Source organism: Filicampus tigris, chromosome 16 (assembly GCF_054856515.1).
Source record: "Filicampus tigris isolate MCC_2025a chromosome 16, RoL_Ftig_1.0, whole genome shotgun sequence".
NCBI classification, from domain to species: Eukaryota; Metazoa; Chordata; class Actinopteri; order Syngnathiformes; family Syngnathidae; genus Filicampus; species Filicampus tigris.
The window spans coordinates 17720664-17864842 of NC_141232.1; the positions used below are offsets into that span (position 1 = coordinate 17720664).

The window sequence follows — 144179 nt, forward strand, 5'->3', positions numbered from 1 at the left end:
CCTCTGCCTTTTCTGGCCAATTCCGGTCTGCGTTTTTATTTCGCCAAACAACGAACAAAGCGACGTTGACAACAATGGATATCGTGCCTGCTAGAACAAAGGGACCTAGATGACTAGATGATGCATGAAAGGGGGAAAAAAACACCCTAAAAATAATTTAGTTTGGCCCTGAGGGGGACTTTATGAGGTTATAGGGAAAAGGTTCCCCAATACTGGTCTAAATGTTTAAGTCTGAAAGCACCCTTTTGTCCAGTGAGTGACATCTATCCATTTAAACTTATGCACGAGTGGCTTTTATTTAGCAAAAACACCAATACAAAAACTTTATTTTCACAATATCAAAATGGACAAAACTACAGAGATTCGATTTTTAGAAAAAAAAGGACCGAAGAGAAAAGAACAGTGAATACAGTGCCTCACTTTGGACAGGCTGCCAAACATCACATTTTAAATTGTGAAACCTATGAGATTTATTTCTGAAAAAAAAAAAAAAAAAGAAAAGAAAAATGCTCCGACATGCCATCTTAAAATTAAACTTACATAGTGGGGGGGGGGGGTGAATTTACAAAGAGAGAAAGAGAAGAAAAATGATCTGATGGTTTTGACATTGCCAGCACTCTGCGGGTTTTCAGTCAAACTGCACAGAGTTGTGAATTATGAATTGATGAAATCAATTCACAAGATTTCACAGGAAATAGTCTGCAACTGGCTTCTTTGATGGAATGCCCCTCGTTTCCTGTGGTGCTGCTTCAAATATGATGAACTCTCGTTGTAAATGTTCATCCAGCTCCAAAATGGCAGCCACATTACCACATCTGTGTAAGCAAAAAGAAAAATATTTTATGGATGGCATTTGACCATGAATTAATTAAAAAAAACAACACTTGTGGTTTTAATAGCTAAACAGCCAAAGTTCTATATAGATACGTAAACGCTTCAAGGAAACACAATAATTATGTATGGGTAATTCATCGATAATCAACTAAATACATTTTAAAACAGGACTAATTTGTAAAAAAAAACCTTGTTATTCTTAGCAGCTTGCATCTTTTAAGTACGTCCCAAAGGACGTGCACTGCTTACATTTCAATGGCCACAAACAGGGAGGCAAAGGATTATAAAAGAAACTTAGTATTGGTTTTACAGCAAGACATTGAGCAACAGTCTGCCACAAAATATGTTAAATTAATATATATGGTTTTGACATCAAAACCAATCAAAATGAATTTTTAAGAGAATTTAATATGACTTTTTCCGAAAAATCAAAATTAAATTTTTTTATTGTAAAATGTAGAAAGTTGATCATATTGACTTCAAAAGTCATCATTAATTAAAACAAACATACCCTTGAACAATCACTATCAAAAATTGTTGGTTGATAATTCAATACTTTTTATTTTTGTTAAAACATTTTTTTCTGTAGTGACTGCAACATTTCAGTAGTGACCATATTGTTGCTGATGTTGCAGTAATACTTTGTGTGAGGGTAGCATTGTAATCACTTAACTAGTTTTGCTATATTTTAACTTTTAACGTGCATCATAACTAATGAAACATTATTTTTTTCCATTTTCTACTGCTTTGTGCTGTACTCAGGGTCGCAGGCGGTTGGAGTTGATCGCAGCTGACTTAGGGCAAAAGCAGGGTACACGCTGGACCGGTCACCTGTCCATCACAGGGCTCTTCATCATTGAAAAACTGTGGTTTCACCTTCCAAATGAAAATTTAATTGGAATGACAAACATTTTTGTAACATACGTTTCCCTGTATGTATGTTCCCTCTCTCTGTTTTTTGAGAGACATCCGGTGGTCTTGTCTTTTCCTCCATGCTCTTCTGACTTTCCTTTGCTCTCTGCTGGATAATTCATTGGTAGACTTCAGCTTTCCTTCTTCCTTCCATCTCTTATTTCTTTCTCTTTTCCTTTATTAAATATTCTTTGAATTTCACTGGGTCATTGTAACCCTTCGCCTGTCTCTGCTAGGCTTTTTAGCATTTTGGTGTTTTTCCCTTCAAATTAAGATAAAATATAAAATAGAATATTGTTAAATTCAGAGAGCTCTATGTATGACATATGTATCTATGTATTATATTATTTAAAACATACTTTATTCAAAAATAAACATCATGTTGTCACTACCGAAACCATTATGTCACAACCGAAACCGTTCTGTATGTTTCGGTAGTGATTGTTTCGGTTTTATTTTTCCCTTCAAATTAAAATAAAATATGGAATCGAATATAGTTAAAATCAGAAAGATGTATGTATTACATATGTATCTATGTATTATATTATTTTACTTTATTCAAAAATAAACATCATATTGTCACTACGGAAACCATTATGTCACAACCGAAACCTTTCTGTATGTTTCGGTAGTGATTGTTTCGGTTTTATTTTTCCCTTCAAATTTTGATGAAATATGGAATATAATAGTGTTAAAATCAGAAAGATCTATGTGTGACATATGTATCTATGTATTATATTATTTAAAACTTACTTTATTCAAAAATAAACATTATATTGTCACTACCGAAACCATTATGTCACTACCGAAACGTTTCGGTAGTGACGTTTTATGATAGTTGTTGACAATACTCAACAATGCTAGGCACAACGTGGCTACCACAGACAGTTTTGAGCATGTGTACAGAGATAGAAAACAGTACATTTAGCATTAAAATCAAAAGTGCTCATTTTATTGCCGAAATGAGGTGTTCAATCCTTAAAACCACATGTTGATTTTCAGACTTTGGAGGGCACATAACTTAATAATGCTGCCAACTAATTGCTCGCCACGTGCCCAGTGATGAATATGAAGGTAATGTCTCTTACTGGTGAAATTTCTGGGGATGCGGCTAAAACCAAGCCCTGCCTACAGACAAATACGTTTCGGTAGTGACATGAAAAGGTGGGGTTTTTTTTACATAAAAAATTTGAAAGAAATCTATACAAATCAATGTAAATCTTTCACCATACATTTAAAAGCAACCAAAATGTTCTATTAAAGTATTTTTTTAAATTGGCAAAAATCTTCTAAATTTTTTTTCGTGAATTGAAATTTAGGAGTTAGAGATTGGGACAGCCACCTCCCAATAGGAAGTGACATAAAATATGACTTTTTATACATTCAGTTTAATAGTATCTCAATTAATGCCTTGTGGTAAAATAGATCATAACAAGATAATACTAAATATGCAAGGTCTGAACACTTCATTGTTTTTTAAAATTTGATTTTCATTGTGGGACAGCAATTTCAACCAATTCGGTAGAATGGCTCGTATACTAGTGGTGACGCAAACAGTTTCCAGCCTCACCTTGAAAACAAATACACACTGCTGCTATCTTCATACAGCAGATATACCAACTCTTTTTGTGACATGCTGAGCTCAGATTACACGAATACTGTATAGCCCAATTTTGACCCAACAGATGCATCGCAGACAAACGTTCATTGTCATGCCCGATTTTTAGGTGTCTTGAAGCATGACATACACAATTGGTCGTCTGGAGTTTGACACTCTTCAAGCTCATGACACAAAGTCTGGCATGTCAGAATTGTTTTTTCACAGTGTGATGTCCTTTGTTATGTGACAATAATGGTATGTTTGCACTCCCTGTGGTGACCATGGGGAGGTCTGATTTCTCCTGCCGACCTGGTGTCATTCTGGGCAAGAATCAGCACTTAGGTGGAGAAGATAGAGGGGTGATGGAGGATGTGTAAGAACACTTTTTCTTTTCAAAGACATGGCACAAGGAAGGCACACTGGTAACGGTGGAATCTTTTGTAGTCTTAACTTTTTTTCTCTTTCCTGCACAGCTGCCCAGTTCCATGCGTGATTAGCATGCTGGCAAATTTTCTCGTTTTAGTTTGTTTTAGTTTGGGCTGGTAACCGCTAGTAGGCTCATTCATTTGTTGTTTCTTTGTTAAAGATTTGTGCCTTCTCTAAGGTTAGGGGGACAACAATGGATACGACAACCTTTAACTTGGGTTGGTCCAGTGTTGGCCCCACTTATTTTCCTATTGTTTGGGGTCTTCAGTCCTTTTTGTTTGTTAAAACTAGTGCTGTCAAATTTACCGCATTAGTGGGTTGGGGTAATTAAACTTTGTAATAGATCGCATCAAAATATTTGACGCATTTAACCCATGCGCAGAATGACTGCCGATGCATAATCCCACTCAGAAGTGCACAGTGAGCAGCAGAGTGGACGCGTGTTGCCCGAGGGAGTATAAAGGAGCATTTCGAAAAAAGAGGGCAGCTTTAAATCTCAGAAATGTGAATAAATTGGTTTGCCTCAGCGACTGAGAATGAGTAGAGAAGAGGGCTGTCTTGTTTTGTGTTCAGTTTAAAGGAGGAACAGTACGACGTGCTGATACCACCTACAGCATAACATATGAGCCAATCAAATTCGTGTGCACTTCAGGGACCACTCGGAAAACATATTCTTAAGAATATTACAAGGGCCACATATAAATGTGGATATTACACACACGCACGCACACACCCACACACACGCACGCACACACCCACTCCCCCCCCCCACACACACACACACCCACACACACTTTGTTTGCACACATTTGAAATATTTCTGTCACTGTTCTGAGGCCCTTTTGCATTTTTGTTTTGTGGTGAATAAAAATACAGAAACAATGTTAATAATTTTAATTTAAAAATTGTAATTTTCATCTCATGAAGGATTTGTTGTAAAAAAAAAAATTACATTACATATGAACAGTATGTTGAATGTATATATCTGTCTTGTGTCTTATCTTTCCATTCCAACAACAATTTACAGAACAAAAGGGCATATTCTAGAGATAGTTTGAATTGTGATTAATTACGCTAAATTATTTTTTAAGATGTGGTTAACTTGATTAAATTTTTTAATCATTTGATAGCCCTAATTAAAACGTATTTTTAGTTGGCTTTTGATTCTTACACATTAGTTTGGATGCATTTGTCTTGATGCCGTTCTGCTAAATATCGTGTATTTCTTTTTTTTTGTGCCATTGTTGACAATTTTGTATTGTGCCACTTTTCAGGGTCTGCAGGTGTCACTATTTGGGCTGATTTTTTATGATCTTGTTTAACAGACGTTATATTTTGGTCCTCAAGTATTTCATTCTAGCACTTATTTGATCAGGCTCAGTAATCAGTGGTTAAGTGTTCTTGAAGAAGGAGTTTGATATTGAGGACATTGTGGCTTGTCCTAGCCTAGATGAACTCCATCGCTGTATGAAGAAGCATTTAATTTCTATTGTAGATCACTCTGATATTAATATTTCTAATGAAATAAAGAAGCAAGTAATAAAATCTTATTTGTGCAAACTGTTGCAGTAAGATCCTGTTTTATGGGGGGTTTGTTTTAAAGTAAACAAGTGAAACTGTACGGATTTGACAAAGAAATGTGGTAGGTTCTCTGCATGAAAGAGGTTGTTAATTAATTTATAGCTGACTTGGTGTCCAATTGGAATGATTACTATTGCTTCGTACCTGTAGCAGTAGTTTGGTGCTGACCACACAGTGAGCACTGTTTCGTTGAAGTGCCACTTATAGCCCTCCATGACCAGCTGATGTGCTCGGCAAATCATGTGAATATCATTGGCAGCATTGAACTGGGCCACAACATCACTACCGAAAAGGTAGCCAGCACCTCTGGGACTCACACCCCATCCGGTAGTGTCTGAGACCAGGGACACATAGTCAAAAACACTTCAAAACTTGCGATAGGATATTATTGTTATTGTTATTTTTGACTTTGGTATTGAAAAACACATGTTTGGATCTGGATTCAATTTAGGTTTGTAAAAGCATGCTTGTTAACTAAGGAGGTTACTTGTATACCTTCTGGGTCTGACCAAAGAAGGTCACACATGGGCCCATCATGAGGGACTTCCTGTTTTCTGTCAATGGTCCGGATCTGATCCAGTGTCTGGATGGATGGTGACAAGCCACCATGCACACAAAATATCTGAGGGAAACAAAAAGGACTGAATTACAACAACTGATGGAGAAGTTAATACTATGACAAATCTAAAAGTAATCATGTAAACACCCGACTATAACTCAAAACCTTTTTTTCCCCCGTAGTTTGGCTGGTCCTGAAACCTATGCTTAAACTTATACTAAAAACAGACATTTGCAGCTGGAATTGTCATTTACCACGTTAATAATGTATAGACTGTATTCCTGAGTAGTTTCTTCAAAGTTATCTTTGCTTTGCTTTAAAAAATAAGGACATTTCTTGGAGACCCCAAACTTTTGAATGGTAGTTACTCAAAATCCTTGTTCCCTAACCATTAGGGGTGTAACGGTACACTCGGGTGTATTAATACGTTTCGGTATGGCATGTTTGGTTCGGTCCACTTGCGTTCGGTGAGTGACTGGGTGAGTGAGCCAGAGTGGCGGCACAAAAGAGATAGCCAGAAAAGAGCCAGAGCTCGAAGGTCTCCGCGTACAGTGCGGTCTCCTGTTTGGGAACATTCTGGCTTTCCTGTTAAAATCGCCGATGGGGAAAGGACGTGGAGGAGTCCAAAGTTGTGTGCCAACATTGCTACATGAGATTGGCGGCTCTGTTGCAGAAACTGTAGCACGTCTAACATGCACGGCATCATCCGACTGTGAATGTTTCTTAGACGAACGAGGGAGCAAAAACATTCCATTTAAACAGCAATACTTATCATATTGTAGCGTCTTCCAGGAACGCCGTCAGACGTAGTTTAATAATCAAGATTGTATTAAATCCAAATACAACTGCTCGCGCTCTTCTTTCTGCGCTGCCCCACTCGCTTGCCGTACGGTGCATTCATGAACCTCGGAAACATCACAACTCAGCAACACACAAATCCAACCGCAACACAGATAACCCAATTCGTTACAATATGCTGTTGAACATTCAAAGATTTTAATGCCTAAAAAGTGTTGACAATTTCATAAAAACGTTTTTGAGTTACTGCATTTTTTCATTATAAAAAGAATTTTAATATAGTTAGCAATAATTGTAACTGTATATATATATATATATATATATATATATCTTTGCATATATATATAGGGATGTGCGGGAATAGTCGTTTAACCGTTTACGATTTATTATTAAACGTTTAGTATTTTACTAGTCGGTTAAAGGCTGCATTAGTAACACGCAAATTGTTCCTCACGCCTCTGCCTCTGTAAACAAGCTGAGCACCAAGAGAGAGGATTGCTCCCCTTCCCACCGTCCACATGCACACATAGTAGGGGGCGGGGACTCTAAGTTTGGGGAAGAAAAGTACAAAGTATTTTGATGCAGACAGATGACAACAACGTCGTCTGTAGGCTTTGTAAGCATAAACTCTCTTACAACCATTCTCCTGGAGCGATGAGAAACCACATCCAAAGTAAATCTCGATGTGAACCAGCAGGTCGATGGTGGCGGGGCCAAACAGATGAGCATGAGAGCGTTTGTTCCAGCCAGGCGCTGCAATGCTCACCGCACAGCAAAGATTACCCAACTAATTTGTAAAATGACGCGATATGCTGCCGCTTTCTTTTGTTGAGGGCAAACGAAAAATTCGAAAAAAAATTTTGCGAGAGTAGCCATAACCAAATGAAAGAGTAGATACGAAGGTTTGAGCGCGTCAGCTATGTAGCCAATGCTATAACTACAGACGGATGGACGTCCATAGCCACCGAATCTTACATGACTATGACGTGTATAACGTATGTGGACGAAGGACATCGCAGCTGTGTGATTTATGCGCCTTGGAGGAAAGACACACAGCTGAAAACATGGCTGCTCTCCTGCGGAGTGTGATGGGTACGTGGGCACTACAAAATAAAGTCGTTGCCTGTGTGCATGATAATGCTGCTAACATGGTGCTGACGAATGAGACCCTGCTGGACCATTGCTCATTTCATCATTCATAATAAATGCCATGCATTGCATTGGCAAATGTATGAAGTGTGTGTGCGCGTGTGTGTGTGTGTGTGGGGGTGTGTGTGTGTGTGTGTGTGTGTGTGTGTGTATTTATTAGGGATGTAAAAATTCACTCAAGCATCGATTCGATTCGATTTTCAGTTCCTGATTTTCGATTTGACTTTTTTTTAAATCGCTACCGTGCTCGTCTCTGTGAGCTAGTGTGGTGCTGCAGCCATGCGCAAACTCAATATGCGATGATGTTTGGTGCAAACGTGTCAAATAGGGCTGCCACTAACTACAGTAGGTGGGGGTTCACTGAATAATAGAGTGTTATATGATGAACCAAAAAAAAAAAACAAATACAAAAATAGGAGCTAATAAAATTGACATCTCACCTTGCCGTCAATGATAGCGGAGAGGGACAAGTAGTCAAAAATCTCAGTGCAGTATCTCCAGACTGTGACAGAGCCATATTTTCTGAGGCACTCATCATAAAAACCGTAGACCTGGGTAATTTGCCGGGACTCATGGTTTCCCCGAATCAAAGTTATCCTGTCTGGGTAACGCACCTGAAAATGAAAATCACACAAAGGGGTTAAAAAACATGCATGGAGCAGTGGTGGAAGGAGGGTGGGAGTGAGGGGGAGGGCACTGTTGGCGGCCGTGATGTCCAGAACCGGAAATACCCAGGCCGTTATGGAAAATTTACATATTTTCCCGAAATTCCCCATGGCCACCCCGCCCCTGGATGGAGGCCTAGTGATTTGATCAGGTAGTGTCCAGTGTCTAGACCAGGCCCGGCCAACCCAACCTTTGGCCAGTTTCATGCGGCTCATGAAGCCCTTTTCAAAAATGAGCTTAGCTGGCCGTAGCGTGCAGTCAACCCCATTAGTTGTGGACGGCTGACCTGTTTTCTGAATCTGAGCCGTGATTGGTCGTTGTGAGCAGTTGTGATGTTATTTTCAGTCGACAGAAGACAAAATGGCCGCCCCCAGAGATGGCTAAAAACGAGTGCATTTTGCGGCTTAATTCATATTCCACAAACGCAAAACGCAGAATGCCGTGTTTCAACTAGTGGGTCTGCATAGAACATATTCTTGGAAAAAGTATGTTTGGGTTGACTTCCGCTTTAACTAGAATGCCGTAGTGCATTTTATCCAAAGGTACAATCCTGCAATTTTAAATGCTTGTCGTCGTCGAGTTGCAAAGCGAAAGTAAAACGTCTTCTTCGTTGGCTCCTTCTACTTCTTTTAAAAACGAAGAAGCACGGTCGCTGGAGATAACCATGCCTTAACTTTCTCTTTGCACAATAACATCAACAAGGTCTTTTGGATAAAATGCAACACTGGATTGTAGTTAAGGTAAGCTGTTTTAAGACAAACCTAACAAACACTTTCACACTATTTGCCGATGCGCTCCGCTCACAATTTGTAAACACAGCTGTTGTACTGTACAATTCTCTTATCTGGTTTGACTCTGACTAAAAGAACGGCACATTTGAATAACGTTAGGAGTTTCCGGACATAATGTTGTTTGTTTCGTCGTCATTGTTGCGCTGAGCACGTTCGTGCTTGCTGGGTGGCCGAGCGCGCTCTGCTCACAACTTGAAAACACAGCTGCCGAACGGCACATTTGAATAACGCTATGAGTTTGCAAACAGAACGTTCAATAGTGCTGTTAGTTTGTTAGCGTGGACGAGACTAGCGAGAGGCTTCGATGATGCGCACCCAGTCAGCTCACATGCAGTACACAAGTGGATATAGTAAATTCACTTGTGCTCTCGTTGGTGGATCTCACGCTGGGAACCAATCACGCGCCTTTTATGAGTGCCTGCAGGTATGTACAAAGCCTCAAAGTCAAGACCGAGGTCGCATTTGTAATGTAATATGAACACTTACACCAAAAAAAAAAAAAAAGAAAAAAAAATCAGATTATTCAAAAAAAATCAGAAAAGACCTGCGGTGTGAACCTAGCCTTACCAAGGGTGCCCACACTTTTTCAGCCTGAGAGCTACTTATGACATGACCGAGTCAAAACGATCTACCACATACTAAAAATGCAAAACACATTATTTATAAATATATTGAGAATTATTTTTATATGTACCGTAATGCTGGTGTACCTTGCATGACTGCATCAACCTATATAGCACAATACAACGAAAAATGTTTTGTAATTATTACCTTACTCTGATGACTTGTACTGAATGGAATCAGCCAGGGACGCATAGTCCGGAGAGTAGCTGCTGATAGCCAGCCTCAAGCAGATTTGCAGCAACAACAATAGGCCCATTCGCTCCATTCGGCGCGTATAAAACAAGTCAACTTTTTTGCACACTATGCTAACAATATTGCTGTCTTGTAAAGTTCAAGAACTGCAAAATAAAAAAAAGCCGCCGAGTGAACAGGACCACTCCAAGCGCATCATTCGCGCCGCCCCGCACGCAACCGCGCGAACTACATTGACTCCAATTCAAACGTGCAGCCAGAAACGCTCCCAACGCAGTTGGTGTGAACGTAGCATGAACGTAGCAATACAGTAATGAGGACGGATGATATGCTGGCGATCTACCCAACGACGTAATGGGCACCCCTTCCTTAGACAGTATCTAAACACTGAAGCTGCTAAATTATTTTTTGATGAGATAATCATGCCGCATCTGCCATATTATGTGAGCAGCTGGTCACAGGGCTGCAAGACGACATTAAAACCAATCCATTCTGTCTATGAGCAGTCTCCCACATGAAACCTTTTTGGCATCACCATTGCAGCATACTGGACAAATACAATCTGCTAAATTGGGGAAATTTGTGTGAAAGTGCATGTGAAGCTTTGTAAAGCTCTATGGGCAGAACGATGTAAATCACTAATAACTGCAGTGCACAATCTGTCCGAGTATGACGTGAATGCGGGGGTCGCTAGACGGACAGGCGGAATGGAGACGTTTACCAACGGAAGCAATAACTGAAGCACCGTTAAAATAAAAGTTGGACAAACCAATAGACGATTACAATTTGGTCCGACTTAAAATAGACGGATGGCAGTAGGGTTGTGCACCGGGAATCGGGAACCGAGTGGAACCGGGACTAGCACTTTGGTTCTCCCGGAATCATTCAGATTTTAAAATGTTGGTGTCACATTTCGATTCCTAATCTGTCTCGCGGAGGAAGCCGGCCAAAACAATGCACCAATAGTGTGCGCGCGGCGCGGATCAACTGACAAACACGAGCGTAGTACAAACAATAGGAAATGTGTGTTCTCGCTGGCGAGCAGCAACTGCAGAGTCTGCCGACATCACACAGCAACGAGGACTACAGGATAATGCTCGCAGGGTGTGATAATTATGGATGTTCGACACAGGTCAAAAGTGTGGCTGCGCTTCTTAAAAAAAAAAAACCTGCTCATTGCTATGGGTGTTAAACAGCATGCTATAAGCTGCATTATTGTATTGTATTTTCTTGAATGAAGCTCTCGTGGATAATTCAAGCTCATAGTTATGATATTAATTCATGTCAAAAATCTCCATTGAGAAAATAAAAGGAAAATTCATAAACAGCAGAAAAGTTCATGAAACAAATTTTTTTCCACACGCAGGAAGTTTTAACCATGCGAGGTGAAAAGGATCAAGCATGTTAGAAAGCTGAAGGCTTAGCGCGGATGAAAGTGAGCATGGCAGGGTTAGCTCAGTGTTCGGTGAATCCCCCTCTCCCCTCCGTTGTCAATAAAGTAATGGCCATTTAAACCGCAGAATTCGTGATTACAAAATAGCATTTTCTCAAATTGCTAGTGTGAACTCTGATATATTAAAACAGGCATTTGTACCTTAAGAGCTAGAAGAAGGAGGAATGTTTCCACACTGTAGAAGCCTCTGTCTACAAAGTCACCCATGAAGAGGTAATTTGTCTCCGGGACATCCCCACCAACCTGTTGTAAACAAAATACAATGACATATATTAGGGATGTAAACCATTTCAATATCATAAGTTATTAGCCGCGAGTGTTTTTTCCCCCCGACAATTGGTGTCAAAATTTCCATATCACCAGCATTAAGTAGGATTTATTTCCAGTGGGGGCAACGGCTCCCATTAGTCATTTTCAGTTCATAACCTCTAGGCCAGGAATGGGGAACTGGCGATCCCACACCCACACTTGGAGTAGCCCTTCAACTTTTTTTAAAATTACTAAAATGCTTTATCTTATACATCAGTTCTGAATTGTAAGTTGTAATGACTCTGTTCACCACTCGATGGGAGACAACATGATGTAATGCTTCTGGGAGACTATTACCAGGAAGAACTCTTTAGAATACCATGGTGAAACAGTATGCAATGTTTACCTTAGCTTTAAGTCTAATTGCACAAGATGGGGGTTTTACTGCATTACACTCCAGTCACAGTCTCGTGTACAACATGCAACACAAATTTAACTCAATAGTGAAGACACGCATTCTATGGGTAACATGAACACACTTAAACAATCATGATTAACTAAACTACCATGGGAAAAAAAAAACGTAGTATTGGATGCCACAATGCATGGTGAGATGAGAAGAGTGGCCGTCCTCATTAAGGTATACAGACAACAGAGCTTAACGATTTTAGGGGAAAATACAATTCTCACAGATTCGATTCAATTTGCAATTTTCTTGAAATAAAGCTTCAGTGCTATATTCACAATGTACAGTAACATTTACAAACATGACAGAAAAAAACATTCAAATCTATTACTCTAATAATGCCACGACACGAGAGGGAGGCAGTCGTTTTTCAAGTTTTTAAAAATGGTTCAAAGGCAAGACCTACTGTACTACTTGACGTCAAGTATAAATATGCATTCACATGTAATTGTGTACATCGTCGCTGTCCTGTGAAAAACACTCATCTCCAATTTTAGAAACTTTTTTAATTTTTACTTAAATGCAATGTCTGTAACGCGGAAACATGATTCAGGTAAAAATAAGAAAATGAAAAAAAAAATGGAGATAGGTGTTTTTCACATGAGAGAGATTATATAAAAATATATTTTTGAACCCAAAAATGTTTTACATTTTGTACTAATGTACATGTTCTTTGTACATAAATGTAAGATTATATGTCAATATTTTGCAAGAGACTTAGCATCTTCAAACAGAGGCTGAGGGCTTAGCAATGTGGCCTGAAATTTATACCATGTATCAATTTAATCTACTGGTGCTTAAAGTAATGGTGAGTGTGAAAATCATAATAGATTGGGGGTATTTGTGATTGTTTGTTTTTTTAAATATGTTTTTTTTAAAAAACATTTTCTTTTAAAAAGGGTCAGAAAGTAGAATAAAATTTGCATGAAAATTGCATTTTCATTTAAACATGTCTGCTTTTTCTTTTATGCAATGAATATTGAACAAAATAAAATACATTCTTCCTTAGCAAAGCTAAATTAATTTCTCTAAACTCAGTACTCTGTGGTGGAAAGTAATGTAATTAACATTGATGATGATATAAATATTTAATATACGTTTAAAATCGAACTCTTCCTCATAGCTGATGTCAGACTTTTGCGTATTCTGGTCTTAGAGCGTGTGCTAAATTGCTAATGTAGCTGTCGTCTTATTTTATGTCTAGATACAGTGTATCTGTACAGTGTACAATACCTGGTTTCCAAGGGAATGTGCAAAATATAAATAGAATCATCAGAGACGGCACTATACCCTTTTTTGACAGTCCGTCCTCCGTCCGCAACCTGGGTACCCTTCAGTCCTCGTCCCTCCGTCGTTATTCCTAAAAATAATCATCCTCTGAGCCCATCCGTCCTCATCCTTTTAAAGCGCTTCTGTCCTTACATTCCGTCGCCCCCTCCCAGCAAGGTGTAGAAATTCCCTGGTGATTGGCTTGCTTTGAAGCAAGACGAGAGCAGAGCTTGTGAGGTGGTCTCAGCTGAATCTTGCGTCCAAGACATGGTCCACTTGAGGTATAGTCGCTACTCACTACACCGCTTCATTACTCACGAAAAGTTAGGGATATTTGGCTTTCACGTAAAATGTATGGAAAATGTAAAACGCTCACACTACAGTGATATCATATCATGAAAGTAGGACATTTAAGTAGACGGATGCACTGGTAATTTCCTCATCTCAAACAATTAATTGAAACAAAAGTTAACAACAATGGTGGGTGCACCACCACAAAAAAATTCAACATCTCAATAACTCAACATGTGCCTTTGAGCAACAACTACAGCTTGACAACGATGTCTCATGCTAACCCCTAACCCTAACCACAAGGCGACTTATTGTCTCCTGAGGCATGGCATCCCACCCTTCTTGGAGGGCAGCCCTCGGGTCAGGGGTGCAGAGTTTCAAGCCTTGACACGGCGACTCAGCTGGACCCACAGGTTTTCATTAGGTTTCAGGTCTGGAGAAAGTGCAGGCCGTTCATTTTGAGGTACACCAGTCTCCAACAGCCGTTCCCTGATGATGCGACCTCGATGAGCTGGAGCATTCTCGTCCATGAAGATGAAATTAGGCCTGTGTGGTTTATGCAGGGGCACAATCACTGGATTAATGATGTTACTCAGGCAGTATGGGCATGTCACGAAGTGTAGGGAAGTTCTTTACCGACTGGACACACCTGATCAGACTGTAACACGGCCACCACCAAAAGCTCGTTTGGTGACAACAGTGGCTGATGCATAGCCCTTTCTTGGAGGTCTCCAACATCGTTGGTGGCCATCATTTCTGCTCAATGTGAATCGACTTTCATCCGAGAACAGCACTCAGGCCCACTGGCCCCTCCATCCAGCGCCAATGCTCCCTGGCCTATGCAAGACGATGACCCCTGTGCCTGATGGTGTGGTCAGATACACTTGCAGGTCATCGAGGACACAGACCACGCCGATGTAAACTGTTTCGATTGGTCTGCTGTAATGCTTGTGTAATGGTAGAAATTCTGTTTTACCATCAGCATTTATTCATCAATGTGGATAGTCGAAGGTAGTTCTGACTCGTCCGTAGCAGCACATCTTATCCATGGCTTTGAATTTCATTCAATTACTCACATGGACTCAATGGACATGTTATCTTCTTGTATTGAAGGTTTTGTAATCCAACAACGTGTGCAATGTCATTCAGTGCAACAGGTGAAGTGCACACGGATGCGATTGGCTCATTGTGCGATTATGTCGTTGGTGTCAGTACGTCGTGTGTTCCTACTTTAAACTAACTTTACGAACACAAAACAAGACAGTCCTCTTCTCTACTCGTCCTCAGTCGCTGAGGAAAACCAATTCATTCACATTTCTGGGATTGAAAGCTAACCTCTTCTTTCAAAATGCTTCTCTATACTCCCGCGGGCGACACGCGTCCGCTGGGATTTTGACGCAATCAATTACAAATTTTTGACAGCACTAATATATATATATATAAATATATATATATATATATATATATATATATATATATATATATATATATATATAGAGAGAGAGAGAGAGAGAGAGAGAGAGAGAGAGAGAGAGAGAGAGAGAGAGCGATAGATAGCTAGATAGACATTTGTTGGATTTACCCGTCGCAATGACCTTGAATTTTGCCCTGAAGACACCCAAGGTATGATTTTTGTCTAGACGTAACTGTGATATAACGATTGAAATTTGTATTAAATTTAGTATAAAAGTATAAGTATAAAAGTTTTAACATCAAAACTATTAAATTCACACATCATTCACTGCCTCCTTCACAAGACTTGTTGTTTTGCTCAATATGGCAGATCAGAACTCCAAGTACTTCTTCAGAGTGAAGTTAAGAGACAGAAATGTCTTCAGTTGCAGCAATTAAATAATTGCTTAGCTGCAGCCATGATTTAAAGATAACACCTCAGCCAAATGCCAAATCAAAACACCATGCCCTATAACAACCAATCTGCAGTGCAAAACCAAATTTCAACCAAAAGCCTTCTGTATTGATTTGGTTTACAAATTTTGACCACAATGAGTTTGGAAAGTTTGGTTTTAGAAAATTCCATCCCTGGACAGAGTGGGATAGCGGAAACAAGGAGCATTTCAAATGTCTGCACTGGACTTCCGGCGGCACCATGTTTGTGTGAGACGCAAATGTTCGAGCTCTGATGACTAACCCAAACCATCAAATGACTTTTGATTAGTACTCGGCAAAAATATGCCGAGCAAAAACACGAAGACAGACACTAGGCGATAAACTTGCTATATACCAATTTAGGAGCAAAAACGGGGAGGAGAACTCGCCGGAAAAAGCTGATGCTAACAAGCCTGCTGAACCCACAGCGGATAGCGCTAGCAAAGGCGCTGTAACTGCGACGAAAAACATAGCGGAGATGTTACAAACTGTCGTCCAGTCAAACCTAGATATACGGGAGGACATTTAACAGATGAGGATGGATGTGAAGGAGTTTAAAGGCCAAATAAATGAATCATTTACGAGACTGGAAACTTCACTAGAAGGCGTGAGCGCACAACTGACAAAGCTGGAAAAGAAGGTTGTGGAAGCTGAGGAGTGTATAGTTACCACTGAAAAGACCTCCGATGCACACGGAAAAGCCATCAGCTTTCTGCTGCGCTGCAAAGCTGAACTTTTGGAAAGGTGCGAGGACCTTCAAAATCGTGCAAGAAGGCAAAACCTGATGTTGTACCAGGTTCCTGAGGGAAGCGAGGGGAGAGATATGCTGGCTTTTGTTAAAAAGCTACTACCGACGGTGTTGACTGCACTCTTGCTAACTGAGATGGACATTAAGATTGATCGGGCACACATGACCTCTATGTCAAAACCTAAGGAAAGTGATCCTCCTTGCTCTATCGTGATAAATTTTGCGGACTACAACGTGAAGGAACAGATCCTGCAGCAAGCATGGAAACAGCTTACAGTGAAGATGAACGAGAGGCAGATATACTTTGATAATGACTATTCCCCAGAGTTGCAGAGGAAACGCGACCAGGTCAGGTACGTCGTGAAACAGCTGAAGGAGAAAAATTTTAAGGCAAGGTGCTTGTACCCGGCGCGGCTGACGATGACCGTGGATTCTGAGGAGAAAACCTTCCAGACTGTGATGGATGCTGCACCGGTACTTAGGAGCTTGAATGTTCAGATCCGGATCGACGACCGGGATAAAGTGGAGAGGGAGCTGGCTAAACACAGATGGGAGAATCGGTAATCCAGGCGCGGCGGCCATAAAGTTAGATTTTTCACGGAGGAGGACTGTAGGTTTTTCTTCCCCTAAATTGACTGGACATATCATGGAAGAAGCAAGAGCTTTTACCCTTGTTTTGTGATCCCCTCGTCTTCTCAGTTAGCTCTGCTAAAGTTAAATGTTTTCATCATTGTCCTGCTGATGGGGGGGTTGTTGGACTACATATATATACAATATTATTTAGTTTTTGTTTTCATATTCATGCCGAGTATAGAATGTATCTACAGAATGTTATTGAGTCATTTTGGGTTGTAGTGTCAGCTACAATTGATTCAATACGAGTGGTTTACACTCAGCCAATGTAGAGCTGCAGTGGTCTACCTGACGGAGGCAGACTGCTTCATACTGTGACATTATCCTGGAGGGACTCCGCCACCCTCTGCCAGTTTTCACTCGGGGACTGGTCTTTGTTCAAGACAGACCTATTGAGGACTTGGAACCCAGTTTGATATGTTTGAGTTTTAATGTTCTTTATTGGAAACTGTTATTGTCTTCTGTTTTGTTTCGTGTTACTTCCTTGACAACCGATGGTGCGTTAGGTATTGATGACTGAAAAGGTGACTGAAAAGTATCTTGACATTAAGGATTGACGGATGGTTTGAATGTGGTTAATTACAATATCAAGGGTACAAGAAACCCATTTGAATGGAGCAGAACATTTGAAATTTAATTGATTGAATGATTGATTTATTGAACATATAAACAACATGAAAGACATGAGGAAAAAAACAAAACAAACAAAATCAAAGATCAATACTTATCTTAATTCAGTGAAGTTATATGTTCAAAGGGAGTAGGAAGAAGTAAAAAAAACTTGTCAAAAAAATGTAAAAAAAATTAAGGAGGGATTGAGTAGAACAAACATATGGTGCATCTCACGAAGGAGGGAGAAAATATGGAGTTGCTATTTTCGTCAGGAGGATTGTTTTTTTGTTTTTTTTTTAACTGTGAGAAGGTACTTAAAGACAGGGAAGGCGGGTACATTATGGTTATACAGTAGGTACAGTTGGGCAGAATAGGTTTGTTCACTTTGCTGAACATATACGCAACAAAAGAGGACTATCAATTTTTCTTTAACAATATGGCAGCAAAACTGGTGGATGAAGGGGAGGGAATAATAGTGGTTGTGGGTTATTATAATTGTGGATTGATTTCAAAGGTTAACCTGCTGGTAAGGGATGTCGAACTAGAAAATCTGTTGCAGTTTTTGGGAATGATGGATGGACTTGGCTTGATTGATGTGTGGCGATATCACCACCCCATCGACAGAGACTTCACATACAGTATAGGTCACAGGTATGTGGGAGTTATGCTTGACTTATGTTCATTATTTCAAAGGCTGATGTACATAAAATGATAGAGTGTGAAATAGAACCGATGACTCTGTCGGATCATAGCCGAGTCGTGTTGACAATAAAGCTCAAGAAAAACCAATTTCGATACTGGAGACTTAATGTCTCAACATTAAACAATCCTCAAATGCAAGGCTGAGTGAATATATGGATATAAATGATAATTGATGATAATGATAATGGAGGATCCACAATCTATTTTATGGGATGACACCAACGCTGTTATGAGGGGACACATCATTCAAATCACATCAGGATTATAAAAACAGAGGCAAAACGACTTGCATTGTTGTTATCCTTTCGGCTTTCCCCCTCAGGGGTCGCCACAGCAAATCAATTGCACTGGAGGCTGGAATTAAGAGGCTGGAAAAAGTACACAAAACGTTGGGATGCCGGGACACATTAGATTTGTTAAATCAAGAGAAGGAAAAGCTGGACAAATTACTTACATACAAGGCAGAGGGAATGCTCCGATTCGTGAAAAGAAATTATTATGAGAAGGGGAATAAAGCAAGTAAACTATTGGCTTTTCAGTTAAGGAAAACCCAATCGAATCGGGTGGTACCCAAAATTAACACACATAAATGCAAAGTAACCCGCCGCGACTAAAGACACAGCAATGAAGACGCTAATGTAGTGTGCCATCGCAAAGCTTTTCGACAAAACTAAACTCGAGGAACAGCCCACGTATGAGCAAGTCTACGACTGACTTATGTTCTTGCAAAGTGAATAGTGATGAATTGCAGGCTGATCAACAAAGTGGAAGACAAGGCATTAATTGAGGTGTTGCAAAGAGCGTCTAATGACCCATCATACAAACCACCGTGCAGGACTGCAGTGATGACTAAAATCAGCAAGATGTATGGTGGTGAAAAGAAAAGCAAATTTGATGTTTTGGTGAGGGATTCAAACAAATGTATTGCTATAACCGCAGATCACTGGACTTCAACTCACAACCACCATTATTTTGGGGTGACTGGATACTTTATTGATGGTGAATGGAACTTCAACTAATCTTGCATGTCATGTCTGAAACGTCTGTGGACTGCATCTAGAAGGGTGGCTTTCATAGTTTGAATACCATGACCATCTTCACTCTCTTTTGAGAGAAACCGTTTCAGGACATGGACAAAAAGGAATGACACCAGCTGCGGTAGCAGAGGCGGTACTCGCGTTAGTTGTTTACTCTTCAAATGGAGTCAGAACTTTTGAGGCCTTCTCCAACATCCCCCACTGATTTGCTGTTAGAGTGGCTGGCAGGGTGTTTGCTTTAGATAAATATGCATGCAGTGGTCATTTATTATGAGTGAGGCTGTCAATCATGTGCTTGGTACTACTCAATCGTGTCCGGACATCCTGCTGTAGACATTTTGGTGTGACGTTCAGTTCCATTTGCAGGTCCTCGAGGGTTAAATAAGCCTTTGGGGAATGTTTGATGTGGCACACTATTTTCTTCCATTGACAAGTGCCTCACTTAAAGCTCGCGGTGGCAGGAGTCCTTCATGTACTACAAGCTGAAGGCTGTGCGCAAAATATCCTAAACTTAGCACACCTAGCTGATCCATAACCTTTTTCATATTAGGAACATTGTCTCTTAGTACAGAAAGTATCTTCTTTTTTATCAATATTCCATTCATTCAGCATCTTCTCCATGGCGTTGCTGATTGCATTAGCGCTGTGTGAACCTCTGAACTCGTGTGCATGTAACACTGCTCTACTCAGCCTCTGAGCTCTTCTGAAAATCCTCATGCTGTTGTGACGTTTATTTCAAATGTGTGAGGAGGTTTGTCATATTAAACTTCCCGAGTCTGGAATGGACTGCTTGTATATAGTAAATGGTAATGGCTAAGGAACATTATTAATATCGGAGATTTTGGATACATTCCGATAAAATCCGATAGCCTACAGTTTTTTGGGGTGTTATCCGACCGATATCCGATAGAATTATCGGATCGGGACACCCCAACCGGGAAACATGACTTATTCTGTTGTGTGAATGGCAACAGAGGAATACACAGGTTGGTTGCAACTTTTGCCATCCAAGTGAAGAGAAGTTATTTGTTTTGCCTGCCATTATATGTCACTGACATAGATAGAAACCAATAATTTGAATAATAGTAATTCGAAATAATGTGAATATACACTTTCACATTTAACTAGCAACATTTTTTTAAATCAAGGCATACCGAACTGAAAACCGTGAGCAAGAAATAAATACAAATAAAGAGAAAAAAATAGAGCGAGAGAGAACAAAGCAGTGTTACCGTATTTTCACGAAAAATGTTGTCCAAAATAGACAAGGTGTGTGCACAGAGTTCCAAAATCTGTAAATGTTGTTGTGTGTCTTTGATGAGCACTCCGCTTGACTGACTGGGACCATCGTCTGCCGACACGCTGCTTATATAGAGGAAAGGCGGACGTGAGTGAGGACATTAAAGGGGGGAGGGTGGGCGTGAAAGAGGATACTAAAGGCACACCCCCAGTAGGTAAATAGTGTCGGTATGTGCATTGTGCAAAATATTGAAAATGGCACATACGAAAAGACGCGCTTACAAAGCACAGTTTTACTTGCAAGCTATCAGTTATGCAGTTGGAACATCGGAATCGAGCAGCCGCGAGAGAATTCAAGCTCAACAAATCCATGGTTCGCAAGTAGAGGAAGCAACTTGAGCAATGAATTCAGGATCAAAGAACAGCCGGGAGAAACTTCTCTACAGTCACAAGACTGAGGGTAATAATGCTTGCAGAAGAAATGAAAATTGAACATTTTCAAGGAGGTCAGTCTTGGTGCTTTCTTTTTTTCGTTTTTGCTCCCTCGTCTAGGAAACATTCACAGTCAAATGATGCCGTGCATGTTAGACGTGCTACAGTATCTGCAACAGAGCCGCCAATCTCATGTAGCAATGTCGGCACACAACTTTGGGACTCCTCCACGTACCTTTCCCCATTGGCGATTTTAACAGGAAAGCCAGAATGTTCCCAAACAGGAGAGCGCAGTGTACGCGGGGACCTTCGAGCTCTGGCTATCTGTTTTGTGCCGCTACTCTCGTCTCCCGCAAGCAAACAGTCAGCGTCCGTGGGGTAAGCTTGCGCTAACAAGTGGACCGAACCGAACGCAAGTGGACCGAACCGAACATGCCATACCGAAACGTATTAATACACCCGAGTGTACCGTTACACCCCTAGTGTCTGTGTGTGTAATTTATATGTGGACCTTGTAATATTCTTAGAGTTTATATTTGCACTGAAGTGCACACGAATTTGATTGGCTCAGATGACGGGTTATGCTGTGCTATGCTGTAGGTCAGGCGTGCCCACGCTTTTTCAGCCTGCGAGCTACTGATAAAATAAGTCCAAATGAGCTACCTACTTTATTTATTTATTTATTTTACAATACACTTGGAATTCGCCATACTGTATGTACAATATATACAGTACTGGAGTACTTAGCATAACTGCAGTGAGGTATGCAACAGGCCTACGACAGGCAGCTATATCAATAGCATAAAACTGGGAACGCTAGCAGTGCGTTAATGCCATGAGAGCTACCGACACTCCCTTCGTGAGCGACTGGTAGCTCACGATCTACTTAATGGGCACCCCTGCTGTAGGTGGTATCAGCACGTTGTGTGTTCCTCCTTTAAACTGGCTATCACAAAACAAGACAGCCCTCTTCTCTACTCATCCTCAGTCGCTGAGGCAAACCAATTTATTCACATTTCTGAGATTTAAAGCTGCCATCTTCTTTCCAAATGCTTCTTTATACTCCCGCGGGCGACACGCGTCCGCTCTGCTGCTCACTGCACTTCTGAGTGGGATTATGCATGGGCGGTCATTCTGCGCATGCGTTAAATGCGTCAAATTTTTTGACGTGATCAATTAAAAAATTGAATTAGTGCCAGATAATGCGGTAAATTTGACAGCACTAACAGAAACTGCCACCTATGGTGATTTTTAAGAGGAAGATGCTTAAAGAAAGGTTTCCAGCCGGAGTCAACATCAAGGCCAGCCAAAAGAGCTGGATGGATGAGGAGAAAATGAGCGAGTGGCTGACTGCGGTGTACGTTAGGAGACCGGATGGTTTTTTCCACGTGTCACTGTCCCTGTTGATCTGTGACTCCATGTGCGCCCATCTCACAGCTGCTGTGAAAAACCAAGTGCAGCAAATGAACTAGGAGATTGCCATCATTCCAGGAGGCTTGACGAAGGAACCCTAACCGCTGGACATGGATGTAAAAAGGGCATTCAAAGTGAAGTTGCGAGCGGCGTGGGAGCGATAGATAACAGATGGCAAATACATCTTTCCAAAGACTCGGAGGCAGCACCAGGCGAGTTAGGCCACAATTTGTGAATGGATTATGGATGCTTGGGCTAATGTGTCTGCTTACACTGTTGTGCGAGCTTTTGCAAAAGCCGACCGGCATCATTTCTTAGGAGCCGCACAGAAACGAGACTGACTCGGACAATGACGAGAAGGAACCTGCCGTGTTTGAAGAGAACTTGCCATGCTGTTAAATTTGGATACAGAAGATGAGGACTTTGATGGGTTAGTGGATAAGGATTGATCAAAAAATAACCTGAGTACATTGTTAAATACTTCAGTTAAGTACAACCGAACTCAGTTTTGCTCCCGCTGTTTCTAAAAACATACGTTAGCATGCATACTGGCGTATGTTTTAGCGTGCATGCAGGCTACCGTATGTTTTAAGCTAGTGCACTTTACCGTGCCTGCGACCAATAATATGGTGCGCCGTAAATGCGTTAAATACAGGAATAGCACCAGTAACGGAGCAACGCCTTTTAATACGGTGCGCCGTATGGTCACGAAAATACAGTCATTCTAGTATTAGTTTTGGTGTTTTTCGAAAGAAAAAAGAACATATCAGAATTCTGTTTAAGTACCGGATAGATTAGCAGTATCATCGATGCCAATACCTCGTCAACTGTGCAGTAGAATAAACGAAGCTTCAGCTATCGTGTGATCACGTTGTCCTGAATTGCGATTTCAATTAAAAAAGTATAAATCGTTCAGACCAACATGAAAAAACATGCATCACTTAACAAGATAATCCAATAGACATTTACAGGATATAAAATGAAAATCATTTTGAATGGAAAAAGGTCTCGAAATAACTTACTCTAAAAAGCTCCTTCAAGTCGTAGAACTGACCATGTATATCACCACAAACCTGTAAAAAGGATAATCATCATCACTAATCAAAATGTTATAACATATGGCCGACATGAGAAACACAAAAATTACACTTACTGTTACTGGAGAATCAACTCTCTGGACATTGCTTTCTTCAACCAGGATCTCTCTGACAATGCAAATAAAAGCAACATGGGTTCAATTGACAGTTGAAACTAGGTGATGGGTAGGCAGTTTCAACAGATAAGTACTAACTAGAGATAGGCTGATAAGTTTTTTTTCAGGGCCGATACCGGTGTCAATTATTAGTAGTCAAGGAAGCCAATAACCGATATTTGGAGCCGATATTCATTTTCAGTAAAAATGGAAAATATTGGCTTAAAAAAAATAAACATAAAAAATTAAGACTATGAGCTTTGTTTAATCATCTTTAAGCATATGTTTATTTAACATTTTTTCAGATTTGCATTGTGAGTGAATTTTATTATTCTTAATATTTATAATTATTTTTGTAATATTTATAATATAATAAAAAGGGAACTCCCAGGGTCATCGACATGACTTTAAAAGTTAAATGAAAACTTAAACAATAACTCCCCATAGTTTTCTGCACCAAATAAAGTCCTCCAAAATTTCAAAGACAGAAAGAAATGTTACATTTTCACTTATCTTTGTTTTGATTTCAAACAAAAACAAAAGATGCGGCTGTTCCTAGGGTCAGAACAATATCTTATGAAGTTAACTGAATATTACCGTATTTTCCGGACTATAAGCCGCTACTTTTTCCCTAGGTTTTGAGCCATGCGGCTTATAGTCCGATGCGGCTATTCTGTGGAATTTTCTTCCACCGCTCGGGGCGCTCCAAACGGAATTACAGTACAATTCAATACAATACATTTGCTGGATGTGACTGCAGGTGGAGGAGTTCAACAGGCGAGGGCGCTATGCACTAGGTTACTGCATTAGGTATTGTAATTCTTTGATTTTATGTTTTCCGAGAGGTCCATGAAGTGCACATGAATGCGATTGGCTCATGTTACTTCTGTTGTTTCGATGTGAAATGCTATTGTTGATTTAGTACAGTTGGCAGCACGTCGTGTGTTAGTTTGGCTGACTTTATTAAGATAAAACAAGATGTATGTAGGTAGGGATGTAACGGTACCCTAAATCACATTTTGTTTTGGTTCGGTTTCTTGGAAACTTCAGTTTGGTATATTTTCGGGCCCAAAAAAAAAAAAAAGTTTTTTTTTAATATGTTCATTTTGAAAAGATGACAAGTAAACGGTATATTCTTTAGAAAAAATAAAAGTGAACTATAGTCTAAGAAATTACACCAGAATAAAAATACACTAACAATAAAGATCACTTAATTTTGTAAATTATTAAGACACTGAAATCTTTAAACAATTAGCAGCAACAGCTGTGTTAAGTATTCAAGTTAAAAGTTGTCATTACAGTACATATACACTTTTTGTGATGAAAAAAATTCAATGAGTTACAATTATTGCTAACTATATTAAAACTCTTTATAGTGAAATACAGTAACTTTAAGTCTATAAAATTATCTACACTTTTTAGGCATTAAAATCTTTGAATGTGCAACAGCATATTGTAACGAACTGGTTTATCTGTGTTCTGGCCGGATTTGTGTTTTGCTGAGTTGTGATGTTTCCGAGGTTCATGAAATACGTCTAGTATGTCCGACACAATTTCATAATCCATCATCAATGATTATATTACGTCGACAAGGGTCCAGTAAAAGTATTCTAGTAATATAGTTAGTCCACAACAAGCCTGACATCCATAAAGCCACGTTATTAGCTGCTGCAACCGTTACAGGTTGCTATCAGATACATATACATATGTACATATTTTCCATTGTAGATTGAGTTTCGACGGATTTAGACAGACAAGCTTTCAAAACATAGGCTGGACCTTCGTTTGATTGATTGCTTACTTGATCCAATAAACTAATGTTTCCTTGTCAGAGTTCAACAACAGCCAATGAACATATTCCATGCGTGAATAGTACCACCGCTGCATATGGATGATTCGTCAGTTTGCAGTCACAACCAAACTTGCTAAGATGGCGATTGACGCATTCAACGGCCAATGAAATTCTTAAAAAAAAAACATGGAAACTGTTTTCAACCAAAACACCGGGCGAACACACACTTTCCAAGCCCAGCGACATCAGGGCTGTGCGTCAGAGCGCACGTCATATCGCGTCACCTTTGATTTTTCTGCGTTTTTTTTTTAAATCCGGATGTAGGATGTGATAGTGCCAAATCTTACTTTTCATTACAACTCATGATTGTTGAAGCATTCCACAATTGCAGCCTTTTCTCCTTCGTATGTGGTTGCAATGGGACCACCCAAATGGCACACTTTTGGTTCGCCTGGACATCCCCTTAGTAAAACTGTAAAATGCTCATTTTCTTTCGTATCATTGTCAAATTTGAAATGGAATTGGAGGAGCCTTTGAGCTGTAATCCCGTTGTGTTATTTTAGTCCACCACCTAATACAACATTTTTAGGCAGATTTTTGGAAAAGAAAAAACATAGGCGGACATAAAATCCGCCTTCTCTTATGTATTCAAACTTCCATAATTCAGTGCCAGTCGCACTTAAAAAGATTCTGACAGTTGAGGAGAAACATTCAAAGTATTATCTTCAAAAAGAGACCAAAACTATGCTGATACTCCAAGCGGTTAAAGTACAGCTTCAGTTTTACTTTTGGTGCACCTTTTTAGGAGTTCAGGTAAAAATACCAGGGGGGTGGCAAGGGTTTTTTAATACACCCACGTGTACCGTTACACCCCTAATAGATGGTGGAGTCTGGTGGACATTAGCTGACCAACTGGAGTGGCAGCGAAATGACGATTAGTACTGTTTATTTTCTCTTGGTTCTGTTCTGTTTTAATCAGCAACATTGCCGCAGTGTTAAAAGGCACTGTTTGGAAAGAATCTGCTCAGGTACATACATGTACATTTACAGTTCATAATTTTTCTGTAAATGCAGTAAATATAAAAGTTTTCAACATAGATAGGTGGGGCTCATATAAAGGTGCGGCTTATATACGTTTTTCCCCCCAAATTAAAAAAAAAAAATAGAGCGGGTGCGGCTTATATGACGGTACGGCTCATAGCCCGGAAAATACGGTAAATAAATACAGTGGGTACGGAAAGTATTCAGACCCCTTGACATTTTTCACTTTCTGTGTCATTGCAGCCATTTGCCAAAATCAAAAACGTTTTATTTCTCATTAATGTACACTCAGCACCCCATCTTGACAGAAAAAAACAGAAATTTATGAAAAATAAACTAAAATATCGGCCGACCATTCAGCTTCAAGTTGCTTAAATTTTTCACGGCATTTGAAACCAGTCACCTTGTCGTTGTTTGCATGTTTCGTCTGGTAGCGACTCTCGATATTGAATTTCTTCAAAACAGCCACATTATCTTAGCGAACTCGGCAGACACAGTTGTTTTTCAGTGAAAAAATACGGCAATTTCCATTTGTCCTGGAAGCAACGGCCCTCTTGGTCAGCTATCTTTTTCTTCACTACAGTCTCTATTTTAGAAAAGGGCTGCAAACGGCCACACAAAAGGTCATGCAGCAAGGTGTTCACTCTGACACATAACACGACTTTGAGAGTGGTGTTTTTGGAGAGGCAGTGCGCGCTCAGAGTGCATTTCCGAAAGCACGCGAGGCAAGCCACAGGCCTGATGACATCTGGTAGTGAAAAAAAATAATAAAAAATAAATATATATATATATATATATATATATAATATATATACATTATATACATATATTATATACATATATATATATATATATATATATTTTTTTTTTTTTTACATGTGCATTTTGTACTGTGGTCAACACTATTGACAGGCCACTCATTATTAATTTTATGCCAGAGGCTGGTAGAAATTTGAACACGGGTCGCATTTGGCCCCCGGGCTGGACTTTGGATATGACTGCAGTAAATAGTAGGGTTGTGCACCGGGAATCGGGAACCAAGTGGAACCGGGACTAATACTTTGGTTCTCCCAGAATCGTTCAGGTTTTAAAATGTTGGTGCTACATTTCCATTCCTAATCCATCTCAAGGAAGAAGCCGCCCAAAAAGACTAAGTAACAATAGTGTGCGCACTGCGCGGATCAATCAACAGACACGAGCGTAGTACAACCAATAGGAAATTTGTGTGCGCACCGCACCGGCGAGCAGCTAGCGCCGAGTCGGCCGACATCACACAGACAGCAAGGAGGACTACATGACACTACAGGTGTGATAATCGTGGATGTTCGACACAGGTCAGAAGTGTGGCTACGCGTCATGAAAAAAATAAATAAATATATGAATTTAAAAAAGACCAAGCTGCTCAGTGCTAGCAGTGAACAATTTTAGGAAAAAATTGTATTGCGATTTTTCTAGAATAAGAATGCCTTTATTGATCCTACAGTGGGGAAATTTTCATTGTTACAGCAGCTAAGATATAGGTTACACAGGGACAGCGGCATAATGTAGCCATTAATGTATAACATCGACGGCAAACATTCAGGATCAAACCTATGTAAATATACGCAGTAACATGTGTATATACACATGTATATACACACCAACATACATCTACATAAAAAGTATGAGGAACACTCATTTTGGCCTGTACATAGTACAGAGGAAAAATACTCTAAGTAAGTGACAGTGCTGCAGTACTGTAGTGAAATGTAAGGAACAGCATTGGATAAAAATAAAGCTAGACTAACAGTAGTGGGGAATGTTGAGTATTGCACGGTATTACAGTAGTGGGGAATATTGGGTATTGCACGGTATTACAATAGTGGGGAATATTGGGTATTGCACGATATGAGCTCAGGTGCAGGACTGCACAATTGCACTAATGTTCGCCAGTTTGTAGAGACTACAAAATGTTCTTGTTAAAGAGTCTGACAGCAGCAGGCAAGAACAAACGGCGGAATCTCTCCTTTGCACAGCGAGGGTGTAACAGTCTGTCACTGAAGGTGCTGTGGAGTGCTGTTAGGGTTCCCTGGAGGGGGTGGTCCGGGTTGTCCAGCATTGATGACAGCTTGGCCAACATCCTCCTGTCCCCCACCGAGTCCAGAGTCCAGGGAGCAGCCCAGGACAGAGCCCTCCTGACCAGTTTGTCCAGCCGCTTCTTGTCCCGGGCCGAGACGCCGCCTGCCCAGGTGACCACTCCCTGGAAGATGACCGATGCAACCACCGAGTCATAAAAGTTCCTGAGGAGTGTCCCCTGAATACCAAAAGACCTCAGTCTCCTGAGTAGGAAGAGTCTGCTCTGACTCTTCCTGCAGAGGGCGTCTGTGTTGTCGCACCAGTCCAGTTAATTGTTCAGATGAACACCCAGGAACTTGTAAGTTGAGACTCTCTCAACATCTGTTCCCCGGATATTCACTGGTGCAGGTGAAGAGTGCTGGCGCCTACCGAAATCCACCACCATTTCTTTGGATTTCCCCGCATTGATCAGGAGGCGGTTCTGCTGGCACCAGTCCACAAATCCCTGAGTAAGTTCTCTGTACTCCCGATCATCTCCGCCTGTGATGAGGCTGACAATCGCAGAGTCGTCAGAGAACTTCTGCAGGTGACAGGTAGGGGTGTTGTAGTTGAAGTCCAAGGTGTAGAGGGTGAACAGGAAGGGAGCCAAGACAGTTCCCTGTGGGGCCCCCGTGCTACAGAGGAGCACGTAAGACACACAGTCCTGTGTCCTCACATGCTGCGGCCGGTTTGTGAGGTAATCCTGGATCCATGTGGTGAGGTGGTGGGCCACCCCCGCCCGCTCCAGCTTGTCTCCCAGTAGGGTGGGCTGGATGGTGTTGAAAGCACTGGAGAAATCAAGGAACATGATCCTCACAGTGCTCCCCGCCTTCTCCAGGTGGGAGAGTGAACTGTGGAGGAGGTAGATGATGGCATCATCCACACTGATGCCAGGCTGATATGCGAACTGGAGTGGGTCCATTGAGGAGCTCACCAGGGGGCGCAGGTGGACAAGGACCAGTCTCTCCAGGGTCTTCATCAGGTGAGACGTCAGCGCCACGGGTCTGAAGCTGTTGAGCGCCTTCGGGTGGGGGGTCTTTGGCACCGGGACCAGGCAGGATGTTTTCCATAGCTGGGGGACCCCACCCAGCTTCAGGCTCAGGTTGAACATGTGCTGGACAATTCCACACAGCTGGTCTGCGCAGGATTTGAGGAGCTGGGGGCTGATGCCATCTGGACCCGCTGCCTTCCTCGCCTTCATCTTCTTCAGCTGGTTCCTCACCTGAGATGTTGTGAAGGCCAAGAATGGGCAGGAGGGAGTGGTGGCTATCTGGTGTAGCTGGGAGCTGGAGACTGTGGAGAAAGTAGGTGGAGGCTGCAGCAGGAGACACTGAGTGAGGGCAGGCATCTGATCGAACCTATTGAAAAAGAAGTTCAGCTCATTTGCCCACTGCAGGTCGCCCCCAGTCCGGGTCTTGGGTTGTCCGTGGCCTGAGATGGTCTTCAGGCCCCTCCGGACTCCCATGGCGTTATTCTGCAGCAGCTGCTCCTCCATCCTCTTCCTGTAGGACCTTTTCCCCTCTCTGATCCTCCTCCTCAGCTGGCGCTGCACAGTCTTCCGCTCCTCTATGTTGCCTGAAAAGCCCTCCTCTTCTCCTTCAGGAGAGCCTTTATGTCTGGTGTGATCCAGGGTTTGTTGTTGGAGAAACACCTTACTTTCCTGGTGGGTATGGTGTTCTCCATGCAGAAATTTATATAGTCTGTAGCAGTGTCCGTTAGACTACTAATGCCTTCCCCGTGAGCATCGCTGAATACTTCCCACACAGTTGTGCTGAAGCAGTCCTTTAAGGCCTCCTCGGCCTCTCCAGACCATCTCTGAACCGTGTGAATGAAGGCAGAGAGGAGGAAGGGGAGGCATGATTAAAGTCACCAGAGATGAGTATCAGGGCATTTGGGTGCTGTGTTTGTAGCCTGCTCACTGCTGCAGTCAAGACATCACAGGCTGTGTCGCTGCTGGCAGCTGGTGGGACGTAGACGGTCACCGCGATCACATGACTAAACTCTCGCGGGATGTAGAATGGCCTCATGCCAACAGCTAGCAGCTCAATATCCCTGCTGCAAAGCTGCTCCTTAATCGTGACGTGCCCAGGATTACACCATCTATCGTTCACAAACACAGCCAGCCCTCCTCCTTTCTTCTTTCCACTCTCCAGCGTCCTGTCCACGCGTATGATTTGGAAGCCGTCCAATTCTACGACCGCGTTCGGCGTTAGCGCTGTTAGCCACGACTCCGTGAATAGCATCAGGCTAGCCACCCGGAAGTCCCTCTCATGCCGGGTAAGCGCCGCTAGCTCGTCCATCTTGTTGGGGAGCGATCTAACATTCCCCATGATAACAGACGGGAGGACGGGATGGTATCGTCTCCTCCTTTCCCGGCGTTTAATCCCCGCACGAGATCCCTGTCTCTTCCTCCTCAGCTCACGGGAGATATCGGGTCTCGCCCCGGGAGCCGGCGCGGGGTTAGCACGGAGTGCTAACAGCTGATTCCGGCTGTAAACAACATGTTTATATGATAGAAAATGCAAATATGATAGAAAATGACATCATACCATCAAATACATGAAAACTAAGGCTATACAATTAATCGAAATTCGATTTGAATTACGATTTCGATTATTACACTCCACGATTACAAAATTGACATAATCGTAGGAAAACAATTATTAATACTAATTTTGAGTTGTTTTGAGGCATGCGCACACGAGGTAGTCTGCCGCACTGCCCTCTCCAAGCTAGCTAGCTAGCTAGTCAGCCCGCAACCCACAACCCACAAGTCACACTGCACACGCTCCCACTCAACGTTATTACAGAGTAACAGACCTAAAAATGGCTCAAGGCCCGCCACAGGAACGACTTGTAAACAAGCAAGGTAAGTCGAAATCGCTTATTTGGTTACATTTTGGGTTTGCCGTGGAAGACGGCGAGCAAAGACGTATAAAGTGCAAGTTGTCTCTCCATCCACCAGCACCACAATAAATCTATTCAACCGTCGTTTGGTTTACAATGATGTTATGATACACCAAAGCAAGAAAACACAGTTTTCTTGAGTTAGATTTGGCGTCGTCCGCAACGCAAATCTCAGGAGTTGAAACACTGTACGCAGAAAACCCCACCAAGCAACATCGAAGAGACACAAAAAGATAACAGAATCTATTGCCCGGACAAGGCTTCCAAATGTTTAGGGCACAGACTCCACTTCGCAATCGGCACGAGGGATTTATTTCAAATAACATATCTTATGCAAATATACACTACTTTACTAGCACAAAAATAGAAACCATGCTAAACATTATTACTGTGACTTAGGTTAAATTTCTTGTGTAGTCTATAATATGAAGTCACATTTTTTTGTGTTCATTTTCGTTTCAAATTGCTTCAAATGCAATTTACAAACATATTATTGGTCATTATATTGTAATACAGTTTATATATGGCCTACTGTTATTTAGAAGTATTGTATAGATTACGTACTAGTATGTAACAGTCAACATTTAAATTAGTTTGACCCAATCAGCATATTACATTTATAATTTATCAGAAGCAAATTAACTTTGTTTACTCTATGTGAATATTACTTTAAATACAAAACAAAAAAGGCTCCAGACAAAGGTCTAAATGTATAGATGAATAGCAAGTCTGTTATTCTGTCAAAATTGGCATTTTACTCCAAGCAGTTTACTACTTCGGCAATTTATAAGTGATTTCAATTATTACCAAAGTAATCATGATTAATGTTTTATTCATAATCGCGCAGCCCAAATGAAAACTATTACTTTAACAATGCAAGTACACTAAAAAGGTTTGGTGAGGGAGGCCTTTTTCAAGGTTTTCAAAAGGGTTACAAGTAAGGCAAAACCTAGTGTAATACGCGCCATGTATAAATATTAGGGCTGCAACGGTACACGTGGGTGTATTAATACGTTTCGGTATGGCATGTTCGGTTCGGTCCAATTGCGTTTGGTTCAGTCCATTTTATAGCGCGAGTTTACGCACGGGCGCTATTGACTGTTGCAGGAGAGGAGGGCGGCGGCACTTAAGAGGAACCAGAACGCCAGAAGCCGCGATAAATCATAAATGCATGGATAAATGGCATTATAATGGCATTATAAAGGCATACGCAAACAAGCCAGAGCTCGAAGGTCCCCCGTACACTGCGGTCTCCTGTTTGGGAACATTCTAGCTTTCCTGTTATACAGTTAGCAATAATTGTAACGGTTATTGTATGTATATTTTTTTCATCACAATAAGTGTATATGTACTGTAATGACAATGAATTGTAAAAGGATGCCAAAAATAGTGAAGGGAAGCATACAGTATACTTATGCAAACGTTGATATGAGGTAGTGAAATTTGTGCTGAGTCATAGTTAAGTGATCACAAAATGGCAGACCATCTTAAAATGGTGGCACAGTGCCCGATAAAAAAACAAAAAAAAACCAAAAAAAAACACAGAGGCCGTGATAGGCCCTCCGTCCTTGTGTATGTTTCGCTCCAAACAAACCGTCTCCAAACCCCAGTTTGTCTCTTTTCCTGACTCCCTGTTCCCCTTCAGTTGATAAGAAGGGTTTGGTCTACAACTTTTGTTTTGCTGCTCACTTTTGGTATGTTATTGTTAAGTTGACTCTTCATATTGTGTTGCATGAAGTTACATTTTCAGGGTTCCATTGGCATGAATAAAGGCCAATAAAGGAGTTTATGTTCCCCATAAGCAATCCATGAGCCTTGCTCGGGTCGGAGTGTCATTCTTGATGTGTGACCTGGGAAGGACTTCCAGTAACGTAAGCACTGGCCACCCAAATCTCCTGATAAGACCTGGTCAATTTTAAGTATTCATTATTTCGATAGAAAAATTCATGTAAATATCCACTCAAATTATTAAAAGCATTTCTCGGTTTTATTGTTTTTTCTTCTTGCTTATCCAACACAAAAACTCTCTCTCTCTCTTTCCCCCCCTAATGTGTGTACAAGCAAGTTTGGACACTATAATTTGAAACTTCGGTGGCCATAAGATTATGAGGAAGATAAATATTGCCTTATTAAAAAGAGTAAATTTAAAAAAGTAAATATTCAAAATATTGTATGCGAAGCAGAAATGGCATGATTAATAAGTAGCGAATGTGAATATTTGATACGAGCTGGTAATAAAGTGTAACCGCAGGAGCTTGGTTGCGCTAGAAGAGAGTTCTTTGATGTGCTGCATTAGGGACCGCAGGGAACAGGTGTGAATATTTGGACATGGCGTCCTATTGTATTAATTCAACCGTTGCAAACGCGCGGGGAAAGTGTGTTGTTCAAGTATATTGTATTGCATTGTATATGTATTGTTGTCTAGGAATGTGTTTACCTGATATTTAAAGTTTAAATATAAGTGTGATGGAGACTTATTCAATATTGTAGTAGTAATTTATCTTTCAGTTGTATACATAATAGGGGAAAATGTATATCCAAAAACTATTGTGAACACCAATTGACAAAAAGTTTAATATAGGTTGAAGCGCCAGGTTTAGTATTGCTTATCCTACATGTCCCAGAAATCAACTCAAATTTAATAGAACAAAAGAAATAAATAATTTGCAAATGCGCTATATAAATAAAATTGTAATGTATTGTATCCACATTATTGATAAATGTTCTACATTTGTCAGTGGCACTTTGTAAGCATGAACTACTTTCCATTGCACTTTTCTTAAACCCCAATAAACAACTGCCCAGCTTCAACACATCATCAAGTCTGTTAGAAAGCCCACATTGTTTTATTATGTAGTAGTTGTTGGCAGTTGATACTTTCATTGAATATCTGTGCAGTTTTTGAGATGTCCTTCATGGTGAGTAGGCTTTGAACGCACCTCGAGTCCAGCATGGAATGTCGGAGACGGGGGGTGTTTGTTTATTTTTAACTAGCTGTTGGAGTGCCAGCAGACTCCATAATTTTGACTATATTCCGTCACGTTTGCTTTTATGTATAAATACCAAAAGATGAGTTTAATCATTTATAATGTTCCTGAATCCTGTTAGGTGATTACTGTACACTACTGCATAGCTGTATGCTCGTGAGTGATGTCACGTCAATAAACGTTAGTTAGTAATTTTGGCAAATTTGTTAAATATTCTAGTAGTGATAAGATGAGTAAACGTGAATTGGTTATATGGTTTGGTTGTTTATTGGTTTGTTGGCTGTGAATTAATGGATGTTTTGGAGGATGTTACTTTAATATTGCTTATCTGTGTAGTCGCAGACCACAATAAATAAATTTGTCGAGTGGAATACAAGCCTTTGCCACCCCCAAAATAGATTCAGCTGGAGACCAGTCATAATTTTTTTTTTCTCTTTACAAATCCCATCACTGCTACAGATATGTTGACTATTGGGGGTTATTTGCTAAATTAAAGTTTTCCTACAAAAGGCTCCCCAAGTATTTTAGGAAATTGAGGTAACAGCAAAACAGGTCTATAATTTTAAATCTTCCTTTTCTTTTGCTCGATATTGTAAAGCCATCTAGTACCTATTGATCGACGGAAATCTTTATACAAGCAAGGTCACGATGTAATGTGTTATAGAGTTGTCCCGTGACTATCTTGCTATGGTGCCAGACGTAATCAGACAAGGACAGGACATGAATTCTGGTGCAATTGATCCTGACATTTGACTACGGGTTCCCAAAAAGGGAGATTATATGCGATTATATGTGAGATTATAAACCATTTAGATATTAGCATCCATGCCAGAGTCTTAAATAAATAAATAAAATAACTAATTAATAGAATTTAATAATAAATACATAATGACAACACCTTGTATTAAGTTTTTGTTTTCTTGTTAATCAAAATGCTTTGCACTGGTGAGGGGTACTTGGATAAAAACATATCTATGTTTATATTTTTCACAGGGGCTACTCTAAAGAAAAACGAGAGATGGATAGACGGGACACTTTTCACTTTTAGTTTTAATAGCAGGACACACTGGATATGACCTATAACATATAATGTTAAAATTTGATGTTGTGGCAATCTCCAAGATTTGGTTTAAGATTTGACAAGGAGCTGGAGGACGATGGATTATTTTGACAAAACAGCAGATAAAAGGCGTGGAAGTATGGGTTTGTTTGTGAAAATGAGGACAGAATGTAATATTGATAAGGATGTGACAACCACCATTGATGACCCAATGAAGGAATGACATCTGTTGCGCATTAGTCCCTGGTGTACAAAGTTGACAAAAGCATTGCTGATTTTTTCCCAATTTCTATTTATTAACCAAATATTTTGTACAGGTGGGCCAGTGGAGATTGGTACATCTGCCTCACAGTGTAGAAGTCGTGTGTTCGAATCCGACCCCGGCCTTCCTGTGTGGAGTTTGCATGTTCTCCACATGCCTGCGTGTGTTTCTCCAGGTACTTACTTAGAAGACACCGGACTCAGATTATGGGTACAAGTGACACGGATTCCAATAGATTACCTATGGATCGGCATCGGTAAGAGTTGAAGATCTCATAGTGAGAATAGCAGCAGATAGGTATAGGAGGGAAAAGGCTATTCGTGTACAGTGTTCCTCACTTTTCACAGGATACATTCTTAGCCCCCTGCTTTAATGAGTGAATTTCTGCAAAATTGAGGCCGACCTTTCTGTTGTTGTTAATATTTGTTTATTATTATTATTGTGGACCAGAAGCATTTGATATGGTTAAACATGGAATTACAAAGGTGCAGGAAATGTTGCATGAGGGGTTTCTCACAATGTTGGTTGCCCAGACATTAGTATTGTATTGTATTGTATTAGATCACTATATTTGCAATTGACGAATGGATCACATTAAATGATAGAGGCTTGTGGATTTCCCCTTAAGGCTCAGTTTTTCAGGCCCAAGTTATTTTTCTTTTATATATGATATAAAGTATCACGAATTCTGAAGTTAATGATCTTTGCTGATGGTATAAATATTTTTGTTGCCCTGGACATGATATTATTAACCTAATAAGGAATGGACTGAATAAACAATTTTAAGAAAACAATTTTAATTTTTTGCTTCGTGAAGAGGAAGCAGAATAGTTTTCTTTTGGATTTGACAAATGAATTATGTATGATTGTGTTTTTATAGAGTTGGAACTACATGGAGTCTGTGGAACTATGTTCTTTGGCTTGAACATAGGCCATGAGCTTTGCTGAAAGACACATATGGGAAACAAGATGTAAAAAGTGTTAGAAGCAGTACGGGCAAAAAAAATAATAATAATAATTCATTGCAAAATTTCTATAACTAATTGAGATTAATCATATTTTTCAACTACAACTTTTTACAAGGCTTGGAAACGATATTTACTTGAGTAAAATGTTGGAATCAATACAAAAAAATGAAAAGTATAGTTTGATTCAAAGGCTATTCTAATAGCCTTCTTTGAGCCCCGAATATTATTCTTTTCCTGTAAAATACAACTGTTGTACAACGCACCAAAGACGTACAAGTAATATGGTATTTGAATTTGGCTTTGCAAAGTGGAAAATTATTTTGGATTCCTATCATGAACCATAGAGTAAGTGTTTAAAGGAAAACTACGTAAAGGCCCGTCTTGGTGACAGTGACCTCTGCTCTAAGTTTGGCTGCAAAGTGAGCGAAGGGAATCTGCCACAGGAAGTAAATAAAACTGAGTTAATCGAGTTAATCTTCATGCGTTATAAAATTTTTATTAAAGGAGGGGTCGGATGGCCACGTTTTCACTAACAAGTTCATTTTATATATTTTTTGATCAGGAAAATGAAAAGATTGTCATTTTCTATTTTATCAATAAATTTGGGAGAAATTAGGAAATATGTGACTCCATGAATAACGCCCCTTGTTAATGAGCAGAATGGCCGCACCCACTAGCGTTCTATCCATGTTCGGTCGGAGTCACTGTAGGGACCGATTCCAAACTCTCCATTGGAAATCATTGTACTTTCATTGCTTATAACGTCCAAAAACGGCGATCAATTGGCACCAAAATTTATGTGGACACCTCTACTAATGCCCACTTGAACATATCAAAAGGATTAACCTCTCGGTGGCTGATTTATATGAGAATGAGGAAATGTAGAAGTCAGCAGAGCTACATAGGCTGGAACCAGCGCACACTGCTTCTTTGCTTGAGGAAAAAAAAAAAAAAAAAAAAAAAAAAAAAAAAAAACACAGCTCTTTGCTGATCACGGTTAGGACGGGCGAGGCATTAAACACCAGTCAGGATATTTACAGAGACTGAAGTGGAAATGAGACGTGCACATTTATTTGGATGAGGAATGGCCCCAGTTTTTCAATTTACAACGCGCCGTCCAATTTGGTAGGTAACAGCTGAAATGGCACATTCCAATGCGGCCACACTCGGCTGTGCAGTCAGCCTCGCTGGAACTTTTTGTTCTCTGTTCGATGAGGGCTTTCGTCACTCTCACGCCACTTTACTCAGGCAGGAGGTGCTAGCAAGCAGGGACACCGCACGCGACTGCTTGCGAGGCGACATGAAGACACAGGCTCATCTTCACCTCCACACGCTGGGCGGACAGTAAGGAGCTAGTGTTGTTGTGCTAACGCCTTTTGTTTTAACGGCCTGAAGCTAGTTGTTGCTATTAGCCATTATCCTACCTTTAGCCGGGGAGGGAAGAGGAGGGATCCAATCTGCCTGCTGCTGCTGCAAGCCGCGGTCTCCCTCCTGACAGTTGACGCGAGATTAGCGTCGGTAAATGTCCGAAATATAACGTGGTTCTTGTAAGCATTCATGCTCTTGTCCGCTTCAGCTTGTGAAAGTGGAGGAGCAATCCCCACGGTATTTTTTATTTTGTGGAGGTGATCATGAAGAGATCAAGTTTTATGTCAATAAATTCAAACTATTGTGCAGAACACTTTTATACTTTCACAGGTTGAAGTGGACAAGAGTAGTAATGTGCATTTGAATTTTGGTGGTGATCGGTCACCGTTTTAGACAACAGAACTGACAAAGCGAGCAATATTACCACGCATGCCTTCCTCGTGTGACGTAGACCGCCGGGACCGAAAACATAACATAAACCACACCCCTTTTTGGGGCGGGGAACTTTGTCGTAAACCTAATCACAAAAAAAGACCATAAATCACTACAGAGTGTTTTGAAGGGGGCATTTTAGTCCTGATGTCATTTTTACATGCAAATCTATTATATAAGTGCCAATGTTAAGCTCACCCAAGTGTCCCTTTAATCGCTGTAAGCTTTTTGACATTTGAAATTTTGGCTGCCCTAATTAGAAGCTATTGTAGACCTATTAATTATGGTTGGGTTGAATTTAGACACTGGAGGGTGGGAATAAGAATGATGATGAACACATTTCTTGGAGGTCAATTATTATTGTGTGAAGGGCTTCGCCTATGTTATTTCTACCGTTTATTATTATTATTCCACTCCACTTTTTTGGCATGCGACGCCTTCCACATTTTTCACCCGATTCACTTCATTCAAGTTTCAAAACATTCAGAAAATTCATGCCTTCCGGAGTATGTATTTTTATGTTCCCCATATTTATCGTTTGCCCAGTAATTCCTATTTTTCACCCCCAAAAAACCCATTCATTTCCAATGGCACTTTCAACATTTCCCATTTGCACCATTCCAATTTCAAATTCACAAGATTCAACTCATTCAACTCACATTGGAAAAGCTATTCAACACACCCACAATTCCTACTTCCCAAAAATTCAACTTATTCACCCATAAAAAAAACACAAAATTCCACCATTCATTCCCATATTCAACAATTCACATTTACATCATTCCAATTTGAAATTCACAACATTCATTTCATTCGACTCACATTGGTCAAGCTTTTCAACAAACCCCAAATTCCTATTTCCCACACATTCAACTCATTCATCCTTAAAAAACCCTCAAAAATCAACTATTCACCATTCAATTCCATTGGAACAATAGACTTTTCATACGTACACCTTCCCAATTTCCACAAATTCAAGTCATTCAACTGACATTCAGCTTTTCAACACCCCCAAAATTCGTACTTCCCACACATTCAACTCATTCACACTTAAAAAACCCACAAAAATCAACTATTCACCATTCATGTCATGTCATGTCATGTCATCTTCCAAACCGCTTATCCTATACAGGGTCGCGGGGAGTTGCTGGAGCCTATCCCAGCCGTCAATGGGCGAAGGCAGACTACACCCCGAACTGGTCGCCAGCCAGTCGCAGGGCACACATAGACACTGTCACTGAGCGGGAATTGATCCCACGCTGCCCGCACACAACTCAGGCGTGTGTACCACTACACTATCAGTGGACCTTATTCACCATTCATTTCCATTGGAACAATAGACTTTTCACACGTACACCTTCCCAATTTCCACAAATTCAAGTCATTCAACTCACATTCAGCTTTTCAACACCCCCAAAATTCGTACACACATTCAACTCATTCACACTAACCACAAAAATTCAACTATTCACCATTCATTTCCATTGGCAGATTTACCTTTTCGCATTTACACCATTCCAATTTCCACAAATTCAAGTCATTCAACTCATTCATCTCACATTCATCTTTTCACTCCACCCCCCACCCCCAATTCCTTCTTTCCACACTTTCAACTCATTCACCCTTAAAAAAGCCACACGATTTCACCATTCATTTTCAGTGGACCGGTGTTATTACCCCTTGGTCTCCCCAGTGCTGCCGCCATCTTGGACAGTGACATGAGCTAGACTGGGGATACTAACCCCGAGGACTCCCCAGTGCGGCAGCCATCTTGGGCAGGGACATTACCTAGACTGGGATACTCACCCCGATGTCTCCAGGGTTTGGCGGCCATCTTGGACAGGGACATTAGCTGGACTGGGATACTCACCCCGATGTCTCCAGGGTTTGGCGGCCATCTTGGACAGGGACATTAGCTCGACTGGGATACTCACCCCGATGTCTCCGGAGTGCGGCGGTCATCTTGGACAGGGACATTAGCTCGACTGGGGATACTCATCCGGAGGTCTCCCCAGTGCGGCGGCCATCTTGGGAAGGGACATTAGCTAGACTGGGGATACTCACCCCGAGATCTCCCCAGTGCGGCGGCCATCTTAGGAAGGGACATCAGCTAGACTGGGGATACTCACCCCGAGGTCTCCACAGTGCGGCGGCCATCTTGGGCAATGACATTAGCTAGACTGGGGATACTCACCCCGAGGACTCCCCAGTGCGGCAGCCATCTTGGACAGGGACATTAGCTAGAATGGGGATACTCGCCCCGAGGTCTCCCCAGTGCGGCAGCCATCTTGGACAGGGACATTAGCTAGGCTGTGGAGACCTTGAGAAGGGACATTAGCCAGACTGGGGATACTCACCCCGAGGTCTCCCCAGTGCGGCGGCCATCTTGGACAGGGACATTAGCCAGACTGGGGATATTCAGCCCGAGGTCTCCCCAGTGCGGCGGTCATCTTGGGCAGTGACCCCTAGTAACCCAGAAGTGACCCAAATGACCCTAAAATGAACCGGAAGTGACCCAAATGACCCGGAAGTGACCTAAATGACCCGGAAATGAACTGGACGTAACCCAAATGACCCGGAAATAACCCAAATGACCCGGAAATGGACCGGAAGTGACCTAAATGACCCGGAAATGGACCGGAAGTGACCCAAATGACCCAGAAATGGACCGGAAGTGACCCATATGACCCGAAAGTGACCCGGAAGTGACCCACGTGACCCGGAAGTTACCCCAAATGACCCAGAAGTGACCACGAAGTACCCGTCACATTCAGTAATGGCACATTCAACATTTACACCATTCCAATTTCAAATTGACAACATTCAGCTCATTCAACTCACATTCTCACATTGGGGATGACATGACTCAATGGTAGAGTGGTTGTTTCCCAACCATAGGTTGTGGTTTCGATCCCCAGCCATTCCATCCTTGTTTGCCTTCTTTTTTTCCTGACTTCTTTCTTTTATTTTTTCCTTACTTCCTCTTTTCTTTCTTCCCTCCTGATTTGTTTATGTCCTCCTCGTTCCAAGCTATTCTATATCATTTGAGGTCATTCAACTTCATTCAATTACATTCAGTATCATTTCACCGCATTCCAAAGTTTTTCATAGCGGTCATTTAATTCTACTTCATTTCAATTCAATCCTTTTCATTCAATTTCATTCCACTTAATTCAGTAACATTCAACTTCATTCAGTATCGTTGAACAACACCTCATTGAGGAGTGGCCGTATGTGCCTCCTTATACGTGTGCATTTTATCTCATGAAACCATGGCTGTGGATGGTATGATGAACAATGACTGATCTGTAGTGTGAAATGATTATTTTATTGACATTGACTGTGAGAATTGAATGTTTTTTACTTTAAAGAGATTATTTCAGTGTTTGCATTCAGACCATTTGTAAATGTATTATTTAAATATGCAGTTAATATTGAAAAAGTATCCCATATGAAAAAGCCTAAAGTATGAGGGTTATACATGGCAGGGATAATATCTTCCTTACGCAAAACGAGTAGAATTATCCTTAAGATGTATAAGATATATAAACGACATATTTTATGTGTTTGTATGTGGATGGAAGGTTTGAAGCACAGGTGATCCACATATAATTCAGTTAAAGCTTTTAAAAACCTTTTTCATACTGGATCAAGAGGTCAAAGCGTAGACTACTGCATGCCATGTGAAAGTGGCAGGAAGATCACAGGTACCAAATTTTCCACCAGGTGGTCAGGGGGGTTGGCCACCCCTTGGCCGTCTGTGGCCAATTTATTTATTCTAAATATTATTGGCAGTATTTAGAATACATTTTAAGACGGGCTGTGTTTCTGTTTTTGCTGTTAAAAGATTGAATGTTTTGGTATGGTGAGTATCTGTTTTGGGAGATTAAAACTGTTTTGGGCTAGGTTTTAATTGATACATTCTTTTTCCATGTTCTATATATATCCTTAAGACAGGGAATACTTAGAAATTGGTTCGGAAAATTTGACGTAATAGTTCTTTATCTATTTAAGTGATATGTATTAAATATAAACAGGCTGGACGATAGATGTTCTGTGACGTTAAGACGACCTTTGTCTGAAGGGATAAAACATTGTTAGATAAAATACCGGACTGCAAACTTTGTTATGTACAAGCTGGTTGACATTACAGGTCCAGGATTCCCAACCACGTCCAGGAGGAACAAGAAGAGCTTCATCACAGCGATTGGATGGGCAAAATCCACCGATGACAGTGATAAAATTTGGCACACGCTGGCTGAATCGAGTAACTGCTAGCACAAATTTTAATGTACAAATGGCAGACGCGCCGGGGGGGTGTCTCTGAGTGGAATTGGAAAGCACCTTTTTGCGGAGTGAATGAGATGCTAACCAGTGAATAAAGGTGTGAACGGAAGGTGGAAGTTTGAATGTGTATGAGATTTGAAAGGATGTTTAAGGGACGGGCCCCCGGGATAGAACACCTGATTTGGGGACCGACAAGCCCTCTTCAGCACTTGAGGGGGCAATGGGTCCAGGACCTGATCAACCCATTGCATCAATCCCATTGCATTCCCAGGTACTGATTTGCAATATTGCTATTGAGAGAGAAAAAAAAAATAATAATAATAAATAAATCTATAAACATTTTTTTGACGAACCAAATGCATCCATCAAGTAAATGAATAATTGGACTGCAAATGGACATACAAGACAGGTGTTGATAAACCTGAAATTTGACTCTGAATTATTGCCTCCCAATTGGAGTGGAATCTGTGTGTGAGAGTCATTATTATTATTACCATTTAAAATGTGATTGAGATATGAAATGATAGGATTAGCTTTAGGATGTATTATGGCCCTTTAAGATTTACGGCTTGGACACTGCCCAAAACAAACTGAATAAGAACAGAGAAAGTGTTTTATTTTGAATGAATGTTATACATTTTTTGGAACTATTTAAACGCTATTGTGGAAATGGTGTTGACATAGTTGCTAAGATAATTTTATCAATAAAAGAAGTGCTGGAGTTTAATACAAATATGTTGAGATATTGACATTTTGTTGTGAAAATATTTTTGGGGAAAGTGGACTGTTTTATATGACACGAGCAAAGATAGATGCACAAAATACACTTTTAGTAAATAAATACTCTTCCAACCAGTTGAATATTACGAACACTTATAACAATAATTCTAAACAGCTGTTGGGCATGTAACATTCTAATATACCAAATATTATAGGACATTGTGGATAAATATTACAAATTTCTTGCTATAATGCAACAATAGGACATTTACACACAATTAAGAAATTCATACTTTTAAAAGTAAGTACTGTGTGTGTAATGTATACATTTATATGTGGACCTTGTAATATTCTTAGAGTTTATATTTGCACTGAAGTGCACACGAATTTGATTGGCTCAGATGACGGGTTATGCTGTGCTATGCTGTAGGTCAGGCATGCCCACACTTTTGCACAATTTTATGAACCGCCAAGGTGTTGCTGTTGCTCTTGTTGTTATTGTTGTGGTTTCACGCTAGTGCGTGTCAAGGCCAAGGTCTTAAGTGGCATAAATGCATGATGTACTCAGCAATAATGGCGCCAGACTCCACAAGTCATTTCGTCGCATACACTGTGTGGACAGGCACACAAAAGCTACCGTTAATGTTTTCTCGTTGTGAAAATAATTACGAAATTCCAATTAACCGTTGGGAGTATTCATTTAACTTGATAGCTTGTCTTCTCCGAACTAAGACTGCTCAATGCTTGTCCATCTCTTTAACCGCCAAATGTCACATTATTTTGCGACGAGCACGTCGCTGAATTAAACGCTGTTAAATATTTTTGCTTTTCCCTTATTAGAGCAGCGTCGGTTACTTTGGTTGGTTTTGTGTGGGAGATGGGACAGATTGAATCTGACGCTTAAACTTGTCGGCTATTAACAGGCACCTAACATTGTCTGAGCTCGCTGATTTCCTGTATTTCTTGCACAGTAGGGTGAATTGTGGAGCCTCGTCACAAATCAATCAAATGTGCCCACAAGATCTTAGAAAGTGATCAATCAATATTCATCTCCATGGAATAGTTTTATCTGTCACCACTTTAAAGTTTCAAAAGTTGCAGCCTTTTGAATTCATGATATCAAAAATGTTTTTTTGTTTTTTTTTTATTATGGCGCTTGAAGGGTTGACAAACAAACACATAATTGTAATTTGGGATCTAAAATTCATTCATTGCAGTTTTTTGGGAGGGGCAGGGTGGGGCTATTGAAAAAATGATTGCACATCATGTCATGTGTGTCATCTTCCACACCGCTTATCCTGGGTCCAGGGTCGCAGGGAGGAGCTGGAGCCTATGCCAGCTGACAATGGGCGAAAGGCAGAGTACACCCTAAACTGGTCGCCAGCCAGTCGCGGGGAGCACACAGACACAGTCACTGAGTGGGAACTGATCCCACGCTGCTGGCACACAACTCAGTGTACCACTACACCATCAGCGACCTCATGATTGCACATATTGATTAAAAATATGCACCTAAAACAAATATAGTTATTTACTTTGACATTACTTTTGTAGTATCAATCTCAATCTTAAAGTGGAAGTCTACCCATTTTTTTTTCAAGAATATGTTCTATGCAGACCCACTAGTTGAAACGAGGCATTCTGATTAATGTTGCGTCTGTGGAAGGTTCATTACCATAGGCCTGTTTCGCGTACTTTGCATATCACTCAAGTGTTGGGACCTAATACAGTAAGTCAAGAAATACAGGACACAATGCATATTCTCCTAAATTCGCAAAATGCTACAAAATTCTTGACTTGTATCTGTTCTCTTTGTAATTTCAGCCGCCTGATGTGACAGCACTTCAGACAGTTGTCCTCAAAGGCCTGCCAGTTCTCCTCACTCCACTGAAGTTTACAATATATGCCTCGTAAGTAAAAGAAACATTGTTTTCAGTTTATTGACAAATCATGTTTATGCATTTCATATTTCCTTTAAATTATAATTATTTTCCCCAACACAGTTAAAAAAAATCCCCTTGGATGAACTTTGCATATTTTTTTTTTTAGTAAAGTCAAATTACTATAGCGTATTGGCCCGAATATAACACTGTGTTTTTTGCATTGAAATAATAATAAAAGTGGGGGTAGTCTTATATTCGGGGTCTAGACATTATATCCATTCACGACGCTTGATGGCGCCAGATATCATTGAAGCGAATGCTGAACTTGACTCCGCAGGCCAAAGCAACCCTTGTCACGTGAGGATGACGTGCTATGGGAGGAACCAGAGGATACCCCTGGAACATTGTCGAGTAGTAGCAGGGGATCACACACAGCTACATATAGGTCAAGATACAAAAACACGGGGGTGGGACGAACTGACCTTTAGTCCAGTTCAAAACAGGGATGAACATTTTTCAGAAAAGCTCAAGTTTTAGCTGAGGGATCCATAAGGTCACTCAGATGGGGCTGCTAGACTAGGCCTCTTTGGCGTATGTGTTTAGATAGGTGACTTGAGTCGGGCCGTTATCTTGCTGTGACCTTTCTCTTGCTTGGCCTTCCGTGGCAAACTTATTAGTTGATTTCATTAGTGGTCACACATAGTCACAGGGACTATCTTCACAGCTGCATCTCGATTTTTCTGGCACACTACATGGGTCTAAATTTATGGCGACCCCACTTTTGTGGGGTCAAAAGAGGGAGGTGCTCTTTTTTTACAAATGACTAAATTCTAAATTGTCAAAGAGGGTCTGAAGGATCTGAATCTATAAGAATGGCTTTATATTAGCCACCAGGTTAACCAAAAACCAAATTGGGAATTACACATCGCATAATCAGTTCAAACTCAGCGTGCCCTGATCTGAGCACGGGACCAGCTGGTAAAGATCAGCCCCATAAGCAGGGCCATCCAGGAAGGAGACCAACCCACATTATGTTTAGATTTTGAAGACAGTATAAATGTGAGGGTTGCATTTTAGACCGCCCCCCTTTTCTGCCCTCGCCCGTCTCGGGTGAGAGCATTTGTGAGGATGGAAAAGCTGCTCAGATCTGATCATTGTATGATTCCTGAACTTCAGAGATGGTAAAGAAAACTGACGAGTAAATTCAATCGATTTGTGTGAGTCTTTATTTATATTGGATACCTTCTTGAAAGATAAAACAAACACGCATTGAGTAAGTAGTTGTTTTTTAAATTGCTAATTGGGCTTATGGACTCGAGACCTACAAAACTCCAACAATTGTTTGATCGTCTACATGGCATATTCTATACAGTTAAGCTCTATGGCGGCGCAAAGCCGCTGACGCATACCCGGCCAACCAATCAGAGCACGCACAGTACCCCGCACGTGACACTCCCCGCCTTCCTGTTTGTTTGTATAGCGGGAAGCCATCGCGGAAAGTCACCATGAAGCAGAGTTGGTCCCGAAAAGAAACTCCACATCCACAGTGTCGATTTGGTTTGGCTTTTCCTCGGAGGAGAAAGAGCAAACCAGTTATTTGCAAAGATTGCAGGGACTCGGTTCGGACGTCAGCGCCGACAGCCAAAGTAAATGGAGATCAGACACATGGAAGCCAGAGGTAGCCGCTAGCTCCAAGCTACCACAACCCACGGTAACACAGTTTAACAAGGGCACTCCACTCAAAAAAACAAGCAAGCAGTGTAAAGAAGTACCTTGCTGAAGACACGATTCCTATTAAAAAGTGGAAAACGAGGGGTTTAAAAGACTCTTCAAACTCGTAACTAGACCCGCGTTACGAGCTGTTTTTTTTATGTTTACGTTATGTTCCCGTTTATGTTTACATTCACTGCATATTTTGATCAAAATTGGCACTATTCAAATTAAAACCTGTTCAGAAATCTTAGCTCGCTTAAAATGTCATTTTTTTTCTTTTAGGATTTTATATACATTTTTAAGTATGTTTTATAAGTTTAACATGAGGAAAATGGCCAACGTGCAAATTAGTCTAAAAAAACAATGTAAAAAAAGAATCTTGATAAAATCATGATCGTGATTTTATTTTATTTTTTTAAATCGTCATGCAATTTTTGCCATATCGCCCACCAGTAGTTGCAGGTAGCACGTCTAGACAACATAATAATGCACTTAAAACTGCCTCATCTGACTGTGAATGTTTCTTCCACGAGGAAGAAGCAGTCTTTTTAGCCAAAAACTTCCAACTTAAATAGTGAGATTTCCGGCGTCACGCGAGTGGCAGCCCGCTACAGTAGCTGCGGCTCATCGGTGAGCCTTTTCGTGTGTTTTTGTTCTTTAATATTACTCTACCTCATACCTTTTTCGTATAATTGATAGTCGGAACTTGCGTAGCAATGGACACCCAAACTGCGGTATTCTTGCTGCTGCTGATTGCTATTTTTTGCGCGATCGTGTCCGGCGACTTGGCTCGGAGCCGAGCCCCCATTGTTTACAGCCGGAATCAGCTGTTAGCACTCCGTGCTAACCATGCGCCGGCTCCCGGGGCGAGACCCGATATCCCCCGTGAGCTGAGGAGGAAGAGACGGGGATCTCGTGCGGGGGTTAAACGCCGGGAAAGGAGGAGACGATACCATCCCGTCCTCCCGTCCGTTATCATGGGGAATGTTAGATCGCTCCCCAACAAGATGGACGAGCTAGCGGCGCTTACCCGGCACGAGAGGGACTTCCGGGAGGCTAGCCTGATGCTATTCACGGAGTCGTGGCTAACAACGCTAACGCCGAACGCGGTCGTAGAATTGGACGGCTTCCAAATCATACGCGCGGACAGGACGCTGGAGAGTGGAAAGAGGAAAGGAGGAGGGCTGGCTGTGTTTGTGAACGATAGATGGTGTAATCCTGGGCACATCACGATTAAGGAGCAGCTTTGCAGCAGGGATATTGAGCTGCTAGCTGTTGGCATGAGGCCATTCTACATCCCGCGAGAGTTTAGTCACGTGATCGCGGTGACCGTCTACGTCCCACCAGCTGCCAGCAGCGACACAGCCTGTGATGTCTTGACTGCAGCAGTGAGCAGGCTACAAACACAGCACCCAAATGCCCTGGTACTCATCTCTGGTGACTTCAATCATGCCTCCCCTTCCTCCTCTCTGCCTTCATTCACACAGTATGTCACCTGCCACACCAGAGACAATAAAACACTGGACCTTTTCTATGCCAACACATCACTGCCCCTTCCCCCGCTGGGCAAAGCTGATCACAACCTGGTGGCTCTCCAGTCTGTGTACAAACCTCTGGTCCGCAGGCAGCCAGCTGTGACCCGCACGGTTCAGAAATGGTCTGGAGAGGCCGAGGAGGCCTTGAAGGACTGCTTCAGCACAACTGTGTGGGAAGTATTCAGTGATGCTCACGGGGAAGACATTAGTAGTCTAACGGACACTGTTACAGACTATATAAATTTCTGCATGGAGAACACCATACCCACCAGGACAGTAAGGTGTTTCTCCAACAACAAACCCTGGATCACACCAGACATAAAAGCTCTCCTGAAGGAGAAGAGGAGGGCTTTTGCGTCAGGCAACATAGAGGAGCGGAGGACTGTGCAGCGCCAGCTGAGGAGGAGGATCAGAGAGGGGAAAAGGTCCTACAGGAAGAGGATGGAGGAGCAGCTGCTGCAGAATAACGCCAGGGGACTCTGGAGGGGCCTGAAGACCATCTCAGGCCACGGACAACCCAAGACCCGGACTGGGGGGGATCTGCAGTGGGCAAATGAGCTGAATCTCTTTTTCAATAGGTTCGATCAGATGCCTGCCTCCACTCAGTCTCTCCTGCTGCAGTCTCCACCTACTCCTCCTGCTGGGCGTGTCACCCCCTCCCCTCTTTTCTCCACAGTCTCCAGCTCCCAGCTACACCAGATAGCCACCACTCCTTCCTGTCCAGCCTTGGCCTTCACAACATCTCAGGTGAGGAACCAGCTGAAGAAGATGAAGGCGAGGAAGGCAGCGGGTCCAGATGGCGTCAGCCCCCAGCTCCTCAAATCCTGCGCAGACCAGCTGTGTGGAATTGTCCAGCACATGTTCAACCTGAGCCTGAAGCTGGGCAGAGTCCCCCAGCTATGGAAAACATCCTGCCTGGTCCCGGTGCCAAAGACCCCCCACCCGAAGGAGCTCAACAGCTTCAGACCAGTGGCGCTGACGTCTCACCTGATGAAGACCCTGGAGAGACTGGTCCTTGTCCACCTGCGCCCCCTGGTGAGCTCCTCAATGGACCCACTCCAGTTCGCATACCAGCCTGGCATCAGTGTGGATGATGCCATCATCTACCTCCTCCACACTTCACTCTCCCACCTGGAGAAGGCGGGGAGCACTGTGAGGATCATGTTCTTTGATTTCTCCAGTGCTTTCAACACCATCCAGCCCACCCTACTGGGAGACAAGCTGGAGCGGGCGGGGGTGGCGCACCACCTCACCACATGGATCCAGGACTACCTCACAAACCGGCCACAGTATGTGAGGACACAGGATTGTGTGTCTGACGTGCTCCTCTGCAGCACGGGGGCCCCACAGGGAACTGTCTTGGCTCCCTTCCTGTTCACCCTCTACACCTCGGACTTCAACTACAACACCCCTACCTGTTACCTGCAGAAGTTCTCTGATGACTCTGCGATTGTCGGCCTCATCACAGGCGGAGATGATCGGGAGTACAGAGAACTTACTCAGGGTTTTGTGGACTGGTGCCAGCAGAACCGCCTCCTGATCAATGCGGGGAAATCCAAAGAAATGGTGGTGGATTTCGGTAGGCGCCAGCACTCTTCACCTGCACCAGTGAATATCCGGGGAACAGATGTTGAGAGAGTCTCAACTTACAAGTACCTGGGTGTTCATCTGAACAATAAACTGGACTGGTGCGACAACACAGACGCCCTCTATAGGAAGAGTCAGAGCAGACTCTTCCTACTCAGGAGACTGAGGTCTTTTGGGGTTCAGGGGACACTCCTCAGGAACTTTTATGACTCGGTGGTTGCATCGGTCATCTTCCAGGGAGTGGTCACCTGGGCAGGCGGCGTCTTGGCCCGGGACAAGAAGCGGCTGGACAAACTGGTCAAGAGGGCCGGCTCTGTCCTGGGCTGCTCCCTGGACTCTGTGGACTCAGTGGGGGACAGGAGGATGTTGGCCAAGCTGTCATCAATGCTGGGCAACCCGGACCACCCCCTCCAGGGCACCCTAACAGCACTCCACAGCACCTTCAGTGACAGACTGTTACACCCTCGCTGTGCAAAGGAGAGATTCCGCCGTTCCTTCTTGCCTGCTGCTGTCAGACTCTTTAACAAGAACATTGTGTAGTCTCTACAAACTGGCGGTCATTAGTGCAATTGTGCAGTCCTGCACCTGAGCTCATATCGTGCAATACCCAATATTCCCCACTACTGTAATACCGTGCAATACTCAACATTCCCCACTACTGTTAGTCTAGTTTTATTTTTATCCAATGCTGTTCCTTACATTTCACTACAGCACTGCAGCACTGTCACTTAGAGTATTTTTTCCTCTGTACTATGTACAGGCCGAAATGAGTGTTCCTCATATTCTTTATGTAGATGTAGGTTGGTGTGTATACACATGTGTATATACACATGTTACTGCGTATATCTACATAGGTTTGATTCTAAATGTTTGCCGTCAATGTTATACATTAATGGCCACATTATGCCGCCGCCCCTGTGTGACCTATATCTTTGCTACTGTAACAATGAAAATTTCCCCACTGTGGGATCAATAAAGGCATTCTTATCTTATCTTATCTTATTTATCATATGCTGTTGAACATTCAAAGATTTCAATGTCTAAAAAGTGTATATAATTTCATAAAGACCTTTTAAAGTTACTGTATTTTTTCATTATAAAGAGTTTTAATATAGTTAGCAATAATTGTAACTGTTCTGTTTTTTTTAATCACAAAAAGTATATACATGAATACATAATGACTACTTGTCTAACTTGAATACTTAGGTGTGTCATAGGCTATTGCTGCTGAGTGTTTAAAGATTTCATTTTCTTAATAATTTCATTATAAAAAGAGTTTTAATATAGTTGGCAATAATTGTAACTATTATTGTATTTTTTTCCATCAGAAAAAGTATATACGTGCACTGTAATGACAACTTGTCTTTAACTTGAATACTTAGATGTGTCATAGGCTGTTTCTGCAGAGTGTTCAAAGATTTCAGTGTCTTAATAGTTTAGAAAATTAAGAGATCTCTATTGCTAGTGTATTTTTTATTCTGGTGTAATTTCTTAGAATATTACCCGAATTTCGCTTTTATTTATTTTTTCTAAAAAAAAACATTTTTCAAAATAAACATTTAAAAAAAACAAAAAAAACCTCTTTTTTTGTACCGAAAATATACAAACCGAAGTTTCAAGAAACCAAACTGAATCGTGATTTTAGCGTACTTTTACACCCCTAATGCTTAGTGTGCTTGCGCACGCATGACAGTGGGTCAGAATCGGGTAAGTATACAAATGAAATATGTTTAATGTCCACATCGAGCACAAGTTTTTCTTTTTATTTGCACACTTGGCTTGGCCATGGGTGTTAATTAAGTAGCATGCTATAAGCTGTATCATTGTATTGTATTTTCTTGAGGTGCTCCAAAACGAAGCTCTCTTGTGGATAATTCAAGCTCATAGGTTCGATATTAATTTATTTGTCAAAAATATCCATTGAGAAAATAAAAGGAAAATTCATAAACAGTAGAAAAGTTCATGAAACATATTTGACACACGCCCCCTCCAAAAAAAAAGAAGAAAAAAAAAAGAATCGAAATCGAGAAGCGTTAGGAACCGGAATTGAATCGAAGAACTGAAATCGGAATCGCCCAAATTCAAACAATGCCCAACCCTAGCAAATAGTAAAAATAAAGATGGGTGAAATATTGTGGAACCCCGCGCCCTCAACCCAGAGTAAAGAGGCAATCCTTATACAGCATTGATGTAGTATTCATCCATGCACATGGTAATGTCTAACAAAGAAGTTTATCTTTTATACAACAAAATACATCTGAGATGTGCTTGACAACGATGCTAACACACAATAATACTAATATGTCATTATTGACCTACCGGCTTGATTTACTTGCAGCTCAACATCATTTGCTGCTGGCTGCTCAGAGAAAGTGGGCATGTGTTCAGTCTGCAGGGCGGTATGGGGGTGGCTCACTCATTCTTACATGTATAAGACTGAGGACCCACTCGCTTTCTTGGGTTGGTCTGAGTTGGTTTTTGGAGAGCAAGAATGAGCAGGAAAGCTCAGAGATGGGTGAATGGAGGAAAATACCACTGGCAGTGTTTTTGGCAAGGAATTAACATTCATGGCTAAAAGCTGAAAAGTTGATTTTGCTATAGGCCCTTTAATTTATCTTGGTCTCATGCTGTAGCTCTGAGAACAAATGCTGCTTCTGCTGTTCAGTGTTTTTGCTATTTTACTGGTTTTATTATGTTAACATTTCTATTTCCTGTTTCATTTGCATCTTTTCTGTGAAAATCTGTCATTTATAAATACAGCAGACCGTTTAAATCCATATGGCATTTTAAAAAATACTTAAAATCAAACAATACCCATATTTACTCCATTTCTAATAAATGATTTTAAATAAGGCAGGCATATTATGATAGTTTTAATTTTCTTTAATAATATGTAACACATTATTCGGCCTTGTACAGCATTTCCCCCCCGCCCATAATCACCCAGCCCAATGTCGGGTCACTCTCACCTCAAGGCACCACTGTGCAGTCATTGCACAATGATATTTTGCAGTTATTCAATCAACAGTAACTACCATATTTTATGAATCAACTAATATGCAAAGAATAATGCTATGAAATGTACAATAATGACAAAACTGACAAAGCAGCTGTTGTTCAAGATTGGAAAAAAAATGTATAGATGAGCATAAAAAGTCTAATTGCTTTTTAAACTTGTGAACACTGTTGCTAATGTGTTTTATGGATGAGTGTATGTATGCAAATGTTACCTGGCTTTGGCACAGAGAGCTTTGACTTCGTTTTCCTTAATCAATTCACAGCGTCTGAGCTGTTCAATCTGTCGGTCCAAGTCGCTGATGTCTCCCATTGTCACACACATAGGGAAAGCTGCTCACTCACTGTGGCCACACTGATCTTAGCACTCTCTGGTTAACTTGGACCACAATGTGTGATCGTCTCGTCGAGAGGGCACCCCCGTTCTTTGGAGCAGTCAATATTCAGCTGTTTTAAGTCTGGTCGTTACAAGAAGACACTCTGGATTGGCAAATGGGAAGAATAAAGAAATAGATGTTAAAAGACAAACAAACTTCCATGTCACCAAGTACTGTTCTCTGTCACATGTATCACTGCACAACAGAGTAAGGGTGGGTTTAAGTCTATACTGTATACAGTATACAGTGGGGACGAAAGTATTCAGACCCCTTGAAATATTTCACTTTTCTGTGTCATTGCGGCCAATTGTCAAACTCAAAAAAGTTCATTTTATTCCTCAATGTACACTCAGCACCAATCTTGACAGAAAAATAACCCAAAGAAATGTACACGTTTGCAAATTCATGAAAAAAGAAAAACTTAAACATCTTACGGTCATAAGTATTCAGACCCTTTGCAGCGACCATATTTAACTCACATGCTGTCCATTTCTTCTGATCCACCTTGAGATGGTTCTGCTCCGTATTGGAGTTCAGCTGTGTTTAGTTAAACTGACTGGACTTGATTAGGAAAGGTCTATATAAGATCTTACAGCTCACATCTCAGAGAAAATGAGAATCATGAGGTCGAAGGAACTGTCCAAGGTGATCATCGACTGAATTGTGGCAAGGTGCAGATCTGACCATGGTTACAAAAGAATTTCTACAGCACTCAAGGTTCCTAAGAGCACACTAGCCTCCATAATCCATAAAAGAAGTTTGGGACGACCACAACCCTTCCTAGACCTGGCTGTCCAGCCAAACTAAGCAATTGTGGGAAAAGAGTTTTTCTTTTTTCATAAATATGCAAAAATTTCTATTACTTTTTTCTGTCAAGTCTGGGTGCTGAGTAGGGATGTGCGCGACTAGTCGTTTAACCGTTTAACCGTCTACGATTTATTAAACGTTTAGTATTTTACTAGTCGGTTAAAAGCTGCATTAAGAATCCCGCATCTTGTTCCTCACGCCTCTGCCTCTGTCAACAAGCTGAGCACCAAGAAAGAGAATTGCCCCCACCCCGCCCGCACGCACACATAGTGGGGGGCGGGGACACTAGGTTTGAGGAAAAAAAGTAAATTCTGAAGCTGTGGAAGCTACCACGAAAAAGTACGGCACCGTTTGGCAGTATTTTGATGCAGCAGATGACAACAAGGTCGTCTGTAGGCTTTGTAAGCATAAACTCGCTTACAACCACTCTCCCGGAACAATGAGAAACCTCATCCAAAGCAAATCTCGATGTGAACCTGCAGGTCGATGGCGGCAGGGCCAGTCAGACGAGCATGAGAGCGTTTGTTCCGGCCAGGCGCTACGATGCTCACCGCACAGTAAAGATTACACAACTGATTTGTAAAATGACGCGATATGCTGCCACTTTCTTTTGTTGAGGGCAATTCGAAAAATTAATGCTGTATATCGAGTCTGAGTACGTGGTGCCAAGTCGCAAAACAATAACGCCCCAACTCGAGAGTAGCCATAACCAAATGAAAGAGGAGATACGAGCGTTTGAGCGGGTCAGCTATGTGGCCAATGCCTTAACTACAGACGGATGGACGTCCATAGCCACCAAATCTTACATGACTATGACGTGTATAACGTATGTGGACGAAGGACATCTCCGCAGCTGTGTGCGTCATCCGCCTTGGAGGAAAGACACACAGCTGAAAACTTGGCAGCTCTCCTACGGAGTGTGATGGGTACGTGGGCACTAGAAAATAAAGCCGTCGCCTGTGTGCATGATAATGCACCTGACATATGGCGAATGAGACCCTGCTGGACTGGGAGTCGGTACCATTACATTATTCATAATAAATGCCATGCATTGCATTGGCAAATGTATCAGAAATGTATTTCTCTTTCAATTGTTCACTTTTATTCAGTCAGTTGTTGTTACATAAATAGAATTTAAATTAACAGACTGTCCTTAATGTTTGGGCTAAAATAGCCCCTACTGTAAATACACAAAACATTTGCATTTTAAACTTTGAATTCAATATGTATTAAATTTCAAGTTCTTTTGCTTATAGACTAGTCGACTAGTCGCAAATAAAATTTTAGACTAGGCAAATTAGTCGAAATTCCCATCCCTAGTGCTGAGTGTACATTAATGAGAGATAAAATGAACTTTTTTGAACTTGGCAAATGGCTGCAATGACACAGAAAGTGAAAAATTTCAAGGGGTCTGAAAAAGTTCTGTACCCACTGTAAGAAGTTAAGTGATTAACTCATTCACTGTTAGACATTAGCAGAAACTCTTTTACCCTAATGTTTGAAAAAATTTGACCCAAAAAAAAAATAAAAAATTCCTGGGACTGAATGGCTGGACTGTGAAAAGACAGGTACCGTATTTTTCGGGCTATAAGCCGCACCGTTATATAAGCCGCACTCACTCTATTTTTTAGAAAATTTTGGAAAAAACCTTAAGCCGCACCTTTATATAAGCCACACCTATCTATGTTGAAAACTTTGATATTTACTGCATTTACTGAACGATTATGAACTGTAAATGTACATATATGTACCTGAGCAGATTATTTCCTAATAGTGCCTTTTAACACTGCAGCAACGTTGCTGATTAAAACAGAAGAGAACCAAGAGAAAATAAACAGTACTTATCTTCATTTCACTGCCGACTGCCGCTCCAGTTTGTCAGCTAATGTCCACCAGACTCCACCATCTATTGTTCTACTACATTATACACGTGCACCTGTCTTGTTTTATCTTAATAAAGTCAGCCAATCTAACACACAACGTGCTAAATCAACAATAGCATTTCACATCAAAGCAATAGAACAGACGTAACATCAGTCAATCGCATTCATGTGCACTTAACGGACCTCTAGGAAAACATAAAATGAAAGCACTACAGCACCTAATGCAATAACCTAGTACATGGCGCCCTCTCCTGTTGAACTCCTCCACCTGCAGTCACATCCAGTTAATGGGAAATTTATTGTATTGAATTGTACTGTCATTCCGGTTAAAGCGCCCCGAGCGGTGGAAGAAAAATCCACAGAATAGCCGCACCGGAACATAATCCACAGGGTTCAAAATCTAGGAAAAAAGTCGCGGCTTATAGTCCGAAAAATACAGTAAATTCATCAATGGCAGTGAATGAGTTTAAAAGTGCAGCCCACCTTTACATTGTTTCTCGTAAACAAAGTGATGAAGTGGCCAAGCTACTGATTTGTTTACATTATTGTTGTAATTTGCACTTGAGTTTGTGCCTTTAGAATATAGTATCAGTATGGTATATACTTACGTTTACACCACAGGGGTGTGGCAGACTTATGTTATGCTACCAAACTGCACATCAAAATATTTAATACGGTTATACTTATTTATAATTGTAGTAGATATACTGTCTTTTATATGAATTAATATTTCATTTTACCTTTACCGCAGTATTCTATAATGCATAACAGATCTGATAATTTATTGTAATAAAATTAATTGTTGAAAAATACATTAGAAAAGGACCTTGAGGGGGAAAAAAAACCCCAACTCATATCGCAATAGCAGTTTTGAGAAAAAAAAAATTGCAATTAGGTTTTCCATAATCTTTCAGCCCTACTCTTTAGCCAGTGAACCAAAGGAGTAATTCGTGCATACAAAACATTTAAGGTGTCATGAAATGTCCTCGATACTGTTGCTCTGTCTACATGGAATGTGTGCAATGTGTTCCATTGGCAAATTTAAAAGTAGGCCACAAAAAACATGTAGACTGGCCAGGTGAACCCTGACAAGGGTGTAGCCACACTGCTCCTCCTGAATCTGAGATTCAACTTCCCGACAAATGAGTGAGATATATATATAAAATCATCATGACATAGATATCATCATTTTTTTGTCAATGATTATGAATTATGAGTTTTTTTTGTTAGTTTAGTCTTTCCCAACAGAGTAGTATTTGTTATTTGCATTCACTCACCTCGTTATTTTTTCATTTTCATTGACTCTTAGATTTAATTTTGCACCGTAGGTTTTGTATGTACGGTGACTATCTATTGTGATTCACGTCACTCTGTTGTTGTTGAGTTTGCCACGTGCTGGAAGCGGTGCGGCATACGTTGGATAAATGAAAGCTTTTGACACACTAAATCAAGCTGTATTAGATGTCCTAATTACATGCAGATTGCTTTACCATATTTTCCGGACTATAAATCACGTTTTTTTTTCATAGTTTGGCCGGGGGGGCGACTTATACTCTAGAGCGACTTATGTGTGAAATTATTAACACATTATATCATATCCCTTTCCTTTTCAAGGTGAGCAAACAATACACCAAACAACCACAGGAGGGCGTTCTAAGGCTGCATATCATCCTGCATTACATATTGTCTATACAACAGGCATAATAACCTGTAATGTATATCATTTCACATGTTATTGTAACCCACATAAAGAAATATACAGATAAATCCTAAAGACTATTAAAATGCATGAATAATTTAAACGGTTAAAATATAATATTGTGTTAAGTAAGTAATTAAAAGCTTATACAAACAGCTAAACATTCACAAACAAACTCCACAGACTCCAGTTCTGCAGCGTAGTTGCCTATGTATATTGTGAAATTGCACAAGAAACAGAAAATACTATCAATCTATGCATTACATACACATGTATTTTTATAGACATGAACAAGATGAGCCTATGCTAATGATTAACGATCGCGATTAGCATTAGCGATAGCGATTAGTATGTTCAGTCAACAACCCACAAGCATCCACAATTCAGCTCGTATATAACTGTTGCATGCTCATTACACTCAATTGTCTAAGTTACTTACAGACGATGGTTGAACAAGAATGAACCACAAACAGGCAGTTGCCCTGCCTATGGCTGTGTGTGTGTGTGTGTGTGAGCGCGTGTGTGTGTGTCATTGTGCAGCCACACATGTAAGGAGCAGAGCTCAGGAGACTAACATAGATAATTACGACCGAATACATAAATACTTATGGAGACTCGCAAACATTCTACATGGTGGACGATAAATAAAAGACTTATTGAATCCATCTACAACCGTTTTGGTGAGTTTAAAGTTATCTTACCACAACGTTCTTGTATGCTACATGTTGCTAAAAGTTACCATTGTAGCCCGATGGAAATTATGTGTACTAAACGCACAATTAATTTCCTCCAAAAATGCTACTTATACTTCAGTGCGACTTCTATATGTTTTTTTCTTCTTCATAATGCATTTTATGGCTGGTGCAACTTGTACTCCGGAGCGACGTATAGTCCGGAAAATACGGTAGTTGAAAAATGACGATTACATGATTGTAGAAAGAGTGACACGATAAAATGTTATTTATCATCTCCGTGATACATATCGTCATATCATCCAGGCCTAGCCTGTACATGATTTGAAGTTCTGCATTCTTAAATACTGCCATAGAATTTTGTTATACAATGTTTTTTGCACAAGATGTATGAAGCAATTAGCAATATAAACAAGAGCTGTTGTTAATAAACGCTCTCTATCCATAATTGGTCTGTGGCGCAAGTACAGATTTACAGTATTTTTGGGAGAATACCATCCAATTATTGCATTTTTGAAAAATATATATATTTTGGGGGGGGGGGGCTTTTAGCCCTTATTGCCCACCTCTCGCTGGTAGCACAACATATGCGTTGTAAGACCCAGACAACATTTCACGAATTCATGAAAAACCCCACTTATGACCTTCATCTTCATTATATATTTATAAGATACTGACAAATTTTACGTGAATCGGTGAAGCAGCAGACACATTTTTTAGACACACTGATGGCCAGATCCCTTGAGGTTATTCTGACCTGCCGTGATGGCTCACATTTACCATGACCTTCAACTCTAATTTCAGGAATTTTATCAACTACAAATGCAACAACAACAACAACAAAGGTTACACCTAAAATCTCGACCCCCATTGGCTTTGCATTAAGACGTTGACCAGAAACTTAAAGTAATAACATTCTTAATAGTTGTCACAGCAAAATGAGACTTATCTTACGCATACATATCACCCTAATAATTATGGTGTCATGTAAATGAACTAATCTTTGAAATTTTACACATACAGTATTCCGATGGTCCTGGCGCGTTAAGGCCTACGCTAAGTAACAGCCATTAGCATGGGAGTCACCAACACGACGTCAATCATGAGATTCTTTTGTAGCTTTAATATGGTTTGTGACTTTTGAATAATCTTACATTATATTGGAAGCCAACGCTTTTGGAATAAAGTACAAAATTGTGAAAGCTATCTTCTCAACACGATTTGATGTGTCACTACTGCTAGCGCCACGCTTAAATGTATGTCTACATCTCGAAAACCGCACCGTCAGATAAACAATTAGAATGTCTTATTATTACAACGTAATGACTTACATTAGAATGGATGGAAGATGGAAAATAATCTCAAGTATACTTTATAACTTTGAGTACCTTCTTCTTCAACCAGCCTCCCTCCGTCCGGTAACTGTGTCGTCACTACCGGTAAACGTGCTTCTGTTTTTATATTTTGACGGATAGCAAACATTTGAGCGCATTACCGCCATCTTTCAGTTCGGAGTGTGAATCAGAATGGTGTCCAATGAATCAGCCGGATGAAACAAATACTATAGCGTTCATGTTTTATTGAGAATGTCATGCTGGTTTAAACCAGCATGACAAGCTTTTAATTATGCTTCAACAAATTCCACGCTGTTTAACAATGTGAGAAAAACAGATGGGCAATAGTTGAAAGTCAAGTTATAAGGCCAAGTTCACTTTTGTCTCTTTTTTTTTGCTGAGCTCTCTATTGTAAAATCGGTATTTGTTTTATTTATTTCGTTTTATGTTATATGTCATGAAAGCCAGAATAATAAAATTACCATGTGTCTGGTATCATAACTACATGAAAACAGAAGTTATGGTGTTCGGTCCCATTGGCTCTTCTACATCCCACCCAGTTGTCCTGGGCCCCTTGGCTCCATATCTAAAGCCAGCAGTTGTAAACTTGAGTTTCAAAATGGACAGTGATCTTAAAAAGGTCCAGCTTCTTTCATCTTAGACAGCTGCCTCTGGTAAAGCCCCTCCTTTCTCATCAGCACTTAGAAACAGTCACCCATTCCTTTGTTACATCTCGGCTAGATTACTGTAATGCACTTTATTTTGGAGTCGGCCAGTCCTCTCTCAAACGTCTCCAGTTGGTCCAAAATGCTGCTGCTCGCCTCCTAAATGGAGCTCGGAAGATGGAGCACGTAACACCAATTCTGGCCTCCCTTCACTGGCTCCCAGTGCATTTTAGGGTTCAATTTAACATTCTTCTATTTGTTTTTAAGTCATTAAATGGCCTCGCCCCAGCATACCTCTTTGAGCTCCTCCACTCCTACGCACCTTCCTGTAGCCTCAGGTCTGCGGACCAAGCGCTGCTCGAGGTGCCGAGGACTAAGCAGAGCCTCAGAGGGGATTGAGCCTTATCTGTTGCTGGTCCTTCCCTTTGGAATGACCTTACATTGGATGTTATGTTAAAACCCGTTTGAAGACACATTTCTATTCGTTGGCTTTTGATCTGACCTGAGACTGACAAACTTTCAGCTGTTTCCCGGTGTCTATTTTATAGTGTTTTGTGTTAAATCATTGATTTCACTTGTTGTATTTTTGTTGTTGTATGTAAAGTGCTTTGCTACAGCCGTAGCTGTTATTAAATGCACTATATAGATTGTATTGTATTGTATCATATTGTATTGTATGTCTGATGTTTCTAACAAACCAGTCCATGTCAAAATCAGTCAAGAAGTCGATGACTTATGATGAATTTATTGAAGCCAATTTATTTCCATATACAGTATATAAAAACTAGAATGAGCCTCAGCTGGTTGAGGATGTGCAGACCTAGCGGCTATCTTTTAACCAAGACTTTGTGATTAGAAAACATTGCACTTTAAAAAAATGGCCGCCCCCTGAGATGGCTAAAAACGGGTGCAGTTTGCTGTTTAACTCATATTCCACAAACACAATATTAATCAGAATCCATTGTTTCAACTAGTCGGCCTGCACAGAACATATTCTTGAAAAAAAAAATGTTTTGGTTGACTTCTATTTTAAGAAGTTACGGTAAATTCAAATATTTGATACGTGAAGAGGGGCGTGCAGATTGCAGGGGGACAGGGGGGCCAACGGGGCGGTGACCCTGCAAAGACTCAGTTGGTCCTACTTGGAGGACGAAGGGGCGAGGGGGTGCCAACAGGACGGTGACCTTGCAAAGACTCAGTCCTACTTGGAGGACCAAGTAGGCCCGAAGACAGCTGGGATAGGCTCCAGCTGGGATAGGCTCCAGCACGCCCCGCGACCCTTGTGAGGATAAGCAGTATCGATAATGGATGGATGGATGAATTTTTGTGGGGTTTTTTTAAGGGTGAATGAGTTGAATGTGTGGTGTGTTGAAAAGCATGACCAATAGGAGTCGAATGACTTGAATGTTGTGAATTTGAAATTGAATTGGTGTAAATGTTAAAATTTGAATGTATCAATGGAAATGAATGGTGAATAGTAGAATAGTTGAATTATTGTGGGTTTTCTAAGGGTGAATAAGTTGAATTTTTGGGAAGTAGGAATTGTGGGTGTGTTGAAAAGCTTAATCAGTGTGAGTTGAATGAGTTGAATCTTGTGAATTTGAAATTGGAATGGTATAGATGTGAAATGTTGAATGTGCCATTGGAAATTAATGGTTTTTTTTGGGTGAAAAACGTGAAATTGTGAAAAATTAGAACATTTTTGAAACAAGAAAAAATACTACCCAAGATGGCACGAATATTCTGAATGTTTTGAAACTTGAATGAAGTGAATCGGGTGACAAATGTGGAAAGAGATGCACGCCAAAAAATAGAAGGAATAAGGCGGAATAATAATAATAACTAGAGAATGCAATTTCTGGAGAAATTGCGTGTGAAGGCGAAGGAAGCTGGAAAGCAACTGCGGAATGCGTTGGAATGAAGTTGAATAAAGTGGAATAAAGTTAAATGATACTGAATAAAGTCTAATGATACTGAATAAAGTTGAATGATACTGAATAAAGTTGAATGATACTGAATAAAGTTGAATAAAGTAGGATGAAGTTGAATGAACTCTATGAAAAATTGTGGAATGTTTTGGAATGAGGGGGAAATCGATCCAACGCTGCCTGCACACAACTCACCGTGTGGACCACAAGACCATTAAGGACCTAACTGGAAGGCTGTAAAACTGAAATGTTGAATGTGGAAGTGGGACTGAATGGCGAATGTTATGGTTTTTTAAGGTCTAAGGTTGAATGATTTGAATTTTTGTGAAGTATGAATTGCAGGCATGTTGAAAAGCTGAACCAATGTGAGTTGAATGAAGTGGAATGAAGTTGAATAACGGTTAATGAAGATGAATGAAGTTGAATGAAGTGGAATGAAGTTTAATAATACTGAATGAAGTGGAATGTAGTTGAAAGAAGTTGAATGATCTCGAATGATGTACAATGGCCTGGACTGAGGACATAAAAAACAGAAGGGCAGCAAGAAAAGAGGAAGTAAGGCAACACTTAACTTCCGGGTCACTTTCAGGTCATTTGGTTCAATCCTGAGTCACTTCCGGTTTATTTTCGGGTCATCTGGGTCACTTCCGGTTCATTTCCGGGTCATTCTGGTCACTTCCGGTTCATTTCCGGGTCATTTAGGTCAACTCAGGTTCATTTCCGGGTCATTTAGGTCATTTCTGGTCCATTTCCGGGTCATTTGGGTCACTTCCTGTTGATTTTTATTCCTCCCCCAAGATGGCCGCCGCATTGGGGAGACCTCGGGGTGAGTATCCCCAGTGTAGCTAATGGTTTTTTAAGTGTGAATGAGTTAAATGTGTGGGAAGTGCGAATTTTGAGGGTGTTGAAAAGCTGAATGTGAGTTGAATGAGTTGAATGACTTCAATTTGTGGAAATTGGGAAGGTGTAAATGTGAAAAGTTAAATGTTCCAATTGAAATGAATGGTGAATATTTGAATTTTTGTGGGCTTTTTAAGTGTGATTGAGTGAATTTGTGGAAAGTAGGAATTTTGGGGGTATTGAAAAGCTGAATGTTAGCTGAATGTGTTGAATAACTTGGATTTGTGGAAATTGGATTGGTGGAAATGTGAAAAGTTAAATGTGCCATTGGAAATGAATGGTGAATAGTTGAATTTTTGTGGGGTTTTTTAAGGGTGAATGAGTTAAATGTGTGGGAAATAGGAATTTGGGGTGTGTTGAAAAGCTTGACCAATATGAGTTGAATGAGATGAATGTTGTGAATTTCAAATTGGAATGATGTGAATTGTTGAATATGGCAATGGGAATGAATGGTGGAATTTTGTGGGGTTTTTGTGGGTGAATTTTGGGTGAAGTTGAATTTTTGGGAAGTAGGAATTGTGGGTGTTGAATAGCTTTTCCAAAGTGAGTTGAATGAGTTGAATCTTGTGAATTTGAAATTGGAATGGTGGAAATGGGAAATGTTGAAAGTGCCATTGGAAATGAATGGATTTTTTGGGGGTGAAAAATGGGAAATATTGGGGAAACAGTAAAATTGGGGATCGTAAAATAAAATACTACCCAGGTAGGCATGAATTTTCTGAATGTTTTGAAACTTGAATGAAGTGAATCGATGAAAAATGTGGAAGGAGTCGCACGCCAAAAAAGTGGAGTGGAATAATAATAATAAACTGTAGGAATAATATGTGTGAAGGCCTTCACCTTCACACAATAATAAAGAATAGGAATAACATATGTATGAAGGCCTTCGCCTTCACACAATAAACTGTAGGAATAACATGTGTGAAGGCCTTCGCCTTCACACATTTAGATTCTTATGTAAGGGGCAGGATTAGATAAATTTATACTTCCTCCTACCCTCTTTTGAGCATGTAGTCTGCTTTGCCTTGCCATATTTTTAATTACTTGTTTGTGTTTATTTTCTTCCCTGTTTGACCTATAGAGAGATCTATATTTTATTTCAATGTTAATTAGAATATTATTGTATTTACCGTACATGTTTGAATTAAATACAATCAATCAATCAATCAATCAATCAATTGTAGCTGCTACATAAAAGATGAAAAACACTGAATATAAAATTGTAATGTACTAATCAAACAAATGTCTATTAAATGCATTTTAATCCCTCTTCCAGGCTAAAATGGATGCTGAGTGGCAACAACTAACTGCAGTGGATGCAGACATGTGCCCCATATTGTTTTTATTCCACAGATCACCACACTGTGCGCGTGTGTGTTCGTTGTTTTCGGGTTTTGGACTGTTTTTTTTTTTTTAAGTAATTTTAAATAGTCAACATGCTCTTATTGTCAGTGAAACGTGAATGAATACATTATGATTTCCAGATCAATTCTGTGTCCAGATCCATTCGTTCAGGAGTTCCACGGTGAAAAACGAATGAGAAGTATAGCAGTTGCACTTCGTTGTTTTATTTCCACTCCGTGAACACACGTCAGCCACTCTGAACTCTCTCCCCTCAGTTCTAATTGTACCTTCTTTAAATGGACGTTTAGCGCCCTCTATTCGAACCTTTCTGTTACAACAACTTCATTTATTCAGTTTTCCTTTCATCCATCCGTCTGTTAAAAGACTTCAATTCCCAAAGAGGAGACTTTAGTCTCTACTCTGTTCCTCCCCTCAGAAACCAAATATGTGTCACACCCCTAATTACTTTCCATTGTATTGTAAAGTACCCATCAACGAGTGGGTACTTACTTACCCAATGACACAAACACAGCTCTCCACAATCTGCACAAAGTCAGATTTCACACAGAAGTCACCATGGCACACGATTTTGAGATTTGCAGAGTAAAATTTCATTGTTGGTGTGTATTATGGAAAATTGAAAATTTTTCTTGAATCAAAAGACAAAAGGGGCTGATTTTCAAAATAAAGACACTCAATACAAGTTTGCCCTCTGTAAAATGACTGGCCATTATAAAAATAATTTTCATGGCAAATAAATAAAAATGTTTCTTGAATTAAAAGACAAAAGGGGATTATTTTCAAAATAAAGACACTGAATTTTATAAAGAATTATAAAAAGAGTTTTTATGGCAAATTTAAAATGTTTCTTCAATCAAAAGACAAGACAGGATGATTGTGGAGAGCTGTTGTCAAACACGCCCAGGGCTGAGCATGCACAATTAGCATTTCAATGGAGACAGAGTACCGAGAGTGGAAATTGCAAGTTCTGGAAGAGGGAGGGGGCAGAAGTGGAAAATTCAGAACTCTATGTGTTAACTATACCACTTATCCTTACAAGGGTTGAGGGCGTGCTGGAGCCTATCCCAGCTGTCTTCGGGCAGTAGGCGGGGGACACCCTGAATTGGTTGCTAGCCAATTGCAGGGTACACAGAGACAAACAAACAACCGCACTCACAATCACACCTAAGGGGCAATTTAGAGTGTCCAATCAACTTACCATGCATGTTTTTGGAATGTGGGAGGAAACCGTAGTTCCCGGAGAAAACCCATGCTGGCACGGGGAGAACATGCAAACTCCACACAGGGAGGCCGGGATCGAACCCACGATCTTCGAACTGTGAGGCGGACGTGCTAACCAGTCGCCCACCATGCCGCCCCGGTATTCCTTTCAAACAACACAATTCCCTTAGTCCTCCATGAAAGCAAAGTTAAAATGTATGTATGTATGTATGTATGTATGTGTGTACGTATGTACGTATGTATGTATGTATGTATGTATGTATGTATGTATGTATGTATGTATGTATGTATGTATGTATGTATGTATGTATGTATGTATGTATTTATTAAAATTTGTTCATTTATTTATTTTGGTAATGGAGCATAAGTGGCCAAAATGTACGTTATCACCCAAGCAGGAATGTTAGTCTTTGCCCATGGTTGTAGTGGCATATGTGTGCCCGAAAATGTTGGCCAACTGAATGCGTACAAGTTGGAAGACATCTACGATGCTAATTCCACGACACATTGGTTGAACATGTCCCGACGGTCAAATTGTTTGAAATCTTTTCTTGGAGTACCACCATTTTTGTCCAGCCCTGTTTCATGAATTTATGATGAATATTTTTAAGATCAAGCTGTTCAACCACAATTCAAAAGCTGTTTCTGATTTTCATTAGCCGATTTTCATTAAAGCTTTTTTTTCTCACTTTTGTTAAGTTATTACAAATGATTACTAACTCACAGTTGAGTTTGTATTTTATTTTGAACGTTATTTCTCTAGTGCAGAGTGACTGTTCTGCCTTTTGTCAGAAATATGTGACAGGCCGTTCTTTAATATTTGACATCTGTACCCTACTGTAAAGTTGAATAGTTAAAACTAGTGGCAGACCAATATGATTTTTCAGGACTGATACAGATTATTAGTGGTAAGGGAGGCCAATAGCTGACATTTAAAGCCGACATTCATCCATCCATCCATTATCTTTTCCGCTCATCCTCATAAGGGTCGCGGGAGTGCTGGAGCCTATCCCAGCTGTCTTCGGGCAGTAGGCGGGGGACACCCTGAATTGGTTGCCAGCCAATCACAGGGCACACAGAGACATACAAATACCCGCACTCACAATCACACTTAGGGGCAATTTTAGTGTGTCCAATCAACATGCATGTTTTTTTGGGAATGTGGGAGGTAACCGGGGTACCCGGAGAAAACCCACGCAAGCACGGGGAGAACATGCAAACTCCACACAGGGAGGCCGGAGCCGGGATCGAACCCACGACCTCTGAACTGTGAGGCGGACGTGCTAACCGGTCGGTCACCGTGACCATTCATTTGCAATAAACATTTCACATCATTTTTTTTTAATATAATGCAACCCCAACACGAACTCATTTAAGTGCCAAAAGGGCATATGTTTATTAACCAGTAGCTATTTAAATGTACATTTTCTTTCTTTTTAATAAAAGACATTTTAAAATTGATGTCCGCTGATAGTGTAGTGGTACACACGCCTGAGTTGTGTGCGGGCAGCGTGGGATCGATTCCCGCTCAGTGACAGTGTCTATGTGTGCCCTGCGACTGGCTGGCGACCAGTTCGGGGTGTAGTCTGCCTTCGCCCATTGACGGCTGGGATAGGCTCCAGCAACTTCCCGCGACCCTATATAGGATAAGCGGTTTGGAAGATGACATGACATGACATTTTAAAATTGGAGGATGCAAGGATGCGGGTATTGGGATTGGGCCATCGTCTTCAGGCGCTACGATGTCGCCATCTCCTGGTCAGTAGAAGAAATGCTGTCGGTGGCCTGTACAATATTCTATTTTTGTTTTAGATTTAAAAAATGAAAATAAAACTGTTTTTAGACTTTTCCTTACTCGTTCCGGAAAAGAAAACTAGAAAATCAAGCTGGATTTCAATTTTGGTGTTTGTATTTTAAAATGAAAATCAAATAAGGAGTCCTTCTTCTATTTTTAATATCTGCTTCCAAACAGAATATCCAATGACCAAAAGAGACACGCATCGTCTCTACACAAAGCGAAATGAAAATGGAGTTAACTCCAAATATGGATTGAGTTCAAGCAACGTTGTGTTTATGTTTACGTATCATCATATTCAAATAAAAAAGGGGGCGCTGTTACAGTGTTTTATGTATCCCCAATCTGTGGAAGAGAATGCGCTACAGACCTGCCTCGCTGCCTGTATTTACAGATTAAAAATGGCGGTGTCAGTGTTTCCCGGCGTACGGCTCCTGTCCATCGGAGACGCAAATGGAGACATACAGCGGCACTCAGAACAGCAACCTTTGCGATTGGAAGTCAAAACCACACAGGATACTGCATTACTCAACCTCTCTAATGGTACGGTAACCATTTCAACATTAACACATCGGACGTATGTGGCATCTGCATGACCAGTGTTTAAGCTAAGCTAAACTAAGCTAAGCTATGCTATGCACATGCTTATACAGCTAGTCTGATAGCCTTGGCTAACGGTAACGCATGAGGGACCAAGTCGTTTTTACATAGTGTTTCACGAGGGAACCGAAAGGCTAATCTTTTTCCCTATGCCTCGGTAGTAGGTGTAATCCGTTTAAATTATAGCGACTATAAAGACATGATCCTCAAATAGCTGCAAAACCTAATCTATCCAGCTGTGTTACTTAGTGGTGTGCTTAATAGTGGAACAATACCGCTAGCCTGCTTCAATTTTAATGCACTAGCATATAGCACCAGGTGTAATATTCTATAACGATGCCGTTGATTATTATTATCAATTGGAATTGTTTCCATAGTTTAATAATTTGTCTTATTCTATCCTGTGCCTAGTATTCATTTCCATTGATAATATCGCGTTAAATTTGTTTTCAAATTGAGGTAGCTAAACTTGTTTTGGGGAAGACGTCAACCTTAGGAGCACGTTGATGTCCTAGCGGCTGCCCCTTGCGTAGTAGGTTGTAGGTCACATAATGGTATGTCGTGTGCAATCTCTAGTTACTTGACAAAGCCGTGTAAATGGAACGTTGCTTTACATTATGTATTTTGACGGACATGGATTGAATTTGTGATTAATTTGGCTTTTATTTTTTGGGTGAAGGCCTTCATTACTTATGCATTCATCTTTGTTCTTGAAACAATAGCCTGCCCCTTTCCCTCCTAAATTAAAATTAGAACTGCGTTAATCAAAATATTCCTTTCCAGCAATAATCGTAGGCATTATTTGTGTTTATTGATAATAAAAACAGTCTCGTTTAAGATCACAATAATATTTGTAATTTTAAATCAATTCCAATGTGGTTGTTTTAACATTTGTTTGACTCACGTTTACACAAATAAGTGACCAGTTGCACCTCATGCAAGAATTCTGGTTTTAATTGAAATGAAAATGCTACCTATACTATGCGGAAGTGAACTAAAACAAGCCTGACAGGAATTAAACTTATGGTGAATTATTTGGTTAAATTTGGTTTTCACAGTCCTGCCTCAGTACAGATACTACACACATAGACAGAAGAATAAACACCAGGAGTATCATGTGCTTCGGATAGATTGTGGATTATTTAATGAAAGGTATTTAGAAGAGAATGTTAATTTGTGTTTTAAGCATTTATACATACAGGGCTCTAGACCAGGGATGGGCAAATGTGACTTGCGGGCCACAATGTATTCTTACATTTTAGAGGGGCTGGGCCAGGAATATTGGATAGAGTGTTATGAGAAGTGTGCAAACGTCATAGCACAGTTAGCACATACAAATAAATGTACAACCTGATTTACTAACAGTGTGCACTGAGGACTGCACCTTTCAGATGTGCTAAGTAGTTCTCATCTAGGTAGTATGTGTGTGTCAATGAATACGCAAGATGCAGTGTTTACACACTTTTTGGAACGATGCTGGGAGGAGAAAATGTAAATGGATGAAAAACAGCACACAAATAGACACTACGTTGACATGGACAAAATGTCAATATGATCAGAGTTCCGATTAGAATTATAATCAGATGCACTGTTTTAATACACACTAAAAATATTGATCGGACAAGGACTTGTGTGTTCATGCATCACAATTTTGAGCGGAAGAAATTATTTTGACATGCACAGATTAGAGGTAAGATTTTAAGGCCGAGCCCGACCCGAATTTCGGGCCGGGTCGGGCCTAAAATGTCAATCATTACGTTCGGGTCGGGACGGGTTTATATATATATATATGTATATGTATATGTATATGTATATGTATATGTATGTATATGTATATATGTATATATATATATTACATACATACATATATACATATACATATATACATATAAATTGGAGCAAATTGGAGCTCCCCGCTTCCCTCCCCGGTTAAAGTTAGGATTGGGTCGGCTAATAGCAACAACTAGCTTCAGGCCGTTAAAACAAAAGGCGTTAGCACAACAACATTAGCTCCTTACTGTCCGCCCAGCGAGTCGAGGTGAAGATGAGCCTGTGTCTTCATGTCGCCTCACAAGCAGTGGCGCGCAGTTCCCTGCGTCGAAAATCTGGGGCCATGCCTCATCCGTCTCATTTCCACTTCAGTCTCTGTAAATATCCTGACTGGTGTTTATTGCCTCGCCCGTCCTAACCGTGATCAGCAAAGAAGCAGTGTTTTTTTTTTTTTAAGCAAAGAAGCAGTGTGTGCTCGTCCCAGCCTAAATCTATGTAGCTCTGCTGACTTCCACATTTCCTCATTCTCATATAAATCAGCCACGGAGAGGTTAATCCTTTTGATATGTTGAAGTGGGCATTAGTAGAGATGTCCACATAAATGTTGGTGCCAATTGATCGCCGTTTTTGGATGTTATAAGCAATGAAAGTGCAATGATTTCCAATGGAGAGTTTGGAATCGGTCCCTACAGTGACTCCGGCCAAACAAGGATAGAACGGTATAGGGCGCGGCCATTCTGTTTATTAACAAGGGGCGTTATTCATAGAGTCACTTATTTCCTAATTTCTCCCAAATTTATTGATAAAATAAAAAATGACAACTCTTTTCATTTTCCTGATCAAAAAATATATAAAATGCACTTGTTAGTGAAAACGTGGCCATCCAGCCCCACCGTGCCTTTAATCAAATGTACATGCATGTTAATATCTAGCCCATGTCGCAATCTCACCAGCACGAAGAGCTATGGAAATAGGCTGATTTTTCAACACACGTATTGTGTGTGTATATGTTACAACATAGGGCTGTGCAATTAATCGAAATACAATTACATTTTCGATTATTACACTCCACGCTCACTCCGCGGCGCTGCCCTCTCCATGCTAGCTAGCGAGCTAGCCAGCCATCCAGCCTGTACCCCGCACCTGGCAAGTCACACTGCACACGCTCCTACTCAATGTTTTAACAGAGTAACAGACCTAAAAATGGCACACGAACTCGAAATCGCTTATTTGGTTACATTTTGGGTTCGCCGTGGAAGATGGTGAGCAAAGACGTATAAAATGCTAGTTGTTTCTGCACCCACCGGCAACGCGACGCATCTATTCAACCATCATTTAGTTTTTGATGATGTTATGATACCAAAGCAAGAAAACAGTCAGATTTGGCGTCGTGCGCAATGTTGAAACACTGTACACAGCAACCCCCACCCATCAACACCGGAGAGACACAAAAAGATAACAGAAGGGATTTATTTTAAATAACATATCTTATGCAAATATACACTACTTTTACTAGCACCAAAATAGAAACCATGCCAAACATTATTACTGTGACTTAAATTAAATTTCTTGTGTAGTCTATAATATGAAGTCAAATTTTCTGTGTTCATTTTTGTTTCAAATTGCTTCAAATGCAATATATTATATTGGCCTACTGTAACTTAGAAGCATTGTATAGATTACTAGTATGTAACAGTCAACATTTAAATTATCGTATTGGCCCGAATATAAGACGGCCCCCTCTTTTTCAAGACTCAAGTTTGAAAAAAGTTTTTTTGAACACCAAATCAATTTTTATACAGAAAATAATTACAGTAACAATATATTTGAGAGAAAACACATGTTATTTTGCCTCATTCAAAGCTTAATATCTGAACATTTATATATGTAAACTAAAGTGCAATCAGATTCGTAAATGAATGGCTTCTGTTTTTTGAAATGTAAATAAATCTATTGTGATCAAACAACAAAATTGCAATAACTGCATTAACTATCAAAGTGAAGTCTAACTGTAACTGTAGTCTTGAAACAAATCTGAATAAGGAAAAACATTGCAAAAAAATAATGCAAACTGGTTTAACTTAAAAGTAGCTGAGATCTGTCATGACAGAACATTACTCTTCACAAACATTATCTGTCTTGCTGTGCGCACGTCATCCTCACTTGACAGGGGTTCACTATGCATTCGCTTCAATGATATCTGGCGCCATCAAGCGTCGTGAATGGGTGTCATGTCTAGACCCCGAATATAAAACGACCCCCACTTTTTCAGTCTTCTTTCAATGCAAAAAGCACCGTCTTATATTCGGGCCAATACGGTAGTTTGACCCAATCAGCATGTTAAATTTGTAATTGATCAGAAACAAATTACTCAAATATTACTTTAAAAACAAAACAAAAATGCTCCAGACAAAGGTCTAAATGTATAGATGAATAGCATATCTGTTGTTCTGTCAAAATTGGCATTTTACTCCAAGCAGTTCACTACTTTGGCAATTTATAATTGCATAGCAAGTTAACTCCAATGCTCTGTTCGTTTATACAAGAACTCCAATGCTCTGTTAGTTTATACAAGAAAACCATACTTTAATTTATAAATTTGCACTTTTTACATCTTTTCAAATAATTAATTTAATAAATATTGTTAGGTCCAAAACGAATTTAAATTATTATAGTGTTTCAAAGAATTTTGTCTTAACATTTTAATGTGTTTAAACCTGTTCTTGATTTGTAGCAAAAAATAATCGTTTGAATAATCGTTCAATTATTACCAAAACAATCGGGATTAATATTTTTTTTTATAATCGAGCAGCCTTATTATAACAGATACTTCACAAGTGATGATTTAAATATGAATAATTTTACATTCAAGTGAGTATGCAATTCTTTAGGATTACAAGAAAAATAGTGCTTATATTTTGATTTTGTATCGGTGCAGTATCAGCATCGGCCAGTATCGGGGAATCCGTATCGGAGCCCAAAAAGTGGTATCGCTACAACACTAGTTACAAGTATTGCTAACTGTATTAAAACAAATTTTATCATGAAAAAAATACAGTAACTTTAAAAATTCTTTATGAAATTGTATACACTTTTTAGGCATTGAAATCTTTGAATGTTCAACAGCATATTGTAACGAATTGGGTTATCTGTGTTGTGGTCGGATTTGTGTGTTGGTGAGTTGTGATGTTTCCGAGGTTTATGAATGCATCGTACGGCTAGCAAGAAAAGCAGCGGAGAATGAAGAACAGAACTGTTGTACTTTGTTTTTGGCTAAAAATATTGCTTGCTTCCTCGTCTAAGAAACATTCAAAGATATTCCTTATGTTAGACGCGTTCCCTGCAACATAGCCAACAATCTCATGTAGCAATGTCTGCACACAACTTTGGGACACGTACTTTTCCCCATCGGCGATTTTAACAGGAAAGCTAGAATGATCCCAAACAGGAGACCTTCGAGCTCTGGCTTGTTTGCGTATGCCATTATAATGCCATTTATCCATGCATTTATGATTTATCACAGCTTCTGGCGTCCTGGCTCTCCCGCGTGCAACAGTCAATAGCGCCCGTGCGTAAGATCGCGCTAATAAGTGGACCGAACCGAACGCAAATGGACCGAACCGAACATGCCATACCGAAACGTATTAATACACCCTATATATATATATATATATACATACATACATACATACATACATACATACATACATACATACATACATACATACATACACATTTTTTTCCATTCTACTTTGTTTCGTGCTTCTTCCGTGCAGCTAACTAGGAAAAAATTTAGCACCGACATTCTAAAATCTGAACGATTCTGGGAGAACTGGAATGATTGTCCCAGTTCCACTCGATTCCTGGTTATCAATGCCCAACCCTAAACACAAAAGAACAAACAAATAATTGTATTAATGTTATCTTTGTTGCTTGTGCAGTTGTTTTTCAAGAATGCAAGGCCTGCTGCATGCCGCTTGATGAGTTTGAACCCAGATTGAACAAAACATTGAAAAAAAAAAAGAAGAGGAAATTAGTGGATGATGTAAACGAAAGCAAAGAGAATAATTGGGAGCAAATTCATTATTTGTACCCGACACTGTATGTAATGGTCGCTACATTTTGGCCACGATGTTGGAAAAACTTTATCTATATCATTGCTATATGTAACATATACCAAAAGAAATAACATTTTATGTTATTGAAAGAAACACATTTTTGGTTTGCCGTAAATTAATTGTATAAATGATTAGTAATGCCCATAAATACTGTTCTCTTATTGAATGATGATGATGCACATTTAAGGTTGCATCTGATTGGTCAAAGTCATGTAAAAGACAATTCCATAAGTATTAAGTAATAATTGCACATCATTGCAATATGCATATTGCACGTGCCATTATTGCGATGATATTTTTTCAATCTGTTGCGCACCCCTAATAAAGCATCTCATTCTTTTCAGGAGAGGAAGCGAGTGTCTTCAAGTGTTCAGTTTCTCGGGAGACGGAATGCAGCAGAGTGGGGAAGCAGTCATTCATTATCACCCTGGGCTGCAACAGCGTCCTAATTCAGTTCTCCTCACCTGCAGGTACTCTCGAATCCGCAAGTACACTCAAAAGTAGGGCTGGGCGATATGACTGAAAAGTATATCACGATATAAGTGTTTCATATTGTTCGATATCGATATATATTGATTTTTTTTTTCTTTTTTTAAACTATTGAAAATAATGACCGGAAGAAAAATACATTTAGGTTATTTTATTTTAACATAATTCTTAACCTTTAATAAGAGGTCAATGTAACTATGAAAGAGTGAAATAAACTGGTCGATATAAAGATTAAATACATTCCATAGAGTATTCCAATCCTCTCTTGCAGTGCATACATCATCGTTGACTAACCGTCTTAGGACTACTTTATCTTTTTAGCGGACTCATTATTGCCATAGTCCATTCATATCGTTGACTAACAGTCTTAGGACTACTTTATCTTTTTAGCGGACTCATTATTGCCATAGTCCATTCATATTATACTTGCTTGATTTTACCTTGAGTGCGATGCCGGTGTCAGATAAGGCTAACTACTGCTCGCATGTCAAAGACAAGAACTCCTCTACTTGTACACCATGGCTCCATCCACGGGTTTTTAATAGGGTTATCATGCATAATATAATTTAATTGTAAGAGTTGTACTGAGTCGAGTGGTCATTTATCTGAGCAAAGTTACGGCGCTCGCTCGCTCAACGCAAGCGTAACGCAGGGCTGCCGGGCCCGCGAGCGTAGCGCACGGCCGCCGGGCCCGTGAGCGTAGCGGACGGCTGGCGGCATTTTCTATCGATCACGTGTCAATCGCGATACATATTGATATATCGAATTATCGGCCCAGCCCTACTCAGAAGTAACATTTACATTTTATTTCTGTTTAGGCATTTTAAAATTTTTTTTACAGAAGCTATTTCAAGGCACAATAATCCGATTTAGACCATGTCATATAAAGATGATCAACAGAAAATCTAAGCAAGTAGTTTGGAATCTGTCAAGAAAAAGAACTCCTATGGAGTGGGTTATGAAAGACAAAACATGGAAGAAGGACGTGAAAATAACCAGAGCTGGGCAGTCTGACCCCGGGCCGGACTGGTCGGACCCTCCGGCCCGGCCGGACGCCCGTTTTTGGGGCAGAGGGTGGAGGCTGATTCCTCGCTTCGATGACGAGCAGGGTTGCTAAAAATCAATTCATATCAGCTTGTAGCTCGTTGGCTACATCACTGTGGTTAGGTAGAAGCATTGTTTTTGTTTTAATGCCCAATACAAGCAGAAGCTGTTGAAAAATCACCAGAAGTAAGATAATACATTTTTAATAATATTCCGCATCCATTTTTAGATGTTACAGTACTGTATACTGTAATCCCTTGTTGCCTCGTTTTAGATGTGAAGATTTTTATGCAGTATTTCTTAGTGCTGTTCCGATACCACTTTTTGGCCCCGATACCGATTCCGCGCCCTGGCTGTGCAGTATCGGCCGATGCCGATACCGTACCAATACCTCACTGTTTGAAAAAAATCCAAAATAAGTGCAATTTTTTTTGTAATTCTAAAGAATTGCACTCACTTGGATGTAAAATTATTCATATTTAAATCATCACTTGCGAAGTATCTGTCGTAACATATACACAAAATACATATGTTGAATAAACAGCCTATTTTCATAGCTCTTCGTGCTTGTGAGAGTGAGACATGGGATATATACTGTATTTACACGAATGTACATTTGTAATAAAGCAAGGTGCAGCATTTGTACTTCTAAAATATATTCAGTGACTCTAACCGACCCCCCCAATGCGTGACGTCACATTTGTATGCTGCCAGAGGGGCAGGCGGTCGAGTGAGTGGGATAACGAAGTCCGTTATGTGTTTCTAAAAAGGGTTAACACCTGTGCTGTTTATGTTTGCTCTAATCGGTCAACTAGAGATTGCATTTTGTGATACCGGCAGTGTTTCAAATTAACCGGAGGCAAAAACGAAGTTGTTTGAAAGCAGACGTGCACAATGGCTGTCAAATCTTCAACGTGACCACTTAACACCATCACAACATACAAGGTTATGATCTTATGACTTGATATCAGTTATTGTTTTCTTTTTACTTTTCAAGCAAGATTTACTTCGCACTGCTGTTCAACATTAATCTGTTAATTATATAGGTATACAAATTTCATATACGTTGATGGAACATTATAGAACATTTTGCTGAGCGATGTGTTGTAAACAAACTCGTCTCTTTGTTAGCAGTTAGCAGGGTCATGAAGGCGAGTTTATCTGGACACAAACTATTTCATGAAAGACGTTTTACACCATTAAACTAGTGATCGATGTACTGTGTCAAACAAAAGCAACATTCTTTGCTACGAGACAAAGATCCAGCCGACATGCCCCCAAAGTAATTGCAGGCTCTTGATAGCGTCAAAGTCCCCCCAAGCAACTGCCTCCAATGTGGCGATGTATGTCCTTATAGCGACCTTTTTCACCAAACTAGACATAAGTAGACCATGACCAATAACGCTAATAGTGGATAAGGTTTCTCCTCGTAGTTTCCTTCCGCATGCGGCTCTCAAATATGCGCACTGCGTTCAAATCATGATACCAGTATCGATAACCGGCATCGGCGTTATAGTTTTTAGTACTGGCCGAGTACTGGAGTTTTAATGCGGTATCGGGATACCACCCGATACCAGTATTTGTATCGAAACAACACTATTGTTTATCGCAGGCAAAAGACATAGGGGAGATTGTCGTCCTGCCAATTATGTTTTCGATTTCGATTGCGATTGTCGATTTAAAGTGGATTTGTCTATTAAATTGAAGTTCTTTATTTCGTGACCTAAAAACAGTACAAATTATTGTTTAGTAGATTTTTCGCAGCCGGAAATTGATTGAACAGATTACATTCGGCAAACGAGGTACCAGCTACTTACATCAACAACAGGTGGATTAATTTATATTCCACGAACGCAAAATTAATCAGAATGCCGTGTTTCAACTAGTGGGCCTGCTGGGAACATATTCTTGAAAAAAATAGGTTTGGGCTGACTTCCGCATTAAAGAAACTTTAAGATAATGATGGTTCCAAAGAGTAGCTTGCTGGTGTGATATCCCGCGATTTACAAACGATCCAGGTAGTCGACTAGTCGCAACTACTGTTTGTGATTAGTCGACTAGCAAAATAATCGTTTGTGGTAGCCCTAATGTCCACCCTTAATATTTTCAATCTATAGTCCAACAAAATTCCAATAATTTAAGAGGGGAGTATATATGGTAATTTTTCACACTGGGTTTGGCCGGTATTTTTGCATGGCCCTACACTTCCGCCACATTAGAAGTACCTTGTGATAACTTAGAAGTTGGATTTTTGTTAGCACTGCTTCTTAACTTTTTAGAACTTTTCCTGTCTGATCCATTGCATTCCAACTTTAGACTTTCAGTCCTTTTATAACATCTTGAAGAACTGTCGGGGGCATCTTTGTGAGCGATCAGTCTTCAGTGACAGAACAGAAGAATCATCTGCCGTACAGTACTTCCAGGTGAGTGGACAGTACAAATTCACAGGAAATGACACATTAAAACTGTGAATGTTTACAAGAATCTCTAAACCTCCTCTCACAGCCCTGTTAAAGGGACGATGGCCATGTTTTCACTAACAAGTTCATTTTATATATTTTTTGATCAGGAAAATGAAAAGGGTTGCCATTTTCTATTATATCCATTCATTTTGGAGAAATCAGGAAATAAGTGACTCCATGAATAACGCCTCTCGTTAATTAGGCCAATGGCAGCGCCCCCTACCGTTCTATCCTTGTTCGGCCGGAGTCACGGGAGGAACCGATTCCAAACGCTCCATTGGAAATCATTGTACTTTCATTGCTTATTACGTCCAAAAACGGCGATCAATTGGCACCAAAATTTATGTGAACATCTCTACTAATGCCCACCTCAACAACAAAAGGATTAACCTCTCCGAGCAGAGCTACATAGATTTAGGCTGGGACGAGCGCACACTGCTTCTTTGCTTTGAAAGAAAAAATAAAAATAAAATAAAAAATACTGCTTCTTTGCTGATCACGGTTAGGACGGGGCGAGGCAACACTGCTTCTTTACTGATCACGGTTAGGACGGACGAGGCATTAAACACCAGTCAGGATATTTACAGAAACTGAAGTAGAAATGAGTAGACGTGCACATTTATTTGGATGAGGAATGGCCCCAGTTTTCCGACCGACAACACGCTGTCCAATTTGGAACGTAAACAGCCGAAATGGTACGTTACAATGCGGCCACACTCGGCTGTGTAGTCAGCCTCCTCGCTGGAATTTTAGTACTGATGTCATTTTTACATGCAAACCTATTATGTAAATGTCAATGTTAAGCTCACCCAAGTGTTTTAACTCATTCAATGACCATTTGCAGGACAGCAAACACCTTGAGTGCCAACTGTTTTTACAGGATTTTGACTTATCTTTGAAGGCTCACAGAATATTGTGTTCTATGGCTTTATAAACATGGAAACTAAACTAAACTAAAAACTAAACTAAAAGAAAGATTAGACTTTCTTGCATCAGCCCCCCACTAAAATGTAACATTCTTTAATAATCAGCAGTAGAACATAGACAAGTTTAACTGAAAATCATTATTGTGAAAATAAAACGGAGATCTCAAAGTTTTTGTAAAAAAGATGCATTTCAAGTATAACTCAAGTTTGACAACACCATTTTTTGGTTTTATGCCAGCTCAAACATATGGACAGTACTTTTCTTTTAAACAATTCTGAGAAAGGCGAATAAACAATGTAGTTGCTAGCGATATCAAAATATCAGCAATATTGTGCTACTGCGATATAAAACTTGCCACGATATCGTCGTCGTCATCCCACGATATTAATAGCAGGAAATCTGTTTATAAGCCCAATTTGTTTTCCATTTGTGCAGTTCCAGCACCTTCTGGTGGTTAGTTTAGTAGTGCAGTTTAATTTGATGCATGTTTTTGCCACCTTTAATGGCTGGATGGATGTTAAAGACCCACGCTAATCGCCAGATGAAGGGTAACATAACACATTTGAGTTCCTCCACAAATTGTTCCGATTCACAATGATTGCATTTAAATGCAGCCAATAAACCTTTTAAAACTTTTTAAAACCCATGTAAACGTGCGCAATCATCCAAATATGCCCTAATTCAGGTTTTTAAAATTCTGAATATCATGCCTGGGTTACTTCCTTTCCAACCTGAATATGCATGTATACGACAATCGGAATATCGGGCTATTTAAATGTGGGGGCTAACTTTCTCCGCTCAAGCCATGTAAACGGGTTGTTCCGAATGACTCAGAAATAGGGATGTGCCCGACTAGTCGTTTAACCGTATACGATTTATTAAACATTTTGTATTTTACTAGTCGGTTAAACGCGGCATTATCACGCATCTTGTTCCTCACGCATCTTGTTCCTCATGCCTCTGTGAACAAGCTGAGCACCAAGAGAGAGAAGTGTTAATGCGCCTTGGAGGAAAGACACACAGCTGAAAACTTGGCTGCTCTCCTGCGGAGTGTGATGGGTACGTGGGCACTAGAAAATAAAGTTGTCGCCTGTGTGCATGATAATGCAGCTAACATGGTGCTGGCGAATGAGACCCTCCTGGAATGGGAGTCTGTACTATTGCTCATTAAATTATTTATAATAAATGCCATGCATTGCTTTGGAAAAATGTATCAGAAATGTTCTTTCAATTGTTCACCTTTATTCAGTCAGTTGTTGTTACATCAATAGAATTTAAATGAACAAACTCTCCTGAATGTTTGGGCTAAAATAGCCCCTAAATACACAAAACATTTGCATTTTAAAGTTTGAATTCAATATGTATTATATGCTTATAGACTAGTTGACTAGTCGGCGGGCAAATTAGTCGAATTCCCCATCCCTAACTCAGAAATCAGAATTTTGACCTTAACCCGAATATTGATTGCATGTAAACATAGTCAAAGTGCAGTGTTTATCTTGCAATAAACTGTTATTTTGCGATCAAAATAATCTCCTTTGTAGAGCTAGGCGGTATTACGATATAAATCGCAAAGACGATAACGTTTATATCGTCTCACTTTTCTCATATCGTGTCTATAATTTTGCATCTCCATTGTCACACACAGCAAACTGCAAGTAATAAAAACAACAGAGGAAGCTTGATTTGATGAACAAAAGCTTTGTTTTTTTTAATTTATTTTTTTTGTGTGGTTGCCATTACATTCAACAAAAACTGTTAAAACGTCCTGTGTTGAACTTCATATTTGTATTATGCTCTGATTTTTTATTTTTTATTTTTTTTTAAATTTTTTTTTTTTCCCCACCCATTGAGAGTGACCTGGGTGGACAACACCACTCAACGTTTTTTCTTACCATCTATTTCCGCAAATGCACCATCTCATTTGCTGGTACCTCGCTTGCCGAATGTAATCTGTTCAGTTGCCACGTTCGGACAAGCTCTTTATCATACGTGCAACAGCGTGCCCATATTTGGAAGTGCAGACGTAGCAGCCGACCAGGAAGTAAAAAGTGAGGCTTTTCTCACTGGTTTACAAGATGTACCTTTCATTGTTATAACAGAAATCCCAGTCTTTGCTCATTTTAAAAAGGAAATTCAAGACGAGACATGATACATCTTTCAGTGTTAATACAGTAACCGCACTTTATTTATCAAGGCTTCCCCATTGTCTTCACCTCATTACTTGTAAATAAGTCCGCCAAAATAGCAGTAAATCTCTTGGCAGACCCTCTCCTATTGGAAATGCTTTCTGACGTCGTCAGTGACTATGTTTGCATGCAGTCAATATTTGGGTTAATATCAAAATGCAGTTTTTTTTTCTTTATAAATAAATGCATTAGGTTAGCCCATTAATTGGTGTTCAATAGTATGGTTTCATTAACAGCTGCATTATTGTATTGTCTTGAGCTTCTGAAAAATAGGTTCTTGTGAAAAACAAAAAAAAATTATTAAAAATAAATATACTGGTTAAAAACAACCCTTCGAGTAATTCATAGACAAGTTCACAAACACTAAAAATTTAATGAAATTAAATAACAGAAGTTAATGCGATTTGTCCAAAAATAATTCTCTCTTTAAAATGTTTTTTTGTTAAAGAGCACTGTAGACAGCGGTAACGGTGAATGTGGCCACAAATTAAGTGGAAATAAAGCCACAACAATTGCCCCAAAAAATGTTTTGGTTCTCTGCTTATTTTGGAGTAATGTGTATTGATTCCACTGTTACCACTTCATCTGTGTGGATTGCATAATCCTTAGTAGATCAAGTCTTTGCTTTTGGGTGGAAATGATGTATGTCTGTTTTTAACTAAAATTTACTGAAACTAGACTAAAAAAGTAGACTAAAACCTTTTTGAGTATTTGTTGACTAAAACTAGACGAAACCCTTTTTTGGGGTGTTTTCGTCGACTAAAACTAGACTAAAACTATCACTAATAGGAATGACTAAAATGTGACTAAAACTAATAAGCATTTTTGCGCAAAATACTAAGACTAAATCTAAAATGCCTGCCAAAAACAACACTGTTGGCCAGGCCTGATGTAGCACCTCCATAGTGGCGAACGATGCAACTGCAGTTGAAATACGTTGCTGCCCTAGACATCAATCGGGCTGTGTTGACCAATCTCAGTCACTCTGGCGCAATTTTGAACGCAGGAAAAACCCTACAACAAAGTACCTAGTGTTGCATGGGATACCAGTAAAAACGGAGTGATACCATTATTATTTATTTTTTAACACCAGTATTGAAAATAAAAACACTCACACACTAACTATGTCTTCAATTTTCAAACAAGTTCCGTTCCTACACTGGCGATGTAACCTGAATTTCCGTGTATGTCAGATTTCACCGTTATAGGGGAAGTCAATCCAAATTTTTTTCACAATGTTCTATGCAGGCCCACTAGTTGAAACAAGGCATTCTGATAAATATTGCATTTGTGGAATAAGAGTTAATCCACCCGCTTTTAGCAATCTCTGGAGGCAGCCGTTTTGTCACTTCGGTTAACTGAAAATGACATCACAGTTGCTCAGGGATCAGGTACCGACCAATCACCTGTTTTCTTAAGATGAACCATGATTGGTGGTTATCTGAGCCCTGAGCATCTGTGATTCCATTTTCAGTCAACAGAAGTGACAAAATGGCCGCCCCTGAGATGACTAAAAGCAGGTGGATTTTGCTGCTTAACTCATATTCCACAAACGCAATATTAATCAGAATGCCTTGTCTCAACTAGAACATATTCTGGAAAAAAATATGTTTAGGTTGACTTCCTCTTTCAACATGCGCCTTGGCTCAGTAAAGGTTGGGAATCCAACAGAAGGAGTGACATAATGGCCGCCATTTCAAGATCGTTAAACCTGCGGTTTTTCTAAAGGGCTGATGTTAGGGATCGGCCGATTATTGCTCAGATATACAGTGTTTTGACAAGAATCGGCATTGGCCTTTTTTAAAATCTGATGGCCAATATTAAATCACTTAAAAAAAACTATGTTAACTTCAAGGAACTATTAATTTAAAAAACTTTATAAGAGATTCTACTGACCCTGGGAACACTGCACTTTTTGTTTTTGTTTTGTGTGTGAAATCAAAACAAATATTAGTGGAATTTTAACATGTCTGGCATTTTGAAATTTTGGAGGAATTTATTTGCAGTAAAAAACTATATGGAGCTATTGTTTAAGTTTTCATGTAAGTTTTGAAGACATGCTGATGCTGCCTTTTTGTTAGAATTTTACAACAAAGATGTATATTGGCAAACCTTAATAATAATAATGATGATTAAAAAAATATCAATATTATGCAAATAAACATATGCTTAAAGATATTTCAACAAAGTTCAGAGTTCATCTTTTTTCAGATTTTGACGCCAATATTTTCCTTTTTGCTGAAAATGAATATGGGCTCCAAATATACTAATAATTGGTATGGGTATCGGCCCTGAAAAAAACATTTCGGTCTATCTCTCGCTGTTATCCCCACGCTCATCAATCAGCGGCATGCTACTGTGGAGGGGTCACACTAATCAACGCCGAAGTGGCTAAAAAAGAAAAAAAGCATCACGTCATACTTCCGCTGTCACACATACAACAGAAAGTCATGTATTTCGTGGCTGCTTGGCAGTGCTAGCCGCTAAGGTACCTTTCTTGCACCGCAGCAGTGCAGAATTCATTTATCTTATGTAAGTTAGTGCGTAGCAGCAGCAAGGAGCTGCGTAATGCTGATCCTTTACTCCATGGTGACAAATAAACTACCCTACTAAAAAGTCATGCTTTCACTGAGGAGGTGAACAAGGAGTCATTAAACATGCTAATTGCAGAGTCGGGAAAGACCTAAAATAAGTGCTTAGGTGTACAGTAGACTTTTCACAGAAGTCTGGGTCATTCTTGGACACCGGAGCAAAGGATTCTGCTGTGGCACTGCTGACGAAGGTGAACACAAAATACTCACAGTAATACTTAGAATATTGTCATTGAGTTAGTTATCTGTTGTAGTAATTTCCAGCAGAAACGCAAATAAGTGTGAGTGCATGTGTTTAATGACTACACCGCACTGAAAATGGTTACCTGTTCAAAGTCTCACCACTGAAGTATTAATGGATTCATTTACAGAAAGTATATTCGCTTTTGTAAGCCACTGCAATATTCATTTTGAACATAAGCATGTTTACATACAGGGGAAAAAAATGCACCTAAATAATGAAGCACTGCATTTTGAATAACTTGTACCTCAATTAAATGTTAAAAAGGCAACTTTTAAAGATAAAATGCAAATGTAAGGCTTACATTACAGGCCCATATAATCTAATAGTGAACTCTGTCTTTTTTTGGGCATGTATTTTGATTTACTCATCTAGCTGTTCTGGATGAACATTTTGAGACAGTTTCAAGCAAAGAAATCATGAGCTGTCTACACAGAAGTGCAGCGTCTCCTGTGACTCCAGCATTGCCAGTCCTGATAAATTTCATTTTACAATAACGTATAGGACACTTCATTTATTTACTGTTACTCATTTTGCATTTATATGTCAAAATGTAAGCGGAAAAGGAAACCAATCAACTCTTCCTGGATCCTGGATGTGCTACGCTTCTGTTTCAGAGGTATGAAGGTAAAAAAAATACCTGTTATACTCACAGAAATACTTTGTGTTTTTATTTAGTTTGTCACCTGTTGCAGCACTTTTAGTTACATACTGTATAGCAATAACAGGCTGATGCCAAAGGTAACGCTCTGCCAACTCAACATAGTTTCCACCTTTATAAACTCAAGTACAGTACACTACTCATGAAAAAATAAAATATTGCACATTAAATAAAAAACTGCCCCTGAATAAATACATTAAAAGAAAACCAACTGTTGAACATGAAATGCAAATGTTTGCATAAATCACTGACTTATATCCTCTAATGCTAAACTATGACATTTTCTGCACGTTTTTTGATTTGCAGCTGTTATGGATACACATGCTGAAGAAGTTACCAATGCAGGGACAAGTGTGAGCTCTCCATCAGGCTACCAAGCAGCAACTCTCATCCAGCGTTCGCCCGTGTCAGTAAGACGTTTCCCTTACAGTAACTTGCAGGACAGTTTTGTTATTAATTTGGCGTTTTTATGTCAATAGGAAAGCGCATAAGGGATGGGACCTTAGATTCAATCACAGAAATGGAAATCGCAAACCAGGAGTTCACTGTGGCAGAAAATGACGTGTGGCAAGCCAAACACTTCTCCAAGTTGCGGACGATGCAGAGTTGGTCCGAGTGCAGGACTAGAAAATCCAGCCCGGCTTCTGGCTGTCTTTGTTTTGTATTTTAATGTGCACTAATAAAAAATAACAATGTATAATTTTTATCCTCCAAACTTACTTCACAATGCTGTAATTAAAAACACCATAACAGCTGTCAATGAAGTCATGTATTTATTTCATTTATTTAACTTTTACTTATCCAGGTAAGGTATTTGCAATGCTGACCAGGCTACAGACAGCAGAGTTAAACATGGCAAAATAAAAGCAAATATATATACTCATATACATACAAAGTGATACACTCAGAAGGTAAATATTACGTACGTATTAATTTCCATGACAGGCTACAAATCGGTTCAGCTATTATGTGTATTAGGGAATAACTTTTAAATAAAAAATATATAGATCACTGCCTCAAAGACTGTAGCCTGCATAACATTGCAAATGAGAATAAATTTTCCACTGCTTTATCGAGGTAAAGTTTAAATAAAAAAAATATATATTTACATGAGCATTAAGCAACAACACTTTCACTCTGATTTTCATGTTAACACATTAGAATATTGATTGTATCTTTTAAAGTTATCCAATACGTATAAAACTTAGATTAAGACACAATAATATACTAGCTTTATAGGTGAGTGAATTGTTCTCTAAATAATGATATTTAAGAGCCATGGGGTGTCAATAATGAGTAACAACGTAACAGAACTCCTCCCACTGATACAACATCAGTTCCATTAGCATAATTAATCAAGAACTATGTGTTGAAGGTAGAAATGCAAACCACCTGAGCCACAGAATGAACTTTGTATTACCAGAAACACTATTACCAGGAACTAAATGTTCCTGGGCTCGTTGGTGGAAAAGGGGCTAGTCTCACCTGAAATTTGAGCTAAGGCGCATAAACTATGCACCTCTGCCTGCTTGGAGTAGATAAAAGGTCTGGCCTTTTGTCTGCTCACTCTGTCTTCGCCCTCTCTTCATAACTGAAACATCTCTCTTTGCAATGCTCTCTCCTCAACCACCCTTTCCAACAAGGAAAAAAAAGGGTCTCTCTTGGCAAAGTCTCCTTTTGCTCTTTGCTCGGCGCACTCTGCTTTTTGGCCTCACTGCTCAACATTGCTCTCTTCAACCAAAAATAAAGTCTTCAACATCATTTAAAAAAAAATCTACAAATCGATTTGTAGCCTGTCATGGAAATTAATATGTACGTAATATGTACCTTGTGAGTGAGTATATCACTTTGCAACTTGCAAAAGCTGACAACCTGGGTTCTCGATCAATACAACCACAACGCATGTGGCAGGTGAGCCGAGAAAAATCTGGCTTCTTGGGAGCAAAAGCTGAAGCAACATGCCGGCTTTGCTCCTTGCTTTAAATCCAGAGAACTACCCCAGGTGGCCCTGACGAAGCTCCAAGACTGCACAGGTCTCGCCGAGACTACCAAGTTTTTGTTTTGCTGCTTTCAGCTGCCTCCTTTTGTCTTTTTCTTTTGTTCCCTCTTTTCTTTCATCTGCAAACAAGCGAAGGTCTTTCCACCTACTCATCACGAGAGACTCCGCTGATCAATACAATACAATAAAATACAATTTTATTTATATAGCGCATTTCATAACAGCTAGAGCTGTAACAAAGCACTTAACAAACAATACAATACAAACATAAATGCCAACTTTGCAGCTCACTAGGGCTTCAGCTTGGTGCATACAAAAATTGTAGTGAACGTTGACAAACTTAATGCACCTCATAAAGTCCGCCACCGTCAGTATAATCATTACATCTTCTCACACTCATCTATTAGATGTCCCATTTTCCCATATATATATATATATATATATATGTATATATCTGTATATGTATATCTGTGTATATATATATATATGTGTGTGTGTTTTTTCTCTTCATTTATTTTGGCTTGCCATAGAATAGGATATCGTAGTATTTCTCGTATATTTCAATAGCTGTATATAATAAACATTGTCCATATAAAGAAGTCAAGCGTGAATTGTGTGTGTTTGGGTCAGAGTATTAACCTCTATTTTGGTAAAAGAACTCACAACTTATTTTACTGTAGCCCCGTATTTCAAGACATATTTAACAAGGTTTTTCGTCAAAATCCCCTCTAAGTAATCCCCTCTAAGTGGCCCTAGAGGCGAGCAGGATTAATGCAGGCATTGGTCACGGTCGCTATTAAATATCTACACTCTTACGAGTGACCCCCAGTTTCGCTACACACTGATTCTTCTACAAAAGCTATATTATTTCTGAAACTGAAAGGAAAAACAACACAAAATCTACACTGTTATGAGTGACCCCCAGTTTTGCTACACACTGATTCTTCTACCAAACCCATATTATTTTTAAAACTGAAAGGAAAAACAATACAATATCTACACTGTTATGAGTGGCCCCCAGTTTCGCTACACACTGATTCTGCTACAAAAACTATATTATTTGTAAAAATGAAATGAAAAACAATACAAAACAAACACAATAAAATGAATGTCTACACTTAAATTATTTCAAAGAATGCATGTTAGATTTTCAAACTAACATTTATGAGTGGCACACTGTTAACGTAGTAATTACTGAAATATGCTTTATGAAGGCGCAATTGTGTATAATCATCAGATTTAAAAACTGCATACATTGTTTCAGGTGGCAATCTGTTACCAGAATCTAATTAGTGTCTGTAAATGGGTGACCGAAACACATTTTGCACTTTGTGCATTTTGTAGGTTTTCGTCTGTGAAGTTGACGTGCATTGGTTTACGGGGGCACTGCCATATCAAATATGACGGATACGCTCATGACAAGAAAAGTACACTTCATAAACTTTTTATATACCAACCATGCTCTGTATGTATCGATGCCTATGCTTATATAACGACAGTGTTTTAAACGGTATTGTTTCAAGATTACAGTGTACAAATCTATCTGATTTTTCGGGCAATTTTCCTAAAAGTTGCAATTTTCTTTTGCTCAAAATCTCATTTGTTTTCAATCAAACAAACTTTTTCCACAAATTTTAAGTGGATTTTTACAAAAGATGTTTGAAAAAGCAACAGATTTTTACAAAGGTGTATATTCTTTATTGAAAAAGGGTATATAGCACACATCTCTCAGCATCTGGAGTTTAATCAAATATTATGGCAACAATCTTTTTCTCAATGTGGCTCCCAGTGATTCTTCTTTCTGGCAGACTCCAGCTAAATACATATATTTTTAAGATGATGATAAGCCAGAATGGCTCCTCCATTGATGACTTCTCTCGCGGGGATCTTCTCATAGCTGGGTGGTTACTAAGAGACAGCAGAATGGTGATGGCTTCACAGATCTGGCAAGAAGGCGAAACATCTTAGCACTCTGAGACTTTTTTCCCCAACTGCATGCCTTGATAAAATGTTATATCACATCATCAACCTGTACTGTGAAATAACTACAGGTTGGCAGTATATCAGATTTTCAAAACAATTTGTTATTGTTGTTTGGAGCATGTGAAAACATGTAATAGTTCATTTATAATAATTTTTTGTGTGATTATAAAGGGCTGGGCTATATGACTGAAAAGTATATCACGATATAAGTGTTTCATATTGGTCGATATCGATGTATATTGAATTTTTTTCTTTTTTTAAACTATTGAAAATAATGACCAAAGAAAAATAATAAGGATTTTTTTTTTTTAACATAATACTTAACCTCGAGGTCAATGTAACTATGAAAGAGTGAAATAAACTGGTCGATATAAAGATTAAATAAACTCCATTTTAAAGATAATGTGCTTAGAAGGGCTGACAAATGTTTGAAAAACTGTCACAATCTAAGTATTTCATATCAGTCAATATTGATAATTATTGATTTTGTTTTAAACATTTTCTTTAAATAACAGTTAACTGTTTTTTGTACATCGTTATGTAGTGTAATGTGCAGTTTGTCCTCCATCAATGCATTGTAAATGCGTATTTGCATTAGGTCTACCCCAAAGCAGTTGTTGACACATATATTAGCCTTCATTCAATGTTCATCCAATGTAAGTGAACAAATACTCTCTTGCAGTGCATCATCTTTGACCAACCGTCTTAGGACTACTTTATCTTTTTAGCGGACTCATTATTGCCATAGTCCAGTCATATTTTACTTGCTTGATTTGACCTTGAGTGCGATGCCGGTGTCTGATAAGGCTAACTACTGCTAGCATGTCAAAGACAAGAACTCCTCTACTTGTATACCATGGCTCCATCCACGGGTTTTTAATAGGGTTTTCATGCATAATATAATTTAATTGTAAGATTTGTACTGAGTCGAGTGGTCATTTATTTGAGCAAAGTTGCGGCGCTTTCTCACACGACGCGAGCGTAGTGCACGGCCGCCGGGCCCGTGAGCCTGCATGGCCGCCGGGCCGCGTGAGCGTAGCGCACGGCTGCCGGGCCCGCGAGCATGCTCCGTTGAGTTAACAGCTTCTTGTTGGTTTAGATGCTTCTTCCTCGTTGGTTTCAAAGTTGCTTCTTCTTTGGTTTAAACGCTTCTTCTTAATGTTTGGAGGCGGAAGCGCGCTGCCTGCATCACGCACCATGCTGCGATCGGGTTTGTTTTTCTTTTTTCGATTGAATGTTTTATCGAAGGCATTTTCTATTGGTATCAATCACGTGTCAATCGCGATACATATCGATATCGAATTATCGGCCCAGCCCTATGATTATAATAAAGTAAGGTTTTGTACACAAGTAATATTTTGTACACAAGGGAGTTGGTGATACTTATTCAGTTGATAATTTTGCACATATTTCAAATTTGTCAAATGATTAAAGTTCAACATACACATTTAAAGACGGGTTTAATGATTGATTTATGTTAGCGTATTGACCAACTCTAGGCTTAACACACGCTATTCACATACGCATTTTATATAAGTAAGTTTCTCACCTTAATTCGCTCTGTGCTCCTGACAGACCTTGAGTCCATCCCCTCCGTGAGTATTTGTAGAGAGGATTTTTCTTTCAAAACTTTTCACGTGCAATTGGAACAATACAGCCATGAAGTGCTTGTCGATGGAAAACTTTCTTTGTGTAATCTGTGATTACACTCCATTTAGAACAAAATACTTTATCCCTGCTTTGTTGCAGGAGGCCTGGATATTGGTTTGCATGTTCCTATACCGTGTTTTTAGTTGGTAAATACTTTGCGTTTCTCAGCTCCATGTCTCTCTGCCGTCAACAGGTGCCATCGTCTGAAACAAGATGTGGCGTAGGGATTTTCTTCTTCGTAACTTCAGCTACCGCTGCTGTTTCCAGTAGGGCGCCCACGGAGACATTTTAGACAAAATAACCGAAGTTACGTGAAATGTTCATTTTTAAAACGTAGTTGTTGCGGGAAAGTTGCACTGTTTAAACAAAGTTGCGGGAAAGTGTGATTTTGTGTAATTTTCTTGATTTTGCGTTGATAGTTGCAATTGCAACTTCGTAAAATCCTGGAGGGACTGATTTACAGTAGATCTATTACAATAATTTAAAGACCTGCTGAACAGGTATGTTGATGATATTGCTGGAGCTGGGCTGATTTGCTCAGAGAATGTAGAAGCTACAAAATAAAATAAAAATTGTTGGTTAGACAAGTATTACATTATCACAAATATGCATTAGAAATGGCTCACTGAATAAAAGTCCTAATTGGATCACTGCCCAAGAATAAAATATTGACAAACTATAATCTGGTCGACGCACGGTGGTCGACTGGTTAGCACGTCCGCCTCACAGTTCAGAGGTCGCGGGTTCGATCCCGGCTCCGGCCTCCCTGTGTGTAGTTTGCATGTTCTCCCCGTGCCTGCGTGGGTTTCCTCTGGGTACTCCGGTTTCCTCCCACATTCCAAAGACATGCATGGTAACTTGATTGGACTGTCTAAATTGCCTCTAGATGAGATTGTGAGTACGGATGTTTGTCTCTGTGTGCCCTGCGATTGGCTGGCAACCAATTCAGGGTGTCCCCCGCCTACTGCCCAAAGACAGCTGGGATAGGCTCCAGCACGCCCGCGACCCTTGTGAGGATAAGCGGTATGGATAATGAATGAATGAATGATAATCTGATGCATATGAAACACGCAGTAACATTTCATACCATATCTACATTTCTATTATTATCATTTATGCATTCAACCAAGTAATATACCAGTATATACAACACACTGCTTAGTAAAAAAATCTAAAACTATAATTCAAGTGGTGACTTAAATGGAAACAAAGCAGAAACACTATTTACCTAAATATACAACGGGAGATGTAAGTACTGCTTACACCTGATCAATGAGGGAGGTTGGATAGCTCCCTCACACTATGTATTAGCGATATGCAACTACCTAGTGGAGGAATGAGGCATTAACTTTAAATGCTATACACAGGTTTTCCAACCATATGTGTCTTGAGTGGGTTACAGATCGATTCATGGTTTTATGAATCAGTATCCGACTAGGATATGGAAAATTGATTAATCTTTTTTTTTTAAACCCAGCTCTAGTTAATTAAGTTCTTAACAATCCGAATGGCCCTTCAAGTGGAAGTCAACCCAAACATGTTTTTTCAAGAATATGTTCTATGCAGGCTCACTAGTTGAAACAAGGCAATATGATTAATATGAAATATGAGTTAAGCAGCAAAATCCACCCGTTTTAGCCTTCTCAGAGGGGGCCATTTTGCCACTTCTATCGACTGAAAATGACATCACAGAGACTCAGGACTCAGATAACGACCAATCACGGCTCACCTGTTTTCTGAAGCTGAGCTATGATTGGTTGTTATCTGATCCCTGAGGGTGTGTGATGCCATTTTCGGTCGACAGAAGTGACAAAATGTCCGCCCCCAGAGAAGGTTTGGTCGGAATCGCAGATGGACGGCCGTTTAAAATTCAAGGCGGACCAACATATAGGCGGGTTCAATTTTTTTTTTCCCCCTGGAAAAAAAGGCGGATGAGGGAAGGGTACCCACAGGTTGTAAAAGGTTTATTGGCTGCATGCAAATGCAGTCAGTGTTAATACAGAAAATTCACTTTATTTATCAAGGCTTTCTCCATTGTCTTCATGTTGTTGCTTGTAAATATAAACGTTTATAAGCCCATCTAGTGATGGGCATTGGAAATTCGCATTAGCTATAGATGCTGTGTTGCTGTGCATTGGAGATTGTTTTTTCATTCAACTATGTTGTGGCATCTGCCCCTATTGAAATAAAAATGAAATGAAATAAATACGTCCGCCAAAATAGCAGTAAATTGCTTGCCAGCCCCTATTCTCCTATTGGAAACACTTTCTGATGTCACGACGGCGCTGCCGTAAGGTAGAACATGTTTCCGAGGAGATTTCCGTCGTGGCAGACGTCCGAGTATGTGCAGCACCGCCCAACAACACGCCATTCTGTGGTGCCGCCCCTCACCACATACACAATGAATGGAGTTGACAAGTTCACAGTCAGTCAAATGCGACCCAGATCGGATTTTTGTACCCATATGCGACCTGTATCTGATTTTTTTTATGACAGTCTGAACGGCTCAATTCAGATTTTTTCAAATGCGACCTGGGTCGCTTTCATATGTGGTCCTAGATCGGATACGTATCCGATCTTTTCCAATGCGTTCGCGGTCTGAACGGCCAGGTCGCATATACTGTATACGACATTGACAAGCCCAAGATGCGCTCCGCACAGGCGGAGGGAAAGTGTTGGCAGCAGGGGGATCGAATCTACAAAGTTGTTTTGAGTAACACTATTGACTTTATATTTTACTTTATTTTAATCCCACTTGAAATGTGAAGCATAAAGTGGACATTTATGCCGATTGTAGTAATTCAGCCACGGCTCAGATGAATTCATTTTTTACGCACGGTTACGGACGTGACCTCATTGTTAGTGATGTCTCCATGAAATAAGATAATAAAGCCTCGCCTCATAATTTCCCCCAAATACTGTATTTATTTCTACCTGCTACCTTAATCGCTTGAATGCCCCGACACGCTCGACCACATTTACTTCCGCAAACACAACGTCGGGTGTGACGTCGTCTCTTCTTCTACGCAGACGGGCCACTTTGACGACGCATATGTTCATACAGCAGACAAGACAGTGGTTGCATTTGTAATGTAATATGAACGCGTACACAAAAAAATAGGATTTCTTAGAGGGTGAGGGAGCAATTCTCTCTCTTGGTGCTCAGCATGTTTACAGAGGCCGAGGCAGAACATTATTTTGAGTTTTCTTTCATATTTTGCCTCATTTCCAGCCTTTTATAGAGGTCATATTTTATCAAAATTGTTTTCAATCTGATATTCTACATTTTCAAATAATTCCAATTCTTTGGCATGACTATTGATGATTGAACATGCCAAGCCCTCTTGGAAAACTGCCAATCAAGTCAATCTTACTATGAATTCACTTGAATTTATGATTTATTAAATATACCTCGGTTGTGCCAACTAGTACTATCACAATGGGACAAGAAATAAGTCTAATTTGACAATGTGGGACACCAACCCACTACAACGTATGTTCTGTGCTAGCAGATTAAATGGACCAAGTAAGTTATCTCATGTGTAATTTACAGCATGGCCCAAGATCGAATTTCCAAAAATAACGATTGGCTTAATGACCGTAGCATATAGTTTACCATGCTTCCAAATCTGAGTGTCATCTCCACTCCATGTCCGATCGCTCGGGCACAACACTTTCCTCGCCTAAGCATCTGGCTTGTACATGTATGGACCAACATACATCATGCCAATAAGCTCCTCCTCCTCCAACTCATATAACGTGATCCAGGTGTTTGATAAGTTTAAAATATTGCTTTCTGAGTCAATTTCTGACTGGTTTTGTACACGTTCCATGTTGCTCACTGCCGTCGTTGTCTTGCTGCGACGTTTCACTTCCAGGTTGTCGCTTGCCAGGATCTCACTTTGGAAAAACGATTACTTTGTCAAAGAAACCAAATAGAAACAATTTTTTTCATTCTTTATTTTTTGTATGGTTTAATTACTTTACTTAGACTTCACTTGGCATTTTCTGAAATTACTTACTAACCCTAACCCGTACAATAATGAATGGTATATTTTTCCTTTTTTTTTTATACTTGCAGTTTTATGGCTACCTCTCACAACAACAAAATATGATGCAGGACTATGTGCGCACAGGGACCTACCAACGAGCCATTTTGCAGAACCACGCTGACTTCAAGGACAAGGTAATGAGATGTTTAACAATGTCATAATTCCTGTAATGACTTGCACAGCTAAGTCAGTTTAGGGCTACATATTAAATGTGTGTCCCCAACAAAACTATTCAATATATATATATATTTTTTTACAATTTGTTTCACAACATTGACCATGTTGCATGTGGCTTGTACGAACAAATGGACACGCATGTACATGCAGCCATCTGCGCCCACACACACACACACACACACACACACCCACACACGCACACCCCCCCACCCCCCCACACACGCACACACACACACACACACACATACAGGCTATAAGTAGTGTATTTTCTTTATTTCATTTTAATATTCATTTTCTATTTTGAGTGGAGGGGTTAGGCTTTTTCAGATGGATATTTCAAAATAGAACTTTGAAATTCACCAAGGCATGACAACCATGGAGCCTGCGATCCGATATTAACGCTCCCGAAGCGGCCCCCAAAAGCACATGCTGCACAGCGACGCGGCGCGTTCAAAAAGCCAACATCCAGGGCCTGTCGATGAGGTGTTTATCCGAAATTGATGTCCACTTGAACCGCGAGGCCGGCAGCCTGAATTGGATGCAAGTGGACGCGGACGTTGCTCGACTGCATAGGCGGTGACAGGCGTCCACGGAACGGAGCCCCATGTCTGGAGTGGACGATAAGAAGCTGATTTTGTTATACTAACCTCTTTAGTGGCCGAAAGCTTGCTGCTGCCTTACAGTACAATACAACTTTATTTACATAGCACTTAAATCACTACAGATTCTATTATTTTTATTTTAGAAGACGAAAGTGTTATTCTTACATACAGACCTACTATGTTCAGTCCTTCCAATTGTCCCTTTAACACATTTATGCCTAAAGCGCCTGGCAAAACATCCCAGCGACTTTAGAATCACCCACTAAAACCTGAAGTTTTCCTGGAAATTCATCGCCTCCTCTGGCATTCAGACAGAGCTGAGTAATTATAAATCATATACATATATATATATATATATATATATATATATATATATATATATATATATATATATATATATATATATATATATATATATATATGTAAATAAATAAAGGGTTGCCACAAACGATTATTTTGCTAGTTGACATATCACTAACAGGAGTCGCGATAAATCGGATAATATATAAATCGCGGCAAATCGCAGCAGCAAGCTGCTGCTCTTGTAATAAGCATCATTCGCTTACAGCTTAAATACTTTATGTACAAACTAATCATGAAGACAAGATGATAGTACATTCAACTTGTATTAAACTTTGCAACATTCCTGACATGTTTATAAATAAAGAAGTGACTTAAATTGATGGCGATACTCTGACCTGAACATTTTTAGCTCAAGGGTGTCAAAGTCAAATGGACGGAGGGCCAAATAAAAAATTTTGCGACAAGCCGAGGGCCGGACTGATAGAATGTTCATTGAAATTGTTTAAAATGTCCAGATCGGGTCCTTCGCGCCTGCTGAAGATGTCACATTTTATATATCTGTAATATATTTCTTTGCGTCTAGGTTTGTCACCCCCCTGGCTGTTGTGTTTTTATCTTTGGATTTACTAAATAAAAAATAAAATAAAGTACATTACTGTTACTTTTGCGAGGCAGCTCGTACGTCACTTCTGTTTGCGTTTCTCCTGCCAAACTGGAAACAATTTTCTGGTTGACTCGGGCTGCATGATTGTATGAACTGTACATAATGTGAAGTAAAACGGAGAGGATCATATGGTTAGTATGATGTCTCTCGCTGACCCTATTTTAGAGTGGCATGGTATGAATGTGGGTGATCCTGTCAGAAAACACATGCTCGTATTACACTGGACATGTCTATTTATTGTGGTCTGCAACAACACAGACAAAGAATAACCTAACATCGTCCAATGCATATCTGTTTGCTAACAATATGCCTAAACATTACAATTCACTGTATTAAGAAATTAATCAGCCAAACAATACATACAATACACATTCACACGTTTCATCACTAGAATAGTCAGCATATGAGCCAAAATAACTAACTAGTGTTCATTGTGACATCACTCACGAGAACATATCCAGGCTATTATGTACAGCAGTTACCTGACACGAACTTAAATGATTAAACTCACCTTTTAACATTTGCTGCTGCAAAGCAACTAGTCTAGCAGCGTTGTGTGTGGAGAGAATTTACTCACCCACGTTCCCTCTTACCCGCCACCTTCCAGATCGTTTTCGCAATAAAATTAAATGCATCGTCTAGTCATCTCGGTCCCTTTATGGTTGTAGCAGGCACGATATCCATTGTGGTCGCCGCCCCCGACTTGTTTCAAAACAACTTGTGTCCACGAGTATATATATATTATTATTATTATTATTATTATTATTATTATTATTATTATTATTTATTTATTTGTTTTTATTTGGTAGTATATTCACTGACTCAAGGATGATGCAGACACATCAAGGTGGAGTCCATGCACTTCTCTGGCGTCTTCCCTATTTCCGGAAATACACCATAGCAAACCAGCTGTGTATAGTGCTTTGCTGGTATGCTTTTATTTTGAAGGCCGGGAAGGAGGGGAAGTGTGAAAAATAAATAAGTAACTTGACTAGGGCTGGGCCGATAATTCGATATCGATATGTATCGCGATTGACACGTGATCGATACCAATAGAAAATGCCTTCGATAAAACGTTGGATAGAAAAAAAGAAAACCAAACCCGATCGCAGCATGGTGTAGGCCAGCGCGCTTCCGCCTCCAAACATGAAGCCGTGCGCTACGCTCGCGGGGCCGGCGGCCGTGCGCTATGGTTGCGTCCGGCGAGCGAGCGGCGTAACTTTGCTCAAATAAATGACCACTCGACTCAGTACAACTCTTACAATTCAATTAGATTATGCATGATAACCCTATTAAAAACCCGTGGATGGAGCCATGGTGTATAAATAGAGGAGTTTTTGTCTTTGACATGCTAGCAGTAGTTAGCCTTATCCGACACCGGTATCGCACTCAAGGTAAAATCACTCAAGTATAACATGAATGGACTACGGCAATAATAAGTCCGCTAAAAAGATAAAGTTGTCCTAAGACGGTTGGTCAACGATGATGTATGCACTGCAAGAGAGTGTTCGTTCACTTACATTGGATGAACATTGAATGAAGGCTAATATATGTGTCAACATCTGCTTTGGGGTAGACCTAATGCAAATAAGCATTTACAATGCACTGATGCTGGACAAACTGCACATTACACTACATAACGATGTACAAAAAACAGTTAACTGTTATTTAAAGAAAATGTTTAAAACAAAATCAATAATTATCAATATTGACTGATATGAAATACTTAGATTGTGACAGTTTTTCAAACATTTGTCAGCCCTTCTAAGCACATTATCTTTAAAATGGAGTTTATTTAATCTTTATATCGACCAGTTTATTTCACTCTTTCATAGTTACATTGACCTCGAGGTTAAGTATTATGTTACAATAAAATAACCTAAATGTATTTATCTTCGGGTCATTATTTTCAATAGTTGAAAAAAGAAAAAAATTCAATCTATATCGATATCGACCAATATGAAACACTTATATCGTGATATACTTTTCAGTCATATAGCCCAGCCCTAAACTTGACTACGACTACTGACTGGCTGTTGGACCCAAATAATTATACAATACGACAAATCCAGCCCGGGGCTCGCAACGCAAGTAAGCACACGCATGTTGGCTAAGTACTACTGGTGCATTTGAAGTGTGTCCACAGCGGGTTCAAATTGTAAATTAGCCAGCGAATGATCTTTCAAAAGCCTCTGCCGTGAGAGCATTTCTCCCGCGGCAACGGCAATCATGGATGCTTTCTTTTTTTTCTTTTTTTGGGTCGGAGGGCGGAATGGGGCGGGGGCCGACAATGTTTATGGCCGGGTAGTCGCCGCCGAAAGGGTACCCAAGTCAAGGGTGGATGGTCGCGGCCGGACGGGGAAAAAAATGGTTGAATGCCCAGCTCTGGGGACATCTCAGCACTACGTCGAAACTCAATGAATTTATCAAATGCCAACAATTACTAATAATAAAACGTGAGATTTCTAACATGAAGTATTTCCATTAAAGTGTGTTTTACTCCAAATAACTTTTCACCCCAATCCAATTCTGAAAGCCACGAAAAGTGACGTGAAGTCTTCAGTCAGCATGTAGAACAGCCATGGGGTGGCAAACATTGATGCAAAGAAGTATATTACAGAAATAGTGTAACGAAGTGGGTTATCTGTGTTGTGGTCGAATTTGTGTCTTGCCAAGTTGTTTTGTTTCAGAGGTTAATGAACGCATCGTGGATGGGAGGGCATGTGAGCGAGAGTAGCGGAGGATGAACAGAGAGCCGTTGCTCTTTTTTGACTGAACGGTTGTCGTACTGTTTTGGCGTCGGCTGCGGCCCTTATTAGCCGGTTGGACTAATAAAAACATGATAATTAAACTACGTCTGACGGCGTGTTCTTTGAAGTAGGTACAATATATTTTAAAGCGTGACGTCTTCAGCAGGCTCGAAGAACCCGATCAGATCTGCTACCACACCGGCATGCTGCGGGCTGCGGGCCAGATCTAATAATAAAGCAGTATTATCTCAGGGGCCGTAGAAAACCTTCTTGACTTTATTAGTTTTAGCTGTAATTCTTTAGTGCGTTTTAAAATTGAACCAAAACTATACACTGTGCAGAGTTGTACTAATACAGTGAAATTATCTATGAATACAAAAAGAAGTACAGTGATCCATCGTTACTTCGCGCTTCAAATAATAATCATAATCATCTTTTTTTTTTTTACGGAAGGTAGTGAAATCAGAGGAGTAAATTGGGCAAATGTGTCTGTGCTAAAGAAAAATAAAATAAACACTTGTATTGGTTTTTAATTTTGTGTTAATTTAAACGCAAAAAAGGTTTTGTTATTCTTTTCACTGGTATGTATAATTTAAAAGTAGTAAATTGATCTACACAATCAAAATGTGGTATGCACCTGAAACAAAAAAAGGAAGACCTTGTTTTTGCACTATAACATAGTATATTACTACAAACTTAAGTATGGGTTTTATTATGTGATGCCGATGAGTGGGACATATGTCGTTTTTGTGTTGAGTGCTGATATATCCCAGTTCATAAACGCATCACTCCGTTTGCGAGTGAGAGAGAGAAAGAGCAAGTGTGCGCTTCCTGCTTCAATGTCCACCACAGGCATAAACACACAGAGTTTTGGTTGTTAATCAACGCGAGTTTACTGAATAATGGCTGCTTGATCCATAGAAGATAGCTCCGACGTGTTAGCGTACCAAATAGGAGCGTTACATCAAAAACACCATAACGAGTGTATGCTAACTGCAGCTAGCTTCTAGACACAACTGTGCCTATGTCAGATATAAAATCAGGCATAAGCCATAACTTGCTTCCTTTTTTTAAATGATTGGGTATCTCCATCGTGCTGCCATGAAAGGCAGGTTTGCATTGTATTGAGTATATTTGGTGAAATGCGCCGTTACTTTCGGACTCTGTTGCCAACACGGATTAGCCCTTACAGTGTAAGGCTTACACTACTTTACCCACAATGCCTGTTTACATCACCCGGATTACCACCACTGCACATGTGCGTTGCAGATAGGAAAACAGCCAGCGGGAGAAGAGCGAGACGCGGCAGTCATGAAAGAAAAATAATGTGCCAAATAAATGAATATCCTCTATAAATAAACGACGCGTCGACGATTAAAATGAATTGTTGACGATTTTGATCGTCGACGTCGTCGTGATTAGTCGACTAATCATGGCACCCCTAAAATATATGTGTGTATATATATATATATATATATATATATATATATATATATATATATATATAGTCGACTAATCACGACGACTAATCACGACGACGTCGACGATCAAAATCGTCAACAATTCATTTTAATCGTCGACGCATCGTTTATTTATAGAGTATATTCATTATACATATATTATATATATATTATATATATAATATAAGATAAGAATAAGATAAGAATGCCTTTATTGTTCCCACAGTCGGGAAATTTTCAGTGTTACAGCAGCAAAGATATAGGTCACACAGGGACGGCGGCATAATGTAGCCATTAATGTATAACATTGACGGCAAACATTCAGGATCAAACCTATGTAAATATACGCAGTAACATGTGTATATACACATGTATATACACACCAACATACATCTACATAAAAGAATGAGGAACACTCATTTTGGCCTGTACATAGTACAGAGGAAAAATACTCTAAGTAAGTGACAGTGCTGCAGTGCTGTAGTGAAATGTAAGGAACAGCATTGGATAAAAATAAAACTAGACTAACAGTAGTGGGGAATGTTGAGTATTGCACGGTATTACAGTAGTGGGGAATATTGGGTAGTCCACGATATGAGCTCAGGTGCAGGACTGCACAATTGCACTAATGTCCGCAAGTTTGTAGAGACTACACAATGTTCTTGTTAAAGAGTCTGACAGCAGTAGGCAAGAAGGAACGGCGGAATCTCTCCTTTGCACAGCGAGGGTGTAACAGTCTGTCACTGAAGGAGCTGTGAGTGCTGTTAGGATGTATATATTATATATATACATATACATTATATATATATATATATATATATATATATATATACATATATACATATACATTATATATATATATATATATGTGTATATATATATATATATATATATGTATATATATATATATATATATATATGTATATATGTATATGTATATATATATATATATGTATATGTATATGTATATGTATATATATATATATATATATGTATATATATATATATATATGTATATGTATATATATGTATATATATATGAATATACACACATATATATATATATATATATATATATATATATACACACACACAGTGGTTCCTCTACTTATGAAATTAATTGGTTTTCTTAAGTAGAACATTTTGTAAGTTGAGACGCGTTTTCCATGTAAATGCCCTAATCCGTTCCAAGCCCCCCAATATTGAGACATAAATGTTTTATTAAGCATGAAAACATGTAACAAATACATTTTACAATTAGATTATTGCACAATAAATGAGCGTTGTGCATAATGTAAAAAAACAAAGAATAGAGTAAGGAATAAAAATGATGGTCATTTACCTTTTAATTGCTGTCCTCATCGGTTTTTGTCCTCTTTGGTTCATGTTCTCTCTCAGAAGTGGTTTTTGCCTGGCGTTTTGTAAACAACTGATTTAATAACGTGGCAACTGTTAATACATTACGGTCATAGTCTTTGGCGAGATCAACCAAACGCGTCCCCATTTCATACTTTTCTATTATCTCTTGCTTTGTATGTATGGACAAATAAACGATTTTCTCCTTTTTTTCTTTTCTTCGCTTCTATCCATGCATCCATTATCGACACCGCTTATCCTCACAAGGGTCGCTGGGCGTGCTGGAGCCTATCCCAGCTGTCTTCGGGCAGTAGGCGGGGGACACCCTGAATTGGTTGCCAGCCAATTGCAGGGCACACAGAGACAAACATCCACACTCACAATCACACCTAGGGGCAATTTAGAGAGTCCAATCAACTAACCATGCATGTTTTTGGAATGTCGGAGGAAACCGGAATACCCAGAGAAAACCCATGCAGGCACGGGGAGAACATGCAAACCCCACACAGGGAGGCCGGGGCTTGGATTGAACCCACGACCTCTGAACTGAGGCGGATGTGGTAACCAGTCGAGCACCATGCGATAACTCCTCGCTTCTAATTCACGTAAAACTATCGGAAGACCTCATGGCCCGAGAGGCGAATGACGAGGATATAGCATCTATCTATCTACCCAATAGAAAACTTCTGGCATGATCTGAAGATTGCTGTCCACAGGAGATCACCAAGGAACCTGGCTCAGGTGGAGCGGTAATTGCATAGAGTGGGCGAAATTGTCCAAACAACATTGCGCTCAACTCATTGCTGGCTATCCAAAGCTATTGGAAGCTGTTTTTGATACCAACGGAGCTGCAACCAAGTACTGAATATAATTTGATGACTTGGTGTGAATACTTTTGCAACAATGAAATACAGACTTTTGCAATCTATCTATAGTAAAAAGTGCTTATGAGCAAAACCAGTGATGGATTCTTGTGTTTGTGCTATTTTCTTTCACGCAAATAGATGAAACACACTTTTGCTTTGTCCTATGCCGAGAAATAGAGTGTTGCTCATGGGTATGAATACTTTTGCAACCCACTATATATACAGTGATCCCTTGCTACTTCGCGCTTAAACTTTCGCGCCCTGAGTGCATTGTGGATTTTTCAGAAGCATTCTTAAATTAAAAATGAAACAACACAGCCATGTCGGGAGCTATATTGCAGAAAGACGCATTGTTTCAAAGATATGAATTGACTCTGAGGCTTTGTACATACCCGCAGGCACTCATAAAAGGCGGTGACTGGTTCCCAGTGCGAGATCGACCAACGAGAGCACAAGTAGATTTACTTTTTCCACACACTGTACTGTACGTGAGCTGACTTGGTGCGCGTCATCGCAGCCTCTCGCTTAGTCTCTTCCATTATTCAAATGTGCCGTTGATTTAGTCAGAGTCAAGACGGATACTTTCTCCTCCATATTTGTAATGATGTGTTTGCTCTAATAAAGTTTTGTAAAAATCGGACAGTACAGTACATGAGCTGTGTTTATAATTCGTGAGCGCAAGTCCCGACTGGCCAGCAGCACGGACGACTTAAGACATCGCCAAATAAAGTGTGAAAGTGTTTGTTACTTTTGTCTTAGGTTGCCTTAAAACAGCTTACCGTAACTACAATCATGCGTTGCATTTTATCCAAAGGACTTTATTGATGTTGTTGTGTAAAGATAAAGTTAATGCATGATCCCCCCGGCGGCCATGCTTCTTCTTCATTTTTCAAATGAAGTAGGAGGAGAAGAAGAAGGAGGAAAGAAGAAGTAGAAGAAGAAGCGGCCGCTTTTACTTTCACTTTTCAGGACGGCGACAAGCTTTTAAAAGTGCAGGATTGGATAAATTACACTATGGCATTCTAATTTAGGTAAGTCAATTTCATGACAAAAATTAAAACCTTAACGTAGTTTTTAGTGAACGTTCCGTTTTGCTCGTCAACTGCCGCGGTCGGTCAAAACTAAATTCTGATCACAGCCTGCAAACTTGGTATTTATATTCTTCATCTTGCATTTTTATAGTTAAATTGATTGTTTAACAAGTATTTAGAAGTGTCGGAACCATGTTGTGGTTCGCAACAGCGTAACAGGCGCAAATCCCCCAAAATAAAACTGTACAATAAATATCATATAAAATAATAATCATAATCATAAGTCCGACTCTACTTTGCGGGTTTCATTTATCGAGGTGGTTTCTATCCCCCCATTAACCGCGATGAAGGAGGGATCACTGTATATATATATATATATATATATATATATATATATATATATATATATAGTTGAAGACAAGTTGTCATTACAGTACATGTATCCACTTTTTGTGATGAAAACAAAATACATACAATAATAGTTACAATTATTGCTAACGGTATTAAAACATTTGAATGAAAAAAATAGTAACTTTAAAGTCTTTATGAAATTATTTACACTTTTTAGGCATTGAAATCTTTGAATGTTCAACAGCAGCATTGTAACGAATTGGGTTATCTGTGTTGTGGTCGGATTTGTGTTGCTGAGTTGTGATGTTTCCGAGGTTCATGAATGCATCGTACTAGTGAGAGAAGTAGTGGAGAACGAAGAACAGACCTGTTGTATTTTGATTTTGGCTAAAAATACTGCTTGCTTCCTCATCTAAGAAACATTCAAAGTCGGATATTCGTTATTATGTTAGACGTGTTACCTGCAGCAATCTCATGTAGCAATGTCGGCACACAACTTTGGGACACGTACCTTTCCCCATCGGCGATTTTAACAGGAAAGCTAGAATGTTCCCAAACAGGAGACCTTCGAGCTTGTTTGCGTATGCCATTATAATGCCATTTATCCATGCATTTATGACTTATCACGTCTTCTGGGGTCCTGGCTCCTCTTTAGTGCCGCCGCCCTCCTCTCCTGCGTGCAACAGTCAATAGCGCCTGTGCGTAAGCTCGCGATAATAAGTGGACCGAACCCAACGCAAGTGGACCGAACCGAACATGCCATACCGAAACGTATTAATACAGCCACGTTTGTGTGTGTGTATGTGTGTGTGTGTATATATATATATAACAAAATTAAAAATCAACAAACTTCACACAAGGAAAGCCAATAAACCAAAATAATTTTAATAATATGACACAATTTGTTGAGTCCCCTTACTCAGCCACGAATGTAAAAATAAAGACACTTTCACTTTGACCTCGACATCTTTGCCCGATGTAAATATTGGTTTGAGTAACGAGTAGAGCTGGGCACTTAAGCCTTTTTTTACCGGGTCGTCCTCCGTCCACGACCTGTGTACCCTTCCGTCCTTGTCCGTCCGTCCTAATTCTTAAAAGTTATCGTCCTCCGACCCCGTTCGTTCTCGACCTTTTAAAGCTGTTCCATCCTTACGTTCGCCCCCACCCACCAAAAAACAAAAAAACTGTCCGTGCATGACACCGCGGGAGAGATGCTAACGGCAGAGATTCATTTCAAGCTCATGACCTGGTTAATTTACTATTCAAATCTGCTTACTTTATGGGCACCCACTTTTGCGTTAGCGGTTTGACGAACCACTTGCCACCACACGTTGTATGTATGTAAGGAGACGAAGTGACCAGGTCGAATTGTAATGTAACTGCTTTATTTAACAGCGCTCATTGTTTATATGTCAGTGCAGTGATGTGAGAGACTCGGTCAGTCTCTGAATGGATGGGCGGAGACATCCGGGCCACTGAGCGCTTCCATTGGTCAGCCCTTCAGGTTGCTGATTGGCTCAATGGTTTCCAATCAGCTTCCTGAGCGCCGACTGGAACAACATCAGTCCATATGTGGAGAAACAAATCGCGCAGGAGCAGTTTCGGTGCTGCTACATGCGAGTGTAGCACGGCGGCACGATTCAGTTTAAGTCCGATCTTTTCAACTGCCTCTAACACTGCTGCAAAAATATCTTCACCCGTGGTTGTGCCTTTTAGGCGCATCATATCATATCAAGCAGCTGGGATAGGCTCTAGCACGCCGCGACCCTTGTGAGAATAAGCGGTATAGACAATGGTGGATATCAAGCAGGTCCTCCGTACAGCAAAAATTATCTACTCCCCGCAAAAAAAATTAAAGCAGCGGCCTTTGAAGCCTCAACACGAAAATTATTTTAGTTAGTTAGTTGTTTGTCTCAAAAACATGCATCATGTCTTCTTAGCATGTCAAAGTTTTTAAACTTCTGTCTTCAGACCTTGTGCAATTTCGGTAATGAGAAATTTGCCTTTTTCAGAGACATTTGACAGCCGTTGACAACGTGTCAGCAGGCAACTGGCGTGCTCAGAAAGCCCACCGACACTAAAACTGCACAATATCTGAACAGAGTATTTTATTTGTGTTTTTTCGTTTAATTGTAGTTGTAAATTGTAACATTATTGTGACCCCAAAATATTAAAATAAAATTCTATAGTCACTGTCGGCCGAAAATCTCGGAAGTCCAAATATGGTCAAATTCATTTTTTTACAGATTCTAATGGTCCGTCCTTATTCGTCCGTAATTTATAAGCAATTCTAGCCAATTCAAAGCGGTGAAAATAGCTAATACTCAAATAAAGCACGATTTCACGGAGGTGTGTGCAACATAATGATGTGGGTTTTTTTCTCTCACAATAACGAGTTGGATCATTATTTTATTTGCTGCATCACTCATGGCTTTAAACCTGAAAGAAGGTGTTGTAGCCAAAATGAAAATGTATTGTATTGCATTGTACTGGGCAGGGGTGTTTGCTGGTGTGACGTTTCAAAGACAGGGGGCACGATGAGCGCGGACTTTGAAGTACTCGGATGTCGCAGTTGTTCTTGTTGGTTTTTATACTCTTAATCAATTCACGCGTCAAATTACCGATTGAATGAATTTTGTAGGTAGTAATATGTGGACGTGAGTGTGCAATAAGGTATTATACAACTTGAACGAAGCGATGCCTGGGAACTCAAACAAGCTGACGTTTTTGGGAGTTTAATATCAGTAAGTGTTTGCGGCTCCCAGTGCTTTATTTTCCAGAAACCGGGTCGAAATGGCTCTTTGACTGTTAAAGGTTGTCAACCCCTGGGCTAGAAAGTCTGGCTACATCATATACACATCATTCTTTTTTTCTATCTGTTTAAATATTTTAAATCACAACTTATTTTGTTGCATTTGAACAGGGTTGTGTAGAATTTTTATAGCCAATGTACACAATTTTAATCAAGAGGGTATGCTTTTAATGGCTTGCATTGTTTTTCTTAAGATTGTGCTAGATGTCGGATGTGGCTCTGGGATCCTGTCTTTCTTCGCGGCCCAGGCAGGAGCAAAGAAGGTCTATGCTGTGGAAGCAAGTACAATGGCTCAACATGCTGAGGTACATGCTTCACGAAATAATATAAACATGATGACAGATGAAGATGACTTGTATTAGCAGTAAATTACTATGCAAAGAATGTGGTTCAATCAATCTCACCGATCACTCATTTTTAATCAGATGTGTTTCCTATTCTGCAGGTGCTGGTTAACAGTAACCGTCTTGGGGACCATGTGTTAGTTGTACCAGGAAAGGTGGAGGAGGTGACGCTCCCTGAAAAAGTGGACATCATCATATCAGAGCCCATGGGCTATATGCTTTTCAATGAGCGAATGCTGGAGAGCTACTTGCATGCCAAGAAGTTCCTTAAACCCAATGGTAAACTTGATTTTAATGGTAAAACACAAAGCAAGATTGGATTAAGTGATATATTATTTTGTATTTTCAGTTTCTGAAATTCTGATTCACTACAAACTGTTTTTGTGTCTTCGTTGCTGCTTTTGTTTTTAGGTAAAATGTTCCCTACCATCGGGGATGTTCACCTTGCTCCTTTCACAGATGAGCAGTTGTACATGGAGCAGTTCACGAAAGCCAATTTCTGGTGAGGAGAAACAAAGAGGCAGGAAATAATGTAGATCAGATCAGTCATTCTCAACTAATTCTGGGTGGGTCGCAAAAAGCAATTCTGAAAAAAATTGAAAGAGATTGAATGTGCATCCAACGTGTAGAGACACACATACATTTGTAGGTGTGTGTGTGGGTATATATATATATATATATATATATATATAAATATATACACACACATATATATATATATATATATATATATATATATATATATATATATATATATATATATATATATATATATATATATATGTGTATATATATATATACATGTATACATATACATATATATATATATATATATGTATATATATATATGGGTATATACATATATATATATATGGGTATATACATATACATATATATATGGGTATATATATATTTTATATATATATATATATATATGTATATGTTGCAGATACTGTAGCATGTCTAACATGCACGGCATCATCCAACTGTTTCTTAGACGAGGGAGCAAAAACGTTCAACTTAAACAGCGAGATTTATCATATTGTGGCATCTTCCAGGAACACGCCGTCAGGCGTAGTTTAATAATCACGTTTTTATTAATCCAAGTACAACTGCTCGCGCTCATCTTTCTCCGCTGCCCCACTCGCTTGCCGTACGGTGCATTGACCTCGGAAACATCACAACTCAGCAACACACAAATCCAACCACAACATAGATAACCCAATTCGTTACAATATCCTGTTGAACAACAAGATTTCAATGCCTAAAAGTGTATACAATTTTATGAAAAAAATTTAAAGTTACAGTATTTTTTCATTATAAAAGAGTTTTAATGTAGTTAGCAATAATTGTAACTGTTATTGTTTGTATTTTTTTTCATCACAAAAAGTGTATACATGTACTGTAATGACAACTTGTGTTTAACTTGAATACTTAGGTGTGTCATAGGCTATTGCTGCTGAGTGTTTAAAGATTTCATTGTCTTGATAATTTACAAAATTATGAGATCTTTATTGTTAGTGTATTTTTTTATTCTGGTGTAATTTCTTAGAATATCACCCGAATGGTTCGTTATTACTTTTTTTTTTTTTTTAAATGTACTATTTACTTGTCATCTTTTCAAAAAAACATATTTAAAAAAAAATAAAAAATCTGTTTTTTGTACCGAAAATATACCGAACCAAAGTTTCCAAAAAACCGAACCGAACCGAAATGTGATTTAGCGTACTGTCAACTGTCAACTGATCACCACCTAGTGGTGTGTTGCCTCCGATGATGGGGGAAGATGCAGGTCCGACCTGACAGACCCAAACATATTGTGAGGGTTTGCTGGGGACGTCTGGCAGAATTCCCTGTCAGAAAGAGATTCAACTCCCACCTCTGGCAGAACTTTGCCCATGTCCTGGGGGCGGCAGGGGTTATTGAGTCCGAGTGAACCGTGTTTTGTGCCTCTATTGTTGAGGCGGACGATCAGAGCAGTGCCCGTAAGGTGGTCAGTGCCTGTCGTGGAGACAATCCCCGAACCCGCTGATGGACACCAGCGGTAAGGGATGCTGTCAAGAAAGAGAAAAAGAAATACTCGTATCGGACCTTTTTGGCCTGTGGGACTTGGGAGGCAACTGACAGATACCGGCTGGCCATGAAAAATGCAGCTTCGGCGGTTGCTGCGGCGAAAACTCAGGCATGGGAGAAGTTCGGCAACGCCATAGAAAAACCTTCGGGATTGTAAATGGTAAATGGGCTGTCACTTATATAGCGCTTCTCTACCTTGGGTACTTAAAGCGCTTTACACTGTACCTCATCTACCTACCGATGACGCAGCTTCAGAAGCAACTGGGGGTTCAGTATCTTGCTCCAGGATACTTCGACATGGTCACAATGGCCGGGTATCGATCCCACAATCTCCGGGTTGGGAAACGACAACTCTACCACTGATCCATGCCGCCCGGCGGATGGTTTCGAAGACATTCTGGTCCACTTTTCGGCATGTCAGGAGTGGGAAGCAGTGCACCATTAACACTGTGCATAGTGGATATGGGGTGCTGCTGACTTTGAGTCGGGACATTGTGGTTTGGTTGGAAGAATACATTGAAGACCTCCTCAATTCCACCGACACTCCATCCATTGAGGAAGCAGAGCCTGGAGACTCTGAGGTGGGCTCTCATTTCCCTGGGGTTGAAGTAACCGAGGTGGTTAAAAAGCTCCTCGGTGCAAAGCTCTGGGGGTGGATGAGATCTGCCCGAATTTCCAAAGGCTCTGGATGTTGTGGGGCTGTCCTGGTTCACACGCTTTTACAACATTGCGTGAACATCAGGGACAGTGCCTCTGGATTGGCAGATTGGTGTGGTGGTCTCCCGTTTTAAGAAGGGTGTGATCCAACTACAGAGAAATCCTGTTCCTTAGCCTCCCTGGTAAGGTCTATTCTGGGGTGCTGGAGAGGAGGGTCTGTCAGGAGGTTCAATCTCAAACTCAGACAGAGCAACATGTTTTTTGTCCTGGCTGTGAAACAGTGGACCAGCTCTACACCCTCGGCAGGGTCCTTGAAGGGGCATGCGAGTTCCCCCAACCAGTCTACATGCGTTTTATGGACCTGAAGAAGGTGTTCGACCGTGTCCCTTGGGGAGTTCTGTGGAGGTTGCTTTGGAAGTTCGGGGTACAGAACCCCCTTCTTAGGGCTGTTTGGTCCCTGCACCACCGATATCAGAGTTTGGTCCACATTGCCAACAGTAAATCGGATAGGTTTCGAGTGAGGGTTGGACTCTGCCAGGGCTACCCTTTGTCACCCATTCTGTTCAAAACTTTAATGGACAAAATTTCTAGGCTCAGCCGAGGCATTGAGTGGCCTCATTATTGCATCTCTGCTTTTTCCAGATGATGTGGTACGGTTGGCTTTTTCAAGGGGTGATCTCCAACTCTCACTGAAGCGGTTCACAGTCGAGTATGAAGTGGTTGGAATGAAAATCAGCACCTCCAAATCTGAGACCATGGTCCTCAGTCGGAAAGGGGTGAAGTTTCCACTACAGGTCAGGGATGAGATCCTTCCCCAAGTGTCGGAGTTTCAAGTATCTTGTTCATGTGTGAGGGTAAGATGGAGCGTGAGATCGACAGGCGTATCGGTGCACCGTCTGCTGTGGTACGGACTCTGTATCGATCTGTTGTTGTGAAGAAAAAGCCGAGCCAAAAGGCGAAACTCACGATTTACCGGTCGATCTGCATTTCTACCCTCACCTATCGTCACAAGCTGTATGTCATGACTGAAAGAACAAGATCCCGGATACAAGCAGCCAAAATGATTTTCCTCCGCAGGGTGCACGGGCTCTCCTTTAGAGATAGGGTGAGAAGCTCGGTCTTCCAGGAGGGACTCAGAGTCAAGTGGCTGGTCCTCCATGTTGAGAGGAACCAGATGAGGTGGCTCGGGCATCTGATTAGGATGCCTCGTCGATGTCTCCTTGGTGAGGTGTTCCGGACATGTCCCACGAGCAGGAGGCCCCGGGGATGACCCAAGACACGTTGGAAAGACCATGTCTCCCGGCTGGCCTGGGAATGCCTTGGCATCCCTCCAGAAAAGTTAGAAGACATGGCTGGGGAGAGGGAATTCTCGCTTCCCTGTTGAATCTGCTGCCTCTGCGACACACCCCGGATAAGTGGTCGTTCATGGATGGATGGATGGTTATATTGTGTAATTGAATGGTTTGCATTTTTTTTTAAATGCTTATCCAAAATATATTGCGGAAATGACGTCATGAGGTAATGTTCTTGATAAAAGGTTAAAAATAAGGAAATCAAGACAAATTGAAGTCAAATATCCCTAACTTTTTGTGAGTAGTAAAAAATACAATAAAAAAATCAATAACACCCTTTAGAAATATTTAATGAAGCAGCCCCGTTACTACTGTATAATTCATTTAGGTCTTTGAGAATTGGGTGCCATATGTAACAGCCCAGAACCTTCCAAAAAGTCTCTTGGAGCCATACCCTGCATCTTACAGGATGTCCACCTTTTTTATCTGATGTTTTTTTCCTACAAGGTTAACCTGATATACCTGATATTTGTTCGGAAGAGAATTTCCGCTTTCATAATTTTGAAACACGGTTTGTGATTTTTCGTGAATTATTTTTGAAGGTTTAAAAATGCACAAAATGTCACATCAGGCCTGGCCACAAATACATATTTTATAATGTTATTGTGTGATTGTTTAAAAATAAAAACACAAATTTCACTGGCACCCTTTACAAATATTAATGAAGCAGCCCCGGTTCTGTAATTCATTTAGGTCTTTGAAAATTGGGAGCCATATGTAATAGCCCAAGACCTTTAAAAAAGTCTCTTGGAGCCATACCCTGAATCTTACAGGATGTCTACCATTTTTATTATCTGATGTTTTTTTTCCTGACAAGGTTACCCTGATATACCTGATATTTGTTCGTAAGAGAATTTCGTCTTTCTGCAAAATAAAATGGAAAACAAAATCCAATTCCAATGTACCAGTACCCCAAAGTGGTTGGGGCTGCGAGGGCCCTTCATATTGATATTAAATGTTATTTATTTCTTATTGTCAGGTACCAGCCCTCCTTCCATGGTGTAGATCTCTCTGCGCTGCGAGGTGCAGCAGTGGATGAGTATTTCCGCCAGCCAATTGTGGTATGTATACCAATGATCCTCAATAGGCAAACTCTGGTCTGGTAGCTTTTCTGGTCATTGTTGTAGTAAATGTATACACATACATAATGCACGGACCAAGATTGTATTGTAACAATCCATATGTGAAATGACTGAACTGATAAAGTAATTGAGAAGCAGCTTTGTGGCCTAGTGGGTGGATGCAATTCAATAAAATAAATTAAATAACAATTAATAAATGGAATAAATAAAACCATAAGTATACATAAGCATGAAGCAACAACACTTTCACTCTGTTTCTCATGTTGACACATTTGAAGATTTATTATATTTTTTAAAGTTATTCAATATCTATTAAACTTAGATTAAGATACACAATAATATACTAACTTTAAAGGTCACTCAATTACGCTCTGTTAATAGCAATGATATGTCATCAGTCTCATTTGCGTAATTTAGCAAGAACTATGCGTTGCGGTGGAAATACAAATTCCCTTTGCCATAGGAACTTTGTATTACCAGGAATGTATATTACCAGGAACTAAATGTTCCTGGGCTTTTTGGCGGAAAAGGGGCTTTAGTGTCATATGGTAAGGTCCAGCAATTTCTCAAGAGCTTATTGTAAAAGTTTTTTATGCTCCTTCGAAAATAGTCGTGAATATCTGGAGAAGTTGAAATAGAATCACTGCACTAAGATATAACAATAATATAGGAGATGTTACTGATTAATGTTGATTTTAAGATAATTTACAGCTGGGATTTTAATGTGTTCCAAGACTAACTATAATAATATTACATAAAATGAGTAACGCGATATATAGTTAAGATAAGATAAGAATGCCTTTATTGATCCCACAGTGGGGACATTTTCAGTGTTACAGCAGCAAAAGATATAGGTCACACAGGGACGGCGGCATAATGTAGCTATTAATGTATAACATTGACGGCAAACATTCAGGATCAAACCTATGTAAATATACGCAGTAACATGTGCATATACACATGTATATACACACCAACCTACATCTACATAAAAAGTATGAGGAACACTCATTTTAGCCTGTACATAGTACAGAGGAAAAATACTCTAAGTAAGTGACAGTGCTGCAGTGCTGTAGTGAAATGTAAGGAACAGCATTGGATAAAAATAAAACTAGACTAACAGTAGTGGGGAATGTTGAGTATTGCACGGTATTACAGTAGTGGGGAATGTTGGGTATTGTGCGATATGAGCTCAGCTGCAGGAGTGCACAATTGCACTAATATTCGCCAGTTTGTAGAGACTGCACAATGTTCTTGTTAAAGAGTCTGATAGCAGCAGGCAAGAAGGAAGGGCGGAATCTCTCCTTTGCACAGCGAGGATGTAACAGTCTGTCACTGAAGGAGCTGTGGAGTGCTGTTAGGGTGCCCTGGAGGGGGTGGTCCGGGTTGTCCAGCATTGACGACAGCTTGGCCAACATCCTCCTGTCTCCCACCGAGTCCACAGAGTCCAGGGAGCAGCCCAGCACAGAGCCGGCCCTCCTGACCAGTTTGTCCAGCCGCTTCTTGTCCCGGGCCGAGACGCCGCCTGCCCAGGTGACCACTCCCTGGAAGATGACCGATGCAACCACCGAGTCATAAAAGTTCCTGAGGAGTGTCCCCTGAACCCCAAAAGACCTCAGTTTCCTGAGTAGGAAGAGTCTGCTCTGACTCTTCCTATAGAAGGGCGTCTGTGCTGTCGCTCCAGTCCAGTTTTTTGTTCAGATGAACACCCGGGTACTTGTAAGTTGAGACTCTCTCAACACCTGTTCCCCGGATATTCACTGGTGCAGGTGAAGAGTGCTCGCGCCTACCGAAATCCACCACCATTTCTTTGGATTTCCCCACATTGATCAGGAGGCGGTTCTGCTGGCACTAGTCCACAAAACCCTGAGTAAGTTCTCTGTACTCCCGATCATCTCCGCCTGAGATAAGGCCGACAATGGCAGAGTCGTCAGAGAACTTCTGCAGGTGACAGGTAGGGGTGTTGTAGTTGAAGTCCGAGGTGTAGAGGGTGAACAGGAAGGGAGCCTGTGGGGCCCCCGTGCTACAGAGGAGCACGTCAGACACACAGTCCTGTGTCTTCACATACTGTGGCCGGTCTGTGAGGTAGTCCTGGATCTATGTGGTGAGGTGGTGGGCCATCCCCGCCCGCTCCAGCTTGTCTCCCAGTAGGGTGGGCTGGATGGTGTTGAAAGCACTAGAGAAATCAAAGAACATGATCCTCACAGTGCTCACCGCCTTCTCCAGGTGGGAGAGTGAAGTGCGGAGGAGGTAGATGATGGCATTATACACACTGATGCCAGGCTGATATGCGAACTGGAGTGGGTCCATTGAGGAGCTCACCAGGGGGCGCAGGTGGACAAGGACCAGTCTCTCCAGGGTCTTCATCAGGTGAGACGTCAGCGCCACTGGTCTGAAGCTGTTGAGCTCCTTTGGGTGGGGGGTCTTTGGCACCGGGACCAGGCAGGATGTTTTCCATAGCTGGGGGACCCTGCCCAGCTTCAGGCTCAGGTTGAACATATGCTGGACAATTCCACACAGCTGGTCTGCGCAGGATTTGAGGAGCTGGGGGCTGATGCCATCTGGACCCGCTGCCTTCCTCGCCTTCATCTTCTTCAGCTGGTTCTTCACCTGAGATGTTGTGAAGGCCAAGGCTGGGCAGGAGGGAGTGGTGGCTATCTGGTGTAGCTGGGAGCTGGAGAAAAGGGGGGAGGGGGTGACACACCCAGCAGGAGGAGTAGGTGGAGGCTGCAGCAGGAGAGACTGAGTGGGGGCAGGCATCTGATCGAACCTATTGAAAAAGAGGTTCAGCTCATTTGCCCCCTGCAGGTCCCCCCCAATCCGTGTCTTGGGTTGTCTGTGGCCTGAGATGGTCTTCAGGCCCCTCCAGACTCCCCTGGCATTATTCTGCAGCAGCTGCTCCTCCATCCTCTTCCTGTAGGACCTTTTCCCCTCTCTGATCCTCCTCCTCAGCTGGCGCTGCACAGTTTTCCGCTCCTCTATGTTGCCTGACGCAAAAGCCCTCGTCTTCTCCTTCAGGAGAGCTTTTATGTCTGGTGTGATCCAGGGTTTGTTGTTGGAGAAACACCTTACTATCTTGGTGGGTATGGTGTTCTCCATGCAGAAATTTATATAGTCTGTAACAGTGTCCGTTAGACTACTAATGTCTTCCCCATGAGCATCGCTGAATACTTCCCACACAGTTGTGCTGAAGCAGCCCTTTAAGGCCTCCTTGGCCTCACCAGACCATATCTGAACCGTGCGGGTCACAGCTGGCTGCCTGCGGACCAGAGGTTTGTACACAGACTGGAGAGCCACCAGGTTGTGATCAGCTTTGCCTAGCGGGGGGGAGGGGCAGTGATGTGTATGCCTCCTTGGTGTTGGCATAGAAAAGGTCCAGTGTTTTATTGTCTCTGGTGTGGCAGGTGACATACTGTGTGAATGAAGGCAGAGAGGAGGAAGGGGAGGCATGATTGAAGTCACCAGAGATGGGTATCAGGGCATTTGGGTGCTGTGTTTGTAGCCTGCTCACTGCTGCAGTCAAGACATCACAGTCTGTGTCGCCGTTAGCAGCTGGTTGGACGTAGACGGTCACCGTGATCACATGACTAAACTCTCACGGGATGTAGAATGGCCTCATGCCAACAGCTAGCAGCTCAATATCCCTGCTGCAAAGCTACTCCTTAATCGTGATGTGCCCAGGATTACACCATCTATCGTTCACAAACACAGCCAGCCCTCCTCCTTTCCTCTTTCCACTCTCCAGCGTCATGTCCGTGCATATGATTTGGAAGCCGTCCAATTCTACGACCGCGTTTGGCGTTAGCGCTGTTAGCCACGACTCCGTGAATAGCATCAGGCTAGCCTCCCGGAAGTCCCTCTCATGCCGGGTAAGCGCCGCTAGCTCGTCCATCTTGTTGGGGAGAGATCTAACATCCCCCATGATAACAGACGGGAGGACGGGATGGCATCGTCTCCTCCTTTCCCGGCGTTTAACCCCCGCACGAGATCCCCGTCTCTTCCTCCTCAGCTCACGGGGGGTATCGGGTCTCGCCCGGGAGCTGGCGCAGGGTTAGCACGGAGTGCTAACAGCTGATTCCGGCTGTAAACAATGGGGGCGCGGCTCCGAGCCAAGTCGCCGGACACGATCGCGCAAAAAGTTACCGCCTAAACGTAATACATGACTGTAACACATTGCCCCCAACACTGCCCGTGACTATATGTGACGTTGGGAATGTGGATCAGCTGATAAATTGAACGTTTTTACTTTTCCGCTCAGCTCCTTCTTCACTAATTCATCAACTGGAGTCTCTGGCACTTGCAGACACTGTAAGAAACGTATCTCACCAAGCGGCGCAGGTTTGCAATTGTTTGCGCACTTACAGTAGCAAATATTCTTTCAAGTTCGCAAATGGTTGCAAAGACAAAGTTTTTTTTGTCTCAACAAATTTTTGAACATGTTCAAAATTTTCTGCCGACAAGAAAATATATTTGTGACCGTTAAAACTGTTGCTGCACATCTGGCGAACATATTTGCGACCGTTTGTGACCTTGAATGAACCCTGACGAAAAATCAACATTCAGGCCGTGCGCAAACACTCGCCAAACCTCGCCACTCGAGCTTAAGGATCCGCCAATGTATCTCTCGCTGCATTCCTCCCTCATTCATGAACAAGACCCAAAGAATCATATGTGAACAAAATTGTTGGTTCTGGTCTGTTAATGAAATAAAAACACAGCCGTCACAGAAATAAGTTAAATCTGACAAATTTAGCTATAGATCAAAATGGAATGATCATTAACCAATGAAAATCAAACATTTTCTTTGAATTATGGCTCAAGAATTATTTAATTTTTTTAAAATAAAATATATAATCAACTAATTTTTACAAAATATTTTAATCGGACATGGAACTAAACTTTTCTAGATTATTTTTTTGATCTGATTTTAAATCTACCCTCGTATTCTTCTCTACAACATCAGGTTTTCATAAAAATATAGTCATATGATTAGTCATATTTGTCATATTTGTGAATTAAGGGTTAGGTTCAGTGCAGATGGAATTTTTTGGTGAAACATCATAGATATACATTTTAATGCATGGTAATATCTGTATTTCACAAGCCTTTATAGGTCAAATTTAAATACAAAAATTAAAATGTATCAAAAGCTTGATTTGCTCGAAAAAATGTAAAGACATTTAGGAACTCAGCTATGTTAAAATTTGCTGTTGACAGGTTTAATTTGTCCATAGGGACATGTTCAACCAGGGTGTCTTCTCATTATCATCATAAGTGTATTCAAACTTGTAATCAGTCAGTAGTTCTATTTAAAGTGTGACGAGTAGTCACAGTGCTGTTTGGTGACACTGTGTGTACCACACAAAACATGGACCAGAGAAAGCAAAGATAGAGTTGTTTCTGGACATTATCAAGAATATTATAGACAAGCATGTTAAAAGGTAAAGGCTTGAAGACCATCTCCGAGCAGCTTGAGGTTCCTGTCACTACAGTTGCATATTGACCATAACCACCCTCTCCGGAAATGGCAGCAGGAGGAAAATTTATGACAAATTGACAGACTGATAATATAAATGATGACAAAAGCCTAAAACACCCATCCAGGAATTCAAGGTGTACTCCAAGGTCAAGGTATATCATGGAGACAACCAAGGAGGGCACCACTGTTAAATAAATCATGAAAAAGCGAGATTGCAATTTGACAAAACTGCATCTTGACAATCCTTGGAGCTTCTGGGATAAAATACTATCGACAAAAGAGACAAAACAGGAACCTTTTGGCAAGGCACAACAGCTCTATGTTCACAGATGCAATGAATGAAGCATACCAATAAAGAACACTGTCCCTACTGTGAAACATGGAAGGAGGGTCTTTTATGTTCTGGAAATGCTTTGCTTCATCTGGCGCAGAGTTCCTTGAATCTGTGCAGGGGGCAATTAAATCTCAAGACTATCAAAGTATTATAGAGAGAAATGTACTGCCCAGTGTCAGAAAGCTTGTTTTTTCTGGCCACTAGACTATTTGTGTCATTTCATTTTATTTATTTAAATTCCTTTTGTTGTTGGTGCTGTAAAAAATTTTATTTTATGAACAGATGGAAAAAAAGGTCATATAAAATTGCCATTAATGTCATGCAATGTTAAGGGAAATGCAATATTGAGATATAAAGGTCTTAAAAATTATCCCATTTTTTGGCGGGGGAAGTTTTATGTTTTATTTTCTTTTTTTAACGTATAAGGTAGTGTTGCATGGGGGACTGGTACTAGTACTGTGTCGTGATTTTTCGGCATCAAAAACGGTTCAATACCATTTTTTTTAAACACCGGTATTAAGAAAAAAAAAAGCAGCTCACCAACTCTGTCTTAAAGGCAAATTACATTGCTCAAAGCCACCTGTCTACTGACTTGTGAGAATTGCCTCAAGTGGCACACCTCCTTCTCCGTGTGTGCAAGAGGAAGATGGCCTCAAGCAGTGAAGAGCTCGCTGCCCCTCCGCGCCTCGTTGAAAAGCATGACGCACGAAGTGTCATATGGAACTTTTTTGCTTACTCAGCTGACAGCCATGGCAAGCTGACCAAGATGACCAAGCGCGTCTGTAAGGCTTGTTTTAAAACTACCCTGGCTCAAGGTGGGAATACGTCCAATCTGACCAAGCACCTTGCTGACTGGCATCCAGAGTTATACCACCAGTTTTAAGAGCTACAGGTTGTGATGCATTTCCAACACTTCGCTCAAAAATAAGCAGTGTGTGATTTATTTTCTCACAATCTGTGTAATTTGACGAGGCATTCGACTAGCTGGGAGATATACGCACACACACACACACTCAAAGTAACATTACGTTGAGTCATTATCAATTACATGAAGATATTTGCTTGACAGTAAGGGTGCAAATGCATTGTCAATATCAACAATGGATGACATGAAATGCAGTTAAATAGGTCAAGAATATTGCAAGTAATGGTAAAGCTTATAGTGAATAAATATGTATGTACATATACAGGCAGTCCTCGAATTACGACGTACGCGACCTCCTACATTTCGACTTTGCCTCCACCTCCATTTTGTCCCCAGCACCATAGTGACTACGTTTACATGCAGTCAATATTCGGGTTAGTCAAAATTCCGATTTCTGAAACATTCTGAATACCTCGTTTACATGATTGAGCGTACAGAGTTGCTCCGGCATTTGAATAACCCACTGTGTACGGCGACACATCGCGTCATGACTCAAATGGACGTCATTTCCGCTTGTTACTTTCAACTGTCAAAGAATGACTTGATATTGATGTCACTCAACACATGAATGAAGCAGCCGGTTTCCTCCTCGCTCCAAAACTGTGCTTTTGTGCTGCGTCCCTGAGCTTGTTTACCTCTGCTTGTGTATTTGCGATGGGTTCCGTGCCAAACAACACTCTTCTGCATACAAGCACTTCCTGTACTACAAAGACCAGCATTTCCTATGGTTGAACAATGAGCATGCGCAGTGTCTGTTTGCACGCCGGCACTATCTTTGCCTTTTTCACTCTCCTCTCCTCTTTCTCCATCCACTTCTCAGCAGTAATGCTAAGTACAGCATCTTGTGCTTTTCATTTTAATGTATTTCTTTTTTTTTTAATGAAAAGTATTTTGACGTAAATTTCGACTTTAACGGTGAAATCCGAAATATGCGGAAATTTGTGTTACATCGCCAGTGTAGGAACGGAACTCGTTCGTAAAATGAGGACTCCTGTATACAATTTGCTCATATAAACATGAATGTAGACGCAATAGGCTGTCCGAGGAAAATATTGATACCCTTGTTTTCCTAGCAAAGAACTTAAAAATGTCCAAAGCACTGTCAAAATGTTTGCTCAGACATTTTTCTGTTAATAGTGTTTTTTCTGTTAACAATGATTATGCGTGCAGATGTTCAAGTGTTTAACAATGTTTAAAATGTTAATTATCCTAATATTTTGAATTAATAAAAAAGAAAAATAATTTTAAGTTTTAAGTTATTTTCTGAGTTTAATTCTTCTGCTTTAGCTGATTTTAGATTTTTGTCAAGGTACCATTTCGGTACCGGTATTAAGGTACTTTATGCAGGTATAGTATCGAAGTCAATTTTTTTTTGTATCATTACAACACGAGTCGAAGGTTGTGAAATTATGAGTAAAATTAGGGAAATCCACTGTGTTAAATAAAAGTAAAATAATGACTTGAATTGGTGTTTAATTGTATTTTTATTTCACCTTTATCCCAAACGTTTTGGTTTGCTTCTCCAGTATGCATAATTTGATCTACACATTCAAAATGTGGTGTGCACCTGGAATGGGGGATAAACAACTTTTCTTTTAGCACTGTTAATTGGTATATTATAATGACCCCATGTAAGTTATTTTATTGTTAGGTGTTTCGGTTAAGGGCTTGTGGCAAATAGGACATGACTTCAACCCCAGAGATAGGAGCGTCCACCTTAGATTCTTAGAAAAAATTGTGAGTTTTCGATAAACTATATCAGTGTTTTTCAAACTTTTTTGTGTCAAGGCACATTTATTTCATTGAAAAAATCCTGAGGCACACCATCTGAAATTGTGAAAAAAAGCTTATTTTAACAATGTGTTATATTGTTTATACAAGCATTTTTTAACATTGAAGAATGACTATATATTACAACGTCTTGAATAGGAATTAAATAAACACAAAGAAAAAAGTAGTTCATAATGTTTCATATTGATAGTGTGAAACATGGGCCTGTTTGGATAAACGTGTGTCACTAATTCGCTTGTCTCTAAACGAAGAGCTGCTGCTGCTGCTGCTACCTGCTGGTATGGAAGAGTACTACAATGTAGTAAAGACATGATTACGCTGCCAGGCGCTCGACCGCACAGGCACACAAATTAGATAATTCCCACGGCACACCTGACAATATCTCGCGGCACACTGTTGAAAAACACAGAACTATATGACGGAGGCGAAGCATCAAAATTTGCATAAAATATTTCCTTCGCCAGAAAGGAGAAATTTCTTAATAACTCCTCTGCACACGCTCCAAAAATCCCAAACTTCACCTGTATATAAATAGCCACCTAGAGATGACTAGGAATGTCATTTTTTTACATTTTAAGGTACAGTGGTACCGCTACCTACGAACGTATCTTCGTACCAAATTTTCAAGTTACGAAACGCCTCAACAGGAAAAGATTGCCTCTTGTTACGAAAGAAATTTCAGGATACGAAAGGTAAAAATACAGTATGGGCTGCTACTCGCAGCTCCAGCATTTCCTGAACGCAACATACTCAAAGCTGCTCTGCCATTGGGCATATTACCTACCATCTTCCTGGGCATCCGATTGGCTAAGAGGGACCTCTACCATATGTGTCTATGTGTGTAGGTAGACGGGTAGATAGATATATATGTGATAGATATGCCTATGCAGCGCCCTCATCATTCGCCCCTCGGGACATGAGGTGTCCCGATAGTTTTACGTGAATTAGAAATGAGGAAAAGAAAAAAAAAGATGAAAATCATTTTTTTGTTCAAACAAACAAAGCAAGAGATAATAGAAAAGTATGAAAAAGGGATGTGTTTGGTTGATCTTGCCAAAGAATATGACCGTAATGTATCGACAGTCGCCACATTATTAAATCAGTTCTTTACAAAACGCCAGGCAAAAACCACTTCTGAGAGAGAACATGAACCAAGGGGTCCAAAAAGCGATGATGACAGCAATTAAATGGTAAACGACCATCATTTTTATTCCTTACTCTATTCTTTGTTTTTGTACATTATGCACAATTCTGATTTATTGTGCAATAATCTAATTGTAACATGTATTTGTTACATGTTTTGATGCATTTTTATGCTTTATAAAAAAATGTCTGAATTTTGGGGGGCTTGGAACGGATTAGTGCATTTACATGGAAAACACGTCTCTACTTTCTCTCTACAATATTTTCTAGTTAACAAATTTCTTCCCGAACCAATTAATCTCATAAGTAGGGGTACCACTATACTAAGGGGGCCCGTTGAACGAATCAGACTGAACATTTGTCAGAAAAGCCTTGTTGTTGGTCTTGCTCTACGCCGAATATTGTGACTTTTCAGTGAAGGGCATGGCCATGATGGTGCGGCAAAGTCTGATTATTCACCGTGACAATAAAAGGTACGGTAACTTGACTCAGATGATCTTATTTTCACAAAATTTTTTATATTTGATGGTAGCCAAGGCGGTTTTCTCCGGGTACTCCGGTTTCCTCCTACATTCCAAAAACATGCATGGTAAATTGATTGGACTCTCTAAATTACCCCGAGGTGTGATTGTGAGTGCGGATGTTTGTGTCTGTGTGCCCTGCGATTGGCTGGCAACCAATTCGGGGTGTCCCCCGCCTACTGCCCGAAGACAGCTGGGATAGGCTCCAGCACGCCCGCGACCCTTGTGAGGATAAGCGGTATTGATAATGGATGGATAGCCAAGGCCTGAAGACATCTATAAACTTATTTTTCATTGTAGTGGTAGCGCCACCTACTGGCTAAAGAAAACAGCGCTCAAATTCAATGCCTGCTCACAGTGTGGGACATCTCAGCACTATGTCGAAACTCAATGAATTTATCAAATGCCAACAATTACTAATAATAAAACGTGAGATTTCTAACATTAAGTATTTCTAATGAAGTGTGTTTTACTCCAAATAACTTTTCACCACAATGCGATTCTGAAAGCCACGAAAAGTGACGTGAAGTCTTCAGTCAGTATGTAGAATAGCCATGGGGTGGCAAACATTGATGCAAAGAAATGTATTACAGAAATAGTGTAACGAACTGGGTTGTCTGTGTTGTGGTCGAATTTGTGTCTTGCCAAGTTGTTTTGTTTACGAGGTTAATGAATGCATCGTGCGGCTCACTGGATGGGAGGGCATGCGAGCGACAGTAGCGGTGGATGAACAGGAGAGCCATTGCTCTTTTTTGACTGAACGTTTGTCGTATTGTATTGGCGTCGGCTGCGGCCCTTATTTGCCGGTTGGACTAATAAAAACATGATAATTAAACTCCGTCTGACGGCGTGTTCTTTGAAGTCGCTACAATATATTTTAAAGTGTGAGGTCTTGGGCAGGCGCGAAGGACCCGATCAGATCTGCTACCCACACCGGCTTGCTGCGGGCTGCGGGCCGGATCTAATAATAAAGCAATATCAACCTAGGGGCCGTAGAAAATCTTCTTACGGGCCTTGACTTTGACATATGTGGGTTAACCAGATACACGTCATATTTGCTCGGAAGGGTGTGCCTTCTTGATGTTGCATCACGAAGTTTGGGAATTTTCGCAAAATGCTGTTACCATGGCAACGCTCTATTCGACAAGAAAAGAACAGTACTTTGGAGGGTCTAAACTTGGAGGAAAACTCATGAAATTTTGCAAAAAAATCAGGCCAGGCAACGGCATCAATGTTTTAGTTGGTTGTGCGATTTAAAAAAAAAAAAAAAGCCTCTACAACCCCCCTACAACACTTTAGCAAAGCAGCCTTTGTTATACATGTCACCATGATCTAGCAAACGTTAGAGGCAGATGTAACAGCGCAAGACCTACAAAAAGACTCTGGAACCCTACACTAAACTCAAAATGAAGTCGGCAATTTTGAATTTTCTTTACCATTTTGCCATATTTTCAGCCTTTTATAGAGGTCACATTTGATAAAATTTGCCTTTAATCTCATGTACTTCATTTAAAAAAAAAATCCACTTCCAATATGCGAGCATCCCAATGTGCCAGTACCCCAACGTTGCCAGGGCTACAGGGCTCTTTATAGCTGCTTGTAGCTCTATTTTTCTTCTGGAATTGTACGCTTTTATCTGAATTTGACTAGTCGGATACAAACTTAAATGTGCATCGCCACTCAATAGTTGGACATTATCTAAGAGAATTAGAATTAATTTGCGAAGAACACATTGAGCTTGCTTATTTTGTTGCATAAAAAATGTACTTCCTTCATTAGATAAAAATGTCATTTCTTTAGGTAAATAAATATACATTTAAATATTGCAATAATAATGATTATTGCTATAGTCAACATTGATATCGCATATTGCATGCTTTTCCAATATCGTGCAGCCCTAGAATTCAGATATCCAGAACTAACACATAACACATCAGCAACACATGCAGGACCAAGTCCAAGTAAAAAAGCAAGGTATTGCTAATTTACTGGATCCTGCCTTTTTCTTTGCCATTAACTTGACTTGTATGTCATGCACTGATTTGCATTTGCTGGCTAACAGCCTGTCAGAGTGCCTGTCACTGACATCACTTTATATACTGAGATTGGTGGCTTATTCATTCAAATCATATCGAAAAAGCACCATGACCCTAAGATATATTAATTCCCCACAATTCTGAGTACTGTTTTTTTTAAATTTAGGTTTGTTCTCACCTCCACCATGAATTTGATGCGCAAGATTATGGAAACATATGCATTCCACTTAATGAAACACTGACTGAGGGCCGCACAACAATCAATGACCTCCCGGCCATGTTACTTGCCCATTACGATAACAGGCAATAATTATTGCAAAGCAGTAACTAACTAACTGTATGATTCAATTTAATTTGGTAGCGTGGCTGACAATGGGACGCTGCTTCTGTCAGGTTCACACCAAGTGAGACATTCATAAACAATGCACACAATGAGGAGAGAAGACACTACAACAATATTGTCTTTTTACTTGCAAGGAGAGCGCAGGGAAGTGTACGGTTACAGTTCCTAAAACCCTCTGCCCGGCTCCTGCGCCCCCTCTCTTTTTATTTTTCTTCGGTGTCCCTGATAACAAAGGTGTTCCAGCTCTAAGGGAAAGGGTAGCGAAAGCAGCTGGAACACTATGAACTTGTTTTGTCTATGTGTGTGTGTGTGTGTGTGTGTGTGAGCAATTAACATACATATGTGAAAGCAAAGCACACCAAGCAAGTTGGCCTAATGATGAAAATCAAATCACATGAATAATAAAATGCATTATTATTCTTACATTAACGCAGCATGTTACAACATCCGTTACGGCAACAGAGTTATGCCGATAAGTTATGGAATTACTCTGTACTCAAAAGTTAATGCCATTCGTAACGCCGTTATACTTAACGCCGTTATACTTAACACCGTTATACTTAACTCCGTTATTCCCAACTATACTGATGATATCATCACTCCTGCCCAGCAGGTTGTTGCTGAGTCCATGAAGTTTTCGTGCCTTATTTATAGCTCTCACAATAGTACTGTCATCAAATGCTGCTGTCCTTCCTTTTTCTTTCCCATTATACATCTGTTACTACACCAGTGGTTTCTTTCCTCAGGAAATACGAATTAATTGCACTATTGCCAGTGTCTATACAGTGTCTCTTGTTTTCCATCTTCTCTCAGCTTCCCAATTTCTTTCTTTACATTTTTATGTTGGTTGCATGTCTCACAAGAAATGGTCACATTTAAAACCCAAATTTGAAACTGTGTGTATACTTTGAACAATTGTGTGACTAGTAAATGTTATGGTACACATCAGGGCAGCAAAACACATGTCTGTCATACATTACATTACTTGGCTCGGGTGAAAAATAGGTGGATTAAAATTAATTGTACTATTTTTATTGTGCATTAAATCCTTCTCATTTCATATTCATATTTTGATGTCAAACTCAAATGTTTTCATTCAGATTTGGCCTCATGGTTGTAATATTTTGGGAGGGAAGTTTATGTAGCAGAATTTAGATCTTAGATTACTTTTGCTTGATGGCATGAGCTCAGATCTCCATCCACAGGACACATTTGATATCCGTATCCTGATGGCAAAGTCAGTCAAATACACAGTCAACTTTCTGGAGGCCAAAGAAGAGGATCTTTACAGGTATGTGGTCACACATTCATTATAGGTGTATGTAAGAGAGGATTGATATTAGTTTAATGATTGCCTTAACTGTATTTTGTTACCTTTTTCTTTGTCTTTTAGGATAGAGATCCCCTTTAAGTTCCACATGATGCACTCAGGCCTTGTACATGGTCTGGCTTTCTGGTTTGACGTGGCATTTATGGGATCAGTGTAAGTCACACAATAGATCATGAGACAAATCCCTTAATTTAGCCTTGTTTTTGGTACAACCAAGCCATTGCTGCCTAAATTTGTCCCAAATCTTTTTTCCTCTCATTCAAGCTCATTACTTGTTCTCTCCTGACAGTATGACAGTATGGCTGTCCACTGCACCTACAGAACCTCTTACCCACTGGTATCAAGTACGCTGTTTGCTGCAGTCTCCTCTCTTCACTAAGGCTGGGGATACGCTGTCTGGCACTGCACTACTAGTGGCCAACAAGAGGTATGATTATTTTTTCTGAACCTGACGAAACCTGAAGGAACCTGACGAAACAGAAATTGGGCGGTGGGGATATATCGAATTAACCCATTAAGGACTAAAGCGCCTGTCTCAACAGCTCCCCAAAACCTAAGGTTGTCTTTGGAATTACCCTTAAAAACCTGAAGTTTTCCCAGAAATTGAACACTTACAAAATGATTAATATCTCACCCCCTGTAGCAGACAGAAACATAATTCCAAAAGAATTAAAGATCTTAGACATGTGGCTTTCACACAGTCATAAATTATTATTTAGTGTTTCAATCGAAGATGTAAAAATAATGTGTCAGTACAAGAGAAGCACTATTATAATTTAAAAAAAAATTAAAGTAGTGGTAATTACCATCCTCTATTCTGTTACAAAGACATCTATATCGTCATCGTCTACAAACCACATGTAACCCACTTCAGAGAAGGTACACATCACTGCTAGGTTCGTAAGGAGCTGGGAGTTGAAGCAATAACGGAGTGACACAAGTTTAACGTTGCAAAAATGTGAACTTTTAGTTTCAAACAATATGCAAGCAATTTACAACATGCACGCAACTCCTAAGGGCCAAATAAGTAATAGAATAAAATGAAAATAAAATGTCCTTTTCAAAATTGTTCCTGATGGAAATTGTTCTTTGAGGATCCAAGATGTAGTCAAGTCAAAAGTCAAGGGGAGTAGTCAAAAGTCAGGGGAAATGTCCAGGAAGGGGACCTTGTTGTTCTTGGTCAACAAGATTGGCACAATCCTACCATAGGATCCGCTGGTCAAGCTGTATGGTGGATTTTCACAGTTCGTCATGCGAGGCTCGCCATCAAATGGATCACTGGTCCACTTTGTAGAAGGACTGAAGCTTCTCTGGGTTTTCTTGCTATTGATACTTACTTAGTGTGAAACATGGGCCTGTTTGGATAAACATGCGTCGCTAATTCGCTTGTCTCTAAACAAAGACAATTAGCTACCTGCTGCTGCTGCTACCTGCTGGTATGGAAGAGTACTACAATGTAGCAAAGACATGATTACGCTGCCAGGCACTAGACTGCACAGGCACACAAATGAGATAATTTCACACGGCACACCTGACAATATCTCGCGGCACACTGGTGTGAAAAACAGAGTTTGAAAAACACTGTCTTATACAATACAATACAATACAATTTTATTTATATAGTGCATTTCATAACAGATAGAGCTGTAACAAAGCACTTAACATCCAACCAACAAAATAGCCATAATACAACAAAATGGAATCAATAAATTTACATAAAACACTATATACAATGGACACCGGAAAAGAGCAGAAAATTTCAGGTCTGAGCAAAAGCCCGAGAATAGAAATGTCTTCAACCGGGTTTTAAAAGTGGACAGAGAGTGGGCTTGCCTAACATGCAATGGGAGGTCATTCTAAAGGGAAGGACCAGCAGCTGAAAAGGCTCGATCCCCTCTGAGGCTCCGCTTGGTCCTTGGCATGTTGAGCAGCGCCTGATCCGTAGACCTGAGGTTGCGGGAAGGTGCGTAGAAGTGGAGGAGCTCAGGGAGGTACGCCGGGGCGAGGCCATTTAATGACTTATAGACAAATAGGAGAATATTAAATTGAACCCTAAAATGCACTGGGAGCCAGTGAAGGGAGGCCGAATTAGTATTATGTGTTATGGCTTATCTTATCGATAGATCATAGACCAGACTTAGATTAGTTAGAGCATTGAATTTCCCCAGCAGAACGAGGCAGCCCCCAGCACACCCTGCATGTAGTCCAGAAAGGGTGAGTACTCTGAGCCGCTGTTTGGTGCATAGGCACAAATAAGAGTCACACCCGAAGGTAAAGGGAGGCGTCCACTGGGGTCAACCCCCATTTACAAGCGTCAAGCTAGGGAGCAATAAGTATGCTCACCCCTGCTGTGCGCCTCTCACTGTGGGTAACTCCATCGTGGAAGAGAGTCCAACCCCCTCTCAAAAGGACTGGCACCAGATCCCAAATTGTCTGTGGAGGCAAGTCCGACTATGTCTAGTCGGATCTTCTCTGCTTCGCACACCAGCACGGGCTTCTTCCCTGCCAGAAAGGTGACATTCAATGTCCCGAGACGAAGCTTCTGTAGCCAGGAATTGGACTGCTAAGTCCCCCGCCTTTGGCCATTGCCCAGCTCACTAAGCACCCGTGACCCCTCCCACAGTTGGTGAGCCCATGATAAGGGGGATCCACTTTGCCTTTTCGAGCCGAGCCCAGCCTGGCCCCATGGATGCAGGCCCAGCCACCAGTCGCTCGCCAACCAGCCCCACCTCCAGGCCTATATCCACAGGGTGGCCCCAGTGACCCACGTCCAGGCAAGGGAAAACAAGGTCCAAGATTTTCACTCATCATAAGGGGTCTTTTGAGCCGTGCTTCGTTTGCCATGGGTGTCCCTGCCAGGGGCATCAAACCCCAGACAACTTAGCTCTTAGTATCAATGGGACACAAACTCCTCCACCCACGGAGGAGCTACTCATTTTTATACTTTACAAAATTATCTTGCAAGCCGGATTAACCCCCAGGAATCGGGAACAGAGTGGAACCGGTACAAGCACTTTGGTTCTCCCGGAATCGTTCAGGTTTTAAAATGTTGGCGCCACATTTCGATTACTAATCTTTTTTACAGAGGAAGCCACCCAAAACAAACAAAGTACCAATAGTATGTGCGTGGCGCGGATCAATCGACAGACACAAGCGTTGTACAACCAATAGGAAATGTGTGTGTGCGCCGCAACGGCGAGCAACAAGTGCAGAGTCTGCCGACATCACACAGACAGCAACGAGGACTACAGGATAATGCTCGCAGGGTGTAATAATTATGGATGTTCGACACAGGTCAAAAGTGTGGCTGCACTTCATAAAACAAAAAGACCAAGCTGTAGGGCTGAGCGATTTATCGTTTTGGGACCGAAATCGGGATCACAGACAACGCGATTTCAAGATCGTCAAACCTGCGCTTTTTCTAAAGGACTGTTATCCCCCCATACTTTTCAAAGGGACTAAGCAGCAAAATCCACCCCTTTTTAGCCATCCCTGAGAGAGAGATTAGGTAACGACCAATCACAGCTCAGCTTCAGAAAACAGGTCAGATGTGATTGGTGCCGTGAGCCCTGAGCAGTTGTGATGTCATTTTTAGTCGACAGCCATGGGTGGGCCTCGGTGTGCACATGCCCACCCAGATTGACAGACTGCCCACCCACTGGGATTCATGAAAAAAAAATATACTTTTAAATTGTTCATAAATTATTAATGGATTATTTTTTTAATTAGTGTTTTGTTGTGTTTTTTATTTTATTGAAAATTAAAAATGGCATAATTGTGGTTGTCTAAGGAATATTCTAACTTCATATTATTCAGTTTGTCGTTTTATTTGAATACGCAAGGTGTCGGGACAGGAAGATTGTGCTCAGTGAGAGAAATATTCAGGCCCACCCTGATTTTCCAGGCCCACCCATTAGCCACATTCTGGCTCCACCCCTGCCCCAGAGATGTCTAAAGGCGGGTGGATTAACTCTTATTCCACAAACGCAATATTTATGAGAATGTCTTGTTTCTACTAGTGGGCTTGCATAGAACATATTCTTGAAAAAATATGTTTGGGTTGACTTTCTTTTTAAGCTTGCTGCCGAGGCTGATAATTTGGCTAACTAGTGTAGTGAACATGTTAACATCACAAAGCAGAGCAGTAGAGTCCTTATTTTCTGTGAAAAATGTACTTTTACTATCGTACTAATATTAATTGTTGCAGATGTCACATCTATATATATTTTTTTTCTTCCATCAGTTTGTACATTTGTTCAAAACTGTAACCAAACAACAAACCGCTTGGTTGTGTGCAGCGAGAGAGAGAGAGCCTGAGTAGATGAATTGGATTCAAAAAAAGAAAATGACATAAATGCTCTCCCGGCTCTAAGGGTAGAAAGACGCACCAGCGCTCCCGGCTTTTGTGGTAGATATTAGTGATAGACCGATATGCTTTTTACAGGGCCGATACAGATTATTAATAGTCAAGGCGGCCGATAACCGATATTTGACGCCGATATTCATTTGTAGAAGAAAAGGGTAAAATTGTGTACAAATTTTGAAAAATAAAAACTCCTAACACTTGACTTAAATGCCTTTAAGCACATGTTTAATAACCAACTTTAGTGATTTACAACATGTTAAAGCTTTTCTTTTTAGAACTGAGAAAATAGACAACTTTGTCTAACAAGTCAAACAAAAAGTGCAGGGAGCTCTGAGGCTCAGCTGCATGTCTTACAGTTCAATGAAAACAAACTCCTAAATGTTTACTACAGTAAATAGTTTTCTAATATATATATATATACACACACATATACATATATATATTAGTGCTGTCAAAATTACCGTGTTAAGGGGCGGTAATTAAATTTTGTAATTGATCGCGTCAAAATATTTGACGGATTTAACGCATGCACAGAATGACCACCGATGCATAATAATCCCACTCAGAAGTGAGCAGCAGAGCGGACTCGTGTCGCCCGCGGGAGTATAGAGAAGCATTTTGAAAGAAGAGGTTTGCTTTCAATCCCAGAAATGTGATTGAATTGGTTTTCCTCAGTGACTGAAGATGAGTAGAGACTGTCTTGTTTTGTGTTTGTGAAGTTAGTTTAAAGGAGGAACACACGATTTAATGACACAAACGACATCATCGCACAATGAGCCAATCGCATCTGTGTGCACTTCAGGGACCACTCTGAAAACATAAACTCTGAGAATATAAAGGAGCAACAAGAAAAAAGAGAGCAGTTTTAAATCTCAGAAATGTGAATAAACTGGTTTCCTCAGCGACTGAGGACGAGTAGAGAAGATGGTTGTCTTGTTTTGTGTCAATAAATTCAGTTTAAAGAAGGAACACGTGACGTGCGGTTAGCACCTACAGCACAGCATAACAGACAATCACGTTCGTGTGCACTTCAGGGATCACTTGGAAAACATAAACTCTTAGAATATTACCAGGGCCACATATAAATGTGTACGTTAGACACACACACACTTTGTTTGCCAATTTTTCTGTCACTGTTCTGAGGCCCCTTTGCGTTTTTTTTTTGTATTATACATTATTACTATCATGGCTTGTTAGTGCTGACTTGTATTTATGATGTTTTGTCTCTCTCTGCAGGCGCAGCGTAATTGACCCTGTCCCCAATATTTCTAACTTTTCTTATTGGCAGATTTAATCACGCCACCTCCTGTTCATAGTTCACGTAGTCTGCTAAGCGACATGTTAGCTTGACGTGTTTACAGCCATTTTACAGCTTGCGTCAAGCTGCAGAGGGAGACAAAACATCATAAATACAAGTCAGCACTAACAAGCCATGACAATTACCTCTATATCATTCCACTTGTTATTGTAAACCACATAAAGAAACATAAGATAAATCCTAAAAGCTATTAAAATGCATGAATAATTCAAACGGTTAAAATCTAATATTTTGTTAAATAAGTAATTAAAATAGTATAATAGTATATTTTGACTGTTAAGGCCTTGCAAGTCGAGGAAGCTATCTTATACAAACAGCTAAACATTCACAAACAAACGCCACAGACTCCAGGTGTGCAGCGAAGTTGCTTGTTTATATTGTGAAGTTGCACAAGAAACAGAAAATACGATCAATATATACATTACATACACAGTATTTTTATAGACATGAACAAGATGAGCCTATGCTAACGATTAACAATCGCAGTTAGAATTAGCGATACCGATTCGAATGTTCAGTCAACAACCCACAATCATCCACAATTCAGCTTGTATATGTGTTGCATGCTCATTACACACAATTGTCCAAGTTACTTACAGACGACGCTTGAACAAGAATGAACCACAAACAGGTGTGTGTCATCATGCAGCCACGCACGTAAGGAGTAGAGCGTAGGATACTAACATAGATAATTACGACCGAATACATAAATACTTTTAGAGACTTGGAAATATTCTACATGGTGGAGGATAAATAAGACTTATTTAATCGATCTACAACCATTTTGGTGAGTTTAAAGTTATCTTACCGTAACTTTCTTGTATGCGACAAGAAAGTGAAACTGTCTTAAAAGTTTAGAAAATCAAGAGATCTTTATTGTTAGTGTATTTTCTATTCTGGTGTAATTTCTAAGAATATCACCCAAATGGTTCGCTTTTATTAATTTTTTTTTTTCAAAAAAATGTACCGTTTACTTCTTAATCTACACATATCCACTACATCCTCAGGTTTTTTGTACCTAAAATATACCGAACTGAAGTTTCAAGAAACCCAACTGTAATTTTAGCGTTACACCCCTAATATATATATGTATATGTGTGTATATATATATATATATATATATATATATATATATATATATATATATATATATATATATATATATATATATATATATATAAGGGGTGTAACATTACGCTAAAATTACATATGTACATTTTGTCTTCTGTCGACTAAAAATGACATCACAACTGCTCACAACGACCAATCACGGCTGATCTGTTTTCTGAATTTGAGCAGTTGTGATGTCATTTTCAATCGAACGATTAACACTTATTCCACAAACGCAATATTTATCAGAATGCCCTGTTTCAACTAGTGGGCTTGCATAGAACATATTCTTGAAAAAAAAATTTTTTGCATTGACTTCCTTCTAATACTATGAATCGATTCAGAATCTGTTTAATACGCCGAACGATGCATCGAAAAAATGATTATCGTTCCCACCCCTAGCATGTACATACAGCGGGTACGGAAAGTATGTTTATACTGTATATATGGATGTATATATGTATGTGTGTAATAATAGTCCTTGAGCTCAGCTTTTTTTAAATGGGGGAGAACTAGAAAATGAATTAAAATATTTTAAAATCACTGTCCAGTTTAAAACCCAAATATGAAACTTTTGGCTTTAGACAAGATACCGGGGCCACAGGTCAACAGGGTGTGATGTACAAGGGCCACTGGGACCAAACACCAGAACTTCTGTTTTCTTTTTATTGAAATTGAAGAAATTCAGTGTCATTTAGGCCTTATTCACCAAGTGATCAAGTGAAAAATCTTTTCCAACAGGCAAAGTTATGACATCAGTATTGCTGCCCAGGTGGACCAGACTGGTTCAAAGTCCAGCAACCTCTTGGATTTAAAGAACCCCTTTTTCAGGTGAGTTTATTACTACAGGCCTTACAGACTGTTATATACCATTCAGTGACAAACGGTGGGTTGTATGGCTGCTGAGGCATGTAAATTAGAATAAGATTTTACAAATTTACAGAATGATCCAAACAGAGAAGTGTATTTGTCATTAAATTAACAGCCTGAAATTAAAATTTTCAAATTGGTATTTTTATGACCTGGTGTATAAAGCAGATCTTTAATCTCTGGGCTGTGAATATTTTCATTATTCCATGTCTTTGTACTATCAATGCACTGAATTGATGGTAGCTGGACTGTTTCTTCTCTCATCTGAACAGGTTCAGATTAATCTCAGGGTTCCATTCAGTAAATTATACCAGGGTTTTCCCTCCGTGCTGAATAGGCCTGGCGGGCCGCCAGCCACCAGGTTTTTCTTGCCCCTATGCCAGGGGTCTATGGTGTGCCCAATTTGGGTATATAGGCACCAAGTTTCACGATGTGGCGAATGAAAAGAATTATAGGTTGTACATGTACATCCATCTGAAGTCTCCTAGACTCTAAAAAACATAATTTATTATAAATACTGAAGCTTTGGGTAAAAAGTCACACTGGCTGGGTTTCATTCACTTGAATGAGTGACCTGCCGATGCAGTCACCTAGCCCGACAGTCATGGCCCCGCCTTGGGGGGAGAGGCTTCAGGCAACCACCAGAGCGCTTGGACGCCTTAGTGTGATGATGAACGAGCCGTGCATTTTCCTTTTTAACTGTACTTTTACCTATGCTGCATTATACTACAGTATAATCATGTGGACTGAATCAACATTAGATGACAGTACAAACTGACGACTTCTAACAGCTTTTTACCGCACTTAAAAAGCACTTCTAAGCTGTAGTCAGCAGAGGCAACGTAAACAAAAGCGGAGCTGCCGAGGCGGGCTTTTGCTAGACTAAGGTAATGCTTACTAACGACTCAAACTTGCACTGCTGAGCCTCTCTTTCTTCTATGCCAAATCCATAACAACAACTAACGACAACTTCATTGCACGCTTGCGACCCTAGTGAGGATAAGTGGTTCAGAAAATGGATGGATAGCAAACTCTATGACACTGCACTGTGTCACTACTGTCATAATAGGAATTAATACTTCATGGCAGAGCTGGACAGTCCGTCCCGGACGGACTCAAAGTTTTGGGACGGAGGCTGAGCGGCAACAAGTTTATAAAAAGAGTCGGACTAAGCAAGGGAGGAGGTCGATTTTAGTCCAACCCACTAATCATCCCTCATGCGTGTGACGTGGTCACGAGGCGGCCAAAGTTGGGCAAACGACAAAAATTGCCTCAGAACACTTCAAACGCGCCACTAGTTACCCAACTGCGCAGGAGATTTTTAAACAAGATACAGCGCAAGTTTTACTAGTACGACGAAGTGATGAGACCCGGTAGCGCAAGCAGCATCAGAACCAGCACGCCAACGAGTGATGTTAGCATGTCACTTGACTGTTTGCTGCTGCAGGACTACGTAGCTTTAGTTGTGCTATATCTTATGCAAATAAATATTCAGTCACAGCATGTTCTCTTTTACAGCGCCGACTTCATTAATTACCTGCACAACGCTTTTCATGCGCTTACCAGTAGTCACATTGCACATTCAATTTCTGCCCTCTAGTGGTTCAACATGTTACACCATGGATAATGCCACAGTGATCAGCCATTTCACCTCACTGACAGAAACACGATCAGCCTGTCTTGTGTGTGTAATCCGAAACCTTTTCACATTTAATAACTTATCCCTTTGCTTCGAAGTATGTCCTTGTGTGGGACATTTTTAGACCGTAAAAATCTCTACCAGTATATACATTTAAATGACCCTTAGGTGGAAGTTTTTGTTTCCTCTTAAAATAACCTTGCATTATTTTGCAATACTTAATTCATAAAAATGCAAACGTTTTAATTTAAAACTCAAAAATTTTGCAATAAAACACAATAGTATTACATTTAAAGCTTAAATTTTGTCTTGATGTGCCCTGGTTTGCTCCAGTCGGCATCATCATCATCACCATCTTCATCACATCACAAAGGGCTTGTGTTGCAGCTAAATGTTATCTTGGTTAAACAATTGTAAACAATTCAATCCACTCACGATATTCCCAGCTGGTGAGTGGATGTGTACAGCAAATTAGCCAGTTAGTGATCTTTAATTTGAGTTTATGAGGTTTTGTTTTGTTTTGTTTAGGGGTGGTGTCGGGGGGTTGGTGGGGCTGACCAACAGAATGCAAAGACGGAAGCGCTTTAAAAGGACGGGGTCGGGGGGGCTATAATTTTTATGATCAAGGGAAGGACAAGGCTTGAAGGGTTACCCAGGTCACGGACGGACCAGCAAAAAAGGGTCAAGTGTCCAGCTCTGCTTCTTGGAATACTAACAGCCACGGCTCGTTGAAGTGTAGCTATGGTGAGTGATATTTTTAATCATTTGTTTTTATTTTGGTCCTTGAAAATGTTTTCACATGAAAATGACCATAAGCACTCAAATGTTTGGGGTCCTGCATTTATTTAAAAATGTGTGCACATGATCAAACCCAATTCCAATGAAGTTTGGACATTGTGTTAAACATAAATAAACACAGAACATAATGATTTGACAATCATGTTCAACCAATATTTAATTGAATACACGATAAATACAAGATATGTTGAAACCGATCAACTTTGTTTTTTGCAACTAATCATTAATTTGGAATTTTATGGCTACAACACGTTCCAAAAAAGCTGGGACAGAGTCATGTTTACCACTGCGTTGCATCACCTTTTGTTTTAACAACATTCAAAAACAGTTTGGGAACTGAGGACACTAACTGTTGAAGCTTTGTAGGTGGAATTCTTTCTCATTCTTCTTCTTTGTTTTTTTTCACCACCTGTGCCAGCTTTTTTGGAACGTATTGCAGCCATAAAATTCTAAGGTAATGATTATTTGCTCAGAACAATAAAATTTATCAGTTTGAACATTAAATAGCTCTTCTTTGTAGTGAATTCAATTAAATATAGGTTGAACATGATTTGCAAGTCATTGTATTCTGTTTTTATTTATGTTTAACACAACTTCATTGAGATTGGGTTTGTATATGTGTGCATTGTTGAAAGATCACTGCTAAGTATATAATTCTGTAAATTATTTATCTGAAAGGGACACTTGGACACACAACATTGAACATTGGCACTTATATAATAGGTCTGTATTTAAAAGTTATGTCAGCACTAAAATTCACCCCTCTAAAAGAATCTTTAGTGATTTTAGGGCTTTTTTGGTTGGGGACAACCTTTTTGACAAATTGGCACATCCCCTTTTACAGCTTGGCTGTTTGTTTGTTTTTTTTTCATCCCAGCCTTTCCACGTCATTGCAGGGAGGCAAGCATTGTAATATTGTTTCATTTGTCACGTTCTAGTGTCATCCAATGTCAGAAACTTTGACCAATCACCACCAAAGTTATATAATATGCACATTCCTACTCTATACCACTGCAGCTAACCTGGCAAGAGCCAGATTGATACGTGAATGACTCAAAAGAGTTCTCCACAATATGAATCTGGGACTGCTCCAATGTGATTGGGAAAGGTGGGACATTCAGTACAATACTTCGTGCTGATTGGGCGATGCGGCAGCTTGTGCACGCCTACGAAACTTTTGTTTTGACCAATGTTTGACCAAATGTTTTTGTGATTGTTCCGCAAAAGGAAATCAGCAGGCTCCTGACAAGGTGGATTCTTGGGGTTTTGTGAACTCACAAATTACGCCTGTTAAAAACAAGGTCGACTAAGTCGACTTCGAAATTGGTCAATGCATTACCCTGAGGCATTTCTGGGGTTCATTGTACTCCATTGACATTTATAAGACATACAGGTTTCGTGCTCCCTGTTAGCCACAAGTTGAAATGGGGAGTGGCGTGATAAATATTTCCCATATTCGCCATTGTGGCGAAGGGACAATTTGTCAAAATTGCCCAGGCAAAACTCGCGTCAAAAGTTGTGGCTACAAATTACAAATGTCCATATGCAAAAAATAATGCAAATAATCCCACAATTCTCTTTGTGCCAGTTACACATATGATTGGTTCCAGTAGTAACACAACATTGCTTGCCAAATAAAGTTAAAGTTAAAAATAAAACACCTCTTGTCAATCCGATGACACATTGTTTACATACTCTGGGTGTACTGGCAGCCCTGCCAGGGGCATAGTAGAGAGGGTTAGCAAGATAGACCCTGAATAGAAGAACACGCAAATAATTTGTTGGATCCTGCACTAAAAACCAACGTCATTTGCTGCCGAGTCCGCATTGCCGCGGTGACGAGAACCCGCTGATTCATTACGGTGATGTATATTTTTTCTTAATTCTTTTTTTTCCTGCACTCACACACCCACTATTCATTTTCTGTTCACTATTCATTTTTTTTTTTGATAGAACTCGATTGACTTCAAACTGAAACAGCTTGGGAATGGCTGCTGCGGCCGGTTTATATTTTGTATTGTTTTGCACTTCAATTTTTTCCAGCTGTCACTTCATTTTCTCCAAAACACGCCTGCAAGTTTGTTTCATCTTCCTGTCTGCACAAGCGCATTAGAAAGGACTGTCCTTTTTTGAGGAAATGGAGGGGGGCATCTGAAACCATTATGATAGGTTAAGAATGTTTTTCTTGTTTATAAACATGTGACTTAATAATAAATCAGCAATAAATGATTTACATCAAAGAAAACTTTCTAAACATTTATTTATGAGATGTTTGGATTCCATGGAAATTTCGGGACCCCAGACAATTGCCTGCCTTTGTATAGTCCCTATGCATTTTGGACACAGAGTTATCCAATTCTGATATTAAGAAGGATTTTTTTAAAATAATGAGATCATGCCTGCATTTATATGTTTGCATAAGCATAATTAATTATATACTGTATTGGCCCGAATATACGACAGCCCTGATTATAAGACGACCCCCTCTTTTTCAAGACTTTGAAAAGTTTTTTTGAACACCAAATTAATTTTTATACAGAAAATAATTACAGTAAATCTGAAACAAATGATTATAACAATATATTTGAGAGAAAAGGCATGTTATTTTGCCTCATTCAAATCTTAATATCTCATTTAAATATGTAAAGTAAAGTGCAATCACATTCGTAAGTGAATGGCCTCTGGTTTTTGAAATGTAAATAAATCAATCTATTGTGATCAAACAACAAAATTGCAATAACTGCATTAACCATCAAAGTGAAGTCTAACTAACTGTAGTCGTGAAACAAATCTGAATAAGGAAAAACATTGCAATAAAATAATGCAAACTGGTTTAACTTGAGAGTAGCTGAGATCTATCATGACAGAACATTACTCCTCACAAACAATTATCTGCTTCACTGTGCTCAGTGTCGATGCCCTTAATCCCATCCTCTGGCTCCTCCCATAGCACGTCATCCTGGAGTCAAATTCAGCATTCGCTTCAATGATATCTGGCGCCATCAAGCGTCGTGAATGGGTATAATGTCTCGACCCCGAATATAAGACTACCCCCACTTTTTCAGTCTTATTTCAATGCAAAAAACACCATCTTATGTTAGGGCCAATACGGTATGTATTCATTATAAGATTTTACATTATATGCCATATTCTTTATCTATTTGACTGCATTTCATGTCATCCATTTTTGATATTGACAATATAATTGATTTTTGTTTTATTCTTTTTACGTTTTTTTACTGTTTTTAGTTCTTAGCTTCTATTATTGGTTTGTCTTTTAGTTTCGTTTTATTCTGTTGTTTTGATCTTTTAGAGCCAGTGTTTCCTCATGGGGGGCCTCCGCACTGAGAGGCGTGGCTGCCCTTCCCACGGCGGGCATCCACGTGGGGGCTCCTTAGGTCCGGGTGACCGGGGGCCTCTGTACTATGTGTAGGGTCCACCCCGGTTAATCTGGGCTCTGGTCTCTGTGATGGTGACACTTCTTGTGGCCATGGACTGTCATTACTCTCAGCGGGGATGTGCTCCCCATGGTTACCCTTTCCTCATATGGTTTTTCTGTGCCTTGCCATGTCTTTTTAACACAGTTTATCAGGTTGTGTACATGTGTGTTTTGTGTCTGTGTGTGTGAGTGCAGATATGCTTGTGGATATATGTCTTTGTGTATGTTGGGAGGGAGGGAGTGGGTCTTCTTTTTACGTTGTATTTTGGATGTTTTTATTGCACAGCACTTTGAGCTGCGTTTTCATGTATGAGAAGTGCTATATAAATAAAATGTGATCAATCGATTGAATACATTTGCACCGTTACTGTCAAGCAAATATGTATATTTAATTGATAATGACTCAACCTAATGCTGCTGTGAGCGTGTGTGTGTGTGTGTGTGCATGCGTGTCTACCTTTCTCTCGTCCGCTCCCAGACAAGTCGAATGCCTCATCAAATTGTTAACAAAATAATTCACACCACTTATTTTTAAGGGAAATGTTTAAAAAAAGAAAAAACGGTCAGCGAGGTGCTTGGCCAGATTTGACGAGTTCTCACATCGAGCCACGGTAGTTTTAAAAGAAGCCTTACAGACGGGCTGTCTCAAATTGGTGGGCTTGCCATGGCTGTCAGCCATATAAGTAAAAAAGTTCCTTATTACACTTCGCACGTGATGATTTTCAATGAGGAGTGGCAGTGCAGCGGGCGCTTCACTGCTTGAGCCCATCTTCCTCACACGCAGGAGGCGGCGTTCAACTTAAAGGCATTTCTCACATATCGGTAGACAGGCGTAAGTATACTTGCCTTTAAGACAGAGTTGGTGAGCTGCGTTTTTTTTTTTTTTTTTAAATACTGGTGTTTAAAAAAAAAGAATGATATCAAGGCATTTTTGACGCCGAAAAATCATGGTATGTTACTGGTACCCATGCAACACTAGTGGTTAGCCATGTGAACTTATCAGATGGCAATGGCCGATATAGCACATGGTGTACATTACACTTAAACCAAACAGATTGATCCTGCCCACCACTTCCTTGATGCGTGACATTGACAGCTTCATTTCATCCTGCGCCTCATGATGTGTTTCATGGCAATTTTAATTTCACTTTTCAATGTGCTGCGTCATAAAAATAAAAGGCTGTTAAACAAGTCATTTTACAAACAAACATCAAAGTTTGCCTTTGGCAGCCCATTTCGAGGTATTGATGGGGAAACCGACAATAATGTAAAGTTTGATAAATATCTGGTGTTCCCCTTTTTGTGTCTCATCTTGTATTTGCCAAAATAATCCCCCTGGTTAGTTTGAATGCCCGGCGCCATGTTAGGAACGGCTTTGATGTCAAGTCGTTGACTGGGCCGTCCCCTTGCACCCACCAGTTGCTATTGAGTGATATGCCAGATCGCTTGCCTGTAGATATAAATCTGTCTTTTCTCATTTTTTTCTTGCTAGGTGACCCTAATAAGCCGTCGTAGAAAAGGTCTTCCCAAACTTAAAAAAAAAAAAAAAGTCCACTGCCAGGCAGGCTGCGAGCGAGCGCGTCAGCGCCGCCCACTTCCTCATCTGACAGCAAGATGTCCCGGGATCCGCACGGCTGGTTAGATGGCTGTGAACGTGGCATCCAGACAAGGATGACTATCTGTCTGTCTATTTATGTATTCATTCATTCATTCATTCATTTAAACGGAAAGGATGTAACCTGACCCACATCACAGACAGGCTTCCGCCTTTGCATGCAGCAGCTGATTATTTATTATGTGCTGCAGCACCGGCCTCGTCTGACACGGAGTCAGCAAAACGGGCGGGCGTCACTTATGGATTGACAGACCTTCCATCAGTATTTACACAGGGAAAATTGCGAGAATGACTCAGATTCTTCAGAATCTGATCAAGAAAATGTCGTGTTGAATTCGGGAGACAGCCGGGCCAAAATGGCTTTCAATCCCTCTACGTCACAGTTCCGCTTCTTGCAAGTACGTATGGCTGCATGGCGTCTCGACAAGTAGGTTCCGCGAGTTGTTATAAGCTTACTTTAACCCATTTAGGCCGGGAGCGCATAACCGCATTTCCACCACTAAACGGAAACCCACTTTTATTTCTTTACTTTGCTTTTAAATATTTTTTTACGTTTTCTGTTAGTATGTTTAAATGTTGTCAACGTTTATTCTAGTCATTTTTGTAACCCACTTTTTGTTTTCTCTGCTTTGCGTTTGAATGTTGTTAACTGTTGTGTTTGTAAATGCTTGTAGGTGTTGTGTCTTTGCTTGTGTGAAGCACATTGATTTGCCTTGTGTATGAAATGTGCTATACAAATAAAACTGCCTTGCCTTGCCTAAAGCCGGGAGCGCTGTTGCATCTTTCTACCGCTACAGTCGTGAAAGCGTATACGTTTGTCATTTTCTTCTTTTTTAACCAATTCATGGTCTCTTAGACAATGAAATGCATCAGAATATACACGTGACGGTGTCGTGAGCCCTCGGAGGATGTCCCGGAATTTTTTCGAGCAGTAATGGCGGACGCAGGCGATCACGGGAGCTCTGAAATAAGTGACGGTAGTGATATATAGTATAGTGCTTGTGGACTGCGAACCAGTTGAACCAGTCAGTCGTGATATATGGTTAAGATATGTTTGTAGACAATGACAATATCGACGGCTTTGTAACAGAAGAGAGGATGGTAATTACCAAACGATTTAAAAAAAAAAAATTTAAATAGTGGTTCTTTGCACTGACACATTTATTTTTACATTTTTGATTGAAACAGTAAATACAATCTAGTACAACTTTATTCATATAGTGCATTTCATAACAGCTGCAGCTGTAACAAAGCATTTTACATTAACAAAAATAGCCGTAATACAACAAAAAAGACAGTGAAAGCAATAAATTATAACACAAATTAATGAAAATATATACATATATAGTGGACACCGGAAAACTGCAGAAATGTGTCAGTCTCATGTCGGGTCAAAAGGCAGTGAATAAAACTGTCTTCAAATGACTTTGTGGGTCCAATTTTAAAATCACTGTCCAATTTAAAACCCAAGTTTGAGACTGTTGGCTTTAAAAAAGAAGCCAGGGGGCCCAGGTCAACAGGGTGGAATGTAGAAGAGCCACTGGGACAAAAACGTATACAGTGGACACGGGAAAACAGCAGAAATGTGTCAGTCTCACGTTGGGTCAAAAGCCAGAGAATAAAAATGTGTCTCCAAACAAGATAAATGAAGCTGGCTCTAACAACAGCACTGATTTGCCGGTCCAATTTAAAATCACTGTCCAATTTAAAACCCAAGATCGTTACTGTTGGCTTTAGAAAAAAAGCCAGGGTGCCCAGGTCAACAGGGTGGAATGTATAGTCACTGGGAACGAACACCATAACTTCTGGGGGTTTTTTTTCTTTGAAATGTAAGAAATTCAGTGACATCTGGGCTTTGATTTCCTCTTGACAGGACAAAAGTGGTCTTAAGGAGAAAGCGTCTTTTTTGCTCAGCGGGACATAGATTTGGCAGTCATAGGCATAGCAGTCAAAGGAAATATCATATTTTCAAAGAATGGAACCCAGGGGCAGAAAATGCAATGAAAACAGCTAGGGCTCCAAAATAGAACCTTGTGGAACGCCACATGACAGAGGGGCAGAGCGGGATTCAATGCAACCTAGGCTAACACAAAAAGTTCTGCCAACCAAATAGGATCTAAACTACTCTAGAGCACTACCACTAATGCCCACCTGGTGCTGCGAACGTGCCAGAAGAATATCGTGGTCCACTGTATCGAACGCTGCAGTTTAATCCAACAAAAGACATACATAGTCACCAGTGTCATTTACCTGAAGGATATCATTAAAAAAATGTAGCAAGGCTGACTCTGCTATGCATCATCTTGAAACCTAACTGGAAAACGTCCATGGTATTATGTTCATCCAAGAAAGATTTTAACTGCGAGTACACCACTTTTTTCAGAATTTTAGAAA

General features: G+C 40.2%; 2 protein-coding genes across 14 annotated transcripts in view; one reads left to right on the plus strand and one right to left on the minus strand.

The window, feature by feature from the left end:
• Window positions 1-270: 270 nt before the first annotated feature.
• Window positions 271-60314, minus strand: LOC147135049 (serine/threonine-protein phosphatase 4 catalytic subunit B). Of its 2 annotated transcripts, none has more exons than XM_086055172.1 (9): window positions 60253-60314; window positions 53622-53886; window positions 23717-23768; window positions 23586-23636; window positions 11727-11828; window positions 8300-8473; window positions 5849-5975; window positions 5498-5687; window positions 271-815 (listed from the first exon to the last, which is right to left on the minus strand). In XM_086055172.1, the coding sequence occupies exons 2-9, from the start codon at window positions 53729-53731 to the stop codon at window positions 686-688; spliced, it is 936 nt and encodes a 311-aa protein (XP_085911298.1). In that variant the 5' UTR covers window positions 53732-53886; window positions 60253-60314; the 3' UTR covers window positions 271-685. The 2 variants fall into 2 exon arrangements, with proteins under 2 accessions (XP_085911298.1, XP_085911297.1); XM_086055171.1 differs by having other exon boundaries at window positions 60196-60310.
• Window positions 60315-68416: 8102 nt separating this feature from the next.
• Window positions 68417-144179, plus strand: part of carm1 (coactivator-associated arginine methyltransferase 1) — a 123798-nt gene continuing 48035 nt past the window's right edge. For 10 of the 12 annotated variants that reach the window (XR_015090082.1, XR_015090083.1, XM_086055144.1 and 7 more), the window contains exons 1-12: window positions 68417-68615; window positions 74905-75030; window positions 78410-78516; window positions 94878-94982; window positions 107415-107525; window positions 107666-107843; window positions 107976-108066; window positions 112626-112707; window positions 126506-126591; window positions 126694-126783; window positions 126920-127057; window positions 134166-134255. Coding sequence is in view for 10 of the 12 variants with exons in the window: in XM_086055144.1 (XP_085911270.1) it covers window positions 68474-68615; window positions 74905-75030; window positions 78410-78516; window positions 94878-94982; window positions 107415-107525; window positions 107666-107843; window positions 107976-108066; window positions 112626-112707; window positions 126506-126591; window positions 126694-126783; window positions 126920-127057; window positions 134166-134255 (1346 nt within the window). In the remaining 2 variants the exon portion in view is untranslated. The remainder of the gene's footprint in view (window positions 68616-74904; window positions 75031-78409; window positions 78517-94877; window positions 94983-107414; window positions 107526-107665; window positions 107844-107975; window positions 108067-112625; window positions 112708-126505; window positions 126592-126693; window positions 126784-126919; window positions 127058-134165; window positions 134256-144179) is intronic. The other 2 variants (XM_086055153.1, XM_086055154.1) reach the window with 1 other exon arrangement.

Excerpts from the sequence above, each read along its gene's own strand:
- LOC147135049 (XM_086055172.1), bottom strand. The coding sequence starts at position 53,731 with ATGTGTGTGACAATGGGAGACATCAGCGACTTGGACCGACAGATTGAA. Across the intron at positions 23,637-23,716 it reads GAGTTGATTCTCCAGTAACA|GTTTGTGGTGATATACATGG; the intron begins GTAAGTGTAATT and ends TCCTTTTTACAG. Across the intron at positions 5,688-5,848 it reads TCTTTGGTCAGACCCAGAAG|ACACTACCGGATGGGGTGTG; the intron begins GTATACAAGTAA and ends CCCTGGTCTCAG.